At 46.7% G+C, this 121,896-nt stretch overlaps 2 protein-coding genes across 8 annotated transcripts in view; one reads left to right on the top strand and one right to left on the bottom strand.

Annotated features, from left to right (window-relative positions):
• The window catches only part of FEZ1 (fasciculation and elongation protein zeta 1), a 17,128-nt gene extending 1,011 nt beyond the window's left edge, over positions 1-16,117 (top strand). For both annotated transcript variants that reach the window (XM_087763551.1, XM_087763552.1), the window contains exons 2-10: positions 1,962-2,264; positions 6,373-6,469; positions 7,818-7,910; positions 8,713-8,911; positions 11,216-11,487; positions 12,976-13,056; positions 13,449-13,524; positions 14,091-14,156; positions 15,948-16,117. In XM_087763551.1, coding sequence (XP_087619677.1) covers positions 1,990-2,264; positions 6,373-6,469; positions 7,818-7,910; positions 8,713-8,911; positions 11,216-11,487; positions 12,976-13,056; positions 13,449-13,524; positions 14,091-14,156; positions 15,948-15,964 — 1,176 coding nt within the window. In that variant the 5' untranslated portion in view covers positions 1,962-1,989 and the 3' untranslated portion in view covers positions 15,965-16,117. The remainder of the gene's footprint in view (positions 1-1,961; positions 2,265-6,372; positions 6,470-7,817; positions 7,911-8,712; positions 8,912-11,215; positions 11,488-12,975; positions 13,057-13,448; positions 13,525-14,090; positions 14,157-15,947) is intronic.
• A 2,195-nt stretch (positions 16,118-18,312) lies between these two features.
• PKNOX2 (PBX/knotted 1 homeobox 2) lies at positions 18,313-119,658 on the bottom strand. 6 transcript variants are annotated; one of them, XM_087763373.1, is made up of 14 exons: positions 119,564-119,658; positions 54,240-54,391; positions 53,831-53,916; positions 47,435-47,538; positions 45,216-45,324; positions 39,766-39,905; positions 35,027-35,198; positions 31,372-31,560; positions 24,823-24,955; positions 24,636-24,733; positions 22,895-23,014; positions 21,205-21,281; positions 20,606-20,784; positions 18,313-19,878 (listed from the first exon to the last, which is right to left on the bottom strand). In XM_087763373.1, exons 5-14 carry the CDS (start codon positions 45,297-45,299, stop codon positions 19,631-19,633), a joined length of 1,440 nt encoding a protein of 479 aa, XP_087619499.1. In that variant the 5' UTR covers positions 45,300-45,324; positions 47,435-47,538; positions 53,831-53,916; positions 54,240-54,391; positions 119,564-119,658; the 3' UTR covers positions 18,313-19,630. The 6 variants fall into 6 exon arrangements, with proteins under 6 accessions (XP_087619499.1, XP_087619498.1, XP_087619500.1 ...); XM_087763372.1 differs by having other exon boundaries at positions 47,435-47,541; XM_087763374.1 differs by lacking the exon at positions 47,435-47,538 and adding an exon at positions 52,836-52,954.
• Between the last annotated feature and the right edge of the window lie 2,238 nt (positions 119,659-121,896).

Genomic DNA, 121,896 nt, shown 5'->3' on the forward strand with positions numbered 1-121,896 from the left:
CACCCCTTGCACACGTGCGCTCCCTCGTGTGTGCGCCCCTGCGTGCGCGCGCTCTGCGTGCACGCATCGAGCTGCACATCTGCAGGGGTGCAGGCAGGCACAGGGCGCGTACCTGCAGAGCGCCTACGCGTGGGGTGCATCGTGCACGGTGTATGTGTATGCGCACCCCTGTGTGTGCGTGCACCCCTTGCACACGTGCACCGTGACCTGTGTGCGGCACGTGCGTGCACCCTCAAGTGCACGCACAGAGGGATGTACGTGCACCCCGTACACGTGTGAGGGTGCATGCATGCATGCATGCACAGGGTGCGTGCTGCAGACCTGTGGAGGTTCGTGCACACCCGGTGCTGCACGCGTGGGGGGATGCATGTGTGCACGGTGGGCGTGCGGACGCGCCGTGCATGGGTGCGGCTGCACATGCACGCAGGCAGTGCTCAAAGCCCCAATCTGGCCAGGTTTTCCCCCAAAAGCTGCGACGTGTTTCTACTCTCCTCCCCAGGGGCCGCGTGAGCGGGGCTGGGTGAGCGGGTTGGGGTAGTGGCACCTTTACTGGGCTACTACTGGCTTACTACTAGGTTACTACGTGCTTCCTATGAGGCTACTGCTAAGATACTACTGGGATACTCTCAGTAACCGTGTGAGGGAGTAGTGGGATGCTATCAAGACACAGCTGAGATACTCTCAGGATACTACTGGGATGCTCCTAAGGTGCTATGAGGAGTTGACTCAAATGCTGTCAGGATCCTCTGCAGGCAGTACTAAGGCGCTCTCAGGGTGGCACTAAGATACTGTCAGGATACTCTGGGGATACTACGAGAATGCTACCGAGGTACTAGCGGGGCACTACCAGGATGCTATCAGGACGTTACTAAGATACCTCCAGCGTCTTTCCAGATACTCTGCTGAAGGTACCACCGAGGCAGTGCTAACACACCATTGGGGTACTCGCAGGATACTACAACAGATACCCTTAAGATGCTTTCAGCATAGTAACATGGCACTAAGATAATAGCTGGATATTGCACTACCAAGATACTATCAGGATGCTACTAAGATGAGAGCTGCAAGCCATTACACCACTGTTAGGTGGTCCTATCAGGACACTGCTCGTATACTACTGTGATAGTATCAGGGCACTGCTAAGATGTAACTAGGATGCTACTGGGATGCTCCTGACGTAGTATCAGGGCACTACTACCTGTGCTAGTACAAGGTCAGAGCAATGCTGAGCTATGCGATAGCTGCTACTAGGATACTCCCAGTGTAGCACAAAGGTACTATCGGGATGCTACCTGGATACTCCAAACGATACTGCTGAGATACTTCCACAATACTATTGAGGCACTACTAAGATACTACAGGGCCATTACTAGGATACTACTAAGATAGCATCAGGGTACTACTATGATAATACCAGGCTATTATCACAACGCTGCTAAGGTGCTATCAGGACAGTACTCATTTCTTAGTAGGATGCTGTCAGGCTGCTAGTAGGATATCAGTAGGATACTTCTGAGATACTACAAGGGCACTAGAAAAGATAGTGGTAAGATACTTCTGGGATACTATCAGGGCAACACTCAAACTTTTGGGATAGTGTCAGCACATTACTGATACTAGTAGAATACTTTCAGACCACTACTAAGATAGTGATATAGTATAAGGATACTACTAAGATACTACCAGTTCAGTAAAAAAAGGCAGCGTTAAGATACTTTTGGGCCACTATCAACACTTTGTTGCTACTACTAAAGTACTACTAGTATAGTGTCAGGATATCAGCATATTTCTATGAAGACAGTACTAAGATGCTGTTGGGATACTACTAGGATACTACAGAGATACTGGTGGTGGTGTAATAGCCCTGGCAGCAGGGTTTCAGCCAGCACGGCAGCAGCAAAGGGAACTGGTGTTGTAACCTGTGAGTAGCCCAGTGCCTCACGGGCACCCTCTCCCTGCAGCTAAGGTGGCGCGTCGGCGTTGAGGAGGATGGAGGCGCCGCTGGTAAGCCTGGAGGAGGAGTTCGAGGAGGGGCCCGGGGACGATGGGGGGACCCCGCAACGCGCTGCGGACCCGGCGCTGGCCGAGCTGGAGAGCTTCTCGGCGGAGATGATGAGCTTCAAGTCGATGGAGGACCTGGTGCAGGAATTTGACGAGAAGCTCACCGTTTGCTTCCGCAACTACGATGCCGCCACCGACGGTCTGGCCCCCGTGCGGGGTCGTCTCCAGGCGCAGGAGGAGGAGGAGCGCCTCCAGGATGAGGAGTGAGTAAGGCCCCCCCTACTCCTGGGGACACGTGCCTCCTCGCACACCAAAATCCACCCCTCCCCAATGCAAACTGGCTCCCTGCATTGCAGCGTGGTCATGTAACACAGCACAGTAGTGTTGTAGTAACCTGTGAGTAAACCCTCGCGTGGCCTGTGTGCCTCCTTGCACCCTTGCGAGACTTCCCCGACGAGCTCCCTGCATTGCGGCATGATCATACAACATACAATAGCACTGTAGTATCCTACGAGTAAGGACTCCCTCAGGGTCTGCATGCCGCCTTGCATGCTAGCAAGATACACCCCACATGCAACTCGGCCACCTGCATCACGGCGTAGTCATGCAGCAGTGTGGAGTAGCTGTGTAGTATCCTATGAGTAGGCCACCCTCGGGCCTACATGCTTCCTTGCGTGGTCATGAGATAGACCCCATCCCACGGCACGCAACCCAGCCTACCCCATTGCAGTGTGGTTGTGTAGCACACCAGAGTAGCAGTGTAGTATCCTATGAGTAACGCCCCTCTGGAGCCTATTGCACCTCCTTGCATGCTTGCAAGACCTTCGCCACATGCGAATCAGCCCCCTATGCTGTGAGCACGCAGCACCTTGGAGTAGCTGTGTAGGATCCTTGGAAGAGATGTGTAGCATCTTTGGAGTAGCTGTGTAGGATCCTTGGAGTAGCTGTGTAGCATCCTATGAGGAGGCACAGCGGGGTGCCCCATGTCGCATGGCAGGGGGTCACGGCAGGCTCAGTCTATGTGAGGAGAGTCCTGGGGGGGGGGTGTGAGCGTAAACCTGGAGTAAAGTGTGAGTAGAGCTTAGCCTCCTGCTCGCACCGCGCAAGCTCTGCGCCAAGCCAGAGGGCAGCCAATTTGGGGCAAAATCCCTCCAGGCCTGTCACAATATAGTGGCATTTGCCTTAAAATCTGAATTTTCATTAAAACACCCTTTTTTTTGTTGCAAAATGCCATTTTTTGGCCAAATTTGTGGGGTTTCTTCAGCGATTTTTATACATTAACACCTTTCTACTGGATTTTTTTGTGTTTAACTGGGATTTTTCCCCAGGCTGCCGTTCCCAATACTCAGTTTCCACCATGCAAAGGGGTTGTTTTCAACCCAAAAGCCCCCAAATCTGTTTATTTTGGGTTTTTTTTTTTTCCCCACCAAAATCCACTGAGGCCAAATGACTTTTCCTAATGGGCCAAATTGCTGGGTTTTCAGAGAAAAACGCATTTTGGCCCCGTGCCGGGAGCGCCGCGCCGTCGCCGGCAGCCGGCTCGCGGCGCCGCTTTGTGCTGCTTATTGTGTCTTTTTGGGTCAGTTTGGGCAAAACAGGGCTTTTTTTTTTCCTCCCTCTTGAATGAGCCCTGTGTGCACGGGCGGGGGATGGGCTGGGGCCTTAAAGGCGCTGTATTTCCCTAATTATTAACCAATTCTCGCCATAATTAACCCAGAAATCTGCTGCTGCTGCTTGCCTGACCTGCAGGGTGCTGGCCCTTTAAGAGCAGAAAAAAAAGCGCACATTTTGGGGGATAATCGCTTATTTTTTCCGTATTCGCTGCGTTTTTCTTAAAAATAGGAATATACGGGGTTTTGGCGTGCATTTTTGGGCATTAATTTGTGAAATATGAAATTTTCTAATCTCTTTTTGTGCCTTTTCCCCCGTTTTTGACCTTTTTCCCCATTTTTGACCTTTTTCTCCATTTTTGACTTTTTCCCAAGGTCACCACTTTCCAGCTCTTTTCTCCCGTTTTCTCCATTTTTTCCTCTTTCTCCCTCTTTTCTCCACTTTGCCACCTTTTCCCCTCATTCCCCCTTTTTTCCTTACATTTTCTCTTTTTCCCCATTTTTTCCTTTTTCCTCCATTTTTTTCCTTTTTCCTCCATTTTTTCCTTTTCCCCTCTTTTACCCCTTTCCCTCCTTCCCCATCCCCCATTTTCCTGTCTTTCCCTTTCCCCCCTTTCCCCCTTTTTTACTTTTTTCCTCATTTTTTTCTTCCATTTCCCCTCTTTTACCCCCATTTTCCCTTCCCCCACTTCCCTCCATTTTCCCCCTTTTTGCTTTTTTCCCCATCTTCTCCTTCTTCACCCCTTTTTCTCCTCTTTTCTCCTCTTCTGTTTTCCCCCTTTTCCCCACTTTTCCCCCCTTTTCTCCCATTTTTCCCTTTTTTCCCTTTTTTCCCCTTTTTTTCCCTTTTCCCCCTTTTCTCCCATTTTTCCCCTTCCCCCCTTTTCCCCCTTCCTGTTTTTTCCTATTTTTCCCTTTTTTTCCCTTTTTTCCCTTCCCCTCTTTTTATCCCTTTTTCCCCTTCCCCCTTTTTCCCTTCCCCCCTTTCCCCCTTTTTGCCCTTTTCCCCTTTTTTCCACTTTTTCCCCCTTTTTCCCCTCCCCCTTTCCCCTCTTTTTTCCCATTTTTCCTTTTTTTCACCTTCTTCTCACATTTTTTCCCCTTTTCCCCCCTTTTCCCCCCTTCCCCCCCCTTTTTCCCCCCTTTCTTCCCCTTTCTCCCCCATTTTTCCCCCTTTTTCCCATTTTCCTCCCCTTTTCCCCCCATTTCTCCCCCATTTTCCTCCATTCCCCCTCCCCTCTGCACCTTTTTTGGGGTGAAATTGGGCAAAATTGGTCCAACCGTGCGGGGGAGAATCGGGCACCCCAATAGCAGTGCCGAGGAGGGGGGGGGTTAGGGGGGTCCAGGGCAGTTTTGGGGTGGTTTTGGGGGGGTTGGGGCAGTTTTGGGGTGATTTGGGGTGGTTTTGGGGGGTTTGGGGCAGTTTTGGGGTGATTTTGGGAGGTTTTGGGGGGTTTCAGGGCATCACAGCTATTTTTTGGAGGTGTTTGGGGGTGATTTTGGGGGTCTTTCAGAGCAGCGTTTTTGGATGTTCCAGGGCCACGTTTTGGGGTGTTTCAGAGCATTTTTGGGGTGTTTCAGGCCTGTTTCAAGGTGACAATTTGGGGGTGTTTCAGGAAGACAATTTGGGGTGCTGTGACTGCATTTTGGGGCACTTCAGCACGTTCCAGGGCAGCATTTTGGGGAGTTTTGAGACATTTTGGGGTATTGCAGAAACGTTTTGGGGTGTTGGGCAATTGGGGGATGTCCTGAAGCATCACTGTGGCATTTTGGGGGGTTTTGGGGGTATCAGGGCAGCTTTTTGAGGCATTTTAGGGTGGTTTGGGGCAATATCTCAGGACAGCATTTTGGGGTCTTTCCCAGTGGCGTTTTGGGGTGTCAGAGCAGTATTTTGGGGCGTTTGAGAGCTTTTTGGGGTGGTGGTTTGGGGACAGTATTTTGAGGCGTTTCAGGGTGTTCGCCGGCAGCTTTTTGGGGCATTTTGGAGCAATTTGGGGCAATGTTTCAGGAGAGCATTTTAGGGTATTTCTGGGTGTCGAAAGGTGGCGTTTTGGGGTGTTTTGTGGCACTTTAGGGTATTTGGGGTTTTTTTGGGGGGTGGTGGAGCGTTTCAGGGTGGCATTTTGCAGCGTTGTGGCTTTGGGGGGCATTTTTAGGTATTTCAGGATGGCATTTTGGGGCATTCCAGGGCATTTTGGAGCTTTGAGACCTTTGGGGTGTTTCAGAAGAACATTTTGGTGTGCTCCAGGGCAGCTTTTTGAGGTGTTTTGGGGTTTTTCAGAGAGGGCTTTGGGGCAGTGTTTTAGGATGGCATTTTGGGGTGTTTCTGGGGCTTTGGGGGCGTTTCGGGACGTAATGGTGGTGTTTTGGGGTGGCATTTTGGAGCATTTCAGGGGGGGTCTTTTGGGGCATCTGGGGACATTTGGGGACATCGCAGTGGCCTTTTGGGGGGTATTTTGATGGCAATGGTTGGGGGCATCAAGCGCTGGGGCAGTATTTTGGGGTACTTTGGGGTAATTTCAGAATTTCATTATATTTTAAGAAGCTTTGGAGGCTTCTAGGGCAGCATTTGGGGTGTTTGGGGATATTTCAGGCATCTCAGTGGTGTTTTGGGATTTTTCCGGGCGGTATTTGGGGACATTTCAGGGTGTTTCTGGGACTGTATTTTGGGGTGTTTTGAGGCGTTTTGGCCTAGCGTTTTGGGACGGCTTTCTGGGAGGGAATATTTTGGGATCGCCGCTCACCACCCACCTCCCTGCAGGGTCTGGGATGCTCTCACCGATGGCTTCGCCCCCCGGGGCTCCCCCCAGCCCTGGCTGCTCCCCGGGGCTGAGGCCCCCGATGGCACCGACCCCCAGGTACGGCTCTGCCCCCCCCGCCCTTGACTCCCCAACACCCCCCCCCCCCCGCATGACCCCTTGGTGATGTTGACGGCTGTCAATCAACCCCAAGGCTCAGCGACCATCAGGGCACTGCAAACTACCCAAAACCAGTATTTTTGGGGTGCCGCAGCACTGACACAGTGGCTGTCTGAATTTTAGGCGGAAAACACGCTAAAACGGGCAAAATTAAGCGTGTGGTTTGGCAATCTGGTCTTTGCCAATTTGCCCCCAAACCAGGGGTGAGGTGGTGTGGTTTTGGGGTAGAAAATAGTGTTTTCTTCGTTGTAGAGCTGTGAATAGCTGCATTTGGGGTTGTGGGAGGGCGGCAAAGATGCCCCCAAATCCACTGAATTTAACCCGTTTGGACGTTACGCAACCTGGTGCTAAAGGGGGAGGAGAAGGTAAATTTCTTGGGTTATTTTCTGCTAAAAAGATGAAATAACCTGTGAAAGGTGGTAAAAAAGAAGGTGCCTCCCCGTCCAACATCTCCATCCATCAGCTCCCCATCCAGCGTTCCCCTGTGACATCTCCCCATCCAATGTCCCCATCCAATGTCTCCATCTGGCCTCTTCCCCAGTCAGCTTCACCATCCATCGTCTCCCCGTCCAACATCCCCAGCATCTCCAACACCTCCCCATCCAATGTCACCATCCAATATAGTAATTAAAACATCTCTTCATCCAACATCTCCATCCAACGTACCTGTGCTTCTCCCTGTCCAGCTTCCCAGTCCAATGTCTCCATCCAGCAACTCTCCACCTAGTGTCTCTCCATCCAACGTCTCTATCCATCTCCTTGCAACACCTCCCCATCCAGGGGGTGTTCATCGTCTCCCTCTCCAGTGTCCCCATCCAGCATCCCCAGCCAAGGTCCCTGTCCAAAGGCCCAGCCAACGTCCCTATCCAACATTTCCCCATCCAACATCTCCATCCATCTCTATCCACTGTCCCTGTCCGACATCCTCCCATCCAAGTTCCCATCCCACGTCTCCACCCAACATCTCCGTCCAACATCTCCGTCTCTATCCACTGTCCCTGTCCGACATCCTCCCATCCAAGTTCCCATCCCACGTCTCCACCCAACATCCCCATCCAACATCTCCATCCAATGCCCTCATCCAACATCTCCCTGTCCAACATCCCCATCTGATGCCTCCATCCGATGTCTCCCCATGCAAACCTCGCTGTGCGGCGTGTCCCCTGAGCTGTGGTTCCCTGGTGGCTTTCCCTGGGCCAGGACCACGGCTGGGGCCATCCCCAGGCCATCCCCGGGCCGGGCCGGGCCTGCGGTGCCACCAAGGCCACCCACCCTGTGTCTCCTGCAGCTCTGCGAGAAGGAGGAGGAGGAAGAGGAGCTCACCGAGAGGAGTGAGCAAGACTCGGGCATCAACGAGGAGCCGCTGCTGACAGCTGAGCAGGTACCCGGGCCCCCGTGGGCGCCTGAATGCCTGCGCGTCCCCCAAAAACCAGGCTTAAGCCCCCCAGCATGGCCTCAGCCCACCCCAGCCCCGCGGCCATGTGCTGAAAGCACAAAAGAAGGCCCAATCCCATCATCTTGGGATGCGGGATGCAGGGCGCGGGATGCGGATTTGGATGTAGACGAAGGTGCAGGCTGTGGGCGCCGATGTGGGATCTGGGTGCAGATGGGAACGTGGGGTGCAGGCGCTGGACACAAATGGGTGGCAGGGGATGAAGGATGAAAACATGGGGGGCAGAGGCGGGATGCAGATGCAGGGTGCAGGTGTGGGGTTGCGGATGCAGATGCAGGGCGCGGATCCTGGATGGAGGGTGCAGGTGCACATACAGGATCCAAGATGCAGGTGGAGGGTGCAGGGCGAAGGGAGCAGGACGCAGACGTGGGTGTGGGATGCAGATTTGGAGGTAGATGTGGGCCTGGGGCGTGAGCACCCATGGCAGGGGTGTGAGCGTGGGGTGTGGGATTTGGATGCGGATGGGAATGTGGGATGCAGCTGCAGGATGCAAATGGAGGATGCAGGGTGCAGATGGATGCAAATGCAGGTGCGGATGCAGGAGGAAGGGAGGAGGATGCAGATGGAGGATGAAGGATGCAGATGGAGGATGCAGGTGCAGGGTGAAGGGAGCGGGTTGCAGATGTGGGTGCAGGACACGGATGCAGCGCGCAGGTGCAGATGCAGGGTGGAGCTGGGGGCTGCAGGGTGTAGGTGCAAGGTGCAGATGGAGGACGCTGATGCCCTGCAGGTCATTGAGGAGCTGGAGGAGCTGATGCAGAGTTCGCCTGACCCCGAAGCCGACCCTGAGGGCGAGGAGGAGGAAGAGGAGGAGGAGGAGGAGGAAACCGAGGCCGATGCTGAAGGCGGCGGCGGGGCCACGGAGCCCATCCTTCTGCGTGAGCTGCGTGCTTTCTCCCCTGCCTTCAACAACAACTGCTCCCATGAAGGTACGGCCAGCAAAATCCAGGCCAGTCACTTTTTGGGGACAATTCCAACCAAATTGGACAATTGAGTCTCTCGAGGCTTCAGGGCTGGCTTCCCCCGGTGTTCACACGCTCTTTGGCCAGGAGGGGGCTCTTGGCAACAAAATTAAGCCCGCGTGGATCTTGCATTTAATATTGAGCTTTAACGGCACCCAGGGATTCGCCAAGGCCACCATGCATTTTGCAAAACGCCTCGTGCATTGCATTCAATGCCTTTTGCTAAATGCGTTGCGCCTTTCCCTGAAGCACCCGGCGTTCTGCAAAACGCACCGTGCCGTTCGTTAAACGTACCGCGCCTTGCATCGGCGGTGTTGTGCGCTGAGCTTTTTGCTCCACTGGCCGTGCGTTTTGCAAAAATGCCTGGTGTGCTCTGCGTTTTGCTGTTTGCATCCTGCATTTCAGGAAACGCACTTTCTTGACAGCACCGTGCCTGTGACTGTGCCAGGCGCTTCACTGAGCCGTGCGTGGTGCGTGTTCCTAACTGCACTGTGCGTTTTGCAGAGTGTTTCACTCCCCTGAATGCACCGAGTGCCACTAAATGCACTCTGCACCGGGTGTTTTCCTGATTGCACCATGCATTTTCCTAAATACGTGGAAAATATGGTGGTGCTCTTCGCTAATTGTGTTATGCATTTACCCAGGAGCACCGTGCATGCTGCTAAGTGCACCATGCATTTAACTGATTGCACCGTGCAGCACGCGATGCATTTCTCTACATGCACTGCGCGTGCCGCTAAATGCACCGTACGCTACACTTTTCACGAATGGCGTGGTGCACGTCACTAATTGCCCAGGCATTTTGCTAATTGCGCATTCCCCTGATTGCACAGGGCATTTCACTGATTGCATCATGCGTGTCACTAATTGCACCAATTGTCACTAATTCCGTAGTTGCTCTGAGCACGGCATTTATGACACCGGGCATTTCGGTAATTGCACGATGTCTTTATTTATTGGTGGTCCAATAAATGCACTGTGCAGCTGATGTGGTGCATTTTAACAGTTTCAGCGTGCGTTTCACTAATTGCACTGTGCACGTCGTGAATTGCCCTGGGAATTCCACTAAATGCAGCGTGTGTTCACTTGCACCATGCACGTCACTGATTGCACCGGCGTATCACTGATTCCCCTGCAGTAATTGCATTGTGCATATCACTAATTGCACCAGGCATGTTACTCGTTGCACCGGGCATGTCACTAATTGCATCAGGTGTTTCACTCATGCACGATCCATTTCACTGATTGTTCCAAGCATCTCACTAATTATATCAGGCCTTTTACTAATTGCACTATGCATTTCACTAATTACACCGGGCATCCCACTAATTGCACCAGGTATTTCCCCAGTTGCCGTGTGCATTGCACTTGCTGCATAGGTTGCCTCACCGGTTGCACCGGGCAGCCCACTCATCGCCCTGTGCATCTTCATAATTGCTGTCTGCAGTCTTACCAACTGCACGAAGCATTCTGCAAACCGTAGGGTGCCTTTCCCTAACTGCACCATGCACGTCAGTGAATGCACTGGGCAAGTAACTGGTTGCAATGGGCATTGCAGTAATTGCTCCAGGTAGATGACTAGTTGCACTGTGCGTTTCACTAATTGCACTGCGCATTTCAGTTCTTGCACCGTGCATTGCACTTATTGCACCAAGCATTTAACTTACTGCCCTGGGCATTTCATTTATTGCACCGGGCATTTCACATTAGTGAAATCTTTTGCATTTGCATTTGCATTTGCAAATTTATTGCACCGGGCATTTCATTTATTGCACCAAGCATTGCATTTACTGCACTGAGCATTTCACTTATTGCATTGTGCATTGCACTTATTGCACTGTGCATTGCACTTATTGCACTGAGCATTTCACTTATTGCACCAGGCATTGCACTTATTGCACCGAGCATTGCACTTATTGCACTGTGAATTGCATTTACTGCACCAAGCATTTCCTTTATTGCACCAGGCATTGCACTTATTGCACCGAGCATTGCACTTACTGCACTGAGCATTGCAGTTATTGCACTGTGAATTGCACTTATTGCACCAGGCATTGCACTTATTGCACCGGGCATTACATTTATTGCACCAGGCATTGCACTTATTGCACTGTGCATTGCACTTACTGCACCGGGCGTTTCACCAGCTGCACCGGGCAACCCATTAATCGCCCCATGCGTCTTAATAATTGCGCCGGGCACGTCTCTAAGGGCACGGTGCATCTCCCCGTGGGCGCGTGCCCGTCTCTAACCGCGACACCTGGGCGGCAGGGCTGGGGCGGCTGTCGGCGCGGGAGCTGGCGGCGGCGGCGGGGCGCGCGGAGGCGGCGAGCCGGGCGCTGTCGGCGGAGCTGGTGGCGCAGTTGGCGCGGCGGGACGAGCTGGCCTTCGAGAAGGAGGTGAAGACGGCGTTCATCGGGGCGCTGCTGGCGGTGCAGGGGGAGCAGCGGGAGCAGCGGGAGGCCGCCCGTCGTCGCCGTCGCGACAGGGGGCTGAGCCTGCAAGGGGGGCGTCCCGAGCGCGGGAACCACATGCCCCGGAAGGTGGGGGACACCGCGGGGACCGGGAATGGGGGGATTTGGGATGGGGTGGGGAAAGGGGGACACGGGGAGGGATGGGGGGATGGGGATGAAGGGACGGGGACACGGGGCAGGGGGTGAGGGATGGGGGGACGTGGGACGACGGGATGTGGGGATGGGATGGGACAGAGGGACATGGGACAGGGGGATGAGGGATGGGGGGATGTGGGAAGAGATGGGGGGACACGGGACAATGGGATCAGGGGATGGGGGATAGGGGATGGGGCAAAGGGACATGGGACAGGGGGATGAGGGATGGAGGGATGTGGGACAGGGGGATGTGGGGACAGGGGATGGGGCAGAGGGACATGGGGCAGGAGGATGAGGGATGGGGGGACATGGGAAGGGATGGGGGGACACAGGACGATGGGATGTGGGGACAGGGGATGGGGCAGAGGGACATGGGACGGGGACATGAGGGATGGGGGGACATGGGACAGGGGGATGAGGGGACAGGGACACAGGACGACGGGATGCGGGGATGGGATGGGGGACAGGGGATGGGGCAGAGGGACATGGGGCAGGGGACACGGGGCAGGGGACTGAGGGATGGGGGGACATGGGAAGAGATGGGGGGACATGGGATGATGGGACGGGACGATGGGATGTGGGGACAGGGGATGGGGCAGAGGGACATGGGACGGGGACACGGGGCAGGGGACTGAGGGATGGGGGGACATGGGAAGAGATGGGGGGACATGGGATGATGGGATGGGGGGACGGGACGATGGGATGTGGGGACAGGGGATGGGGCAGAGGGACATGGGACGGGGGCACGGGGCAGGAGGATGAGGGGTGGGGGGACATGGAAGGGATGGGGGGACAGGGGACGATGGGATGTGGGGACGGGATGGGTGACAGGATGGGACAGGGGGATGCAGAGGGACATGGGACAGGGGGATGAGGGACGGGGGGACATGGGACAGGGATGCAGGGACGGGGACGCAGGACGATGGGATGCGGGAACAGGAGATGGGTGACAGGATGGGGCAGAGGGACATGGGACAGGGGGCTGAGGGATGGGGGGACATGGGACAGGGGGATGCAGGATGAGGGTCAGGGACGGGGATGAGGGGACATGGGATGGGGGATGGGGCAGAGGGACATGAGATGGGGACACGGGGATGGGGGATGAGGGATGGGGGGACAGAGGATGACGGGATGCGGGGACAGGGGATGGGGCAGAGGGACATGGGACAGGGTACACAGGGCAGGGGGATGAGGGGACAGGATGGTGGGACATGGGGACGGGGGCCTGCAGGGACAGGAGAGGGGATGGGGCAGGGGGACATGGGGACAGGAGGATGGGGGGACATGGGTTTGGGCAGATGGGGGACAGGGGGACATGGGGACGGGGGGACGTGGATGGGAGTCGAGGAGCCGGGGGGACGTTGGTGCCGCGGGCGATGTCCGTGTCCCCGGGAGGTGACAGGGTGACACGTGCGTCCCCAGCGCTTCAGCATGGAGGGCATCTCCAGCATCCTGCACTCGGGCCTGCGCCAGACCTTCGGCCCCACTGCCAGCGAGAAGCAGGTGCCCTTTTCCCCCCAAAATTGCCCAAATCTCTCCCCTCTCACCCCCTCCCCGCACGCCCCGTCCCCCTGCAGCCCCCAAACCCCTTTTAATTTCACAGCCCCCCTCCGTCCTGCACCCCCCGCTAATCCACGTTGCAAAAAATCACCATTTTTCACCCCAAAAAATCCTCCCTAAGCAGGGGTTTGCATTAGGGCGGGTTTTGCAACCTGCGATTCATTCAGTAACCCCCCAAATTTCTGCAAATTCGATGCAAGCGCAGGAAAAGGGTGGACACATTCTGCTTTTGCACCAATTTGGGGTGATTTGCCTCAAGGCGATGCAAAAAACAGGCAGTTTTGTGCCATCTGGGTGGTTTTGGGGGTGGTATTTTGTATTTTTTTTGCTTGCAGTACCTGAACACGGTGATTCCCTACGAGAAGAAGGGGTCACCCCCCTCCGTCGAGGACCTGCAAATGCTCACTAACAGTGAGTATTCGTTCCAAGGCGCCGTTTTGGGGCAGAATCGGACGTTTTGCATCGCTGCGGCGTGGGCGACGGGGGCTGCAAAGGCGCATTTCGCCTTGCTGCGGTGTCCGCAGTTCGGGTGCATCCACGCCACGCAGCCCATTTGGGGTGCAATCCCCTTTTTTGCATTGTTGCAGCGCGGGCGATTTGAGGTGCAATCGCCCGTGGTGCATCATTGCAACCCATTTTGGGGGGGGGGGGGGGAAGACACATTTTGCAGCACGGCAGCATGGTTTGGGGTGCGATCGCCCGTTTTGCATCACCACAGCATGGCTGATTTGCAGCACCCCCTCCCGCTGTTTTTTGCACTCTACGCCAGCGCCAATTTGGGGGTCGAACACCCATTCTGCATTGCTGTGGACTGGCCGGTTGGGGGTGGAAGTGCTTGGTTTGGATGCTCCCAGGCCTGGTGCATTGTGGGAAGCTCCGGCGGTGTCTCTGTGGTGACCGTGGGGCTGGTTTGGGGGGGGAAAAGGGATGTTTGGGGGGCAGGGGGGCCGGCCTCACGGCTCCGTTCCCCCTCGCAGTCCTGTTTGCCATGAAGGAGGGGAACGAGAAGGTGCCCACACTGCTCACGGACTACATCCTCAAAGGTATCCGCTCCCCTCATGCATCCCCCGTGCAGTCTTCGTGCAGCTCCTGCACAGCCCTTGTGCCTCTCTGCGTCCACCGTGGAGCCCTTCTGCATCCTTGTGCATCTCCCTTGCATCCTTCGTGCATCTCCTGTGCATCCTCGTGCATCTCCCTTGCATCCTTCGTGCATCTCCCGTGCATCCTCGTGCATCTCCCTTGCATCCTCATGCATCTCCCTTGCATCCTCCATGCATCTCCCGTGCATCCTTGTGCATCTCCTTTGCATCCTTCATGCATCTCCCATGCATCCTTGTGCAAATCCCTTGCATCCTTCGTGCATCTCCCGTGCATCCTTGTGCATCTCCCTTGCATCCTTCGTGCATCTCCCGTGCATCCTTGTGCATCTCCTTTGCATCCTTCATGCATCTCCCATGCATCCTTCATGCATCTCCTTTGCATCTTGTGTGCATCCCTCATGCATCCTTCGTGCATCTCCACGCATCCCTTACACATCTCCGGTGCATCCTTTGTGCATCCTTTCTGAATCCCAGGTACATCTTGTGTGCATCCCTCATGCATCCTTCATGCATCTCCCGTGCATCCTTTCTGCATCCTTGTGCATCCCTCATGCATCCTTCATACATCTCCTGTGCATCCCCCTTGCATCTTGTGTGCATTGCTCATGCAGCCTTCATACACCTCTTGCGCATCTCTGATGCATCCTTCATGCATCCTCTGTGAATCCCGGGTACATCTCCTGTGCATCCTTTGTGCAGGCCTCGTGCATCCTCACACACCTTCGTAGATCACTGCGCAGCCTCCTTGCACCGTTACGTGGCCCGTCTGCTTCCTTCATGCAGCCTCACGAACCCCTGTGCACCCCTCTTCACCCCTCATGCACCACCGTGCAGCCCTCCTCTGCATCCCTCATGCATCCCCATTCATCCTCCGTGCATCTCCTGGGCATCCCTGTGCATCTCCCACACAGCTCTTGTGCATCCCCCTGCATCCTTGTGCATCCCTCGTGCACCCGTCATGCACCAATCTTGTGCATTCCTCGTGCATCCCTCCCATGTTCCTCCTGCATCCTCTGTGCATCCCATTTGCAGCCACTGGGCAGCCTCATGCAGTACTCGTGTGCTTGTGCATCCTTGTGCGCTCATGCATGCTCATGCATCCTTTCTGCATGCGCATGTGTGCACGCTCATGCACCTTTGCACACCCCCTGTGCACACTCGTGGATCCTCATGCAACCCCCATGCAGGCTTGTGCATCATTGTGCACCCTTGCACACCCTTGTGTATCCTAGTGCATGCCTGTGCACTCTTGTGCAGCCCAGTCCAAGCCTGTGCATCATTGTGCACCCTCGTGCATCATGGTGTGTGCTCGTGCATCATTGTGCATCCTCATACATCCCTGTGCACGCTCGTGCATCATCATGGATCCTCATGCATCCCTGTGCACACTCCTACATCATCGTGCATCCTTGTGCATGCTCATGCATCCCCGTGCTGCATCATCGTGCATCCTCATGCATCCCTGTGCACACTCATGCATCATCGTGCATCCCCATGCACATTCGTGCATCTCTGTGCACACTCGTGCATCATCGTGCATCCCTGTGCACGCTCATGCATCGTCATGCATACTTGTGCATCCCCGTGCACGCTTGTGCATCCTCATGCGTCCTCATGCATCATCGTGCATCCCCGTGCACGCTCGGGCACCATCGCACGCCCCCGTGCAACCCCGTCCCACCCTGGTGCACTCTCGCGCGCGCGGGTGCCCACCCACGACCTCTCTCTTTGCAGTGCTCTGCCCAACCTGATGCAGCGCTGCCCTCGCGCCCCCCAACCCCGGCGCCCCCTGAAAATGGGGCCAAACCCGAGGAAAATGGGTCGCCCGCGGCCCCCACCCCCCCCCCCCACGCTCCCCCCACCTTTGCACAGCTGGGAAATAAATAATTCGTTTCATTAATTAAGCAACCGGCCTCCGGCCTCTTCATCCCCCTGTTCGCGACGTCATTTTGCAACTTTTCGATAGAAAAAAATGCACTTTTGGGGGCAGAAAATGCCGCTAAGGCCACGTTGCTGCCATGCTCATGAATATGCAGTATTGTATAAAGGCAAAATTTGTCGGTAAATCCCATTTTGAGGGGATTTTTCCCCGTTTTAGCTTTTCCGCAGCCCCATTTTCTGTGAAAAAACGTGCCAAAATCACCTTTTTCCCCCTCAGAAAAATCAACCCGTGAATTAGCAATGGCTCATTGCGGGGGGGGGGGGGGGGGGGGGCCACCATTTTGGGGAGAATTGCTCAGTTTTGGGGTTTCTCACTCGTTTTGGGAGGACAGTCCCTGATTTGGGGGGTTACCGCTCATTTTTGGAGAGTGTCATCCATTTTGGGGGCAAATTTGATCATTTGGGGGAGATTTAGTCATTTTTGGGAGCAAATTCAGTCATTTTGGGGGGAAGTCACTTATTTTGGGGAAATTTACTCATTTTTGGGGAGCAAATTCAGTCATTTTTGGGGGGAAGTCACTTATTTTGGGGGGCAAATTCAGTCATTTGGGGGAAGTCACTTATTTTGGGGAAATTTACTCATTTTTGGGGAGCCAATTCAGTCATTTTGGGGGAAGTCACTTATTTGGGGAGATTTCCTCATTTTGGGGAGCAAATTCAGTCATTTGGGGGGAAGTCACTTATTTTGGGGAAATGTACTCATTTTGGGGAGCAAATTCAGTCATTTTGGGGGGGGGAAGTCACTTATTTGGGGAGATTTCTCATTTTGGGGAGCAAATTCAGTCATTTTGGGGGGAAGTCACTTATTTTGGGGAGATTTCCTCATTTTGGGGAGCAAATTCAGTCATTTTTGGGGGGAAGTCACTTATTTTGGGGAGATTTCCTCATTTTGGGGAGCAAATTCAGTCATTTGGGGGGGAAGTCACTTATTTTGGGGAAATTTCCTCATTTTGGGGAGCAAATTCAGTCATTTTGGGGGGAAGTCAGTTATTTGGGGGCGATTTCCTCATTTTGGGGAGCAAATTCAGTCATTTAGGGGGAAGTCACTTATTTTGGGGAGATTTCCTCATTTTGGGGAGCAAATTCAGTCATTTTTGGGGGGAATTCACTTTATTTTGGGGAGCAAATTCAGTCATTTTGGGGGGGAAGTCACTTATTTTGGGGAGATTTCCTCATTTTGGGGAGCAAATTCAGTCATTTGGAGGGGGGAAGTCACTTATTTGGGGAGATTTAGTCATTTTGGGGAGCAAATTCAGTCATTTTGGGGGAAGTCACTTATTTTGGGGAGATTTCCTCATTTTGGGGAGCAAATTCAGTCATTTTTGGGGGGAAGTCACTTATTTTGGGGAAATTTACTCATTTTTGGGGAGCAAATTCAGTCATTTGGGGGGGGAGAAGTCACTTATTTTGGGGAGATTTACTCGTTTTGGGGAGCAAATTCAGTCATTTTGGGGGGGAAGTCACTTATTTTGGGGGAGTATTGTTCAATTGGGGGAAATACCAAAATACCAGTTTCTTGGGAAACACTTCATTTTTGGGGAGCGTCCCTCAGTTTGGGAGAGCATCACTCATTTTGGCGTGAGCATCACGGATTTTGGTGGAGAGTCACTCATTTTTGGAGAACATAACTCATTTTGGGGTGAGCATCACACATTTTGGGGGAGAATCACTCATTTTTGGAGAACATAACTCATTTTGGGGTGAGCATCACACATTTTGGGGGAGAATCACTCATTTTTGGAGAATATAACTCATTTTTGGAGAACATAACTCATTTTGGGCTGAGCATCACATGTTTTGGGGGTGAATCATACATTTGGGGGAGAATCACTCATTTTGGGGGAGGATCACTCGTTTTGGGTTAAAATCACCTTGGAGCTCGTTTTTGGGGGGCCATCGCTTTTGGAAGTATAAATCCTATTTGCGCCGCATCGCTCGCTTGCCGATTTGGGTCACTTCGTCCATTTTGGAGCTGATTTCGCCTCTTTGAGGGGAGTTTTGCCCATTTTGGGGGGTTATTCACCCATTTTGGGGCTTCTCCGCTCGCAGGAAGAAGCTGCCAATAAAATACAGCTGCGAAACCTCATCTCGTAGCACTTTATAATAAATGGCCATGAATTAATACTAAATTACAATGAATCCTTTATGAAATTACAGATTACATTCACGCCAGATCAGTATCGAAAAATAGGCTTTTCTGCCCATTGCATCACTCGGTTTTTTTTCCCCCCAGCTGCTGTTTGTTTTTTTTCTCAACTCCTCAAGAGCCAAAAAAAAAAAAAAAGGACAAAACCGGCAAAAAGCTGCCAAAAAAAAAAAAAAATATCCTTCTTACAGAAACCTGCATTTACTGGAGGAACCTGCAGAAGAAAATTCCTTTATTATTTTTGCCCCGTATCACCCGGGTTTGCTTTTGCCTTTCCCCCACGCCACATTTTAAGGCGAAATTCACCCTTTTGCTAGCATTTATAAAAAAAAACCCCAAAATACGTTGGTTTTTTTCCAGAACCGCCCTCCCCCATGGCTCGTCTGGCGTAAAACACCATTTTCCCACGCGGGTGGATAACATCAGGGAGAAACCATCTTTCCAGCAACAATATTGAATTTCCTTCCACCCAGGTGAATCTTGGGGGTCGCCATTCAATTTTGGGTGCAAATCTGCATTTTTTAAACCCATTTTTCCCCCCACTTTTTCCTGACTTGGTGCCAAAACACCCTGGGAAAGTCTCGCTCCTGGCAGGCTTCGCCCCAACTCTGCGTCCAGTCTCAGCCCTTAAGGACGAGGATGGGGTGGGTTTTTTTTTCCAGATTCGACGGGTTTTTAGCACATAAATTAAAAGATTTGGGGGAATTTCCTCCCTTTTCCAGAAAGTTGCATCCAGAGTCACCAAACGGCCACAGCATCGGGGCCAAAACGGGGAGGTTAGGGCAATCCAGTGGGTGAAGAGCACGAAACCCTCCTCAGATCCAACCTGAAGCAGAATTTGCACTCGCCGACTTCTTTTTCCCGCACGTGCCGATATTTATGCCTGTGAATCATCTTTTTGGGGGGAAAAACCCAAAAAGCATCAGTCTTGGGGTTATTTGCTTTTTGTACCAAGAAATCCAAGGGATGGACGCAGTGGCCCACGGTGAAAACCTGGTGTCGCCCAACAGCATCCAAGCATCACGTGGGGAAAACAGCTTCCCCTAAAAACGCTTTTTCTTACCAAAAACGAAGGGGAAAAGGGGAAAATAAGAATAAAACCTGAAAAAAAAAAATTAATCTGGCCACAATATGTGCCTTGTAAACATGTGTCCTTCACTTCCACGCGCTGACATGGTGGTCCCCGCGCGCCCGTCGGCAGCCGGGGCGTCCGCCAGCGCCTCCAATTTGCTTTTTTCTCACCAATTTTATTTTTGTTTTTGCCGGGTGGTTTTTTTTTGGCATTTTTGGGGGAATTTTGTTTCTGGTGCCGTCAAGGGGGCAGGAGGAGCTATTCCAGTGAGTCACTGTGGTCCAAGCCGAGGTCGGCGCCGGGCGCCGCCGGGAGACCACCAGGCTCTTCCTCCAGCTCTTCCTCCTCTTCTTCCTCCTCCTCCATCTCGTCCTCATCCTCCTCGTCCTCCTCCTCTTCCTCGGTGCCGTCGAGGGAGTCATCGTGGGCCGCCAGCATGGCCTGCTGCATGGCCATGGTGGCCGTGGCTGACGAGAGGGGTTGCAGGTTGTCCATGCTGAGCGAGCCTGAAATTTAAAAAAATATAGAAATAAAGACTGCTGAGCTAATATAAAAAGGACAAAAAAAGTGCATAAACCGAGAATAACCCAAGCGAAAAGCTGTACCGAGCCACAGCACCCTATAGGGTGTCCCACCTGCCCCAGCCACTCCCCAGGGTCCAACCCTTAATTTTGTTAGCTAATGTATCTTCATTAAATAACAAGAAACCTTCATTTTTGAGCAAGTAGATGCCCAAATTGGTTGGGCAGATCTCTTCATCCTCTCTTAATTTCCACCTTCCCTCTTCATCTTCTCTGGTCCATGCTTGTCTCTGCTCTCTTCATCTTCTCTGTTCCTCTTCATTTTCATCATCTGTTCCCTCTTCATCTTCTCACTTCCCATCTTGTCTCATTCGTCTTCTCATCTCATCGTCATCTTTTCATCTTTTTTTTTTCCTCTCCCCATCTCCCCCTTCATCCCCTCGCCAGCACCTCAGCAGATATCCCAAGTGATGTCCCGTAGTGGCTGATCCTTGAGGACTGTTCCTCTCCCGAGGAGATGGCAGTGCCCCGTTGCCAGCGCCCTTGTGATGGCCAACTGGAAGGACCTTCTTGCCTGAGCCACTTCTTCAACATGTTTTTCCCCACAGGGTGATAAAGGGCTCTAGAAATCCTTAATTACCAATTAAGGCCATAATTTAATGCGTGGCCACCCCATCCAGGAAGGGCGGGAGCCATCAGGGTTTGTCCTTACCGTCAGGATTTGTCCCCGAATTGCCACCCTGCTGCTGCAGGACCCCAGCGGCGATGGAGTTGGGCCAGAACCGCTGGGTGGGCCGGTGCTGAGATTTGATTTTCTTGGCTTTGGGGGCTGGGTCCGGGTTGCTGGCGTCGAGCATCGGCTGCAGGATGCGCCGTCGGGCATTTATGAACCTTTCCAGGGAGGACAGAGACCATTCATGTAAACAAAGTCATTACAACAATTTTAAGTTAAAACCAGATTATAACAATTTAATGAGCTGCAATATAAAACCCTTTCAAAAGTGGCTGCGTGGTCCAAAAAGCTGCTTTTTTTTTTTTTTACCCTATTTTATTTGTCTGTGGCATGTTACACCAATCGCATTAATTTTTCCAGCCGAGTTGGGAGGCTGCTACATATTGGGTTTGCCAGGAGAGGGCACTGAGACATCGCAAACGAACGCCACCGATTTAACACCCCCGAGCCCATCTCCCAGAAACCATCCTTAACTGCCAAAATTACCCTCAAAAAAGCATCATACAGCACCAAAGTAGCATGAAAAAAAAAATCTCTAACGGCAGTAAGATGACTGCACGGGCCACCGATGCGCTCACCAGTTGTTGACTTGCAAGAGGGTCAGGTTGGTTTGGGCAGCGATTTGCCTCTTCTCGTCCTCTGTGGGATAGGGGTGCTGGAAAAAAAAAAAAAAAGATGGGGCAGCAAAATGCCATCGCTTGTGCAAAACGGCGGCCCCGACTGAAATAAAAACGACAGACCCTCCCTTTTTTTTCATTTTCCCACCCCAAATTTGGTGGCTTCTTGCATTTGCAAGATGCAAGGCTTAAGGGTGGCATCCAAGAGCATCACGGTTTCCCTGGTGTCCTTAGGGCTTTTCCTCGAAGGAGAATATTATTTTTTTTTTTTTAGTATTAGTGATTTTCTAATGATGTTTGTTGGTAAAGGTGGGATTTGGGCTTCAAAACCCACCGTCACCCACAACGCTCTTTCTCTGGTGCATCAACAGAACACCCTGAAACACCTGCGCTAGGAGGCTACCAGCACTCAAAGCTTCAACAACTCCCTCCCAGCCGTGCTAAAACCCTCCGTTCCAACCCCAAAAATGAAATTATTATCAAACCAGCCCCACATGTCCTTTGTCGGAGCCCCAAGCCAGCGCCAGTGTTGATTCACATGACTTGTTTTCCAGCTGTTTGACCCCAAAATAGTGTGATTTCCTTGAGAAAACCACCCGAAGTCATGGCATGCAGGAGACCCCCGTCCCACCAGAGCCTCAGGGATGCCAAAGTGGTTAAAAATGGCTCTTTTTTTGGCAAAAGTATCTCCATTTTCCGCATATTATTTCCAGGATTCCTTCCTCCTATTGGTGCTACAAAACTCCCAAACCCAATAAAACAATGAGCATCAATGCTCTGAGGTTAAAAACCACATCATTTATGACACCAGATGGCAGAATCTCACGGGGAATCTCAAGCATCTTCTGATCGTGAGGACCAGGCTGAGAGCAAAGGTCCAACTGTCCAGTAGAAGAATTTCTTTTAGTTTTTTTGATCCAGCGTTGGAAATTTCAAACCACGGGGTTCTCCTAGCACCTGGCAGAAAATTGTACTTCAGTTTCTGGTCTTCTAAATCCTTTTTCTGCTTGCAAATCTGGATTCCAGCCCTCCAAAAGCATGGGAGATGCACGACACAGCTTGGGATGGCGGCCCAACACAGCAATGCTCTCGTCCTCAATGCCATAAATCCAAAATTTCCCATTAAAAAAAAGACTGGAAAGTTCCCAACCAGCTGCTGCTCCATGTCCTGGGTCTTGTTTTACCCCAAGTTGCTCCTTGGAGCTGTTATTTTCCATCTTGCTGCTACCTTGGGGGTCTCCTACCTTCCTGGAGACCCTCGTGCAACTCTTTGCAACCAGCTTCTGAGTGATTTCTTGGCCAAATTATGCAGGAAAAAAGGGGCTTTTTTTAGATTTCTGCCCTTCTTCCAGCTCTGTGGATGGGAAAGGAATCTCCTTGCATGAAAAAAACCTGGTTGCATCCTCTGAGCTCCCTCCATCTACCTACATCTCCATTCCCAAAAATTCTCCATTCTTCATGCATTGAGTATTTTTGCCACCTGCAGTGAAAACAGTCACGCCCAAAATACTCCCAAAATAAAACCAAAGCCGCTTTGTGCCTCTGCAAATAAAATTCAGACAAACCACCACCTCGATTTGTTCATTTTGGGGTTTTTTTTGCCTTTTTTTTTTTCCAGCTCGCAGGGCGTTTTGGCGGCTGCGGTGCTCACCATGAGATGCTGGAAGAGCCATGAGCGCATGATGTTGGTGGCATGTTTGGGCAAGACGCCTCGCTTGTTCTTGGACTTCTTGTCCTCACCGTCGAGGAGGGAGGTGAGATCCAGGTTCACCTGCCGGGAGTGAGGAACGGGGAGAGAATTAGCCGAAAACAGCAACGAACAACCCCAAAAAAGAGCAAAACCAACCCAAAAAAATGAGCAAAACCAACCCAAAATGGGACGGGGGCGAGTGCAAAAAACAGGCACTTGCAGGGAGCATCTAAACCCCATGTTTTTCCCCAAAGAATCTGCATTAAATCCCCATTTTTCCCCCAGGATCTCTATTTAATAATCACCATTTTTTTGCCAATGCTTTGCAAAGGGCAAATGGGCTTTTTCTCCCTGTGGTGGCACCGGCAGAGCTGGGGACCGTGGTGCCGATGCCACGACCGTTTTCAATGTGCAATTAAGGGAGAAAACACTTTTACCTTAAAAAAACAAAGAAAAAAAACCCAAAAAAGATGACTTTCTAAACGTGAGGTTAAAACCTTGCCGTTCATTAACCCCTTGCAAACCCGTGTTCCTCACCCAGCTGCTTCCCACCATGAGGAGAACCGTGCCCACTGAGCGAAAACTTGCTTTTTCCCCCCCCAAAAAAATAAAAAATAAACATCTCGCTGCAAGAGAAGTTTTAATGAGGTTGCAGGAACCGAACAGAAATCTCAGCGCTTGAGTTAAAAAGGGATTTTTTTTTTTTTTTTTTCCCCTAGCTCTTCATCAAACACTTCTCCTGGATGAATTAAACATCAGGCCAGCAGGTCCCTGCGATTCCCCTGGGCTCTGGCTGAATAAATCGTGCCGGCAGCATGAGAAGAGCATCCAGAGGTGCTTGTCCAGGGCTCATTCCCTGCCCCGATATTCCCTGCGCGCGTGTTTTTCCCACCACAGAGGGGTTTTGCTGCAAGATTCAAGCCCGCGACGGAGAGATATTAAAGAAAGGGGGAAAAAAAGCATTGCACAGGCAATAAAACCTGCCAGGGAGGTGCCACCCATTTCTAAAATGCCATTTATTTTTTAAGAGGCTCCTGCAATTAAATTGGGGTGTTTCAGAATAAAAATTTGCACGGGAGGATTTTTGCTGATCTGCCCCTGGGAAGCGGCGTAGCAGAAATCAATGGGTTTTTTTCCCAAAATTCCTGGGGAATGGAAGTTTGGAAGAGATCACGGGCAACGCAGCCAGCGGGGATAGCAAGTTGTCTTTCTAAATCCATTTCTACCCCAAATTGTCATCTTACCGCAAGAATGCAGCCACGGGGGGGAAACCCCATGTAGTTAATTGCAATTAGAAAAAACAAGGAGTAAAACAAGAGTAAATGGCTAAAAAATAGCCCAAAATCCAGAAAGCGAGGAAAAAAATGAGTCTTTCCCATGAGCGCTGGGATTGCCGGACCGGACTGGTGATGCCAGTGATCCCAGATCCATAATATAATTGAAATAGTACATCTAATCTCATATACTATACTCTACTATGTATTCTATGTTATAATATCATATAATATAGCAATAATATAAGAATTGCTATCATCTTTAGGTACCCCAAAGGCAGCCGGCAGATGGATTTAATCACTGTTTCCTGCTAATTAAAAATTTAGGAGAGTCCAAGGGTTGAATTTATGAAGAAACTGGGGTTTTTGCTTGCTGCAGCGGTGCAAAATATCGGGTAAAATGGAAATTTGAGGCGGGAAGGTCTTACCTGGGCGTTGGGGATCTGCAGGGCACCGGGGGCGATGGCTTGGGCGAGGACCTGGCCCTGCGACGTCACCATCGTCACGGGCTGGTACAAGGCTCCGCCTATGGAAAAAAAGGCTCGTGGGGGTACCGAACCCCCAAATTTCTCCCCCACCTCACCCCACCCCACCAACCTGCCCTGCGGTCCCTACCCGGCACGGCGGGTGAGCCGCTGCTGGCGCTCATGGCCAAGTTGCCCGGCGGTAGAGCGGCCGCCGGCACCACGATGCCCGGCGGTGGGTTGGAGGCGGGAGGCAGCGCCGCGGGTGAGCTCTGCAGCATCTCCTGCGAAAAACAAAATATTAAACCCATGAATTTGAACCCACAGCGGGAGCGTGCGAGGATTTAATTTTCCCCCTCCAATAAATCCGACTCCTCGCCTTTTTTTTTTTTCCTAGGCGGTTCAACAGGCAAAATTGCAGAAAAAAGGGATGTCTCAGTTTGTTATAATTGAACAAAAAGGTGGAAAAATAAGGATTTATGCTTTGCAAAGCTTAGCGCCTTCCCCAAACTCATCCTCTTTGTGCAGCCACTATTTCCCTTTAAAAAAGAGAGGAAAAAAGGAGCGTGACAGACGAGAAGGAATTTCTTCAACCCTCTTCTTCCTATAAATTCCTTTTTTTTTTTTGGTCCCTTGACTGGAACTGGATGAAGCAGCAACTGCTAAAAGCTGGGGCAAGCGCCACAGTTTCCCCTAGCCAGAATAATAGTAAAATCATTAAAATAATAATAATACAACCCGATTTTATATCATTCCTTGCAGCTTTAAGCTAAATTCTTGCAAAAATGGGCATTTTTTTAGCTGGGAGTTGTAATTTTAATATCAGCCCCAGCTCTGGAACGGCTTCTGCATGTGAGAAGCAATTGGAAAAAGCCTAAATTCAATGATTATTTAAGCATTTAATGCAATATTTTGGGAAGGGAAGAGGGTACAGGGGAATACAGGGTGACGTACCACAACCTGCCAGATGGGCAGGAGTTTTGTGCGTTACACCAATAATATTTAGAAAATTATCATTTCCAAATCAGCCCAAGATAACTACTCGGCTCTAATTCCTCCAGCTGTAATGGAAAGAAAACTGCCCTCATTTCTTGCAATAAAAATATTTTTCCCCCTTTCCTACCCATTTTCCCATTCTGCCGCACTTCACTGGTGTACGGCTCATTCTCAACTGTTGAACAAAATGCCAACGAAGGGGTTTTTTTCCCCCCCTTTTTATTTAATTCCCCTTAATTTTGACGCATTTCTTCAAGCAACCTATTTCTTGACTGAAGAGGACTTCTCTGGACTGGTGACATGCAACGACACTGGAAAATGTGACCACGGCGAATGCAATCGGGTCCGAAAAAGCCGTACCTCTTCTTTTCCTTGCACTAAAACTACAGAGGTGGTAATTTGAACGCAGAAATTGATTAATTTTACATCACGAGATGACGTGGGTGCATCGTTCAGCAGGGAATCAGGGTACCCTTGTGTCCACGTCGATGCATTTCCCATCGCGGGAGGAAAAATGTCATTTTTTGGTCCCTTTCTTTTGCTTTTCCCCATTACATTCATGCTTTCATCAGCTTTTTCCCCACCACCGATTTGCCCGTGCAATGGTTCTAAATAAACTCTGGTTTCCCTGCATGCTTTTGCTATTAAAATCCCTCGCTGTTTTTTCCCCTCCCGTGACGCTGAGCCCAAACCGTTGCAACCAACGCCTCTGCTGCGTGTTATTTTTGTCCTCTCCATTGATGATCTGAATATTATTTATCTGGAAATTTTGCTGCCATTGCTGCGAATTTTTGCTTCGCCTCCCAGACATTCCTTTTCATAGCTAAATTAATTTTAAAAATGCAAATACGAACATGAAATACCTGTACTTTTTTTCAATGTCCCTTCCCCATCTCCGGCCTTCTGGGGGGAATGGGTTTTGATTTGAACGATTCAGATTTCTCAGCATACAGAAAGCAAAAATTGGTTGGTTTTGCATGCACTTGGACTTGGCTCTTGCATCCACTTGGACTTGGCTTTTGCTAAGTGTCCGGCTAACAAACACAGTGGAAATACTCCTATAAAACCAAACATGGGCCTTGGAGAACCTCAAAAAAGCAGGCAGATACGGCCAGGGGCGACCAGAGATTTGGACCAGCCTGAAGACCTCCAGCTTTCCTCTCCTGCCTTGTTTTTGCAGGATTCCTCCAAAAGAAGGGCATCCAGAAGACCATTTTTGGAAGCGCACTGGGAAGAAATAACTTGGGATATCGGAAAATGGGAAGAAGAAACCGCCGTTTCCAGATCGAGCGGTCAAAGCCATATTCAACAGTGTTTTATGATGACCAAAATTGCATTTTTTTGGTGGCGTAGAGGAGAACTGTCCCAAAACACCAGCTCAGTGGTGGCCAGAAAGGCAGACTATTGGCAGTTATTCGAAAAAGATATGAAAGAAATTCATGGTGTTTCTGCAACATCACTGTGAAACCAAGGGCACCCGATGAAAGTGGAGGCTCTGCCTTAAAATAAATATAGATATCTCCAAGAAGATTTAAAAAATATATTTTTGCATACGAATTGCCTTGGATCGCAAATGCCAGCCAAATTATATTACACTTGTGATTTTGCTGCAGTGGAAAATGTTTTAGATTTTAGGACTCAAAAGAAGTTGGAATGTTTCCGGTAATTTTGAAACTTGAGTGTAAAAAATAGATCACTAGGTGTCTCTGCAGATCCACATCTGGGCACTGACCTTCCGCGGCTCTATGGCAAAACGCGATTTCTCCAAATTAAAAGTCGCTTTAATGAAGAAAAAGACCTGGTACATTTTCCATCGCACAAAAAAAAAAAACCTTTCTCACAATAAAGCAAGTGTCAAAGACCAAGTGCCCAAGTGTGGATAAGTGCTGGAATTCAACTACCTGGGCTGATGTCCTTCCCCTCGTGCTTTATAATACAGGAATTTATTTTTGGGTGGCATACACGCATAAAAATTTCCGTCTCAGCCTAACTTTGTGAAATTTATTTGTGCTTGAGTAAAGCTGGGGAAAATTGGGGTTAGTTGGAGAAAAAAGAAACCTGTGAGTTTGCCGAGAAGGAGTTGGCCAAACTCAAACTCATGTAAGAAGATTTGTACAGCTCCTTTGTGGATGGACGGAGCTGGAAAAAAAGCTGGCTTTAAATAACAGAAATCCAGGTTTGTCCACAGGGCAAACTTGGATAAATTAAGATCTATACAGAGAAGTACTGCATCGAGTTAGGCCAACCCAACCGTCGGCCTCCAAGCACCAGCAAGACAGGGAGGAAGACAAGAAATGTCCATATAAACACTGCCAATCTGCCGCAATTCTCCCTCAAAATGAGTGCTGAAAAACGCAAGATTTAATCCAATTTAAACGTCGCTGGCAATGCGGTGGTTCCCGATATGATTGGCTTTGCGGTGGTTTTTTTCTTGCAAGTGAAGTCAACTGGAGAGCGGTGTGGACCACTTTGATGTCGAATGAAAGCTGGACTTAAGTGTTGGGTTAAATTGGCTTTCCCCACCGCCTCCATGCAGCAAGCACCTCCTTTCTCCTCTCCTTGTCCGAAGAACTCGAAAAATATTCATTAAATGAAGGGAGGGAGTTAAAAAGGGTCCGATGAGAACTCAAGGGAGAGGAATGAAGCCAAGTGAAAACCAGCCAATAAAAATGGAAGAAGGGGAATCGCTTGGTGGATTTGCAGGCCAAAGATACTAAAACTCCTCCGCAAAACAAAGCGGAGCGCAAAATGAGAAAGCGATGGAGAAAACAGAGTAGAAAAATGTCTATAAGGTAATGAAGGGTCAAGGAAGGCTCACCGCATTGGAGAAAAACCCTAACTTTTCACCCAAACTTGGCCAACAGCAGGAGTCATCTCCAGATTTAGCGACACAAGAAGATTTCAGCAACAGTGGAAAGGCCTCCATTTGCCCAATTTTCCCATCAGGCACCTGTCTGGTGCTCGCTCATCTTTCCATCACCTCCAGGCATTTTTGCATTCCCAGGAATTCTTGCATTTTTCATCTCAGAAAGCACAAATAACAGCAAGCCAAGGGCCAGCCTTTTTGGATACACCAGGAAAATCCCACTACCATTCTCCCGCGATGACATTTTGACAGCTCCGGCCATTGTTTTCTCAATTTTGGTTGCCATCCTTCCTATTGCGTATCCATAATTTTTTAAGCAGGCTATCCCGTGGTAAAATACTTTGCAAAAAATGGAAATATTTCGCTTTCATGACTAACCTGGTCTACCTGCTCATAAAATGATCAATCCCCCTCCCATACCCTGAGAAAACCTATTTTCTGAGAAACCTCCTTCATTGCTATTAATCACATTTCCATTATTTAGATTTTTTTTTTTAAATTCCTAAATTAGTGGCCCCTTAGCTGTTTTACCTACCCTCAGCATAAGATTAATAGGACGATAATTAGCGAAATCATCCCACTTGTCATTTTTTTAAACACTGAGCCCGTGATTCTTCAGCTCTCTGGAACACCCCCAGCCCTTCAAACCAAACTGATGGATATAGAGTATTTCCACCCATTTTTTTAAGCCTTATCCATGCAAACTCAAGTATACTCAATGAGTCGAAGCACTCAGGCACTTGACATTGCTTAGCTGGATAATTAGAAAAAAAATTGGCCGTTATATCATCACTGGTACATCATCGTCATCCCATGACCAGATGAGATGGTGGCTCCTTCCGGTCTATCACCGTGGATATTTCAGCGCCTGTCGCCTGCTGAAAATCCCTTCGTCGCTGAGCGAGCGTTTCCCTTCCAGTTGGGTCTTTCCTGAGCGCATTCCCATTTATTTAGCAACTGCCTGCAAATTCTCACTTGAATTTCTCAACTTTAGAGTTTTGCCCTGAAGGGAAACCGGCAGCTCCGGGTCTGCAGGAATCGGAGGCACTTGGTACCGCTCCACGGGCCTGATTATTTTCCAAAGACTTGTGCTAATTTTCTGATACGATCCCCACCTCTTTGTGAAGCACTAAATCCTCATTACTTTTCCTGACCGATGCATTCTAATTAGATCAACACTTTAAAAAAAAAAAAAAAAGGAAAAGAGGGGGAAAAAAAAAAAAATCACAATAGCCACAGGACGGCTTTCCATCTCATTAACTCCCTCACTTATTATTTTCATGAAAATTACTGATAAAAAACGTGCATCTCCATTTGCTGGGACCGGGAGCTTCGTCGGCTCATATCTAACATCTCTCTCATCACCCGGGATGCGAGCTGTTGCCATGGCGACGCACAATAATAGAAACTAATAAATTACAAACGAGATGCTCGTTGAGCAATTATTGTTCTCTTTTATGCAAGCGTCTTGCTAATTTTGATCATAAGGAATGCTACCATAAAGCAGTGAAGGGATAATAAGTCCATTTCTACAGATTATTAGAAAATAGAGAGAGGCTGGGGTTTTTTAGATCAATGATTAAGTGGTTTGGTGCTTTCAGGAAACCCAAATAAGACATAAAACTTTTTGGGGGGCTTTTCCCTCCCCGCGCCGGGGGAAGAAGGTGGCCGCAAGCGTCATGTTGGGAGCTTCAAACTCTGCAGCGCTTGGAGCTGAGCTGCTAAAATCACTTTTTTTTTTCCTTTCCACCACCCTAAAAATGCCCTGAAAAGCCCTAAAAAAGCCCCTGCTGCCTGCCTCCTTTTGGGGCATAGCTCCACGAGCTGCCTGGGGACGCCCTGGCTTATTTTGAGTTGGCTGCAGTTATTTCTGGTGGGATTGTGCAACCCCAAATTTCATTTTCCCCCAAAAACATCCAGTATCTGAGAGACAGAAATCCCTACGGGACACCCAATGCTGCATCAAGGAAGTTTTTTGGGATGCAACCAGCCAACATTTATTCCCTGCACTGCAAATGCACATCAAAACCCCAAGCCATGGGCCACTTTTTTTCCAAATATTAAGTTAAAATCCCTTATTTTGCCCCAAAAGCCACCAAGCTGCAGCTTGGTTTGGCCATTTCAGTTGATATTTCTGCAGTTTTTGGGCATCTCTTTGTACTTTCCCACTGTGCTCAAGATACCAAATATTTTTTTTTCTCCCAGCTAAAACCCAAATTATGCAAAAAAAATGTCAAGCTGGGAATGTTGGTCATGCTGGGGGAGAACTGCAAGATGTGCTGGGGCAAAAAAGGAGCAGCGAAGGCAAAAAGGGTTATCTGAGACCCAAAAATATGTTCTGCTGCCTTGAAACGAAGATGAGAACGGGGGGAGAGGAAGTGGTGGAGAAAATTTCTGTCCCTCCCACCAACAAATAGTACTTTTTCATGAAAAAAATGCAAATTTCTTGTCCATTTTCCCATGCGCTTGCACAGCTTTTGCAATTCCTTCCCCCCCCCCCCCCCCCGTTTCATTGCTGCAACGTAAGAGTTGAGGAGAAGTCCTCATCTCTCTCCATTTTGCAGAGACACAAAGGTTGGGGTTGCAGCTCTGCCAAACTCATGAAAACAAGGCCATGAAAAAAACATTTTAAAAAAGCTAAAAAATCACTGCGGCATCATTTATTGCGCCATATGAGCAAGATATGGGTTATTTTTAATTGTTTTCCGCAATTGGGGATGGACTTTGCTGAATTTCCAGGCCACAAGAGTTGTAGAGCAACCCCCCAACACCATTGGCCCAACTCACTCGTTGGCCAATGTGCAACGCTGGCAATTACAGGCGATTTGAAGGCGTTACCTGGGGGTGGAGGCTGATGGAGGAGGGGTTGGGGGAGTAGGGCCCCCCCAGGTCGTTCCTGAGTAGGTTGTCGCTGTGCATCTTGGTTTTGAGGCAGGTGATGTAGCGGTTGCAAAAGTCCTTGCACAACTCGTTGACCTTCTCCAGCTCCAGTAGGTGGATGCGCAGCACCTGGATCGCCTTCACCATCTACACAAGGACACACCGGCCCAGTTAAAATAATTTTTTTCCTCAGCAAATTGGAAAAAAAAAAAAACCAAAAAATCAATATTCTCACGCAAAATCTAACCTGGAACCGATCCCTAGGGTAGCATTAAACCCATTTCCTATCTCAACGCACCAAAAAAAACCCCAAAAAATCAATGTTCTCACACAAAATCTAACCTGGAACTGATCCCTAGGGTAGCATTAAACCCATTTCCTATCTCAACGCACCAAAAAAAAACCCAAAAAATCAATGTTCTCACACAAAATCTAACCTGGAACTGATCCCTAGGGTAGCATTAAACCCATTTCCTATCTCAACGCACCAAAAAAATCAATATTCTCACCCAAAACCCATCCCAGAGCCCATCCCTCTGCACCTCCACACTTCTTTTCCCTCCCCATTAACCAGACCTCTGAAGCCGCAGGAGGTGAAAATTCACAAAATTTACCATTCCCTTCCTGGGAATTATTCCTTGTGCCCCAAAAAAATCCAAGCCAAAGCCCTGGATGTCAAAAAGTGGTTGGTTATTCTCCGGAGGCCACTTCTTCTAACAAGATTATGGGGCTGCAACTCCACCGTAAGCCGTTGCCGGTGCAAAGCCTGGGCCTCATTAAAACGTACCCCATAAACGTTAAAAAATTTACACATAAAACATTCCTCTCGCCGAGCTGAAACCTTAAGTTTTACAGCCGCTGTTTGAAATCTTGCATAATATATAAAATTTCAGCTATTCACTCCGGGGCAATAAATCCGGTTTTATGTAACAAAGCGTCTTTGCATTTCAAAGGGTGTTTTTAACTTGCAAATTTTAGTGGTCATCTTTACAAACTGCGAGTCGCCACGATTGGGAAACATCCCGAAAAATCCAGGGCCAAACTCAGGCGGCAGCTCCACGATGGAGAAAGCAAATTTTTGATTGGCGGACAACAAGGCTGACAGGTTGTGGCTGGAAAAATTCTTTTCTTTTTGGCTTTTTTTGGCTTTTTTTTGGCTTTTTTTTTTGGCTTTTTTTCCCTCCTCCACAGTTGGCGTAGGCAAAGCGCAAGGTGGAGGTGTTGCGCCCCGGCTCTCCGCATCCTCCCAGGGCTCAACGGCCATGAAAGTCAATATTCAAGGGCAAAGGCAAGAAGACCTGACACATATATGTATAAAAAATAAATCTCTCAATTATCTCAGCTCATTTGCTTAGGGTCTCATTTTATGTCCCTGCTCTGCTGCGCCGTATATCTGTCCGGATAAAGAGTTACAGTCCGATGGCGTACGTGCGCGGGGTTGTAAAAAATACAGATGCTGAATTAATTGACTGTGTGGCACTCGGCAGCTGATTGAGTTGATAATGGTGAGATCTGACCTTTTTCTAATTTCTAATTATGTGCATCTCGGCGGTGAGGAATACATGACTCTTATTCTAATGATAGCTAATGCTGCTGGCCTTTTCATCCCTGCTTTGCCATCACCGATTTCCGGAGAATCGGTGGTGTTAAAAAAAAAAAAAACAACAAACCAACCAAAAAACAACCAAAAAAAAAGGATAATGCAAATAGGGAAAAAGTGCCAGCTCAGGACCAGGTGGAAATGTTGAGTTTTGAGCATCGCAAGACTCGCTCATCCAAAATTCCCTCCAGTTGGTGCTTCCCACCAACAGGAACGCTCCTTCTTCAGCATCACATTAACCAGCTCCTCTGTCTTGACGGAGGCCAACCACACTGAGCGATTTGGACGGCTTCTGGAGAAGTTCTGGGCATTGGATAGAATATATACATACAGATATGTCCTAGAAATAGGGCAAAAATACATATATATATTTTTATATATATATATGAATATGAATATATCCAGTGCTGCAAGATTATACATGGGATCAATACAACTGCCCACGGCCAAATTTCACCTCGGCAGCAAGAGTTGCTCCAAAACATGCCCAAAATCCATGACTGGTGTCGGTTTTTTTTACAAAACCACCAAAAAACCAGTGAAAACAGCCTCTGTGGACACATCTCCTGCACTGACCGTTTGCTGGAGATGTTTCGCCTCGATAGGTGTAGAAATAGGGTTTTTTAGATTTTTTTAGATTTTAGATTTTAGATTTTTCGGTATCTTCAGCTGGTTTCACCTCTCTCCTCTTGCTAGATCATTGCACCTGTTTTTATGTAATTTAATGCAATGGTGGTTTTTTTGGTGCACCTCAACATCTGATCATGTTCAGTCCCAAAACTGAAATACTCCAAAACATTGCTTTTTTTGGTTACTTGTCCCAGAAAGATTTCTGTTCTTGGCCGTAAGACATCGTGAAATGGGTTTAGTAATCTGCAAATGGGGCTTTGCATGGCCTATAATTTTTCTGGAGGGCTTTCCACAGCCACAGCTAAGCCGCTCTTGATTTAAGGATGTTGCAAAACCACGAGCTGAAATCGGGTATAAAGATGCGGGATTTTAAAACATCTTGAAGTCTTCTTGCATTTTTAGGAAAGTGGTGGTTTTTGCACTTGGATGAGCATTACTTGTTCTTCTTCCCTTCGTGACAGGTCGTTGGACAAACTCACCTCCTTGCTATCTCCAATATTTGGAAAAAGCTGCCTGTGAATTGCTTGATTTTGCTTTTTCTCTGGGATGGAAATCCCTCTGCAACACAATCCCAGGGGGCACACCATCCTTCAGGGAAGGATGCATCATCAGAAGTGGATGAAATTGCCTCTTAGGACCTTAAAAATCTGCTTGCGGAGCGCTGGGAGGGTTCACCAGGATGATGCCATGGACCTGTCCACCCACACACTTGCCATGGAGACCACATGTGGAGATGTGGAGGCTTCCTGGAGAAAATAATGGGATTTGGGGATGTTTCCTGAGGTCCCCATGAGAGAAAAGCTCCATCCCAAGCAGAGTCTTCTGAGGCAACTTCCAGCAGCAATGGATGCAGTAGGAAATTTGCGTTGCTATGACAGGGAGGCCACCAAAAACGGTCCAAAGTGTCCCAAACCATTGATATGCATCACCCTTTTTGGAAAAAGCTCTTCTTTTGCCTTGTTTCTAGGACAAGAGCTGGCCATCGCACTTGAAACAAGATGGTGCCAGACAAGAACGCAGACGCTATTGCATGTTGCATTGAAGAGCAGTAATTCCTGTAGAGACTGCAAGTTTTGGGGCACAAACCAGCCATTGATCGTGGCTGTTCCAAGGAAATGCGTTGACCCCACGATGTTCGTGTGGGAAAACTAGCCAAAAATTGGGCAGGGGTTTGTTCTCACAGGCAACCTTATGGAAAAGGTCTCAGAGAAGGTCCTGGAAAAGGTCTCACAAGGTCTATGGAGAACATTGTCAAGATGGCCAACACTACAAACGGAGCCCCAAGACATTGCCCAGGGTGGTAGATCTCCATAATTTGTTCCTCATCCCCTACCTTCTTCCCACCCCCCCAAAAACCATCTGCCAAGCCCCGGCCGCCTCTACCAGGTTGTCCAGCTCGGGGTCATCACTGAAGAAGGGCTTGTGCTCCTGCTCCTGCTGGTGGACGAAGTTCTCGATGTCGACGTCGAAGCTGGCTGAGGTGATGCACTCGGAACCCTGAGTCGCCTGCTCGCACTTCTCGAAGAGCAGAGTCAGCAGCGGGAACAGCGGGTGCCTGCAGAGGACAAAGGAGACCCCCCCCATAACTCCCACTCTTTCAGGTCCCATGTCCGTTTTCACCCCACACCATCCATCCATTCCCTCCCAGCTTGCAAGATCCTGGTGGTGCAAATCTCACTCCCAAGCCAATGTTGGAATTGCTCCCTCTAGACCTGTTGCAACAACAAAAAAGCTTCAAAATGGCAAAATTCACCATCTTCTCCACGAGGCAATGACTTCTCTCAACATCTTGATGCTTTCCATCATCGCACCAAAGCCAGCATTTCCAAAATGTTTTGCCATAGGCAAAAAGGTTTGGCTTCGGGGTGGTTGACTTGGAGCCATCTGCTGTCCTGGGGGCTTTGCGTTTTGGGGATCGACCTCAGCACCTGCTCATCGATGGTAGTATTTTACCCCCCAATGTCTCCCTCGGTTGGAGACGCCGGATGGGGATGAGCTAGTATGTCTACATGCCTGCAGCATCCTTTGAACCAGCCTCGCTACAGGTTGCTCTTCCACCAAGAGGTCTCTTTGCACCTCCGTCAAGCACATCTATGTCCATGCATGAAGTAAATGATGGGTCCCATCCCACTTCTTTCTTACCTTTCTTAAAAACCAACGATTTGCAATTCTTCTTGCAAATCCACAATTTGCTCTCATGATGATGCTAAACCGATGCAATATAAAATGCAAATATACGTACAACGCCAAAGCACGTGGAGAAGAAGGGGACGAAGACCATGAGTTAGCGTGACCCTCAATGAACCTCTCCAGTCGTGCAATTTAAATAAAAAAAATTAAAGTATTCACGGGGAATATATTCAGGAGAGAAATACAAAATGCTGCTACAGGGACGGTCTCCGCCAGTTATCCCAGCGCAACAGGATTTGCTCCCCCATTTTATCTCCAAAAGATGGTCCAAAAAATGCTTACGAATCACTTTCCACCGGTTTTTTCCGAGCCGGAGTCAGGCGAAGGGGTTAAACCCCTCGGCTAAGTCTTCATTTGCAGCCACTAATACCCCAGCATATTATAGTTTAATCTGTCCTGATCCCGGTTTAATGCAAGATTCGCCGAGGCTGGAGCAGAGAACGGGGAGGGGGGGGAGCAATAATTTCATAATTTCGGCAGCCCCGCCGGGGCTTAGCCGAGGGATATGAAAGGCAAATTCCAGGCGGCGGGCTGAATTATTGGGACTTACGAACCGGCGGCTCAGCGGCGGGTGCCCGCTGTCATTTCCAGAGCCGCTCCGTCAATTAGGAATTGCACGGAATTATCCCAAGGTTGGGGGGCTTTTTGGGGAGCGGGGGATTGCAGCGCCTGGGCAATTTGTAGCCCCTTTGCTTTGAGGGGTTGCAAGGGGGGATTAAAACCGTTGCCGGCATCACGTCGCACGGCTCGGTATTAATAATTGGGGCACCACGGCCGCTGACCCCCGGGAATGGCTTGGAGCGCCGGCAGGGAGGAGGAGGAGGGGGTGGCACGTGGCTGAGGGGAGATGGGTTGGGTTTTGGTTGGAAATGAAATTTTAAAAAAAAGAAAAAAGGAAAGGGAAAGGGAAAGGGAAAGGGAAAGGGAAAGGGAAAGGGAAAGGGAAAGGGAAAGGGAAAGGGAAAGGGAAAGGAGGGAAGGGAAGGGAAGGGAAGGGAAGGGAAGGGAAGGGAAGGGAAGGAAGGGAAGGGAAGGAAGGGAAGGGAAGGGAAGGGAAGGAAGGGAAGGAAGGGAAGGGAAGGAAGGAAGGGAAGAGAAGAGAAGAGAAGAGAAGAGAAGAGAAGAGAAGCGAAGCGAAGCGAAGAGAAAAGAGAAGAGAAGAGAAGAGAAGAGAAGAGAAGAGAAGAGAAGAGAAGAGAAGAGAAGAGAAGAGAAGAGAAGAGAAGAGAAGAGAAGAGAAGAGAAGAGAAGGAAAAGAAAAGGAAAAGAAAAGAAAAGGAAAAGAAAAGAAAAGAAAAGAAAAGAAAAGAAAAGAAAAGAAAAGAAAAGAAAAGAAAAGAAAAGAAAAGAAAAGAAAAGAAAAGAAAAGAAAAGAAAAGAAAAGAAAAGAAAAGAAAAGAAAAGAAAAGAAAAGAAAAGAAAAGAAAAGAAAAGAAAAGAAAAGAAAAGAGAAAAGAAAAGAAAAGAAAAGAGAAAAGAAAAGAAAAGAAAAGAAAAGAAAAGAAAAGAAAAGAAAAGAAAAGAAAAGAAAAGAAAAGAAAAGAAAAGAAAAGAAAAGAAAAGAAAAGAAAAGAAAAGAAAAGAAAAGAAAAGAAAAGAAAAAAAGAAAAGAGAAAAAAGAAAATGAAATAAAATAAAATAAAAAATAAAATAACTAAAATAAAAATATAATAAAATAAAATAAATATACAATGTAATCAATAAATAAAATAAAATGCAAATAAAATAAAATAAAATAGAACAGAACAAATAAATAAACAAAATAAAAACATTAAAAATTAAAAAAACAAAATAAAATAACAAAAGTAGAATACTAAAAAAAATGAAACCGAACCAGGGGGAGATGCAGAACCCCCTGGGATGGGCTAAGGGAGAGCACCAAGGCTCCTACGCAAGCGCGGCCTTGAGGAGTAGGAAAATTTGGGGTTCTGCCCCAAGCTGTATGCTGAGTTGTTGTTCATTTTTTTCTTTTTGCATGAAAAAATAAGCAATTTTCTCTATTTCCAGCCTTTTTGTGGCCATAAGAGATGTCGTGGCATGAAAATTGAGAGCCGGAGCCCATCCTTGCTCGGAAATTTGGGGGGGAAAACAGCCGGATATCCAGGATGCACAGGGAAACGGGAGGATTTTCCCCACCGCGGCCGTTACGGAGGTAAAGGAAGAATTTCGGGGTAGAAAAATCTGATTTTGCTGAAAAAAATCAGGCTTTTTTGCCAAAACTCCCTTGTTTTTTTCCAGGGAATCCTCCAAATAAAAGGGCTGAACCGGCCCTGACATTTTCCTGCAGGAGAGAGGTCGTTCGCAGCCGCTAATAAAAAGGATTCGACACGGGCTAATAAAGAGAAATGAATTCCTCTAATGGCCTCATTTCGCACCTTCAGCAGGGCCGGCGGCACCGTGGGCACATCACGACACACGTTTTTTTGTTTTCAACCCAGCTCCAACCTTTCCTCCCTCCAAAAAGGAAAAAAAAAATAGAAAATCAACTTAATGTAAAGAAATCTAGCCGTTTCCCACTTGGAAAAATCCAGTTTGGGGTGGTTTAGGCATCGGTTCCAGCGGGAAAATTATCTTTACTGGTCCAAAATCCTTTGGGAAGTTGCCACCTTGCTGTTGCAGAAAGTGAACAAAATACTTTAGCTGGAAAAAAAATGGAAATACTGCTGGATAGGTGAATATTCAGCTTTTGCATGCAGCAAAAAAAGGCTCGTTGGGTGGGTTTTTAGAGATAAAAATGTATTTGGGGGGTGGTTTTGGCCAATACCCAAAAATAAGCATCCAGGTTTGGGCAACCGAGTTGGCATGGGACCAGACAATGATTTTTTCCCCATTTTTCTGGGTGGGAAATACCCCCAAAAAGGGATTTTTGGCATTTTTTTTTGACCTTCAAACGAATGCTGTAAAAACTCCAAAGGGTTTTTTAGTTTTTGTTATCCCACAAATGCTGCAAAAATCCTCGCAGAAGTGCAAAGGTGGTTTTTTTCTTCTTGAATGACCTCGTGTCTCGAAAAAATTATTTTCATCATTGGAAAAAAAAATCTGAAGACCCCTTTCAAAAAATCCTTTTCCTGGGAAACCAGTGGGTTTACTCCACACCTTCATCCGCCTTTCCGGACCTTTCAGCCTCGTAATATTTGAATATTTGGAGTCAAAATATTTTAATTCCTTCACTTCCGAGCTGCGATTTTTTCATTTACGAGCCCCCCGCAGCCCTGGCCATTAACGGGGGGCTAATCCTCAACCTTAAACCTTAATCCTAATTATATCATAATATTATACGTTACTGTATACATCGTAATATTGTAAATAATTACATATCGCTTATATAATTATATCTTACTTATATAATTATACTATTTACATAATTATAATGTGACTTATTACAATTATACGATAACGTTACTGCATATATTACAATATTACATATTATTCTCTCCGAAGTGGTTAAAAAAAAGGAGACCGGAGGGGCTCATCCATCCCACGCCCATTGCTGCCCGCACCCCACGCGGATCCACGACCCACCCATTTCAGGTTAATACATGATTTTACTCCTTCTGGGGTTTTTTTTGGCCCAAAACTGCATGGTTTTGCCAAAAAAAAAGGCTAATTTGAGTTTTCGGGGTGGGGGGTGTCCACAAAGGAGCTCCACCATGATGCGCTATTATCGATAGTTACTATCACTAAGAAGGAGCTAATTGCTACTCCCCCCATTCCTGTGCACTAATTATTTCATTTTAGCAATAATTTAATAATTTAGCGGATTAATAATGCATTTTAATAACGAACGCATCGAGCCGATGCATTAACCAATGCATTAATTAATGCATCGCCGAATAGGTGCATTAATAATGCAGTAGAATAACCGATGCATTAATGAAATGATGCGTTAATTAACGCATTAATTAATGCGCATGGGTATTAGGTCGCATCACCTGTAGACGGCTCGCTTGTCGGCCTCCAGCTGCGCCTGGGGGTCGCCGGCCACGGCGGGTACCGGCGCGTTGGCGGCCGCCGCCGGCGTGGCGAGATGCACGGGCTGCGCCTTGGTGGGTTGCTGGGCTGTGGCCGTCATCTGGGGGGGGGGGGGGGGAAAGGAGAGGAAAAAAGGAAGAAAAGATAACAAAAATGGGGTTTATTGCACTTTTCCACCGAGTTTTGCAGCTTTCTGCACCAAATTTTTCAAATTTTGGTGGCAGCCCCGTGGTGGGGCTGTGAGCAGGACGGCTTGGGAGGGCAGGTGAAAACATATTTGCATTTCACCTCATCCCGGCAACAGTAGCATTAGGTTTTTCCCACTTTTTTCCCTTTTTACCTGGAGAAAATACAGGAAAAAAAAATCCCGACGTCCTCATTGCACCGCCGGCAAAGCAAATTTATTAATTTATTAAGGGATGCTTTGCAGAAGTCCTAGATTAAATCAGCTGCACCGCTTGTCTCCCGCTCGCCGCAATTTGTGTTTCAAAGCAGGTATTATCGTCTAGACACACAGGCATTTAAACCTTCTTCCAAAATTACGGGAGCTTCTTCCAACTCGCCAAGCCCAGGGATGAATCATTTTTGCACCGCCAGAAGCCAGCCAAAAAAAATAAAATCCTTTTTTTTATGCCCAAGTTGCCCATCTTCACCCCGACGCTGCCCCAGGTCGCCACTGCAATGAGAATCGCAACGCACCGGGGCTGGAAATCTACAGGCGAAAAATGACGTCGGCTACAGGATCGATCGTTCTACCAACTGATATTTTGCTTTTTTAAAAATTGCCATTATTTTCGTTAAATATAGGTATTTTAGACAGGAGCGGCGTGCGCGCCAGGGCGAGTGCAAATTGCCGCGCGTCCTTCCGGCGTCGCCCCTAAAATTGCCGTTTCCACTTAAAATCGACACGATTTAAAATTAAAATTAACACCATTGGGGCGATTTCCACTTAAAATTAACAATTTCATTAAAGAAATCTGAATTATTTGCTGTCGGCCTGCAGACAGGCCCGACGTACACCACGCGCCGCATGGCTTTATCTTCCCAAGAGTCGGTTAAAAAAAAATAATCAGGGAGAATTTTAAGCCATTTGGGTCCAAATACATCAGCAACCCCCCAAATCCAGTGGTTTTCCCTCAAAATCTCCGCGGAAAATTAACGCAAAGTGGGTGTTTCGCCCGCTTTGGTGTCAAAATGTTGTAAAAAAATGCGCGTTTGCCCGTTTTCACCGGTAAATCTTCAGTCCTCCCTTGAGCTTGGTAGCAAAAGGAAGCCTCTGCCTCTTGTTAAATATTATATAAAATTTATTTATTGGTCTAATACGTGTTTATTTAGATAGAAATAAAATATTTTAATATGTTGTTTATTTATTGGGCTAATATAAAGCGACAGTCATTCTAATTTATTCTAATAAATCTATATTTTAATAAATATAGATTATTTAAATATATATTTATTAAATATGCATTTATATATTTATATATTTATATAATAATATAAATAATAATATAAAATATAATAATATAAAACACAATATAAATAATATAAATGACTATATTTAATAATAAATATATATTTATTAAATATATTTATTATTTAATAATATATATGTATTTTTAATGAATCTATATATTTTTCTATTTATTTATTTATTATTTATATATAAATAAAATGGTTTTATAGCTATGTATACACACATATATATAAAAATATATACGTGCAGCCGTGCGTATGCCCAGTCTTCTCCAGCCAAACTCACCCTTAGGTGCTCGGCATGAAAAAAGCAGATTTCTCGCCTCCCTTAAAAGCTACGTAAACCTGAGCCGGGTCAAAACCGCGGCCCCTTTTGCTTTTAAAATGTTTGACTTTAATATCTCCTGCCTGACCTTTTGCTGCCGATACGGCGCTTTTTTTTATTTTTAATCTCCTTTATTGTTCATAACTCCAAAGTTTGACTCTGGCACCTGTAAATTTACCCGGCGCGGTTTAATTTCTACCTCTCCCAACCCAGAATTTGATTTCCATTCCCTCTTCCCTTCCCCGCTGCTAAATAAATCAGGGAAAAATTGGGGTTCCTATCCCAGCCATTCCAATTTCTCTTCCCCCCCCCCCCCCCATTTTCTACCTAAAACCAAAACACAAGTGGATTTGGGGATGCTCCGGCCACGCCGCTGAATATCCCCCCATCCTCTTTCTCTTTTTCCCTTGTTTCTCCCCATTATCTCCATTGAAAATTCATTTTCGGGGGGAAAAATGGCTTTTTTCCCCCCCATTTTTTTATTTTTTTCCCCCTCGTCACACTCATTTACCAGGCCGCCAAAGCCCTTTTCGCATCCTACCCCGAAATCCTGCCAAGTCGGCTCTTTCCAGCCAAGTCTGCGACTAATTGGGCTATTACCCAAAAAAAAAAAGCCTCCTCGGCGGCGGTTTCGAAGCCATTACCTCACCTTGGCGGCAAGAAAATAATAAAAAATAAATAAAAATCATCCCAAGTCGGCGGAAAAAGAGGCGAGAAGATGCTTGGATGGGGATGCTGGGCAGGGAGGAAGGCAAAAACGCAGCCAAAAAATGGCTTTATGGGGAGCAGGTGGGGGTGGGAAAGGAGGAAAAAGGGGTTTGGTTGGGGGTTTTTGGGGAAAATGGCCAAAAATAGTTGCAGGAGGGGGAAAAAATGTAAAAAAAAAAAAAAAATGTAGATAAAAAGGTTAAAAAAGGTATAAAAACTTATGTTTAAAAAATTATTTAAGATGATGTCACGTGTGAAAAATTAAAAATGTAAAAAGTTATGCGAAAAGGTGTAAAAAACTAAGTCAAAAATGTAAAAAAAAGTTAAAAATGTAAAGAACGATGTTAAAAATGTAAAGATGCATTAACACGCATAAAAATGTCAAAAATGATGTTAATGAAAAATGTCAAAAATGATGTTAACAAAAATGTCAAAAATGATGTTAAAATGCAATTAGGTTAAAAACCTAAACAATTATGTTAAAAATGTAAAATGTACAAAATGTTAAAAATATTTGTAAAAATTATGTCAAAATTATGTAAAGTAATATGTAAAAAAGTTTAAAAGTTATGTAAAAAATATGTAAAAAAATCATGTAAAGATAGGTAAAAAAGTTTAAAAATCATGAAAAATATGTAAAAAATCATGTAAAATATGTAAAAAATTATGTAAAAATGTAAAAGAGTTTAAAAATTAGGAAAAAAAGGGGAAAAAAGAGTAAAAAAAAATTTAAAAAAAAAAAAGGTAAAAAATGCGCGAATCCCTCTCACTTTAGCGGATTTTTTTGAAGACTAGGGCCAAATACGTCAACTCGAGAGCGCAACCACAGCGAAGGTCTTCAGGGCAAGAAAAATCTCCTAAATCAGCAAGATTGACCCTATTCCTTCGCATTTCGCAGCGAAATTTCTCTACCGCCGTCACGCGTGCTGAAAACAGCGGTTCTGAGCCCAAAAACGCGCCGAGGACACCTGAAAAATCAACATCTCCGCCCAATTTTTAATCTGTGATTTTTTTAAAAAATATTTTTAGCATTAAAAAAATACATACTTTTATAATTTGCCCATTTTGTCCACCTAAAAAGCACTTTTTTTTGGGGGGGGCAAAGCTGCTTTTATCACTTTCCATGCTGAAAACGCTCAAAAATCAACATCTCCACCCAATTTTTAATAACGCTTTAAAATATATTTACATAATAAGTCAATGAATAAATAAAATTGTGTATTTTTTTTTCAATTTTCCATTTTTGTCCCAGATGTAACCACCTAAAAAGCAATTTTTTTTGGGGGGGCAAAGCTGCTTTTATCGCTTTCCGTGCTGAAAACGCTCAAAAATCAACATCTCCACCCAATTTTTAATAACGCTTTAAAATATATTTATATAATAAGTCAATAAATAGATTGACGGTTTTCCCTGGGCTTTTTCTTTTAATTTGTTCGGAAAAAATACGGATTTTTATGCCGACTCTTTAATTTTCAACAGGCAGAGTTGCAAATTTGTGCAATTCGCTTTTCCAAACTCTTAGAAATCCCGAATTTTCAGGCGAAAAGCTCACAGCGGCCTCAGCGTCGAGTCAAAAAAAAAAGCAACTCTTGGCGGCCCCTTCTCCTCCAAACCCACTAAACTGAAGGAAAAACGCTTGAGCGACCCCTTCGATGGGGAAAAACGGGAGGGTTTTGGTCAACGATGCTTCTGAGGGTCCCCAAAATTCAACGTATTAAACCGGGGGGCAGATAAGGGGCGGGGATGGGGAAGGGAGCGGGGGACGTCGCTGTAGGATGCCGCAGAAAATCTCGGCTATTTTCAAAGTCTCTTCAATTGCCCATTAGGACTAAAACGGTGTCGCAGCTCCCCGCTGCGTAAGCGAGAAAGGCGGTGTGTTTCGAGGCGGGGGGGGGGGGGGGGGGGGAAGCAAAAAAATGGGAAAAAAAACCCCTCGCGGAGCAGCGAAGCGAGCAAATGATGCCACAGAAGTTGGAGGAGCCATAAAAACCCCACCGAGGTGTCGTTTGCAAGAAGTGACCTTTTCCCACCGAAGGAGACGAGCGGAAAGGAGACCCCGGTGGCTTCAGGGGGGGCGTAAAACTCGATTTATTTATTTTAGCTTGCAGAGAACAGGCTTGATTCTTTTTTTTTTTTTTTTCCTGGGAGGGGAGATTTTTCTGCTTTTGCAGCCGAGATATGCAGCACGCTGAGGAAAAACTCATAATTTCCCATAAGAACCCCCCCAAAAAAAGCTGCTTTGAACGCGGAGCCGGTTCAGCGCTCAATCCGGATCATTGTAGCTGGGAAAGTAGAAACGTAACATGGATTCGCCCCCCCCCAAAAAATCTCAGGATGGGCTGTGAGGCGCAGGACCATCTCCGAAATCCAACCTCAACCCCCCACATCCAGCCCATTGGGGTGCTCCAGTAGAGTTTCTCTTGGACAAACTCCTCTTCTTATAATAACTTCTCTCCCTAACGATGCTCGGAAAAGTTATTCGACCCCTTAGAGCAACACTGTAGATGAAGTCTTATTTTCCCCCTGCCACGCGTTGCCCAAAAATGCCATAAAAATAAATCAAAAGGCCATTCCTACGGCTAAACCCGGCCCGGTTTAGCCAGACGTTTCGTCTTTCCAGCTTATTAACCTGCTGGCTGCAAACACGCCACCGCGTCGGCTTTCCAAGAAGACCCCGCAACCCCAAAATAAGCCAGAAAGGGGAAAAAAACCCATAGTTTGACCCCAAACCCTTCAATCTTGGAGACTGTGTCAAGAGGGGTTTTAATTTTGGCCAGTTTGAAATGAACGTTTTGGGGTGAAATACTTTGTAACGGTCATTATTTAGGAAGGCACGGTAATTAATGCAGGAGTTGGGAGTCACGAGGGGTCTGGGGGAGCCCACGGGTGCTGGGGGACACTCACCTGTGGGGTGTCTTGGTAGGGAGGAGGGGGCACCGTCTGGGTGGCCATCATCGTCAGAGCCGGTGCCGGGGAGACATGGTGCATCCTGGGTGGGAGTCACATCGAGAACCTGCGGGCAGGAGAAATGCCGCTGGATTCAGGGGGATCTCCCCCCCAAAAATCCCGCAGGAAAGAAAAAAAAAAGGGACAGAAAGGAGAGGTGACATTCCTCGGACGAGCACCCCAGCACAGCGCTCCACCACCCAGTCCCTGGAAGCAACCCAAGATGATTTGATGGCCCTTATCAAACTGGATGATTATTTGAGATTTGTGATTTTGGACAAGGAACGCATCGGGGGCGAAGCAAAGAGGGTCGCTGGCAAGGAGATCCTCCCTGGAGAGCAGCCAGGCAAGGGCAGAGCTCTTGGAGATGATGGTTGCCATCAGTGAACCTCATTATATTTTCCCCTTGCAAAACCTTCCATTTTCTGAAACTATACACCAAAAAAAAAAACCCAAACGATGTATCTCTTTGCCTTTGGCCACCAGGGAGTCACATCCACAGGCACTGCACGCTCAATCCAGAAGGAACGTTGAGTATCCAGTGTTGAGCTGATGGACACAATTGACTCCTACATTGAGTTGACCAACCCAATTGACTCCTCTGTTGCATTGACTAATCCAGTTGACTCTTCTGTTGAGTTGACTAACCCCATGGCAGTTGAACGCACCGAAGTGAGGAAAGAGGGTTCAAACCCTTGCTTGATTTGAACCGGGCGGCAAACCCTCATTTTGCACATCCCATACGGACATCCTCGAAGCTGGGAGGCAGGCTGAGACACGCCGCCCTCGATCTCTCTTGAAGCTGCTCCGCTTTCTGCAAATGCATAGTTAGTCGAAGAGCAAACAGACTCTTTTTTGGTATCTTCAGGTCCCAAGGTGATGGAGAAAGAAGAGGGGCCCCAGGATGGGACAAATTTGTAGAGGAGTTCTTGGCTGGATGCCTTGGGGAAGGGTAGATCTGGTGGCAGAGTGTAACCAAAAATCATCTCTTTGCCCCAAAATGCCTCCTGTCCTATTGTTTCACTGCAGCTGCCTGGTTGCTTCAGAAGGAAAGCCAATAATCTTGCTTAACTCCTCAAAAAACCCTGTCCTGGGTCCTCTCGGAGGCTCTGGATTTAGCAAACTCACAAAGCCACCTGGTAAAATCTTCCCGGAGCCTCCAAAAGTGCATCTGTCCCTGCAATGACTCGTTTTTGTAAGAAGGCGACATCTCTCGAAGGGTTCACCCAGTTGCGATGGCCATCGTTGCGTTGGGTTCCCTGTTGGCTTCTCATCTGGAGAGGAGCTGCCACGCCGTCCCGTGGAAAGCAGAAATGCAAGAAGTTACGCCCAGTCCTCCGCTATAGCAAAGGGATCGACCGAAAAATAGCATCAGCGTTGCTTTTGCCACGAAATGGTGACATGCAAGAAGAAACACTCTCGCGCAAGGCAGAGGAACGGGGATACCGATGAGCTCAGTAAAAACCGAGGCACATTTGGGGTCTTTGGATCAGCCTCCGCAGTTTTTTGGGGGAAGATTCACGATATTCTGGTCTTCTCCATGAGGTCCACAGTTGTTTGGGGGAAGATTCGCAATATTCTGGTCTTCTCCACGAGGCTTCGGGCTTTGCAGGGGCCATGAGAATGAATGCACTGAGCCCACGTGGAAAGCCAAGTGCTGTCTGCGCGGGATGAGCATCACCCACTCTTTATTATTTTGCAGGAATAAATTAATTTCTTTTTTTTTACTTTGTACTAGTATGGATGACCCATGAATTGAGTATTAAGGGAGCACACCCAAAATCCTGCAGACTGGGCAGGACTGGGGTCCCCGCATGACACAGCCCTCTTACAGCCAGAAGGATATTGCATTTATGGGATTAAAACAACGCTTTTCATCTTTTTTTCCCCAACAGCAAAATAGCAGGAGGCAAAATTATCTGCTCCTGAGTGAACTCGTAGCTTAAAATCTTCGGGGTCCGATGTTAAAACTTGGCTTGCGGCTGTGGGCACATCCTCGCGGGGTAACCCCAAGGGGAAATCTCCCCACCAGAAATAGCTGCAGCTGGAGAAAAGCAGAATTCAGCACCGTGACGGTCTAGACATCTCGGTGGGAAGCTAAAAAAAATAAGAGATTGCTATTTGGGGAAAAAAAACCCTGCTTGGCATCTTATTGTTCATGCCAGGAGCGTACCTACCTCTAGAACACGGCGATTTATTGCGGGGTGCAAGCTTTTCGGCCAAATATATTCCCAGAAGGTGGCAGTCCGGAGCCCAATTTAATTGCCGAATACCATCTAACCTGCTAAAATCAAGCCGTTCGTTAAGGCTTTATGGGCTCTGATTTGTTTGGAGAATGGGACTTGTAGCCAAACGTAAAAAAAAAAAAAGGGATAAAAATGAGAGACAGCTGTTGCCGATAGCGGTGTATTTATCTTGGGGGAAACAAATGCACTTGGGTGCCGTAAATATCCAGGGAAGCGCCTGGCGCCCGCGGGAAAAGCCGGATGGGTGTTTCACGCGGGAGCCCCCGGCCATGAATCTTGGCATAACGGTGCAAAGCTGTCAGCCCCGTAGATTTATCGGCAGCCAAACGCAGGGAAGGATCGAAAGCTTCTACTTCATGCATTAATCCTTTCTTATTCTTTATATTTTTTATTTTATTCATTAATCCCCTCTTTTTATTCCCCCCCCCCCCCTTAAATCAATTTAGCCGCGTGAGCTCTTGACCATAGGCATCCAGATAACGAAAGGAGCAGAGCATGGCCAAACCCCTGCCAAATCCTTGCGGATCAGCTCAAGGCAATGATCAAATCTTGGGCAAAAGGTAAATTTTGGGGGGCTGGGGGTCAAGGAGGGCAGGAATTGCAGCCAGCGCCGGGGGCGTTGACACAGAGAAAAGAAACGGTGAGCAATAAAACCCATAAAGGCTCTTTCGTTTCCGGAAGCGGCAGTATTTTAGGTTTTGGCAGCGACCTGAGATCAAAGTATCCTAAATTTCCTTACAAAATGAAATTCTTTCAGCTATCGCTGAAATATCGCCATTAAGTTGAAAATGTATTTCCCGAAGAGCTCGCGTCTACCTAAAAGAGTCTCAGATTTATAGGTGGCTTTTTTTGCCAGCAATATATTACCTCCTCTTTCAAATAAAAATAATTAAAGACTAAGTTGAGATGTTGGGTTTTTTTTTTTTCATCATGGTCACCGGTGCCTTAAAACATTTAAAAAACCGAAGTATTGCAGACAGTCATCCACCCCCCCAGGTGAATATGACCTCCTTGATTAATAAAACAGCTGTAAAACCATATTAGAAGTAGAGCTGAATGCAAAAAAAAAATCGCGTTGTTGGACTCCACGTTAGCGTTTTCGGTGGATAACGTTGACATTAGCTTTGCAAGGTGCAACTCTTGTTTCCAAATCAACGGGAAAATGGGGATCGTTTTTTTCTAGCTCATTCAGCAGCTTCTCCCCCGCGGCAAAAGACGCAATTGATAACGGAGGCTTCAACGTGAGAAATCAGAAAATCAGCTTTTCAGGCATTTCCCCTTCTCTACCCAAAGTTGCAAAATCATTAGAGATACATGAGGAGGTTTTTCCAGCCACGGGAAGGTATTTTTCTGTATTAAGGGAAGATTGCCTTTTCTAAAGGGTATTTTTTTAAATATTTTTATTTAAGATTTGCAATGTGTTAGTCATTGCAGCGGGCTGCAAGCTTTTTATGCCACCGTCTTCACAGAGGGCTTGTGCATGCTGAAGTTTATGATATATGCATACATTATATGCATATATCTAAGTTAAAATGAAGAAATATAGCTGAGGGGGAAGGGAGAGGCACCTCCAGAGGATGATACATCTCGCTCTGAACGGCCAGCGAGGACAGGTTCAACCCTCGGCGGGTGATGCTGATTCTTCATTGGCCCTAAAGTGAATCGAGAGCAACCCTCTCACTCTCGAACATCTCATTTCTATCCACCAACCTTCACCCTTTTTGCTTGGTTTTTACCAAAATTCTCCCATTACCCTGAAAGATGAACCCCAGGTTTTCACAAGCTATTAAAGGAACCCCCTTATGCCACCCTGAGCTCATTAAAAATAAAGCGAATGCTATTAAATGGTCAAAAACGGGAAAGAATCCCATTTTTCAAGACATCACGCATTCTTGGTCATTCCTCACATTCAAGGCTGCTTCCAAGCGGGCTCACGTGATGCCTCATCTGAGGATATCAGGAGCACTTGTGCAAGAAATACCCCTACACCACCCAATATTTTCAATTTTTTTAGGAATATTTGGTAGCCAAATTTCCTCTCTCCAAAGCCAGGAGGGTTTTTGCACTGGGAGCATCCTTTGCTCTCGGCCAAGATGCTGGTTCCCTAAATGTTGACCTTTGTACCCTTCCCAGCATCCAGTTATTGAGTTATTTCCCAATAAAAAAGGACGAATCGAGTCTGCGCTTCTGCTACAACCACGCAGATGGAGATTCGACATTTCTGCAGGATAAACCCCGGAGCAGAGCAAACCCCTTTTCTAATTTTCTCCTAAAAAAGCTCTTGGTCGATGCATAAGCCCTGGGGTAAAAGGGAGAGGGAAACGCCACGTTGGACAACGCCAAAAAACTCTTGCCAAGCCCCAGTTTGCTCTGTCACCAGATGGGACATCTCCCCTGGGTGCGGGGGCAAAATCAGCATTTATTTATTTAATATTTGCCTTTATTTAGTTAAGATTTGCCTTTATTTAGTTAAGATTTGCAAATCCTCTTCCCAACTCCAGCTCCATCGAAAGGGGGGAGCCGCTACAGTGAATTTCCGACGAGAACAACAATTACTGCTAAATATTTCTCTCCTCTCCGAAGATACCCATCCCTAAAAGGCTCCAGGGATATCTCTCAACATAAACACGAGAATAAAACCTGCAAGAGCCAGTCAGAGCTTTAGTAGACAAGGTTAATGTACCTTGAACGGCAGCATTAAACAACTTTGTTCTTTTTTTTAAGTGGAGAGCTGAGATACCTACATACATTTTAAAGTGTTATTTTTATAGAGGGAGACCATTAAAGCACCTTCCAAAACAAACCGGTGCAGGGAAACATCAAATAGGCTTCTTCAAAGTAACCTGAAAATACTTGCATTTTTGTGCAATCCAGCCCCCAGCCCAGCAGAAGTTCCCAAAAGAGCAAATTGTGAATTTTTTCAGAGGGCGAATCGAAAAGCTTTGAAGTGAAACGTAGCTGAGGAACCCAAAAAACGCACAAACTTCCTCTTGCCGGACACGAATTGTCCAGGAAAAGTTTCCGATTGCCTTGAGAGTGCTTGGAAAAAAGAGGGAGCGGATTAATTTTCCAACAGTTCTGCGCTGTGAGCAATTAACTGTGAATAATTTATGATCAAAATCTTGCGCGACGCTTTTAAACCTTGCCTTGCACGCTTTGTTTTCCATCGCAACCTGCTCATCCCATGAGAGAGGAATTGCTAAGCACCCACATTTTCATCACAAAACATCAAATCTCAATTCCACGCCGGTCCTGCAACGGGAAGGTCCCACGCCCAGGGTCTCAACCAGGTTCAGAGGAGCTTCTTGGAGGACAAAGAACATGATGGTGAATAAATGCGATGAATTTTGGAGAGATGGGTTGGAAGGAGAGGCTTAAGTATGGATCTGAGCTGAACGAAGCGCTGGGAAAATGGGAGATTTGGGGGGTTTGCGCTTCCTCTGTGCCACCAGCAAAGGCGACGTCGGAGCCGTTGCTTCGAGGACGGGCAGTCGAGAAGGAACACGCTCAAAACCAGTCTTGCTCAGCAAAAATGTAACCATCAGCCCCGTTTTTCCATCCCAAACTGACAACTGCGGTTCTTCACCAATTTCTCAGCCAGCGCATGTATTGCAAAGTGCAAATCAGACCAACGCCGGTGCAAAACCCACCCGCAACCTCAATGTAGACGGGCGAACGATTCCAGCAAAGATCCCACCACAAACGACGCAATGACTTTTTGCAACCATTGCTGCAGCCCACGAACACCCCAGGAGCAACAACGCCATTTTTAATAATGCCTTTTTGGGGTGTTGCTTTTGCAAATCAAAGCCTTTACGCCAATCTCCCAACACCTGCGTGAGTAATTGCACCGGGTAAACGCAAATGGAGATCTGCTTTTTGGTGGGCTTGCAGAAATTGGGCTAAAACCAGCAGACCTAACCCAACTGCAGAAACACGGGTGAGATGTGCACGGGAGTGTGCAAAGATCTCCCCATCCATGGGAAAGCCCCAAAACCGGAGCAATGCCGCAGCACACCTAATAAAACTCTCTCCTCCCTTAAATCTGCCTCGTTTCTTGCTATATCCTGCTAACGCGCTTGCAAATTTTCCCTTCGGGAGAGGGAAAGAAATCCCTCTGGAGCCGGCTGTTTTCCTCTTTCCCATATGGCAGATAAATCAGAGCTCCCGATTCGCCGAGTTTCCGCTTCGCATCCCTCTCTTGCAGCTCTCCGGCTTCTCCCGGTCTTACCTCCCGCCTGAATTTCCTTTTAAAATGCAAAATTCCCAATGAGCAATGACTCTACAAACCAAAACACAAAAATAAGGTTTTCCTTGAGGCCTGCGAGGCTTCCCGGTATCGACCGAGAGTTGTCCCCATCCAAGCCCTGAGTCAAGACACCAAAGCTTGCGATGGGAGCCGCTAGATTAATTGCCTCAATTTAATCATCCTTCATTTGCCCATTTGAAAGCAATTTTTTTGCCATATTTCCAGCCTCGATGACAAAAGAGCGGTTTGAGACATGATGTGGTGATTTATATAAGCTCCAGCTAGCTAGGGAGTTACAAATAGTTTTGAACTCCTTTAATTACGCTTAATTACACCGTCTTCTTCATTTACGCTGAACGGTAGACCCTACGATACGTTCCACCTGGTCTGAACTCAACACAATGAGGAAACTGGGGACAAAAAACAACTGGGAAGGGTTTACAGTGGGAGACAGATGTGCCACATTTTTTTGCAACCCTTTTTGCACCGTGACAAAAGCTACGACCTGGCCTCGGAGGAGCATCTCTGAGAACGTCCAGGCTTCAGGAGGAAAGACGGAATGGTTTTGTGCGTGGCGAACGGGGAGGACCCACGGACAAAGTGGAAACGGCCAAAGGGAACCAAGTTATTTCTCAGAAGATGTCTTCAGGCTAGATCATTAACCACTTAGAGCAATGCCAGCCTTCTGTTCCAGAAGGTAATTAGGTGGGTACCCATCATCACGTCCCTCTGTGCCTTTAGTGGGAGGTGTCTGGACCTTGTTGGCACAATTTGCTGAATAGGTTGGGTTTGGTCTTCTTGCCGGAGATGCTTCCCAAGCCAGGTTGTGCTTGTGTCCTCCACAAACACATGCTCATGTCCTCCACGGCCTCAGTTGCCTCCAAGGGGAACAACCCAACGAGCCCAAATTACATCGCAGGGCACCGAACCCTTCCACGCAAGCGCCGGGCAGCTCACATCAAAATACTGATTGGAAAGAGGGCATCAAGGCAGGGAGGATCTCCCCAAAAAGAGGTCCTTGTGGTGACCCAAGCCCCCACAAACCCACCAGAGAAGTCATTTCAAAGTGAATCCAACCCGTACCTTTAGAAAGGGGGCAAAACCAGACTAATGAGAAATTCAGCTGCTTCATCACATCCTTAATCCTGGGTTTTTTTGGCCGAGGGAAGGTCACCGGCAAGAATCAGGGCTGAAAGGGCAGCCTGGGAGAAATAATCCTGCCGTTATTGGCTGCTGTTTATTAAAAAAGGGACTTTCAGAGGAGGCAAGACTCAAAGAAAAGCTGCTCTGCTGCGCCGTGGGCCGAATGAAGCTTTGCTTCAGGACAGAAGAACAAAAAAAGAGCTTTTGGGTTTCCCCCTGAGATGCCCCCACCCTAAACACCACTGGTTGAGGAAGAAATCAGGTACTTTTTCAGGATATTTGCACAAATTGAAGGCGGCACCTCCGTTTTCAGTGACCGAGGATTTCTCTTTGCTCCTTTAGGAGCCAATGGGGGGCTTATTTTTTTTGTCACCTGCCGGGTGCCTACGGTTTTGGCACAGATCAAGCACATTTGTCACTCTGTCAAGCCCTAATTTTAGCGATCAGGGTTGACTAAAGGACTGCGAGACCCTTGGTTTCATGTACATCTTATTTTAAGCTCCGCATTTCAATTATTTTTAGCTGGTGACCCTTTCTCCACATCCTACTGCTGTGCCAAAATTTTGCAGTGATAGCAGCCCATATTTCAGGGTATTTTTACAAAAATATATCTGTGTTTTCCTCCAGACTGGCCATGGCCTGTAGGGCTCATAACAACATGTTTTCAATACTTTAGCTTTCAAGCAAGCTTCCCTGCACAGCCTGATTTCTAAAAAACAAAGAAAAACACAGCAAAAAAAGTATAGTTCCCCCCTAAATGCGTACTGCATTTAGGGAAGGGGTGATATAATTTGGGCATACTGGAAAAGAACAGAAATTCCCCCAAATAAAGCCCCGCCGAGGTCACGACTCGCCACATCCCACTCGATTAATAAATATAATTGCCCAATTCATAGATATAATTGCCCAATTAATATAAAGCGAAGCAGCCTTACCGTTTGGGGGGTGCTCAGGGAGCCGCTGCCCTGCAAGCGTCTTCCCGCCGCCCCGAAAACAGGATTTTCTGGATAGGGGTCACAACCTGGGAAAGAAAGGATGAAATATTTCAATATTGAGAGAAAATGATGAAACGAGAAGGCAAAATATTAAGCAGAGGGTGAAGGAACGGTCTTTCGGTGGTGTCAGCGAGGCCACAGCGGGCAAGTCCGCTCTTAATGCACTTTTTTTGCAGGATAGTGGGGAAAATAGGAGGAATCAAGGAAAACTTAGGTGGGAATATCCCCTTGTAGGTGAAAGCAGGGCTGATGGCTGAGCTAGATCAGACCCCCCCCAAGGTTTTGCCCAGAGAGGTTTGAACATCTCCAAGGAAGGACAAAAATTAAATCAGATTTTTAGAGGTCGAACCGAGATGTGTCCAGCAAACGAAGGCGCACTCGTTGCCGGTCTATCCGCAAAGGATGAAGGGCAATGAGGTCCCGTCCCGTCCTTTTTGGCTCCTGGAAGGCAGCAAATCCCCAGCACGGGATCTCACTGAGGGTTAGCGGTACGATCCGGGTCTGAAAAGGAGAAAAAAGGGGAAAAGCAATGAAACAGCATTGCCGTTGGTCGTGCCCCCATTTCACGCTGGCTGTCGCCATCCCCCTGCTTAATTATAATCTTCGCTTGAGTGTAAATGTGGTTTTACACTCGGGCTCAGACGGCGCAAACTAGGGAAGAGCCGTTAACTCAAAACCAGGGAGCTCCCAGCTGGTATTTAATAAGCAAAAGTCCACACAGATGTTAGCGATGATGCTGCATCTACCAAGGACCCGGCCTTTACGGAGGCTGAGGTTGGGATTTCTAGACCCATCTAAGCGGATCCAGTGGAAAAATGAAGATGGGCTGAGCAAGGATCAGCACGGCCGCGGGGGGGTTTTGTGTTTGACTGCAAAGAAAGGAACAAAAGAGGTAAAATTGCCCAGATCTCTGAATATACATCACCTCTAGCGAGCCCCTCGGATCTCCAACGTACGCCTGATAAATGTCCCTCGATATACATCACCTGCACATATTGCCTCTATGTTAGGGAATAAACATCACCTGAGATCTCCGATATATCTACCTTGATATATATCACCTGGTCAAGAGCTCCTCAGATCTCCAATATATGTCTGATATATATCCCTTGATACGCATAATCTCCGTCGAGCTCCTCAGATCTTCAGTATACATCCGATACATCTACCTTGACATAAATCACCTCGAGACAGCTCCTCCCCAATATACATCTGACATGCACATCTCTGATATATGTCACCTGGCTGGAGCTCCTCAAATCTCCATTACATATCCGATACATCTAGCATGATATACGTCACCTCTAGAGAGCTGCTCGGATCTCCAATATATATCTGATATATGTCCCTTGATACACATCACCTCTGGAGAGCTCCGCAGACCTTCAATATACATCCAATATATCTACCTTGATATACATCACCTGGGACAGAGCTCCTCAGATTGCTGATATATGTCTAGTGTATATATATACCTTGATCTGCTGAGCTGCTCAGATGCAAAAGTACATCTGATATATGCACCTCTAGATACACATCACCTCTACAGAGCTCCTCAGATCCCCAATATACATCTGACAGATCTACCACGATGCACAGCACTTCCAGAGAGCTCCTCAGATCCCCAATATACATCTGACAGATCTACCACGATGCACAGCACTTCCAGAGAGCTCCTCAGATCCCCAATATACATCTGACAGATCGACCACGATGCACACCACCTCCAGAGAGCTCCTCAGATCCCCAATATACATCTGATAGATCTACCACGATGCACAGCACCTCCAGAGAGCTCCTCAGATCCCCAATATATATCTGACAGATCTACCACGATGCACAGCACCTCCAGAGAGCTCCTCAGATCCCCAATATACATCTGATAGATCTACCACGATGCACAGCACCTCCAGAGAGCTCCTCAGATCCCCAATATATATCTGACAGATCTACCACGATGCACAGCACCTCCAGAGAGCTCCTCAGATCCCCAATATACATCTGATAGATCTACCACGATGCACAGCACCTCCAGAGAGCTCCTCAGATCTCCAAGGCACACCTGAGGGATGCATCTCTGCTATCCGTCGCCTGCAGAGCGCTATGCCTCGCGTGGCGAGGCCATATGGGACATCCATGAAAATCGTTTCCCCTGGTCTTAATTCCATCCCAAACCCCTTGCAATAACAACGGTCGCATTTTTGTGCCCTCACAGCCCGTATCCATCATTGCAGTCAGGATTACGGGTCCAAAAGACAGAGGTATATGGGGAAGCTTGCATAGGAAGTGCTGTTTCTGGAAACCTGGACATCACCGAAGCCACTGGCCAAGGAGAGATATGGAAGCAACTGGGTGATTTCAGAGCAAAACAGGGCAGAAACCCTCAAACATGGAAAACTTGGTGAAAGGGGTGAAAGGTGAAGATGCCCCTTGACTTCTCAGGCAAGTGCAGACCCTGCCGAGAGGTTTAGAGACCTCACCTGGGTTATGCTAAATGCTCAGAAGGGGCTTGAGTCCAAAACTCTTCCACCGCAACAGCAGCTGAAACATCATTAAGGATATTTATGATCAAGAATAAAAAAACCCTACGGGCTCATGCCTTGGAGGAGCATGCATGGGCTGATGTCAAATACACATCGAGGACCCAGGACTCGATTTGCATTGGATTTCTCCTGACAACGCTATGAAAAGCTCATGTTTTGCAGCGCTCCGTCGTCCCTGTAAACTTTTTTCCCTCCCATGGGAGAGACTTTTGTCACCTGGGCTCGCTGTGTGAACAAAACATGAGGACTGGAGGAAAAGGAGCAGATAAATAAGGCTTTGGCAGTGCTATAAGAGCTCTGGAAGACTGCTTTTCATCCTTGGAGGTGATCAGGGCTGACGTCTTGGGTGCTGTGTGCATGTAGGCCAACATGGGCTTGTGCAGCTTCTCAACAAAAGATGTCATTTTTGTCCCAATCATGAAGAGCACCAAGAGCTAACCCCACCAGGGACATTTCCCTGAACACCCTTGCAGAGGGAGATAAGTCTTTTTGAGCTGGCGCACACTTTTCGTGACTTCAAAAGGCATCCTTTGAAGTTTAGCGGAGGCCTTTGAAGTCCTCCCGACGCGAAAGGGACTGGAGGAGACGCCTCCTTCAAGATTCTCCACCGCAGGCGACGCGAGCCAGCAAGATACATGGTGTCCCAGGCACTCAAGGTTGCATGGAGCAGCTGCCAGAGGGTCATAAATGAAACAGCATTAATGACAAGCCATCAATCCCCCAAAATGCCCTCATCGATCCCCAAAAATGCCCTAAATCCTGATGTACTCGACCTGAATAACATCCAATGGTGGAGATGGGAAGCCAGCATCCCGGGACCTCAGCCTGTACCCAGGTTGCAAAAAGCCAAGGGCAACCCTGTTAATAAAGATTTAATTAAGTGTAAGGGAATGCTAACAAAGCTGACATTTAGCAAAGCAAAATCCAGGATTTTTGCAAGAAGTCTAGGATTTTAAAGCAAGAAGGCTTTTCCCAGCGTGTTGCCTTGTTTCCAGCGTGAGCAGATCACGACGCTTGCAACCTCATCGTATCAATGCTGCTTAATGGTGACCGAAGAAACCCTGTACGCGTGAAAAATAGTATAAAGGCAGAAATCCAAGCTCAAATTTCAGTTTAACTCTTTAAGGAGCTCCAAGGGGCGATCACGACTCTCCAAGCACTTCGGCAACACCCGCTGCCATCTGCAATGAGGACCATTCCGATAAAAACCTTGGATTAGTTGGGGTTTTTTCCCCCCACGGTGCAATTTCTGTAGCATCTCCAGCCCCCGAGTAAGGACTGGGGCTGGATGTTGGGGATGCTCGAAGGTGCAAAGAGCTATATGGTCTTTTCATCCTTCTACCTCCCCAGTCCCCCAAGTTAAACTTGGTGGCGCACTAACCCCATCCTTGCTCAGAGAGAGTGAAAAGATTTAAGACGTGCCCGTACACACACAATATTCCTGTCTTTCTGCAGAAGCAAAGCCGTTTCGCCGCAAAACGCCGTCCGGGAGAGATGAGTCCATCGGTGGAGCCCCGCTATAGGCGATTTGCATTATCCAAAGGGGGAAGGTATGGAAATATCAGACACCCCCGGCCGTACACATGTGCGCACATCTGGGCCCGGGGAACAAAAGCGGCCTCGCTACGCCACGCCGATAAATAATGGAAAGTCAAAGTGCCCCGCAGAAGCGGCACCATACCGTTCGGCCTCGGGCGAGACGGAGGCAAATTCGGTACCCATGAGGTCTGGAACAGTGGGATTAATAACACATCAATTTTAATGCAGGGTGGGTTGGGCAGGGGTTTTTTTTTTCTCCCTTTTCCTTTTTTTTTTTTTCTTTTCTGCTTCACAAACAGCAAAGTGAATGTTTGAGCATCTCGGCGGGGGGTTAATGAGGACTCTGATTAGTTATTCAGATTTGCCAGTGCTGCTGCCTCCATCCATCCTCGGATGGGGGAATAACGGGAAAGGGTTTGCAGAAAAAGCTCTTAAAGACGACCTGCTTGGCTTTCGCAGCGCAGGCAGACGCAGGTTTTGGGGGACTCATGCCGCAGGGGTCCCCAAAACCAAAATCTTAGTGCCAGCTTTGGGGCGGAAAAGCACTTCCGTCACTTGGGGGGAACGCGAAAAGCTGCTGCGTATCGGGCCACACCGATTCCTACAAAGGCTCAAGGGAAAATATTTGGATTTGGTTTTTTTTTCACGTGAAAAACAAATTCCTGGGTGCTTTTAGTAAAATTTGTGTGCAATTATGGTCAGGGGTACATGAGCAAAAATGATGGATGCAAGGATGAACAGACAGATCGATGCACAGATGCAAGGATGCACGGATGAACAGATGCAAGGATGAACGGATGCACGGATGCATGGATGGAAGGAAGGATGGACCATCCCATAAGCCACCACTGGGCTGCAAAAATGCAACATCTTCCACCGTTGCAGTGTTTTACACAGCATCCCATAAAAGTCTAAGAGTGCTTTATGTCCTTGCGCAAAAGCAACGAGCTCACCTCTTCGCTCCTTGGCCCAGGAATATTTTAAGCACCCACTGCTGGTGTATTTGGGGGTTTATTTCCAGCTTTAGGCTTTTGTTCGTCACCTGCGACAAAAAAAAAAAAAAAAAAAAGGCAACCTGAGAAAATAGATGGCAGGTATCTGAGATGCTGCTGCAAAAAGGCTTAAAGGATGGAGCCAGAGTGGCGTTTCGTGGCACGGCAAAGGGGGGTCATCAAAAAACCTAGGCATTATTTTAGGATTCATTATTTCTTCATGAAGAAGTAGTATTGTAAGGATGGCTGGGGTGGTGACAGCACTCTTTCAAGGGTGAATTCATCCCAGCGATGAACGTCAGCACTTTATTTCTAGTTGGGTCTAGAGACGCAGCTGGCTCTTGCTTCGAGCATCGCTCACCGTTCAACAGGGGTTTTTTGGGGATAAACTCCCCGCTATTCATGTCATTCCCCACAACGCCTGCCAGGATCTCAAAAGAAAGACAAACTGGAGTTATCCATCTGATTTTGCAAACGCCAGGGCTCTCCATCCCAAACAGGCTCTTTGCCCCGGGCCCGCCTTCATATGCTTCCTCTCCGTTTTAAACGGCACGTTAATTGTTCTGAATTAACAGCTCCAGCTGGAAGAGCAAACAAGCAATTTGCAACCTTAAGATAACGCCCAACTTATCTCAAGTGATTTAAGTTGGTTTTTTTTTTTTTTTGAGGGGGACATCTTGCCTTTCTGGTTGCGAATGCCTGCTCAGAGCTTGGCTAAAATCACATCACCAAGAGGATTAATGCACCCATTTAGCAGAAGTGGCTATTAGTCCATAGCCACAGGAGGAGGTGGGATGGGAGGAAAAAAAGAAGAAATAAGAAATCTCCGCATTTGGCTTTACTTTAGAAGACAGGAGAAACACAATCCGTCCTCTTCACTGCTGGGCAACCCAATGATTGCAGTAGGGCTCATGAATATTTTCTCCCCGACACACTTTTTTTTTTGTATTACATTTACATTTTGTTTCAAAATACTCACGCTCTCAAAAATAAAAAAAAGAAATCTTTCAAGCTTCAGCCTTTTGCCCTCTTTCATCTCTTTTTCCCTTTTCTTTTTTCATTTGTTGCTAGATAGAGGAGGTGAGAAAGAAGATCATGACGATTATTTGTTTACAAATCTGGATCTTCAACATGGATAATTTTTTTTTTTTTTTTAAATTGGCATTTTCACCACTTTAAATCCTTCCTAAATATCATCCAGGGTGTGGGATTCAAGAAGCAAAGTCCATCCCCATCTCCCCACCCTGTCATGCCTGGTTTCAAGAGGAACAAATGATGGTGGCAGTGAAAAGGACTCCACAGAAATGTTATTTCTCCTCTGGGAATGCCTAACTGCTTTGGAAATGCAAGAAAAGCTGTCTACGATTATGACCAAGTGTCTGCTGCCAGATCGAGTGGAAACTCCTCTTGCTACCCCAGCCAAGGCTGAGTTGGGAGTCAACGTCCGTTGACCCCCAACGGCTTTCCAAGAGCATCAAGGTTGGGTCCCATCAGATGACCAGGGTTGTGGATGGAGTCTCGGTCCTCCAACAAGGTCTTCTGCTGAGGTCGCGACACTTCATTTGCGTTTTACAGGGAAACAAGGGGTTTAATTGTGTCCTGAAGGCACCAAGAAGGGACACAAAGGCAATCCTCAGTACGGACCCTGCATCGAAACGCGACGATGCATCCTTCTCCGACGATCGGAGGTACCTCCAAAATACAGACCCAACGGCCAAGGCCATGGGCAACGCTGCTGGGACTTGAGCAGCCTTGGATGCCTGGATCCCCGGGGCCGAGCCGCGCTACCTGACGACCTCCTGGCTCACGTATAAAGTAACAGGAGAAGCGATAAATCACTTTGGCACCTTCCCTGGGCACAGCCGCCCTCGATAAAAGACCAAAATTCAAGGAAGGCAGCCTGACACCACGCTATTCCCAGCGCACCCTGTTACACAGATTAATCCTTCTTGATGGAGAATTACAATTAGGGTTCCGTCTTAAGGAGATATCAGCAATCAGATATCTTATCAAATGCCACCTCAATTATTCAAATAATCCCTGGCTCTTAGATTTGGGTGCTGTTTAGGGAAAGCAGTCCGATTAATGTGCTGACACTTCCCCATCACGTCCGACATCCTCAACTTCATGTCTGATTACAGAATTTGCATTCAATTTAATTTTTTCCATCTGGAGTAAATGAATAATCCGAGTACCTACCCCAGCCTTAATTACATTTGTTAAATTAAAAACCCGGGATGTGAGAAATTTAAATGCACGTAGCTCCGCGGCCAGACAAACCTGCACGTTCAACCTGCCGCAGCCCTGCCATCTCCTGCTCCAATTTCTTTTCCTTCCTCACAGCCACGCATCAAAGAAATTACAACTAGAAAACAAAAATTCTTTCTAAACGATGAAACAATAGATGATCTTTTGACATTTCCAGTGCTGTTTGCAGGGGAATGAGATAAAATGTAATAAATTCATATACTTCTGTGTGTTTCTTGGCTCCAGCAGCTAAAATTTCCATCTCTTTATGCAGGAGTCCTGGGGAGCAGAAATCCTTGATAATGCCAAACAATTCGACACTTTATTTTCTCTTTACTCCGCACCATGCAAAACACAGGCTTCAAGCTGCCAGCTGCTGGGAGTGAAACCAGATGCCACATCCCTTTTCCATATGGAAACAGAAATCGCCCCGTCTGGGGGCGCGCGCGTTCCCTTCCATCGCAGCCCTCTGTGACCCCGGGCTTGCTACCGGCGCACGGCAAAGCCGCTCCCCAACAGCAAAAAAAAAAAAAAAAAATTACAAAAATATCATTGCAATGGTGGAATTGTGATTTTTTTTTATGCTCGACCTGGTTCAGGCCAGATCCCGGTACCATCAGCCCCGGAGAACGGCAGGGAAGATTTGCCCCGATCCACCAAATTTCCTAATTTCGAAATAAAAAAGGTAAACAGAGGGGTGGAAATAAAACCACTGAACCCGACATTTTTTTTTAAATAGCTTTGCAGAAGCTTGCTAAATTCCTCTGCTTTTGGAAAAGCTGAAACTTAAAAGGCTGGAATTAATAGGTGGACTCAAGGCTGGAGCAAGAAAAGTATCCAAATAATTAAAGAATAATTAAACATAAATGGAAAATAAAGCATTTCCAGCTCTGGCCATTTTAGGCTCGATACTCCATATATCGCGTGACACGAAACGTCGAATAAATATATTTGGGTGTTGATCTAGATGTCAGCGACAATGAAAACGTTCAGGAAAGTCGGGTCTTAGCGCTCCCAAAGCCTGAATTAAATAACTTACGTATGAGTGAGTGCAATGGTAATAATCGCCCTCAGTTTGGGGCTTGCGAGACCGGTAATAAAACACGGCTAAAAATATTCAGGAAAGCCACGCTCGGGTAAAGTGAGACAGGTGAGAGCAGAGCCGAAAATAGCTTTTCCCTTTGCTCCCAGCGTGCCCGCAGCTCAGGCGACATTTCTGCGTGCCGGGGAAGCTGGATTTGACTCCCCACCCCCAAAAAAATCCCCTTAGAGGGGTGTAAGAGAGCGCAGAGCATCCCCCCCCCCAGGCACCGCGGCAGGATTTGGCCATCAGAGAAATCCCCTCCAAGCAGGCGGCTCGAATGCCGTCTGACGGACGTTGCGGTTCCTCATCCTTTCTGGCTTTCTTCTGCTTTGTTTTGAGTTAACAGTTATGGTGCCGGAGGAGAAAACATCATGTTTTAGCAATGAGGTCCCCAGTGAGGCTGTTTAAAAATTAATTAGTGCCATGCAACATATTAGCGATGAATAGTAATTTTAGCTTTTGTACCTACTTCATCGCCTTCTCCACCGCCGTTATTCCAGCTTTTCTATGGTCCTCCCAGCCAACCAGGACCTCATATGGAGGGGACCCAAGAAATTGTTGCCTGTGTCTCCTGGAAATACCCCATTTGACACCAAACACGCTCCCCCACCATGTGTTTTCTGTGGAGCTTTTAAATAAATTAAGGTCATGGCTGCTGAGCTGGCTGGAAGGTAGGAACCTGAAGGTTGTGGGTCCTGGCTCCATCCAGGATGGAGGACGGAGGTCCTCCCTCCATGGATGGAGATTCTCCACTGGTGGAGATCCCCCAACCCTGAGGATGGAGAACCTTCAAGATGGAGATCCACCAACCCTAAGGATGGAGAACCGTCAAGGATGGAGAGCCCCCATCCCCAAGGATGGAGATCCACCAACCCTAAGGATGGAGAACCGTCAAGGATGGAGAGCCCCCATCCCCAAGGATGGAGATCCACCAACCCTAAGGATGGAGAATCGTCAAGGATGGAGAGCCTCCATCCCCAAGGATGGAGATCCACCAACCCTAAGGATGGAGAATCGTCAAGGATGGAGAGCCTCCATCCCCAAGGATGGAGACCTGCCAACCCCAAGGATGAAGATTCCCCCCCGACTCCAAGGAGTCCTCATAACCCAAAGATGGAGAACCCCCCAATTCTGAAGGGGAAGATTCCCAAGCCTCAATGATGAGAGATGGAGAAACACAAGGATGTTCACAAGGATGGAGATCCTCCTAACCCCAAGGATGGAGATTCTCCAAACTCCACCGACAGGAATCCCCCCAACCTCAAGGATGGGGATCCCCCAACCCCAAAGATGGAGAACTCCAAAACCTGAGGATGGAGATCCCCCCCAAACCTTGAGGATGGAGATCCTCCTAGCCCCAGGTATGGGGATTCCCCCAACCCTGAGGATGTAGATCCCCAGACTCCAAGGATGGAGACCCCCAGACCTCAAGGACGGAGATCCTCCTAACCCCAAGTACAGGGATCCCCCCAGCCCTGAGGATGTGGATCCCCAAAACCCAAGGACCCTCACAACCCCGAGGATGGAGATTCCCCCAACTCCAAGGATGGAGATGCCCCAACCTAAGAATGGAGACCTTCCAAGGAGAGAGATCCCATCCAACCACAAGGATGAAGAGTCCCCCAAAACCCAAGGATGGAGACCCTTCCCCAATCCCAAGGAGGGCGATCACCCCCTGGAACCTCACCGGCTGCACCCCTCACCCTGGGAGGGACCTGGGGGCATCACCCTGGTCCAGTGATGGCCACCCCCCTAAACTGCAACCCCATCCCGCTCCTTCGGGCAGCGAGCGAGGTGGCGGGGACCGAGGAGCCTCGCCGCTTCGGCCACCTTCAGGTGAATGGCGGAGCTGAGGGGAATTTGCAGGGACATCTGGAATATATTCATTTTACGGCATGTTTCATATCACAGACAGGTACTTTGAAGCAGTTAAGTAGTAGCAGAGCGGCACGTCCCCATGGGTGGGCTGCGGTTTGCGCTTTCAGCCCGAGCTGCCCCAGCATGACAAAGGGGCTGGGGAGATGGAGCTGACGTTTTCCAAACACAGCTTTGTGCCTCTGGGGGCAAATCCAGCAAGAAATTAAAACCCAAAAGGCCAAAAAAGAAGGAAAAAAAAAAAAAAAAGGAAACCAACCCCCACGTCTGAGTGATGTTGATCCCCGTATCAGGCTATTAACAGTCCCATCACAAATTGTAAATGACTCAGATAAATTAAATGGCTTAGCAGCTGCGAGGAAAGGCCCTTCTGAAGATTCATTTGTTTCGCGGAAAAGAAATTAGTCGGGAATTTAAAATCTTTTCCAGAAGCTTGACGCGGACGCCCTGCCAAAGCCCACATGTTGCTGCTTTGCGCAGCCCCGGGATGCAGCCGGCCCCTGAAAGGAAAAGCTCTCCACGAGCATCCAAAAGCAAGGGAATGCGGGTGCGCTCCCGTTAGCGTGCCACTAACGAGGCCGCGCCGCCTCCCAGCAAACCTATTAAAAACCTCAAGCGATGAAGAGGCCTGAAAACGGGAAGATTTGACCCAATACACCCCCACGGTGAGAGAAACCCAGCGACGGAGCTGCGATTAAAAAAGAAAAGGGGACGGTAACGCAGGGAGGGCTCGGAGCAGGGCAAGAAGTTGGGGTTGCACCCCTGGGGGCGGCCAGATGCAGTGATTCACCCCCCAAATACAGTGAGCTGCAGTGATTTACCCCCAGATGCGGCGAGATGCAATGCTTTACCCCCCCAAAAGCCGTGAGATGCGATGGTTTACCCCCAAAAGCAGTGAGCCGCTGTGATTTACCCCCAGCTGCAGCGAACCGCAATGATTTCCCCCAGCTGCAGCACACCCCAGTGATTTCCCTGATGGCTCCCCACAAACCCCAAATCTCCCCACTTTCCTACTGCTTCCAGGGGTCGCAAACACCCTTTCTCCAATGTTAACACATGAAATTAATGCGTGAAACCTCCCCACATTCCGAGGTTTCCCTGGCAAAGCCCTGCTCCCCATCCACGTCCCTTTTAGCTCATGCAAAATTGAGGGCTTTTTCACCTTCAGATGCTATTTTGCAGGCAGCAGCGTCTCAAAACCCCTTTTAGTGGAAGTTCAGAGGTATAAAAGATGCAAATCGCCCCTAAATTATTCACACGGTATTTCAACCGAAGCCCCGCGATGGGGTAAAGGGAAAGATCTGGTGACAAAGCCACGATCCTGGTCTCCGTTTGGATGGGAAAACCCTTCTTGGATTTACTGGGGAGAAGGGAATGGGGGAGAGGATAAAATAAAAGGGGTTTCCCCATTCAGAAAAGGGCTGGAGATGGAGGAAACGCAAGGAGCACCCGTTTTTCAGGGGCTTCCAACCAGAGCAACCCAGTTGCCTTTGCCCTTTGGCAACACTGAAGCTTTGCGAAACTTCTATAGGACCGGAGGAGCAAAATTAAAGCGGGGTACGGGAAGCGAAATCGCAAACCAAGAAACCCCTCCACGGCAAGAAGGGAGAGAAGCCACCAACAAAAACCGGTGAAAAATGAATAAGAAACTCAGAAGTGAGTTTGCATTTCAAATACGGGAGGTTCTCAAAAGGAAAAACCCTGAAAGATCTTTTTTTTCTTCCACTTTTTCCTCTCTGTTTTGCTTCTTTCTGTTTCACTGAGCATCCAGGTGCTCCCGAGCTGGGATTTCCATTTTTCCGCCTCCTACTCAGGGCAAAACCCCAACAACCCAGTGAAAAAAAAAAAACCCCAAAACCCAAAAGTAGGACACCAAGCCCTGCTCAATCCAAACTCAGCTTGATGCTCACTAATTACCCGCTAATAGTATTTATATGCTGCTGGCACGCTCGGAAATGCAGCTCCTAACAACCGAGATCCGCATCAATATTAATGTCCCGGCTTGACTCTCGATACCCGGGGACCGACGGGAGATAAAGCAACATCACAGCAAAGTGAAGAAGGGAAGAAAATGAAATAAAAAATGATTTTTTCTGTGTTTGGCAGGAAGGGAGCGCTTGAGATCAAATGATGGGATCCCCCCTTGGCGTGTATCAGCAATAAAAATAAATATAAATTGTTTAAGTCCCCATTGCTGGGGCATAAATCTTCCAGCAGCAGGGAATTTTTCACCAGCCGTAAGCCCTTCCCCAAACTTTGAGTTGCCCCGTAGGTAGGAGAAGGCTGGAAAAACTCTTCTTCTCTTGTTATGGCAATGGATTTCTACAACTCGGGGCTTTTCCCTTACCTGAGTTACTCTGAGACGATCGGCTTCAAATATTCATCCCTGCAAACTTCAGTCCGTTCATGCAAAACCTCAGGCTTTGGGTTGGCTCAGCAAGAAATGCCGCTTGAAATGAGCTCCTGAAAAGCAATTTTTTTTTCCAGCAATGCTTCGATCCATATGGAAAGAGGGAGCACATCCCCCAGAATTCACCAATATTATCTTGCAGATCAATGCGCGCATGAATATTTGCAGGAACGTGGCTACGCAGGGCACGGCGCGGGTTGTAAACGTGCCCCGGCGTCGCTCTGTAATTCGATTAAAAACCTCTTTTCTTAATAATTTCTACGCAGAGACACTTGGCACACCGGGAGCTTTTAGGCAGAGCTTAAATGGAGTTAATAAACTATTAACAGCCTGCAGTAAGGCTGTGATAGATTTGAGCTGCGAGTGCTCCGCGCGCCTCGGTACAAGGTGTTATTACCAATGTCTGCGCTTGGCGTGCATCGAAAAAAAATCACGGAGGTCTCCCATTAAAAATGCAGTTCCAGGAAATGCGACATTTCTTGGGGAAAGATGTGTATTCTCAGGAACTTTTCCAGCAAAATGAAGTCGAGAGTAAGCGTGGACCCCGTGGAGCATTGGTGTGGCATTAACCCGCACCGTTGACCTGTTAATTAGTGTTGATCCATGCTTGTTAGTTATTAATATTCAAAGAAAATGAATGAAGCCATGAAGTTCATGTCCAGAAATTCAATATTCGGATGTTCCCAGATCATCGTCTTCCAGTTCTTTCATTTCCATGGAAGTTGAGAACTTCCCTATTTTTAGTCAAATTCCAAGCGAGAAAAAGGAAAATTCTGGAAAGATCTTGAAAATGCATGTTCTCCTTCCCCAACAAACCATGGTGATGAACCATTTACTGACACGGATTTATTTGAGCAGTTATTAAACAACGGCAACGAGCAACGCGCTGACCCTTCAGAGAAGAGCCAACCTCGTCCCGACGACTACAACGGCAACGAGCAACGCGCTGACCCTTCAGAGAAGAGCCAACCCTGTCCCGACAACTACAACGGCAACGAGCAACGCGCTGACCCTTCAGAGAAGAGCCAACCTCGTCCCGACGACTACAACGGCAACAAGCAACGCGTTGGCCCTTCAGAGAAGAGCCAACCTCGTCCCGATGACTACAACAGCAACGAGCAACGCGTTGGCCCTTCAGAGAAGAGCCAACCCTGTCCCGACGACTACAACGGCAACGAGCAACGCGTTGACCCTTCAGAGAAGAGCCAACCCTGCGTTGATGACTTCACTACGTAGAAGCAGGACTCAAGCCAACTGCTTGAAGACTGCCATAAAAATCAAACACCGCTATAAAGTGACTTCAGACATTGCAAGAAATCCCCAGAAAGAGACTATTTATAACCTCATTTGGCAATCTGGGCTAGAAACAGCACTCTGCTGTTGTAGGCTTGGCCATCAATTCTGGTCAAACTCACAAAGATCTTTCTGAAGAGCACTTGAGTGACCCAGTGGAAATGGCAATTTTTCATACGGAAATTTTCCCAAAGCTTAAATCGCCTCTTTGTTAAATATTTCTAACTTGTGGAAAGAGGCTGCGAGGTCTATTCCAAGAGGAGCCATCTATGAGAAGCCAAAGGGCAAACATGAGCCCTTCTCAGGGAAAAAAGTGAGGATTTCCACTCAAGAGATGCTGGAGGACCCAAAACCAAACCCTAAAAAAGGAGTTTTCTGTCTGTCTTTGTTGGGGTGATGGAAGAAAAACCACGAGAACAAGCAAAACCTTCTTCCAGCTTCTCCAGCTGCAGGTGCTCATCACCTTTTGGGCATTCAGAAATGCCGTGTCTCCAACCAAAACCACATCAACCCATGAGAAGACCCTTCCCCACCACTTCCAACCATGACGAGTGAAAAGGGAGCGCCTTGCCTCAAGGCCGCCATCAGCACCAGAGAAAAGAGCCAAATCACCGCAACTTGCAAATCCCTCCCTGCCTTTCCCCCTCCCGATGGCTGCTTTCCCCCAAGGAACCCCTAAGATGCCCCAAACCCACCCAAAATCATAACCTACCAAAAAAAAATAACCAAAACCAAAGGAGAAAGAGAGCCAATTAATTAATTGGGAACCGATGCACGTCAACACGCCACACGACCAACTTACTGGACATGGCTGGTTTATCAGTGCCTGATGTTGGTCCCCATTTTATTTCCCATGAAACGGGAGCTGCAAGGACTGGGATAAATAAGAGTAAAAGCGATTTTGAGGGTCGCTGTAGCTTTCCGCCTCTCCGTTGCGATATTATTGGCTGATCTCCTACACAGCTGCTCCCCGCTGAATAGGCGCATCCCACCTCCAACGCCGTTGGCCATCAACCAACATGGGAATAAAGACAAGTTTGGGTTTTTTTTTTTTCCGTTGATGTGACTTATTTAGGGATTTTTATGTTTTTGTGGAGGAATATGCAGTGATTTATCCAATATTGCAGTTAGACGGAAAAAAAAAAACCTTCTTCACTGTCTCATCTCCACCAAAGTTGGCAGCCAGAGGGGGTCCAGCATGGTGACCACCATCCCGCCGTCAAGTGGGTCAGGACTATTTAATACCAAAACCGGGCGGAGGGAAATATTTGATTTCTTCAGCAATAAATGCTCCTTTTTCCAAAGCATTAGCTCAGAACAGAGGAAAACATTAAGTTTTGAAACGCCTCAATGAAATTTAATTTTTGGTTTGAATCAACAGCTTCACGCGGTGCCATTTTAATGCTATTTTAAGTCGAAATGTCAATTGGAAACTAACATTTTAAAATGTCAAAACATTTCATGTCTGCAGACGGAGCCGATAGTTTTTTGCTTCCATGTGTCCAAACAGCAAACGCTTTTGGAATTTTACCGTGAAAAAAAAAAAAAGAAAATATATAAAAAAAAAAAAATCAATATTTTGACTTCTTGGAATGAAAACAAAGTGAAAATATAATATTTCCTCCAGGATGCAAACAATATTTTCTGACAAGCTGTAATCACCAAAAAGTAATCTGAACCAAATGTTTGCTACCACAGGCTGTTCTAGCTCCACGGGAAGAGAAGAGAAACAGGGATTTTTGTTATTGCGGGCTCTCCGAACCCTTTTTTTGCCAGTGATTCCCATATTTCCACAGCTTTTCCCTGTTATATCCCAACAGGATAAAATCAGGGTGCGGGAAGCCCCTTCCACCATTTCCAATGCGTCGATTTTCCTTAATAGCGGGGGAAAAGCCGGGAAAAAAAGATGTTTTTTCTCCTCTGGAAGAGGCGAGATTTGATTTTGGGGGGATTTTCACTTTATTTTGAATAACGACACCGCCTCACCCCCATCAGTGTGGAGTTTTTTCCCGCGCTCGCGCCGGCTGCAAGGACCACGTGCATGGGGTGGGTTTTTTAATCCAATATAAATATAATTTTCCAATGATCTCACCTTTTAAATCCCTGCCTCGGCCGTGCGTTGCCAAAATTAAAAAAATAAAATAAAAAAAAAAATAAAAGCAAAGGAATCCAAGCCGGTCGCAGTACAAAAAAATAAAAGTTTCACTGATTTTTCTGGTTCAGGGGGTAAAAACGCAGCGTTGCAAAACGGGATGAAAACCGGCATTTTTGGAGCTGGCGCCAGGCTGTAAAGCAAATTTTTCATCCCGAAGCTCCAGCATCCTCAACCGGGCTCAGCCGCCCTCCATCACCTTTGCTTCTCCCCCAAATTTCTCTTTTTTCTGGGTTTTTTTTTGAGCCCGGGCTACAGCCCCGCGCGGGGAATAAGCGCAATTATCTCGTCTCGCCACATTTTTTCCCAGCCCTGCCTGAGGTTTAATTAAAGCCAAGCGAAAAAAACACGGAGGAGAAGCGCGGCGTTCCGATATCGCCCCGTTGCACGCGGCGGGGAGGAGGGAAAAAAACACAGGGGGGGGAGGGGAAAAAAAATACAACCTTTATCATAGACTTTTTAATTTAGCAAACCTTCCTGGTTATTGCTCCTTTATCATATTTCCTTTAAAAAAATATATATATAAATACATATATATGGGTATGCATGCGCACGTGAGCGTATATACATATATATATGTACGCTAGGATGCAACGCGCTATATAAAAAGCTATATCCGCACGCTCTATATAAAAAATATATATATAAGCGTACCTTAATCCCCCGTAATCTCCTTGAATTACACCTAAACCACCCTCCTTGCAGGTGACCTTTCCGCAAAAGGCTGTTTCTATGCCAACAGCGTTATTTGAGGCAGACGAGAGACAAAAATACGGCACAATAATCTTTAATTTTTCCTTAATTCGGGGTTTTCACCCACGGCCAGAAGCCGGTTGAGGCTAAAACCCGCCCACCATGGAAAAAAATCATATAAAAAATTAATTTATATATATAAGGTTTGAATATTAGAGGGAGAGCGTGGTAACCTCAAGCCAATTTAGCTTTTGCCTAAATTCCCGGCATCACTTTTGAGTGAAAATCCCCTCGTTTTGGGGGTTTAGGAGCAAAACGCCATCGTTTTAAGGTCTTTTTCACCTTAAAATCTCTTATTTTGGTCTCCTTCCCCATCTCGCCCCGCAAACGCGACCGGCGGGCATCGGTTCCTACCGTAAAATTCTGAAAATCCTCTATTTTTTTCGATTTTCACTGATTTTTAGGGAATTCCAAGCAAGGAGCTTGTCTCTAACGGAAACCAACAGAATTACAAGAAAATTTCAGACCTGAACTCTGAAAAAATCAGAGAAATCGTTAAAAAAATAATATATATCATGACGGTGAGAAACCCCGGGTCATACAAGATTTGGCGGCGTAAAAGCAGCTCGATATAAATAATTTTCTGCAGATAAAGGCCGGTTTGGGTCCGGATAATTTTATTCCATTGAAAATTCGGGATATTTTTCCTTACTTTCTCGAGTTTCTTGAGTTCCAACTCAGCCCATCGCAAACGGGAGCGTTTAAAACCGCTACGGAAAAGGAAAAAAATGAGATTTTTCCAGCACGAATGAGCCGGTTTTTATTTGGTTTGGGGGTTTTTTGGTGTCTTTTAGAAAGCGGCCCAAGGACCCGCGGCCCAGCGGGTCGCAGCATCCCCAAAATCCCCCTTTTTTCACTCGTTGCGAGAGGGAAATCATCCAAATTCCCGCATTTTAATTTTTTTTATCGGCGGGGATGTATTTTTATTTTCCTTCTGACCCGACCCCAACACCTTCGCGGGTCTCGGGAGGGAAGATATTTTCCCGACGGCTCCATCTCGCCAGGCGCCAAACCAAGAGGATAAAAATACTGGTTGCCATGGGAACAGAAATTCCGAAGTTTGCAAATCCCGGATTTAAACCTCGCCCTAATTTCGGTCCTTAAACCCCCGTTTTTGCATCCGCGTTTCGCTGGGTTCGGGGCTTTTGGGAGCAAAAATGTGAATTTGAAGCAACCCAAGGGGGATTTAACATCTGTACAGATGTTTTCCCGCAGCTGGATGCAACCCAAAAGATATTTAGAAAGAAGTTTGTAATATGAAAAATAAGGATGAATCCCGGCTTGCGGAATCGCCATCCGGCCTCGGAGCCATCGCTCGGCCTCGGCCCCACGGATGCGTCCCGGCGCAGCCAGGTCTAACAGCTAGAATCCGAATTTTTGCGTCTCGTCCAGAAAAACTGTTCACCGGGCTTCATTTTATTTGCTCAAAATACACCGCCATCACTTAATAAATATTAAATTATAACGATAAGGCCTCAGCGCTAAGGATGCTCGGCCAGAGCGTCCCCTTTTCCGGCGGCATCGATAGCTTCGAACGGGCTTCAAGCAACTTTTGGAGTCGGGGTCTGCAAAAGGGCTGAGCCCAAGGAGGGAAAAACCCCCGCTCAAAGGAAAAGAAATCATTTTTGACTTCGTAATAAGCACCAAATTGGGGACGGTAAGCGAGGGGACAGGCAGCAGGGCACGTAAGAAACGCTAAATGGTAATAAAAGGATTATGAATTAAAAGGGGGGCAGGGGTAATCCTCTGCAAAGCAAGATTCCCATCATTAAACTCGAGTTTCCAAAGGCGAAACAGAAGAGGGAATTCATTCCCCGCCTCAGAAAAACACGGAGTTACTGGAACTAATTTGTTGGCGACGGCAATAAATCGACTCTACGCTGGCACCTGAGGAACTCTGCAAGTTTGAAGGTTTTGCGGGGCAGCGTGCCTGCAGGGTTTGCAATGCAAGGCGTTTGTTTGCAGGTTTTGCAATGCACTGTAACGCAACCCACTGCGTTTGCAGATTTTGCGATGCGATGCGATGCAATGCAACGCAATGTGCCTGCAGGTTTTGCAATGCAATGCGTTTGAGGTTTCTGCAATGCAATGCAATGCAACGCAACATGTTTGTTGGCTTTGCAATGCAACATGCTTGCAGGTTTTGCAATGCAACACATTTGCAGGTTTTGCAAGGCAACGTGCTTGCAGGTTTTGCAATGCAACGTGCTTGCAGGTTTTGCAATGCAACACGTTTGCAGGTTTTGCAATGCAACGTGCTTGCAGGTTTTGCAATGCGTTTACAGGTTTTGCAATGCAATGCAATGCCGTGCATTTGCAGGTTTTGCAATTCAATGTGTTTGCGGGTTTTGCAATGCTGTCTGCAGTTTTTGTGATGCTACGCAATGCGTTTGCAGTTTTCCCAATGCAATGCGCTTGCAGGTTTTGCAAAGCACTGGGCTTGCATGTTTTGGCAACTCTGCCATGCACTGCACGCTTGCACTTTTGCAGCTTTCCAGTGCAATGTGCAGTTGCATTCTTTTGCCACTTTGCAACGCAATGCCCATTTGCTTGCTTTTTCAACTTTGCAATGCAACGCCCGTTTGCCTTTTTTGTGTTTGCAACTTTGCCTGGACCTTTGCAACTTTGCATCGCTCCTGACGCTTGCGCTGGAAGCGCTGAATCACATCCACCATCTGCACAACACGGGTTAAGTTTCCTGCAAAATTCAGGCCGATGCTTTTGAAACACCCCCCCCCAATCCTGGCTGCAAAACTCCAGGTGACAGAGACAACGCGGCGCCCCGTTGTTCCCACAAATTACTATTTTCACTTGCTTTTTGCTCAAAATAGGGGAGTTCTGCGTAATTTCATTTCTCGAGAGCAACCAGCTGCATTTTGAGGAGAAAAAGCTCTGGTTTGGGGCATTTGGGCGGTGGGGCGCTCCGCCGGGCGCAGAAGCAAGCGCGGGAATTCACTTACCCAGGTGATGCTTTGCTTTTGCAGCAATATAAAAAAAAAAAACAACCCTGATTTGGGGGAGAAACGAGCCTCTGTGCCCCAAAAAGGGCGTTTTTCACCCCAAATTCCTAGCTGGGAAGAGGGGGTTTGGCCGCTTGCACGCCTCTGCGAAAAGAAAAAGCAAGGAAAAGCAAAAGAAAAGCAAGCAAAAAAAGGGAAGGGAAAGCAAAAAAAGGGAAGGGAAAGCAAAAAAAGGGAAGGAAAAGCAAAAAAAGGGAAGGAAAAGCAAAAAAGGGGAAGGAAAAGCAAAAAAAGGGAAGGGAAAGCAAAAAAAAGGGAAGGAAAAGCAAAAAAAGGGAAGGAAAAGCAAAAAAAGGGAAGGAAAACCAAAAAAAGGGAAGGAAAACCAAAAAAAGGGAAGGAAAACCAAAAAAAGGGAAGGAAAACCAAAAAAAGGGCAAGCAAAAAGGCAAGGAAAAGCAAAAAAAAGGCAAGGAAAAGCAAAAGAAGCAAGAAAAGGTAAAAATAGGCAAGGAAAAGCAAAAAAAAAAGGCAAGCAAAAAGGCAAGGAAAAGGAAAAAAGGGCAAGGAAAAGCAAAAAAGGCAAGAAAAGGCAAAAACAAGGCAAGGAAAAGCAAAAACAGGGAAGGAAAAGCAAAAAAAGGGCAAGCAAAAAGGCAAGGAAAAGCAAAAGAAGCAAGAAAAGGCAAAAATAGGCAAGGAAAAGCAAAAAAAAGGCAAGCAAAAAGGCAAGGAAAAGGAAAAAAGGGCAAGGAAAAGCAAAAAAGGCAAAAAAAGGGCAAGGAAAAGCAAAAAAAGGGAAGCAAAAAGGCAAGGAAAAGCAAAAAAAGGGCAAGGAAAAGCAAAAAAAACCCTATATTCTCTATATATCTATACATATCTTCATATATTTTCTATTAATCCCATATATTATATAGGCTATGCGATGTATTATGACATCTATGGGAACACTAAGTTATTTATTCCCTATTATTCCCATATACGGATATCTCTTATATGACGGGAAGAATATATAACATAATATGCATTATTCCAATATATAGTATCCATTATTCCCATATATGATGAGCTATATGTGATAGGTATGGGGATATGATATCATCTCGTATGATAGATATGGAGCAATAAATAATCTATGTTATTCCCATATATGGGAATATATAGACTACAATGGGAATAATACAGAATATATTATAGGGGAATATATATAATATAGTGGGAATAATACAGAATATGCTATATGGGAATATATATGATATAGTGGGAATAATACAAATATATTATATGGGAACATATATAATATAGTGGGAATAATATAGAATATATTATATGGGAATATATATGATATAGTGGGAATAATACAGAATATAACATATGGGAATATACATAATATAGTGGCAATAATACAGAATATATTATATAGGAATATATATGATATAGTGGGAATAATACAGAATATATCATATGGGAATATACATAATATAGTGGGAATAATATAGAATATATTATATGGGAATATATATAATATCGTGGGAATAATACAAATATATGGGAACATATAGTGGGAATATATGGGAACATATATGGGAACATATAGTGGGAATAATACAGAATATATGGGAACATATATAGTGGGAATAATAGAGAATATATTATACAGGAATATATATAAAATATAGCGGGAATAATAGAGAATATATTATATGGGAATATATATAATATCGTGGGAATAATGCAGAATATATCATCCGTTTTAGGTCTTAATATATATTTTTAGATATCATCTATACGTATTTACATCTCCCTTACGTATGCATTTTTTATATACGTGAGCGTCGTCGTTTTTCTTGGGTATTTGGGGAGGGAAAAGCTCTTTTCCCAGCGACGGGGGCAAAAAAAAGGAGATTTTCCCTTCTCGACCCCCGTCCTGGCGAAAAGGAGCCCCAAACCCAAGCCAATCAAGAGGAAAATCTTAGGATTTGGGGCTATTTTAGGATATTTGGCTCTTTTAGGAGATTGGAATTTGGATATTTGAGGATATAAAAATTAGGATGGAGAACGTAGGAAAAGCACGACTCCACCTGGGCAAAAAAAGGGGGAAAAATGCAAAGTCTTCTGCGTTAAAAAAAAAAAAAAAAAGGCGATTTCCCTCATCGCCCCAATCAAACGCCGCCGCAATTATCTGCGGCCAACCCAACGGGTTCAAATTATCCTCTTCATCTCCGGACACAGTAAGGAGCCGAAAAATGTTTCATTTTCATAAAAATGAAATCTGGACTCTGCAGAAACCGGCTTCGCTAATGAGGTGTTTACCCAGAAAAAGACAATTTCTATTTAATGGTGATTACTAGCGAGAAGAAATTAAACTTCCTGCAGTAGATGGGTTAGAGATAATGGGAAGACAAGAAAGTTATCGCCGGCGTGTAAATCAGGAGAGATTTTGCTACAAGGACTTCTGGGCATATGCACGCGTTTGCACGCGTGCAAATACGTAGGTGTGTGCATGTGCAAGCATGCAAATGCACATGCAAACTTGCAAGCGTACATGCAAACTTGCAAACGAACATGCAAACTTCAAAATGTACATGCAAACATACATGCAAACTTGCAAATCTATATGCAAACGCACATGCAAACTTGCAAATCTACATGCAAACGTACATGCAAACTTGCAAATGTACATGCAAACTTGCAAATCTACATGCAAACGCACATGCAAACTTGCAAACATACATGCAAACTTGCAAATCTACATGGAAACTTGCAAACATACATGCAAACTTGCAAATCTACATGCAAACGCACATGCAAACTTGCAAATCTACATGCAAACTTGCAAACGTACATGCAAACTTCCAAATCTACATGCAAACGCACATGCAAACTTGCAAATGTACATGCAAACTTGCAAATCTACATGCAAACGCACATGCAAACTTGCAAACGCACATGCAAACTTGCAAACGCACATGCAAACTTGCAAGTCTACATGCAAACGCACATGCAAATTTGCAAATCTACATGCAAACTTGCAAACATACATGCAAACTTGCAAATCTACATGCACAAGCAAACATGCAGATTCAAATGCATGTGCAAACATGCAAATGCCCACGTGAACATGAACCTGCACATGCAAATGCAAGCATGCATAGACACGTGCAAACATGCAAACGCGCATGCAAGCACGGACATGTGAATGTGCACATGCAAACGCGCATGCAAACAGGCAGATGCACACACAAGCATGCGCATGCACCTATACAAATGCACATGCCAACGTGCAAATGCAGGTGCAGCCACGCACGTGCAATCACGCACATGCAAACGTGCAAATGCATGCATATGCACAGGAGTCCTCGTAGCAAAATAGAGATGGGTTTTGCATGCTGAACTCCTGCGAGTGATGCTCCTAGATGTCTGGGATGGTTTTTTCGCTCCAATGCCGGGAGAAAAAAGTGCAAAATAGGGTTTGATCGCGGAAATCCAGGTTTTTGGCTTGCCAGGTTACCTGTGCTGATCCCTCCTGTGCTTTTTTTTTTTTTTAATTATTCTTTTTTCGAAGGTGAAAATTACTTTTTTCCCCAAAAAAAAGCCAAGCCGAGACGAGGTCTTTTCGCAACCGCCTCCTGCATCGGATGAAATAAGTCGCCGGGTTCCTCTTTGCGCCGAAGCCGTTCCCATCCCGCCGCCGCCGCCCTGCGCAAACCCATCCCGGGGCAAAATCATTTCGCCGGCGGGCTTTCATGTCTGCACCTTTCGGAGCAAACATCTGCAGAACAAGCCCAGATGTGAGTCGTTCCCCCCCGCCCCCACCTCCAAGTTCAGGAATTTCAGCTCCGAGGCAACGTCTGGGATGGTTTAATCGGAGTAAAATGAAAATTATTACGGAAGCGTAATGAAGAATGCGCTTGCAAGGTTTGCACGATCTTTAAAACCGGAGGACGCGAGCGGCTGCCGCAGCTTCCGAGGGCGGCGGGAGCGGAGAGGGGCGCGCATCCCCGCGCCGAAGCCCCGAGCATCCCCAAACCAGCGAGAAAAAGGCTATTTTAGCCACGATTAGCTGGAATTTTCAGGGAATTAATAAACGGCGCAGCTCTGGCACGATCCGGGACGATCCGCCGTGAAAAACAGCTGCAAAAAAACAGGAGCGGGCAATAAAAATGCCTAAATTCCGCTCTTTACCCGACGCTGGAGAAACTCCAGCTACAGATTGAGTTTCTTCTGAAGCGCAAGCCCCTCCGCTTCATTTTTCCATCAGCGAAAGCTAAAAGATCCAACCCGAAACGAGCCAAAATGCCCGGCCGCGGCGGATTTGGGAAGGGTTTTTGCAAGGACTCGGTTTGCGCGAGAGCTGCGCGGAGGAGGCGGCGGGCTGGGGCGCCCCGGCCCCACCGCAGCCGTCGGGAAGGTGTTTGTAGGGCTGTATTTTGACAGGTAGAAGCTGGAAATTGTGTTAATTAAAAGCGAGGATGCTGGCGGGATGCTGGTGCGGAGCAAAGCAAGGTTTAAAATCCAAGGATGGGGCTGGGCTTGGATTAAATCAAGGATGCTGGGCAGGATCGAACCAAGGGTGCTGGGAGGACCAATGCAAGGATGCTGAGCAAGACCAAACCAAGGATGCTGGAGAGGACCAAGGCAGGGCTGCTGGGCAGGATCAAACCAAGGGTGCTGGCCAGGATCAAACCAAGGATGCTGAGCAAGACCAAACCAAAGATGCTGGAGAGAACCAAGGCAGGGCTGGTGGGCAGGATCAAACCAAGGGTGCTGGGCAGGATCAAACCAAGGATGCTGGGAGGACCAATGCAAGGATGCTGAGCAAGACCAAACCAAAGATGCTGGAGAGGACCAAGGCAGGGCTGCTGGGCAGGATCAAACCAAGGGTGCTGGGCAGGATCAAACCAAGGATGCTGAGCAAGACCAAACCAAGGATGCTGGGCAGGATCAAACCAAGGATGCTGGGCAGGATCAAACCAAGGATGCTGGGCAGGATCGAACCAAGGGTGCTGGAAGGACCAATGCAAGGATGCTGAGCAAGACCAAACCAAAGATGCTGGAGAGGACCAAGGCAGGGCTGGTGGGCAGGATCAAACCAAGGGTGCTGGGCAGGATCAACCCAAGGATGCTGGGCAGGATCAAACCAAGGATGCTGGGCAGGATCAACCCAAGGATGCTGGGAGGACCAATGCAAGGATGCTGAGCAATACCAAACCAAGGATGCTGGAGAGGAGCAAGGCAGGGCTGCAGGGCAGGATCAAACCAAGGATGCTGAGCAGGACTGAACCAAGGATGCTGAGCAGGATCAAACCAAGGATGCTGGGCAGGATCAAACCAAGGGTGCTGGGAGGACCAATGCAAGGATGCTGAGCAAGACCAAACCAAGGATGCTGGAGAGGACCAAGGCAGGGCTGCTGGGCAGGATCAAACCAAGAGTGCTGAGCAGGATCAAACCAAGGGTGCTGAGCAGGATCAAACCAAGGATGCTAGGCAGGATCAAACCAAGGATGCTGGGCAGGATCAAACCAAGGGTGCTGGGCAGGATCAAACCAAGGATGCTGGGCAGGATCAAACCAAGGATGCTGGGCAGGATCAAATCAAGGGTGCTGGGCAGGACCAAGGCAGGGCTGCTGGGCAGGATTGACCCAAGGACGGGAGATAACCTCAAACCAAAGATGCTCCGCAGAAGCGATCCAAGGACACCAGCGCTCACCAGCTCACACCAGAGCACACCAGCGCACGCCAGCGCACGCCAGCGCACACCACCTCACACCAGCGCACGCCAGCTCACACCACCTCACACCAGAGCACACCAGCGCACGCCAGCGCACACCAGCGCACACCACCTCACACCACCTCACACCAGCGCACGCCAGCTCACACCAGCTCACACCAGCGCATGCCAGCGCACACCAGTGCACACCACCTCACACCAGCGCACACCAGCTCACACCACCTCACACCAGCGCACACCAGCGCACACCACCTCACACCACCTCACACCAGCGCACACCAGCGCACACCAGCGCACACCAGTGCACAGCAGCTCACACCAGCGCACACCAGCGCACACCAGCGCACACCAGCGCACATCACCTCACACCAGCTCACACCAGCTCACACCAGCGCACACCAGCTCACACCACCTCACACCAGCGCATACCAGTGCACACCAGCGCACACCACCTCACACCACCTCACACCACCTCACACCAGCGCACACCACCTCACACCAGCTCACACCAGCGCACACCAGCTCACACCAGCTCACACCAGCGCATACCAGTGCACACCAGCGCACACCACCTCACACCAGCGCACACCAGCGCACACCACCTCACACCACCTCACACCAGCGCACGCCAGCTCACACCAGCTCACACCAGCGCACACCAGCGCACACCAGCTCACACCAGCGCACACCAGCTCACACCAGCTCACACCACCTCACACCAGCGCACACCACCTCACACCACCTCACACCAGCGCACACCAGCTCACACCACCTCACACCAGCGCATACCAGTGCACACCAGCGCACACCACCTCACACCACCTCACACCACCTCACACCAGCGCACGCCAGCTCACACCAGCTCACACCAGCGCATGCCAGCGCACACCAGTGCACACCACCTCACACCAGCGCACACCAGCTCACACCAGCTCACACCAGCGCACACCAGCACACACCAGCTCACACCACCTCACATCACCTCACACCAGCTCACACCAGCTCACACCAGTGCACACCAGCTCACACCACCTCACACCAGCGCATACCAGTGCACACCAGCTCACACCACCTCACATCACCTCACACCAGCTCACACCAGCTCACACCAGCGCACACCAGCTCACACCACCTCACACCAGCGCATACCAGTGCACACCAGCGCACACCACCTCACACCACCTCACACCACCTCACACCAGCGCACACCACCTCACACCAGCTCACACCAGCCCACACCAGCTCACACCAGCGCACACCAGCTCACACCACCTCACACCAGCGCATACCAGTGCACACCAGCGCACACCACCTCACACCACCTCACACCACCTCACACCAGCGCACACCACCTCACACCACCTCACACCAGCGCACACCAGCGCACACCAGCTCACACCAGCTCACACCAGCGCACACCAGCGCACACCAGCGCACACCAGCGCACACCAGCGCACAGCAGCTCACACCAGCGCACACCAGCGCACACCAGCGCACACCAGCCCAGCGATGCTGTCCCCGACCAAAACATTCACATCAAACCGAGGGTGCCGGTTCGAATCCAGTCAAGGCCGCTGGCTAGGAGCGAACCGCGGCTGCCAACTGAAATCAGGGACGGTGGCTAGGCCGGAGCCAAGGCCGCTAGCCAAACCCAAACCGAAGATGTTGGCTAGGCCCAAAGCAAAGACTTTTGCTAAAAGCAAAGCTCGGCGACTCTCCGTTTTGATCCGACTTCTTCAAAAAAACGCTAATTTTTACAGTTCCCCCGGCGGCCGGCGGCCCGGCGAGGCTCCGCGGCCCCTCCGGCGCGGTGGCGATGGGGTTTTTTTATTAACCCGACTGAATTAGTTGGGAAAAACAGGTTTTCTGGCACGGTTTGGATCCCAAAAGATCCATCCCGCTCCGGAGCTCCGGGAAGCCTCGGGCTGCCTGCATCCCGCTGCCTGCATCCCGCTGCCTGCCTGGTACAGGCATGCCTGTACATCGGGTTCAATTCCCTCAAATCCCACGGGCTATTCCTTCCCGCGGCGCGTTTTTTTCCGGAAAAAAAATATTATTTGCTGCTACCGGTTAACTCATCGCACAGCCCCGGCGCCCGAATTTGGCGATCTTTCGGTCAAAAGGTGCTTTTTATCCCCATTTTCTTGCTGTTAATAATTTCTGTGCAAGGGCTTGGCTGGTAAACGGTGATGTTGTTTTTTGAGGGATATTCGGCTTTTATCAAAGGCTTCCAGCACCCCCAAAGCAACCAAATCCCTCCCCAAAATCTGGATTTAGATCCCAAATTCCTAAGAAAAACTCAAGATTTGGGGTTTTTTAGGGGTTGGGGTAATTTTGGACACCTGTTTGCACGGGTACATCAGGCATCCCAAGTGCAGAATAATTCAGTCCGGCCATGTCCTTTATCCAAAAAAAATTAATCCTCATCCTTCGAAATGCCATGAACTGCTTTTTACCCTCGGTATTTTGTAAAAAAAAGTGATTTTTCCCAGAAACATCTGATTTTTCCTCACTCCCTCAGGACACCTGAGCTAGATTTAACCCCCCAAAGTCATTCCAGGACAGAGAAAGCTGCAAAAAATGATATTTTCCCTGCAAATCTAATAGCGATGGAGGGAAAAAAGGTCCCCGACCACACACCCAGTATCCAAACGGGACAGCAAAGAATTCCTCTGCTGAGCTTTGAAGCCAACGAAGCCGCTTTACAACGTTTTTCTGCCCTGGGATGAAAATAAATTAAGCCCCGGGTATCGCTAAAGCCTCGTTCAACATTGCATCCTAAAAAAAATATTAATTGCAAAACGCTTTTATAATTCTTTTCAGAAGGACGATGAGATGCGACGCTCCGCAACCACACCGGGGTTGTTTTTTTCAGGAGTTTGGAGGGCCGGAACGTCGCGATCCGGGGCCGGAGAGGTTTGGACGCCGGGGTTAGACCTGCTCCGTGCTTAACGACGCCCGCCTAAGTAAGCCTGGCTTTGTTAGGAGACCTTGCCTCAAGTCCGGCCTGGGATTTTTTTTTTGGAGGTGAGCATCCCTGGCCGTCCGGTCGCTCATCCCAGCAAGGTCACGTCCGCAATAATTCAGTATTTCGGCTCGTCGGGTTGCACCATCAGGGCTGTTTTTCCCTTGGCGGCGAAAGAATCCCAGCTCATATCCCGAATTATTCTGCCCATCGAGCCGGCGTTTGTCTTCCCGGGGTAGGAAAAAGACGTGGAAAAACAGGGATGCTCTTAAATTCCTTGGAATTAAGGAGGGCTGAAAGCTTGGAGGGATGCAACCTCCAAACCCGGATGCTAAATAGGATGAGGATGTTTGTAAAATGAGGATGAAGGCAACGGCGTGCATCCAGCCCGGCCGGCGGCCGGATGGCGAGGAGCCCCGAAAGGACAGGGCGCAAATTAGCAAAAGCCATCAACTTAACGAAGCGAAGGCCTGGCCTCAGCCCCGCGCCGGGTTAATGGAGCTCTGCAGCAGCAGCTGGCAGCCGCCTTGGCGAAAAACACAGGATTTTGCCCCAAATCGGACGCTAAAACCCCTTTTCGGCGCTCGGCGAGGACGCAAACGGTGGCACGGCAGCGCGGCCGGTTGCCGGTTGCGGCTTTTCCCCCTCCCGCCTGCACAAATTCCTGCAAAATCGACTGAAGGGATGGCTTTTTGCAGAGGAGGGGGGCTGGATTTGCACCGCGTCAGCATCGTCGGGCGCCAGTTGCCCCCCGCTGCCATTGCCCGCAATTTTGCCATCTCCATTTTAGAGGTTTTTCTGCTTTCTAAACCCAAAATGGGAGCTCCGGCCGGTCAAAGCGAAGCGAAGGTCGTGTGTGTCCCCCCCCCCGCCCCGCAGCGGGAGCCACCCCGATTTTGCAAAGCTGTTCGGTACCTACGCGCGTCGGCGTGCCTAAAAAATGGCATTTTTTATAGGGCAAATCCCGCTGCGCGCGCCTTGCTGGAAAACCAGGCTTGAAGGTCGGTTGGTTTTGTAAAAAGATAAAATTTTGCAGGTTTTTTTTAATGCTTTTTATCTCTTTTTCTCTCGTAGAGGGAATAAGGGTGAGCGGCTCCGGGTGGAAGTAGCACGTGGGAATTTCTCCCGGCTCCCCGAAGGCTGCAAGGTTCAATATTCCCATTATTCTGCGGGAAGGTAAATGTATTTACCACGAGAACCTATGGCAAAAATTATTATTTTAATTTCTTTTTTTAATGGGGTACGGGTTTTTTTTTTTTGGGGGGGGGGACGCTCGGCGTGCGCAAGACGGAGCTAAAGGAAACCACGGGATGCGGGGTGCGATGGCCGGCGAATCCATCCTCTCTCTATATATCTATATATATATTATTGGATTATTTTATATATCGCATGGATAGAATTGGATAATGTGGATGAAGACATGCATAAAATGTCTATATATATAGCCATCCTATATATATATAGAGAGAGAGGACATATGGGGGGAGAGAGGATATAGAGAGAGAGGATATATTAAAAAAAATATATGTATAATACATATTGGATTGATATATCGGATATATTATACTCCACAAATATTCAACGGATGTATTATATGGATATAATAGCATGGATATAATATTATATGGATATAATACATCCGGTGGATATACATAATATACCCAATGGATGGCTATAATGTAATATATCCCATATATCCAATGTATATCCTCTCTCTATATATAAAATATATATATATAAAAAAAAATATCCAATATATCCATCCAATATAATAGATCCAATGGATGGCTATAATGTAATAAATCTATCCAATGTATATCCTCTCTCTCTCTATAAAATATATATATATATATATTAAAAAATCCAATATATCCATCCAATATAATAGATCCAATGCATGGCTATAATGTAATATATTCAATATATCCAATGTATATCCTCTCTCTATATATAAAATATATACATACATATAATTATATATAAAAAATGTCCAATATACACATCCAGTACAGTAGATCCAATGCATGGCTATAATGCAATATATCCAATATATCCAATGTATACCCTCTATGTATTTTTATATATATATATATAAAAATCCAATATATCCATCCAATATAATAGATCCAATGGATGGCTATAATGTAATATATCCCATATATCCAATGTATATCCTCTCTCTATATATATAAAATATATATATAAAAAAAAATCCAATATATCCATCCAATATAATAGATCCAATGGATGGCTATAATGTAATATATCCCATATATCCAATGTATATCCTCTCTCTATATATATAAAATATATATATATATAAAAATATCCAATATATCCATCCAATATAATAGATCCAATGGATGGCTATAATGTAATATATCCCGTATATCCAATCTATCTCCAATATATATCCCACCTTCTGCAAGCATGAACCCTTTCTGCTGCCGGTTTTCATCTCCTTTATCAAACTTCCGCACTTTTCTCCAAACAAAAAACCCCCTTTTCTCCACTTTTTGGCTTTTTCCCCTCCACCGCCACGGCGACAATTCCATTTTTGCCACGATCGCTACGATTAAAGCATTTTCCCCTCCGTTTTGGGCTGCCCCCGGCTTCCAAAAATCGCTATTTTTTTGCAGCCGTAGCGGGCACGCTGCTTCGGAAAGCGATATTCCAACCCGGTTTTTACCCATTTTTAGATGCCTACCCAAATACCCGAGCATTCTGGTGGTGGGTTTGCCTCCGAGTATTTCACCTCCCTGGGAATTTCCCTTTTTCCAAGGGTTTTCCATGAGTTTCCAGCTGGATTTTACTTGGCTGGGAAGCTCCATGCCCGGGCTAACGGTGCCCGTGGCGGGGCGCTTGGGCCCTGAGCCGCACACTATTTGCCTTTTTTAGCCCCAAAAATATAAAGCCTTGCTGGGAATCGATTCATTTTTTGCCGAAATATAGCAATAAATCGATTCGAGAGCAATGTATCTCTAGCAATACGCTTATCGCGATTAGAAATAATCTATGCTGTATAACAGACAGCAATATAACCATTATTAGCAATATATTATATCCCTATATATCAAGCATTATGTATCGCTATAATATATTGCTTATATTTATATATCTATATATCTATATACTATATATTTATATATCTATATATCTATATACTATATATTTATATATCTATATACTATGTATCTATATATATCTATACATATTTATATATCTATATACTATGTATCTATATATATCTATAGATATCTAGATATACTATATCTAGATACCGATATACTATATCTATATATCTATATACTATATATTGCTTATATCAAGCAATATATATTTCTATAATATATAATTATATGTCATCATTTATGAATATATTGATGTCTTATAGTAATATGCCATATATTATATAGCAACGCTGTTATATTGCTAGATCTATTTCTATAATATAGAAATATATATTTATAGCAATATATACATATATATTTATAGCAATACAGTATATCGCTATATATAGCAATATATTATATATTTCTATAGTATATAATTATATAACGTCATCATTTATGAATATATTAATGTATTATATTAAGATATTATTCTATATTATATGGCAATGTTATATTGCTATAGCAATACAGTACATATATATATTGCTATATTTATAGCAATATAGTATATATTGCTATAATATACAATTATATAACGTCGTCATTTATGAATATATTAATGTATTATATTAAGATATTATTCTATATTATATGGCAATGTTATATTGCTATAGCAATACCGTACATATATTTATATATATTGCCATATTTATAGCAATATAGTATATATTTCTATAATATACAATTACATAACGTCGTCATTTCTGAATATATTAATGTATTATATTAAGATATTATTCTATATTATATGGCAGTGTTGTTATATTGCTATATATATTTCTATAATATAGAAATATTTATAGCAATACGGTATATATATATTTATATATATTGCTATATTTATAGCAATATAGTATATATTGCTATAATATATAATTATATTTCTGTATTTATGTCTATATCTATATCTCTCTCTATATATAATTCTATAATTATATATTGCCGACGCCGCGAATATAACGGTCATCAACAACCCCCCCCCCCCCCCCCCAAAAAAACACCCCCAAACCCCTTTATACCGCGGAAACTTATCCCGATAAAATAAAAGACGCTGTTTAAATATATATATATTTATTTTTCCCCCCTTTTTTTTTTGCCCACAGAGCTGGAGCTGGGAATCCATTAGCCTTTAATGAAGTGAAACCCTCATCTTGCCGGAGCCACCTCATTTAGCGCAATTGTTTCGCAGCCATTACGGAAAGACAATTACAAGGAAGCGGCGAGAGTAATTGGAAATGCTGGCGGGAGTTGGGCGAAATGATAATAAATAAAAATATTCCCCTTAATAAGCTTGCCAGGAGGGGGGTGGGCTGGAAAAAATCAACATAATTAGAACTGAACCTCGGCAAGGAAAAACAGCCAGCGGGGTGGCGAGCGTTCGGCACGGCGAAGACGACGAAAAGTGGTGAAAACTTCATTTTTTGCCCCGAAACCAAGCGGGAAAAAACGGTTTTCCCACCTGTACGAAGCTATCGGGAGCAAAAAAAAAAATGGAAAAGGGGATGCTGCCCACGGGGATGCTCGCCGCTACCCATCCCAGGGTGGGTTTGCTCCTCCATCACTGGCTCCAGGCTGAAATTAAAGGCAAAAAAACCTTAAAAAGGAGATTTTTTTTCCCCGCGGGACGGCGGCGAGGAGCATCGTCGGGGGCCATCAATTCCTCCGCAACCAAAGTTTCTATTTTTTGGCGCGCAAAATGCAATTATTTTCGCAAAGCTTGGCTTATTTCCATTATCCTTAAGAATAAAAAAAGCATTACCGACGGGGATTTTGGGGGTAATTTGGCTTGGCGAAGGGAGGAAAAAGGGTTAAATCATGTCCAAAACACCGCGCAGGCGGCCGTCGGCGGGTTCACTAAAATCCCGGCTTTTTCCCCCAAAATAAATTCTTGTCCTCCGCAAGCATCCAGGCTCTGCCCCCATCCTCATCCCATCCCAACCCTGCTTTAGCAGCTCCTCCAAAGCGGTTTCCAGCACAAAAAGTCCTATAAATTGGGATTTTCCACCAAAAAAAAGCCATTCAGGCAGGGGTTTGCAGCAAAAAAGGCCTTCAAAAAGGGCTCTGCCCCCAAAAAAGCCCTTAAAACAGCGGGTTTGCACCCAATAAAGCCCTTAAAACAGCGGGTTTGCACCCAAAAAAGCCCTTAAAACAAGGGGATTGCACCCAAAAAAGTCCTTAAAACAAGGGGTTTGCACCCAAAAATGTCCTTTAAAGAGGGGTTTGCACCCAAAAAGCCGCCCCAGCCCCTTCCCTCCCTGCTCCCCTTCTCCGAATGTGAAATATTTGCCCCAAAAACTCCTGTTTTAAGGCGTTTGCACTCAAAAAAGCCCTTCAAGCCAGGGCTGACAGCAAAAAAAAGTCCTTAAAACACGGATTTGCAGCAAAAAAAGTCCTTAAAACACGGATTTGCAGCAAAAAAAAGTCTTTAAAACACGGATTTGCAGCAAAAAAAGTCTTTAAAACACGGATTTGCAGCAAAAAAAGTCCTTAAAACAAGGGTTTGCAGCAAAAAAAGTCTTTAAAACACGGATTTGCAGCAAAAAAAGTCCTTAAAACACGGATTTGCAGCAAAAAAAGTCTTTAAAACACGGATTTGCAGCAAAAAAAGTCCTTAAAACACGGATTTGCAGCAAAAAAAGTCCTTAAAACAAGGATTTGCAGGAAAAAAAGTCCTTCAAGTGTGAGTTTGCTAAAAAAAAACACTTGAAATGGGGCTTGCACACAAAAAAAGGCCTTCAAGCAGGGGCTTGCACTCAAAAAAGTCCTTCAAAAAGGGGTTTGTCGCCCAAAAAGTCCTTCAAAAAAGGGTTTCCACTGAAAAAAAGCACTTTAAATAGAGGTTTGCACCAAAAAAAGCACTTTAAAGAGGGGTTTTGCACCAAAAAAAGCACTTTGAGGAGGGGTTTGCACCAAAAAAAGCACTTTTAAGAGGGGTTTTGCACCAAAAAAAGCACTTTAAGCAGAGGTTTGCACCCAAAAAATCCTGCAAACAGGGGTTCTGCACCAAAAATAGCACTTTTAAAGAGGGCTTTGCACCTAAAAAGCACTTTAAACAGGGGTTTGCGGCAAATAAAGTCCTTCAAAGAGGGGGTTTCACCGAAAAAAGGCCTTCAAAAAGGGGGTTTGCACCCAAAAAAGTCCTTTAAAGAGGGGTTTGCACCCAAAAAGCCACCCCAGCCCCTTCCCTCCCTGCTCCCCTTCTCCGAACGGGCAATATTTGCCCCAAAATCCATCCCTCAAATTGTGGAAGGCCGGATTAAATCCCTATCCCGTCGTATTTTCCCGAATATCGGTAAAATACCCCCTCGGGAATTCAATTTTTGATCATTTCTTTCCTGCTTGGAGTCTCTGCCATCCTGCTCGGGCAGGTGGGATGAGCCGAGGATGCTGCGAGCATCCCGAGCCCTGCCCGGGAGATAAATATATAGATTTCCAGATATAAAATATAGATATTTATAGGTATAAATACAAAATTCCCAATATAAACCACCCCCCAAAATAATAAAATACCCCCCAAATTCATAGAATACCCCCAAATTCATAAAATACCCCCCAAATTAATAAAATACCCTCCAAAACTGATAAAATACCCCCAAAAAATAAAATACCCCCAATAAATAATAAAATACCTTGCTCAAACTAATAACATGCCCCCCAAAATAACAAAATACCCCCCATAAATAATAAAATACCCCCCAAAATAACAAAATGCTGCCAATAAATAATAAAATATCTCCCCCAAACTAATAAAATAGCCCCCAAAATAGCAAAATACCCCCCCAAAATAAAATACCCCCAAAAAATACCTCCCCCAAACTAATAAAATACCTCCCAAAACTAATAAAATACCCCCAATAAATAATAAAATATCTCCCCCAAACTAATAAAATACCCCCCAAACTAATAAAATACTCCCAATAAATATTATCTTGCCCAAACTAATAAAATACCCCCAAAACTAATGAAATACTCCCCCCAAAAATAAAATACCCCCAATAAATAATAAAATACCTCCCCCAAACTAATAAAATACCCCCCAAAACGAATAAAATACCCCCCAAAATAACAGAATACCCCCAATAAATAATAAAATATCTCACCCGGACTAATAAAATACCCCCAAAACTAATGAAATACTCCCCCCAAAAATAAAATACCCCCAATAAATAATAAAATACCTCCCCCAAACTAATAAAATACCCCCCAAAACGAATAAAATACCCCCCAAAATAACAGAATACCCGCAATAAATAATAAAATATCTCACCCGGACTAATAAAATACCCCCAAAACTAATGAAATACTCCCCCCAAAAATAAAATACCCCCAATAAATAATAAAATACCTCCCCCAAACTAATAAAATGCCCCCCAAAAATAAAATACCCCCAATAAATAATAAAATACCTCCCCCAAAGTAATAAAATGCCCCCCAAACTAATAAAATACTCCTAATAAATACTAAAATCCGCCCCAAACTAATAAAATCCGGCCAATCTGGGCGCCGGCCCTCGGGAGCGAAGGCGACTTTCAGTTAAAAACCACGGGCGGGTTTTTGCCGCGCCGCTTCCCGACTCCGTTCCGGTCGTTGGCACAGAGCGGCATCGGCGAGAAACCGCTTTGCTTTGCCTTTCTGGCCCCCCGACGCTGGGATTTTGCGGCGGCGCAGCCCCCCCTCCCGAGAGTTAATGTCTCGTTAATAAATATATATATTTTTGATTAATATATAGGCATTGTTTTAATTTTAATTTCCCGTCTCCCTCCTCGGCCAGCCATTATTTTGCTCTCCGAGGGGTTCTGGCAATTCTCCCTCGGATTTTTTCAGCCTCACTGCCTTCCCGAAGCCGTAGGTGATGCTCATGCCGCAATACCGCATTATTAAAGAGCATTAAATAATATTAAATAATATTAATTACTAATTATTATTAAATATTATTATATATTACTAATTATTGCATGTCATTAATCATTATTAAATATTCTTATATAGTATTATTGTATGTTATTCACTTTTATTAAATATTATTATATTATTAATTATTGCATATTATTAATCATTATTAAATATTCTTATAGAGTATTAATTCTTACATATTATTACTAAATATTCTTATAGTGTATTAATTATTGCATATTATTAATCATTATTAAATATTCTTATAGAGTATTAATTCTTACATGTTATTATTACATATTCTTGTAGAGTATTAATTCTTACATGTTATTATTATAAAATATTCTTATATAGTATTAATTATTGTATGTTATTCATTCTTATTAAATATTCTTATAGAGTATTAATTATTGCATGTTATTCATTATCATTAAATATTCTTATATAGTATTAATTATTGTATGTTATTATGTATTCTTAAATATTCTTATGTAGTAGTATTGTGTATTATTAATTATTGTTAAATATTATTGTACAGCATTAATTATTGTATATTATTGTTAAATATTATTGTATAGCATTAATTATTGTATAGTGTTAATTATTTATATTCTTTATTATTATTAAATATTCTTACATAGTATTAACTATTATATATTATTAAATATCATTAAATATTATTGAATATTCTAAATTATTAAATATTCTTACATATTCTTAAAATTATTAAATATTATTAAATATTATTAAATATCCGGCAAAGCTGCAGGCACAAATATTTGGGAGCTGCCAAATGCCTCCGCTACCAGGCCGGGCTGCTGCTGAGCTGAGCAAAGCTCTTGCAAACTGGGGGGAAACTGGGCTGGTTTGGAGGTTTTGGGAGGGAGGGGGGAGGCGTGGGAGCGCGCAGGGAGCGAGCAGGGAGCGTGCTTGGGAACGCGCGTGGGAGGGTGAACGGGAGCTGGAGGTGTGCAAGGGAGCGTGCAGGGAGCGAGCAGGGAGCGCGCATGGGAACGTGCTTGGGAATGTGAACGGGAGGGTGAATGGGAGCTGGAGGCGTGCAAGGAAGCGAGCAGGGAGCGAGCAAGGGAATGTGCGTGGGAGGGTGAACGGGAGCTGGAGGTGTGCAAGGGAGCGAGCAGGGAGCGAGCAAGGGAATGTGCATGGGAGGATGAACGGGAGCTGGAGGTGTGCAAGGAAGCGAGCAGGGAGCGTGCATGGGAGGCTGAATGGGAGCTGGAGGCGTGCAAGGAAGCGAGCAGGGAGCGAGCAAGGGAATGTGCTTGGGAGGGTGAACGGGAGCTGGAGGTGTGCAAGGGAGCGTGCAGGGAGCGAGCAGGGAGCGTGCATGGGAATGTGCGTGGGAGGGTGAACGGGAGCTGGAGGTGTGCAAGGGAGCGTGCAGGGAGCGAGCAGGGAACGTGCATGGGAGGGTGAACGGGAGCTGGAGGTGTGCAAGGGAGCGTGCAGGGAGCGAGCAGGGAGGGAGCATGGAAACGTGCTTGGGAATGTGCATGGGAGGGTGAACGGGAGCTGGAGGCGTGCAAGGAAGTGAGCAGGGAGCGAGCAAGGGAATGTGCGTGGGAGGGTGAACGGGAGCTGGAGGTGTGCAAGGAAGCGTGCAGGGAGCGCGCAGGGAGCGAGCATGGGAACGTGCTTGGGAATGTGCTTGGGAGGGTGAACGGGAGCTGGAGGTGTGCAAGGAAGCGAGCAGGGAGCGTGCATGGGAGGGTGAACGGGAGCTGGAGGCATGCAAGGAAGCAAGCAGGGAGCGAGCAAGGGAATGTGCTTGGGAGGGTGAACGGGAGCTGGAGGTGTGCAAGGGAGCGTGCAGGGAGCGAGCAGGGAGCATGCATGGCAACACGCATGGGAGGGTGAACGGGAGCTGGAGGTGTGCAAGGAAGCGTGCAAAGGAGCGTGCAGGAGTGTACAGGGAGTAAGCAGGGGAACATATGTGGGAGGATGAATGGGAGTTGGAAGTGTGCAAGGAAGCGTGCAGGGAGCGAGCAGGGAGTGCACAAGGGAACACACATGGGAGGATGAACAGGAGCTGAAGGCGTACAAGGGAGCGTGCAGGGAGCGAGCAGGGAGCGTGCATGGGAGGGTGAATGGGAGCTGGAGGCGTGCAAGGAAGCGAGCAGGGAGCGAGCAAGGGAATGTGCGTGGGAGGGTGAACGGGAGCTGGAGGTGTGCAAGGGAGCGAGCAGGGAGCGAGCAAGGGAATGTGCATGGGAGGATGAACGGGAGCTGGAGGTGTGCAAGGGAGCGTGCAGGGAGCGAGCAGGGAGCATGCATGGGAATGTGCGTGGGAGGGTGAACGGGAGCTGGAGGTGTGCAAGGGAGCGTGCAGGGAGTGAGCAGGGAGCGTGCAGGGGAACGTGCATGGGAGGGTGAACGGGAGCTGGAGGTGTGCAAGGGAGCGTGCAGCGAGCGTTCAGGAAGCGTGCAGGGGAACGTACATTGGCGGATGAATGGGAGCTGGAGGCGCGCAAGGGAGCGCGCGTGGGAGCGTGCCGGAAGCGCGCACGGGAGAGTGCCAAGGAACGTGCCTGGGAGCGCACAAGAAGCCTTCCTGGAGCGTGCATGGGAGCTGGGAGCGTGCACGGAGTTTGCGGAGGAGCTGGGAGCGCGCGTGGGAGCGCGTACGGCGGCGCGCGCGCAGGGAGCACGCCCGGAGCGCGCCCGGGAGACGCTCCGAGCGCGTAACGGCAGCCAGAAACGACCCAAACAGAAAAAGGACCTTGTGGGAAATGCGCAAAAAGTTGCTTTTCCGGGAAACTGTCTCTTTTTTTTCCCTCTTTTCCAAACCCCGAACTCAAAATCCCATCGGATTTGCCGGAATTGGGAAAATTCCCGGCGTTACTGCACCCACCAGCGACGCTTTGCGGAGGCCTCGGCATCGCTTCTGCCTTTGTGGCGATGCCGTGGCAGCAAGCAGCCCCCCCTGAATGATAGATATATATGTTTATGTATTTATATATATATATAAGATATTATTTTTGTTTGAAATTCCGCGATTTTGGGGTAATTTGGGTGTGAAAATGTGGAGCGGATCGGCGCCGCGCTGGGTTATCGGCTCCAAGCAAGGTGCATGTGAACTGGTATAAGGTGAAAAAGGCCGCGCAAATATATATATACACACACACACACTTATATATAAAATAAAATGAATATATATAATTAATATTAATATATGTTATTTTTATATATATTAAATATATATATACAGTTAAACATACGTTATCTATATTATATATAGTTTACATATTATATATAACTGTATATTTATTATATATTATATAATTTTATATATTATCTATACTGCCTGTATTATTTATAGTATGTATGTTACCTATATAGAATATATATTACGAATATAGAGAGTATATAGTTTGTTTTTATATATACACGCTATATAATTATCTATTATCTATATTATATGTGCTACCTATATTATCTATTATATATATAATAAATATACAGAGTTAATGTAGTTTATTCTATATAATACATATGCTATATTACATGTAATATATATAGATAGATAATGTAGATAATATATTAGCCATATACCTGTATTATCTAAATATTAAATGTTATATATAATAAATATACAGAGTTAATATAGTTTATTCTATATAATACATATGCTATATTACACGTAATATAGATATATAGATAATGTGGATAATAGATTAGCCATATACCTAAATTATCTATATACTAAATGTTATATATAATAAATATACAGAGTTAATATAGTTTATTCTGTATAATACATATGCTATATTACACGTAATATAGATATATAGATAATGTGGATAATATATTGCCATAAATCTAAATTATCTAAATATTATACATTATGAATATACAGAGTTAATATAGTTTCTTCTATATATATACACTAGGTGATATAGATGATATAGATAATGTGGATAATATACTAGCCGTATATCTAAATTATCTAAATATTACATATTACAGATATGATATGTTAATGTTATATGTTATATGTTATGTGTTATGTGTTATGTGTTATATGTTATGTGTTATATGTTATATGTTATATGTTATATGTTATATGTTATGGTATATAATATATATTATATATATTATATATATTATATATTATCTAATATATATTATCTAATATATATTATATATTATAGTATACATTATACTTTATACATTATATACTATATAGTATATAATATATACTATATACTACAGTATACAGTACATAGTATATAGTACATAGTATATAGTATATTATACATTATATACTATATATCATATATCATATATCATATATCATATATCATATATCATATATCATATATCATATATCATATCATATCATATATTATTATATATGATCTATTATATATTATATATTATATATTATATATTATATATTATATATTATATATTATGAACATAGAGTTGATATAGTTTCTTCTATATAATACATATACTATATTACATGTAATATAGATATATAGATAACGCAGATAATATATTCGCCATATATCTATATTGTCTAAATATTATATATTATGAATACACAGAGTTAATACAGTTTATTCTATATATATACACTATATGATATAGATGATATAGATGATATAGACGATAAAGACGATATAGATGATATAGACGATATAGATGATGTAGACGATGTAGATGATGTAGATGATATAGACGATAGAGATGATGTAGCTGATGTAGATGACGCAGATGACAGATGCTGTAGATGATATCACTAGATTACCTAGGTGATATGGCTCATATAGATGCTGCAGGTACTATAGATTATATCGATTTATAGAAACCCCAGCCGATGGGCAACCCCCCAGCAACGCGCCCCAGCCCCAAACCGCCCGCCCAGGCGGAAACCGTCTCCCCCGCGGCAACCTCCGGAAACAGACCTGGCTACATTTTGATACGTTTCTATAGATTTTTATATCTATACACACGCATATAATGCAAATAGATATTCGTATATATATAAAATCTATGGGCTGAACTGGGTATATATTATATATATATTCTATAGCATATAGCATATGGCATATGGCAAATAGCATGTATTATGTATTATGTATTATTATGTATTATGTATTATATATTTTATTATTTATTATTACTTATTATTATATTATCTAACACGTGGTATAGTATGAGTTATCTCTATTATCTATTATCATCTATTATATATCCTATATCCTGTATCTCAGATATATATTATTATCTATTATCTATTATATATTATATATTATATATTATATATTATATATTATATATTATATATTATATATTATATATTAATTATATATTATATATTATCTATTATTATGTGTTGTCTATTATCTATTATCTATTATCTATTATCTATTATCTATTATCTAATATATTCTATATTATATATTTATATTATATATTATATATTATATATTATATATTATATATTATATATTTATATTTATATTTATATTTATATTTATATTTATGTTTATATTTATATATTTATATTTATATTTATATTTATATTTATATTTATATTTATATTATATTTAATGTTATATTTTATTATATACTGCGTATTATGTATTATGTATTTCATGTTTGTGTTACATATTATGATTACGTATATTACCTATTATCTATTATTATATCTATTATCTATATTATATATTATATATTATGTATTATCTATTATCTGTTATCTATTATCTGATACCTATTATCTGTTATCTATTATTTATTATCTATTAACTTTTATATTATTATTATATTACGTATTATTACATGCATTTTACGCAAACCCCATGCCTCAGCCCGTATTTTCTCAACAATACCCGTATTTTCAGTCCAAACCCCGCCGCTCAGCCCCTAAAACCACCCAAAAAGCCGCCGAAAGACCCGAACGCTCCGCCCGCCGCGGCAGGATCCCCAAATTTCCGTGATTTCGCCCCGGTTTACGACAGAGCTGCGATTTATTTGCAGGGTCGGGATCCGGCACGTGAGGGAATAATAATAATAATAATAATAATAATAATAATAATAATAATAATAATAATAATTATTATTATTATTATTATTATTATTATTATTATTATTATTATTATTATTATTATTGTTGTTGTTGTTGTTGTTGTTGTTGTTGTTTTGTTGTTGTTGTTGTTGTTGTTGTTGTTGTTATTATACTTATAATTATTATAATAATATTGATAATATAATTATTATTAATATAATATAATTATTATTATTTCCCAAATTTCTTCAATTTACCAAATTCCCTCAGTTTCCCAAATTTCCTCAATTTCCCAAATTTCCTCAATTTCCCAAATTTCCTGCATTTCTCAAATTTCCTCAATTTCCCAAATTTCCTGCATTTCCCAAATTCCCTCAATTCCCCAAACTTCCTCAATTTCCCAAACTTCCTCAATTTCCCAGATTTCCTGCATTTCCCAAATTTCCTGCATTTCCCAATTTTCCTCAATTTCCCAAACTTCCTCAATTTCCCAAATTCCCTGCATTTCCCACATTTCCTCAATTTCCCAAACTTCCTCAATTTCCCAAATTTCCTGCATTTCCCACATTTCCTCAATTTCCCAAATTCGTTTTCCCGAATTTCCTGACTCTGTAGGATTTTGCTATCCTGGCGCTGCGGCCCTTTGGAGAAAATCCCATTTTTTCCGAAACAAACCCGCCGTTTGCTGCAACACCTCAAAACCCCGGCGACAAATTTTGGGGCTATTTTAGAGCCTCTGATTTTTCCCAATTAATCCAACCCCTGAGAAACCAAAACCCTCCTGAATTTGGCACTTTGCAACCAGAAATAATCACATTTTTTTTTTTTTAACGCACGGGCATCCTGATGCGCAGCCGCGCCGGAGCGTCGACGGGATGCGGGCAGCGACTCCCTTAGATTTTTACGGGATGGAAAAGCTTTTTTAAGGTTGCAAAAATTAATTAATTTGCAAAGGGGCTATTTGCATCCCGTAATCCCCACGGGGGTTTTTTCGGTAGCCGAGTGGAAAGGTTTATTTAGCCGGCAGCGGCAACGGCTTCACAAACATTTCCCCCTATCCTGCAGGGAGAACGGCACCGCCCGAAAGGAGATTTAATTAGCGAAAATCTCGTTAGGCGAACGAAATTATCCGTAAGACAATACTCTGGACAGGGGGTATGATTAAACAAAGGCGTTAATTGAGAAAGGCGCTCCGACAGCCATCTTGGGGGGGTATATTTTGATTTTTTTGGGGGGGGGGTTAATGGTAGGACCCCTCCGTGCTCGCCCAAAACCCCTCGAGCATCTCATCAGCGCGCCTTGATTGCATCACGCTAATTGCAAGCCAGCGCGCCTTCGTTTTTTAGCTTCATCCCTGCAAAAAATAGGGAAAAAAATCCCATTTTGGAGGGGCGCGTGTAAGAATTTTCAATTTTGGGGGGGGGGGCAGAGCGGTACCCACAAGGACCGCGTCCCCGCTGCGCGCTAAGTGATGCAAATGCTCTTTTTTGAAGTTATTTTCCGATATTTTGGCGTTATTTCTTACTCACGGGGTTTTTTTTTTACCCTAAGGCTACGGGCGCGTTCACACTGGTCCCTAATGATGCCCGGGAGCGCGGCGGCATCCACGTTGTCGGCACGCTAACGGCGTTCGTTTAGCCGGCACGGCGCTATAGGGAAAGCTAAAATAGCTGATAGCCCAAGCTGCCGTACTTAATAATTCCCTGTGATTTAAAATCGGAGGTTAGAACAACCGGCTGGAGACGAGAAGAGGAACGCCGCCGTTCTTTTAACCTTTCGCTTTATTAGCGTATTATGGAGGGACCTATAAAAAGCATCAATTCAGGGTGAGAGAAGCCTTCCCTTTTCCAGGAAGCGCTCCAGGATCCCTTAAAAAATAAGGGGAAAAAGCAAAAAGCTCAGAAAATAAGTATCCAGCGAACGCTCCGGGGTTTTTTTATAATATATATATATTTTTATATATATATATATATATATATATCTTGGTCAAGAGGGATCACCGGGGTCCTCACGCCCGCTACCGCCCCGGCAGCATCCTCCGACTCCGATTTTTAGCATCCCTAAAATGACGCTTCCTTCCCCGCTCCGTGGCTTCCCAAGCGATGCCTGGAGGAAAGACGCGATATTGCCGCCACCACCCAAAAAATGGGGAAAATTGGGGGTTTTTAGGCCAAAACCAACCCGGGGATGCGTCGGGGTGGGAGGGGGGGGTCCTCCATAAACCGCTGCCGACGGCTTTTCCCCATCCAGATTTCGGAAGCAGGAAAAATCCCGGTTTTCCATGGGCAAGGCGGGGTGGGATTATTTTGCCCTTCCTACATTATATTTTGGGGGGGAACCCCCCGCAATTCACCCCGCCGTCCCCCCTCAGGACCTTTACCTCCCGCTGCCGCCGGTGATAGCATCCCTGGTGGGATGCCCAGCCCAGCATCCCGGCTCCTGCGGCATTCCCGAAAATCCCAGCCGGATCCCTCTTTGCTCCCAGCGGCGGAATAAAAAACCCTACCGAGGTACTGCAGATTAGAGAAATTATAGGGAATGGGTGAGCCCCGGAACGTGGAATAAATTCCCCATTATATATAGGGAATATATATAATATTCCCATATATATATATATATAAAATATATATATATTCCCATCTATATATATTACATATATTCCCATCTATATATATATATATCAGGGAATATACATTCCCCAATATCTGTATCCCTCCCTCCACCAATATTCCCAAATATATTACATATATATTGTATATAATATATAAATGTATACACATATATATTATATATATTTTATATATGTGTATATAGATGTATATACATATAATATATGTGTGTATATATATTCCCAAATATATTACATATATATTATGTATATATATGTATGTGTATATATATATTATATATATTATATACAATATATACACATATATAATATATATGTATATACATATATATTATATATTATATACAATATATATGTATATATGTGTATATATATTATATTCCCCAATATATAATTATAATAAATAATTATAATATATATATAATATATATTGTATAATATTCCCCAATATATTATATTCCTCCATACATTCCCCCAATATATTCCCCGATAATATATATATATGTATGTAGAATGCATTATATTCCCCAATATATGTATACGGGTAATATACTATTATATAATATTCCATATATATATAGAATATATATAGAATATGTATTATATATATTCCACATATATATATTCCACATATATATATTTTATATATATAATATTCCCCAATCTATTCCCCAATCTATTCCCCAAAATTATATATTAATTTATAGATATATTAAAAATACATTTAATATTCCTCAATATATATGGGGAATATATGTCCCCTGCTTCCACGTAGGCGACAGGACAACCCCACAATGAAGGTTTCCATTTTTTATTTCATTTTTTTCATTTTTTATTTCCTTTTTTCCATTTTTTATTTCATTTTTTATTTTTTTATTTAATTTTTAAATTTTTTATTTCTTTTTCCATTTTTTCATTTTTAAATTTTTTATTTCATTTTTCCATTTTTATTTCATTTTTTCCATTTTTTATTTCATTTTTTAATTTTTTATTTCATTTTTTCCATTTCTTATTTCATTTTTTCCATTTTTTATTTCATTTTTCCATTTTCACTTCATTTTTTCCATCTTTTCTTTCATTTTTTTCCATCTTTTATTTCCTTTTTTCCATTTTTTATTTCCTTTTTTCCATTTTTTATTTCCTTTTTCCATTTTTTATTTCACTTTTCCATTTTTTATTTCATTTTTTCCATTTTTTATTTCATTTTTTATTTTATTTTTTATTTTATTTAATTTTTAAATTTTTTATTTCTTTTTCCATTTTTTCATTTTTAAATTTTTTATTTCATTTTTCCATTTTTATTTCATTTTTTCCATTTTTTATTTCATTTTTTAATTTTTTATTTCATTTTTTCCATTTCTTATTTCGTTTTTTCCATTTTTTATTTCATTTTTCCATTTTCACTTCATTTTTTCCATCTTTTCTTTCATTTTTTTCCATCTTTTATTTCCTTTTTTCCATTTTTTATTTCCTTTTTTCCATTTTTTATTTCCTTTTTCCATTTTTTATTTCACTTTTCCATTTTTTATTTCATTTTTTCCATTTTTTATTTCATTTTTTCCATTTTTTATTTCATTTTTTTCCATTTTTATTTGACTTTTCATTAGGGACGATGGAGAGGAAGCAAAAATCTAGGTGGTACCCAACCCCAGGAGGTGACGCTCCGGGCTCCGCATCCCATCCCGGAGCAAGATGCTGGCGGGACGCGCTCGGAGCATCCTCTCCCTTCTTCCTCGCCTTGCTTTCGCCTTGCTTTTGGGTGCCCCGCAAGGGTCTCTGCTAATTTGGGTGCCCTGCTGAGGTCCTTCAGTTGGGTGCTCTGCTGAGGTCTTTCATGTGGGTGCTCTGCGAGCCTCTTTGCTGCTTTGGGTGCCATCCCATTTGCGAATTTGGGTGCTACACCGAGGGCTTTGCTGATTAGGGTGCCCTGCAAGGATCTCTGCTCATTTGGGTGCCATCCCACGGTCTTTGCCGATTTAGGTGCCACACCAGGGTCGTTGCTAATGAGGGTGCCCTGCAAGGGTCTTTGCTAATTAGGGTGCTCTACAAGGATCATTGGGTGCCTTGTTAGGGTCTTTCATTTAGGTGCCCTGCGTGGACCTTGGCTGATCTGGGTATCCTCCCAGAGAATCATGGAATCGTTAAGGTTGGGAAAGCCCTTGAAGATCACCAGGTCCAACCGATAACCCAGCGCTGCCAAGGCCACCACTGAACCATGTCCCTCAGCACCACATCTCCCCGGCTCTGAAATCCCTCCAGGGATGGGGACTCAACCACTGCCCTGGGCAGCCTGGGCCAGGGCCTGACCACCGTTTCGGTGAAGCTTTTCCTCATATCCAACCTAAACCTCCCTTGGTGGGACTTGAGGCCGTTCCCTCTCGTCCCATCGCTTGTTCCTTGGGAGAAGAGACCGACCCCCCCCGGCTCCAGCCTCCTTTCAGGCAGTTGCAGAGAGCGATGAGGGCTCCCCTCTGCCTCCTCTTCTCCAGGCTGAGCCCCCCCAGCTCCCCCAGCCGCTCCTCCCCAGCCTTGGGCTCCAGCCCCTGCCCCAGCCTCGCTGCCCTGCTCTGGCCACGCTCCAGCCCCTCCATGGCCGCCTTGGGGTGAGGGGCCCAGCGCTGAGCACAGCATTCGAGGGGCGGCCTCCCCAGTGCCCAGCACAGGGGGACGATCCCTGCCCTGCTCCTGCTGGCCACACCATTCCTGACACAAGCCAGGATGCCACTGGCCCTCTTGGCCACCTGGGCACACTGCTGGCTCATGTTCAGGTGGCTGTTGACCACCACCCCCAGGCCCTTTGCCACCGGGCAGCTCCCGGCCGCTCCTCCCCACGCCTGCAGCGGTGCCTGGGGAACCACGGTCCTTGCTGATTTGGATGCACCGCTGGGGTCTTTGCTAATTTGGGTGCCTTCCTGGGGCCTTTCATGTGGGTGCCCGTTCATTTGGAGCATCTTTGCTGGTCTGGGTACCTTCCTATGGTCTTTGTGTGTGCCACACCAGGGTCTTTTCTGATTTGGGTGCCCTACAAGGACCTTTGCTAATTTGGGTGCCCTGCTCGCGTCTTTCATTTGGGTGCTCTGCAAGCGTCTTTGCTCATTTGGGTACCATCCCATGGTCTTTGCGAATTAGGGTGTCCTACAAGGACCATTGCTAATTTGGGTGCTCTCTAGGGGTCTTCGATTTGGGTGCCCTGCGAGCATCTTTGCTAATTTGGGTGCCCTACAAGGATCTTTTGTGAATTTGGGTGCCCGGCTGGGGTCTTTAATTTGGGTGCTCTGCGAGCGCCTTTGCTCATCTGGGTACCATCCCACGGTCTTCGCTAATTTAGGTGCCACACTAGGGTCTTTGCTAATTAGGGCGCCCTGTTGGGGTCTTTGCTAATTAGGGTGCCCTGTTGGGGTCTTTCACTTGGGTGCCTTGCAAGCATCTTTGCTAATTAGGGTGCCCTGCAAGGGGTTTTGATTAGGGTGCCCCGCAAAGATCTTTGCTAATTTGGGTGCCCTGCAAGGGGTTTTGATTAGGGTGCCCCGCAAAGATCTTTGCTAATTTGGGTGCCCTGCTTAGGTCATTCGTTTGGGTGCCCTGCAAGGATCTTTGCTGATCTGCGTGCCCTGCACCTTTGCTAATTTGGGTACCATCCCATGATCTTTGCCGATTTAGGTGCCACACGAGGGTCGTTGCTAATTTGGGTGCCCTGCAAGGATCTTTGCTGATTCGGGTGCCTTGCTGGGGTCCTTAGTTTGGGTGCCCTCTGAGCATCTTTGCTAATTAGGGTGCCCTGCAAGGGTCTTTGCTGATTCAGGTACCATCCCACGGCCTTTGCGAATTTGGGTGCCCTGCTGAGGTCTTTCATTTGGGTGCCCTGCGTGGATCTTTGCTAATTAGGGTGCCCCGCGAGCATCTTTGCTGATCTGGGACGCAAAAAGACGCTACGGAGGCGACGTCCACTCCTGCCTCGGACCTAAACCCTCCGCAGGCGAGCACGGCGCGGGTCAGGATGCCGGCTGCCGGCTGCATCCATCCCTCAACCGCGGGCATTTTGGGGTGCTTTGCAAAATCCCGAGAGGAGCACGCGATGCACGTCCTTGCGGGTGGTACCCAGCCAGCTCCCGGGACGCCTCGCTGGCATCGGAGCATCCCGAAATCTCATCCGCGGCCCCCGCGCTGCGTTAACGGCTCGTATTTTGCTAATTGTAGAAACCTAATGGGGGAAGGCGCTGGCGGGGAAAAAAAAAAAAAGGGTAATGGCCATCAGGCCAGCAATAAACCAAAATTAATGGTCCGTGGGAAGAAATCATGTCCACTTAATACCAGCTTTGAAACTCTAATAGAATAATGTAATACCGAGGGGGTTTTGCTCTATACGGGGGTCGCTTACGGCGATGCCCGAGCCCCCGCCGCCCTCCGGAGCGGGAATATTTTGGGAGGGGAGCGGAGAGAGTGAGAGCATCCTTCCACCGTCTGGGAAGGCGGCGGGCAAGGAGGAGGAGGGAGGGATAAACTCCCGCGGGAGGCGAGGGGGGAAGAGGCGGCAGCGTCCCGCGGGAGCCCGGCGCCTTTCTGCTGCTCCGGCCTCTGGAAGCGCAGCTCGGAGGCGGCCGGAGGGGAGCACCGCTGGGAAATACCTTGCTGGGGGTACGTCCGAAGCTGGGGGGAAGTCTCTTTTTATTGTCTTGTTTTTATTATTATTAATTATCCGTTGCCTTTTTTCTTGTTATTTTTTTTTCTTTCTTCCCAATTTCCTTTGTACTTTTTTCATTTTTCAATTGCCATTTTTCATTTTTCCATTTTTTCTTCTTCTTTTCTTTCTTCCAATTTTCTTGTTTCTATTTTTCCCCAATTTTCTTTTCCTTGTTTTTTTCCCCCTTGAGAAAGGAAAACTCAACAATTCCCCTGCCACATGGCGGGGAAAAAACCCCCTAAGCCTCTAAACACCAGCATCCCCAGCAAGCCGGCAGCACCGCGGCCACACCGCCCAGGGATTCCCAATCCCTATTTTCAGGATCTCCCAACCAACCTTTTCCCCAGCCCTGCTTCATCCCAGTAAAAATTTAATTATTTCAGGATTTTTGCTCACCTTGGGATGAAAAACCAAGCGTACAAATATCCCCAGGATGGGGAGGAGGACGAATTTTCCCTTTGGATTAAAACACAAAAAAAAAAGGCATGAAAAACTTTTGCCCGGAAAAGTTTGGGTGCGAGCAAAGCCCTTAATTCCAGGAAAACCGGGATTAAAAGCGGACGGGGAGTATTTATATGAAGCTGTGTAAATACAGCCGCGACAACCCGGCGGACATCACCAGCGCTTTTAAAAATCTAAAATATGCGACGGGAAAACGCATATTTTTTGGATTTGGGGGATTTTTACCCCCGATTCAGGGGATTTTTACCCCCGATTTGGGGACTTTTCCCCACGGAAATTCAAAATAAATTAATAAATAAAAGGCTTCGCTCTCCGGGATCGCGGGCAGAAGGTGTTTTCATCAGGCTACACCCCCCCAGAGCCAAAAAACCCACTAAAAACCAGTGGGTTTTTATTAATGCCCCAAATCATACTGGTAATGCAAGGATGCTCGCTCTGACAGCATCCCAAAACCAGGCTGTGATCCCCAGCTCCGGCTACGGGACGGCTCCCCTCTGATGATGCCAACCCCCCCCCCCCCCCAGAGGCTCCAGAGCTTTTTCCTATGGGAAAATCCTAATTTTCCCTCCTAAAAATGCCAAAAATTGTTTAAAAATGCTCCCGCTGTTGAGGAGCCACGCGGAGCCGGAGGCGGATGGGGATGATGGAGCTGGACCGGGCTGGACCGAGGATGCTCAGGGATGCTCCAGCTCCCTGCGCACAGAGGGAAAAACAAGCACTGAGCACGGATACACCCAATTCCCAGATTTTTCCTGCAAGGATTCAAGCTATCCAGACGGAAAACTCAACCGGGATCGCGGGCAGAAGGCGTTTTCATCCCTCCCGAAAGCCAAACGAGGAGCGAGCGGCCGTTCAACTAAATAAAACCCGGGATATAACCAAGGGCCGCGCCGGAGCGGCCGCGCTACGCCACCGCCGTCGCAGGATCCGGCCTCGCCGCGCGATCGCGGGGCCGCGCCGTAGAGCCGCTATTTTAAGAGGAGATATCGTTTCCCCAACAATTTCCCTCGGTTTCATGTGACAACGAGCCAGCAGCCCTAAAATAAACGGGCAACCGCTCCCCCGTCTTAAAGGGAATAGAAATATAAACATTAAATATAATAACGCGGACGCCCAAATAATTTATATTATGGATTTTTCTTATTTTAGGTTATTTATAAGAAGGAGAATGAAGGCACGCCAAGGGTCAAAAGCGCTTTGGATTTCAGCAAATACTTGGAAATCGCGTTAATTGAAAGTACGCCGGACTCAAAGGTGCTGCGGAGATCGGGAGGTTGGGCTCACAGAGGGATTTGGGGGATTTTTACCCCCGATTCAGGGGATTTTTACCCCCGATTTGGGGACTTTTCCCCACGGAAATTCAAAATAAATTAATAAATAAAAGGCTTCGCTCTCCGGACACGATCGGTCCCTGCCGGCCACGCGTTCAGGGTTTTCTTACCCAAGAGGTGATGCGCCATGTGCCAAAATGGCAAAAATTGGTGGGAAAATTATTGTTCGCTGCTTATTTTTTTCTTATTTGCCGCCCGCAATGAACCCGACGGGGATTTTTGCTGTTTAGGGCCAAAAATCTCGAATTTAGGATTATCCCCATCCTCCCATTCCCTGAAGCTGCTTATTCTACATGAAAATAATTTCATCTTCTATGTATTATATTAGACATTAAAAGAATGTCACTAAAATTTCAATCTCGTGATTGAAAATTAGCTTTTCTCAGCCGGAAAAATTGCTTGCATCGCTCACGGGAGAGAAACGTCACTTTTTGCAACTAAAACTCGCTCGGCGGCAAGTCCTGAAGTTATTTTCGCCTCTGTTTCTGCAGCTCCGGGGACTTCACCCCCGCGTTCTTTATTTTCCTCGCTTCCAAACGGGATGCAAAGTTTGCAACTCGCGGTAGGACCAAACCAACCAGCCCCAGGGCAAGGATTTTGCCAGGAATCCGAGCATCCGTGACCCTCGCGCGCTCGAACGCTCGCTGGAAGCGCGCCGGGAGCGCGCCCGCGTATCCGAGCGGCGGTTTTTTTCCCTGGAAATCGCCAGCGTACGGCGCGCTGGGAGGTTTAACTCACGTCGGAAAAGTTATTTTTATAGTATCTGACCGGCTGGCAGCTTGCTGACGGGAGGACGCGACGATGATTTTCCTCCCCCCGACGCCGCGATGGGGAAGGCGACGCGCGCCCAGCGCTCGCTCCGCGTGACGATTTCCTATTATAAATCAATCCATCGATAATTTTCAATTATAAACCAATCAACCCAGGATTTTCTATGCGAAATCCATCGATCAATAGGGGGTTTTATCACGAGTCAATTAGGACGAAAGCAAATTTAATTCGATTTAGGTTCAATCGCCACCAGGCTGAACGCCACCGCGCATCCCCTCCCAAAAAAAAGCGGGTATTTATAGCCGGCGCGTCTCATCCCCGCTGCCCTCGGCCCCGGCGATTAATTAAATTAGCACAAAGAGGGGCTTGTTGAGCGGCTCCGGCCTCGCAAAGTCGAGCCGGCGAAGAGGAAACAAAGGGTTGAATTCTGTCTGCTTGGCTGAAGGGTGCTGCGTGCCCCGGCCGGGCGCTGGAGAGGGGCCAGGGGTCCCCCCCTCCCCGGCTCCGAAGCGATGCCAGCGGGTGGGAAAAGAGCCCCCGCCCCGGTGGGACCTGGGGTGGATGGGGGGCGAAGGGGGTCTTGCTAAGGGGGGCTTGCTAAGGGGCTTTGCTAAGGGGGTCTGTGCTAAAGGGGTTCTTGCTAAGGGGGTCTTGGTAAGCGGGTTCTTGCTAAGGGGGGGGTGCTAAGGGGGTTTGCTAAGGGGGGCTTGCTACGGGGGGGTTGCTAAGGGGGGCTTGCTACGGGGGTTGCTAAAGGGGTTCTTGCTAAGGGGGTCTTGCTAAGGGGTTCTTGCTAAGGGGGTTTGCTAAGGGGGGTTGCTAAGGGGGTTTGCTAAGGGGGGTTTGCTAAGGGGGTTTGCTCAGGGGGTTCTTGCTGAGGGGGCGTTTGGTGAGGGGGTCTTGCTAAGGAGTCTTTGCTAAGGGGGCTTCACAAAGTGGATCTTGCTAAGTGGGTCTTGCTCAGGGGGTTCTTGCTAAGGGGGTCTTTGCTAAGGGGGTCTTTGCTAAGGGGGTTCTTGCTAAGGGGGCTTTGCTAAGGGGTCTCTGCTACGGGGGGTCTTGCTAAGGGGGCTTTGCTAAGGGGGCTTTGCTAAGGGGGCTTGCTAAGGGGGGTTTGCTAAGGGGGTTTGCTAAGGGGGTTCTTGCTAAGGGGGCTTTGCTAAGGGGGTCTTGCTAAGGGGGGCTTTGCTGAGGGGGTCTCTGCTAAGGGGGCTTCACAAAGTGGATCTTGCTAAGTGGGTCTTGCTCAGGGGGTTCTTGCTAAGGGGGTCTTTGCTAAGGGGGTCTTTGCTAAGGGGGCCTTGCTAAGGGGGGGGTTGACAAGGGGGTCTTGCTAAGGGAGTTTTGCAAAGGGGCCTTCGCAAGGCAGGTTTGGTAAAGGGGTCTTTGCTAAGGGGATCTTTGCTAAGGGGGTCTTGCTAAGGGGGTCTTGCTAAGGGGGTTCTTGCTAAGGGGGTTTGCTAAGGGGTTTTTGCAAAGGGGGCTTCGCAAAGCAAGGATTCCTAAAGGGGCTTTGCAAAGTTGGTTTTGCCAAGAGGGTTTTCCTAAGAGGGATTTGCAAAGGGGTCTTTGTAAAAGGGGTTTTGCTAAGGGGGTCTTTGCTCAGGGGGCTTTGCAAACAGGTCTTCACAGTGCAGTTCTGCAAAGCGGGTTTTGCCCAGGGGGTTTTGCAAAGCGGGTTTTGCCCAGGGGGTTTTGCAAAGGGGGTTTTGCCAAGGGGGTCTTGCTAAGAGGGGCTTTGCAAAGCGGGTTTTGCAAAGGGAGCTTTGCTAAGGGGGTTTTGCAAAGCAGGTTCTGCAAAGGGGGCTTCGCACAGCGGGTTTTGCTAAGGGGGCTTTGCAAAAGGGGTCTTGCAAAGGGGTTTTTGCAAATCCTGCCTTGGGGGGGTCCCAGCCCCATCGCTCCCCAGATTTACGCTCAGCGTGCCCGAACTGGAGGACAGGATGCCGATTCGGGTGCATTTTAGCCGCTTTCGGTGCCGGCTTCCATCACAACCTGGCGATTAACCATTAAAGAACGGGGAGGGGGGGAAAAAAGAACAAAAACCCCTGAGCCCTTCTCAGCTCATCACAGGAGTGCGATAGCGCTTACGCACCGAGCCCCTCTCCGAGCGCAATTAATTTGGGGTGAAAAAGCTCCCGGTAATTCCCGCTGGGATAACAACGCCGGGAATTTCTCTGGCTTTCCCCCCGTCGAGCCAAATCCCAACATAAACGGTTGCAGGGAAAATAAAACCCCCCGACGTCTCTACCTTGAGATAACCTTGGCCACTTTCCAGGTGCTCTGCTGTTAAAGATGCTACTAAATTGCTTTATTTGGTGTTTTTAGCATAAATATTCTCACCGGGTCCTTCAGCTATGTTCTTTGGGATGGTAATTTTAAATGGGGAGGAAGAGGAAAAAAAAACAACTATGTTTTTGGAGGTTGTTTAAAGAAGGAGGAATAGATTTAGCGCGGCGTAGGGCGATATTAAAATGGAAAAGGTTACGTTAAATAGAAGGAGAAGCTCCCCAATGGCAAGAGGTGGCTCCCAGGATGAAGAGAAAACGCTGAAATGCTCCAAAAGAGTGAAAAGGGACTTAATAAAAAGCATCGGGTGCGAAGGCGGGATTGGGGGGGGATCAGGTTTGCATGGGGGGAAAAGTGGGAATGGGGATTATGCCTGTGATTGGGAGCGGTTCGGGAGGAGTCGCATCCAAAAGCTGGAAGAGCATCCCGAAAATTGCACCAGCAGCCCTAAAATCGGACCAGCACCCCCAAAAATTGCACCAGCACCCCTAGAATTGCACCAGCATCCCCAAAATCGCCTGAGCATCCCTAAAACTGCACCAGCAGCCCTAAAATGGCACCAGCATCCCTAAAATTGCACCAGCATCCCTAAAATCACACCATCAGCCCAAAAATTGGACGAGCATCACTAAAAGTAGACAAACATCCCTAAAATTGCACCAGCATTGTTAAAAGTGGACGAGCATCCCTAAAGTCGCACCGGCATCCCCAAAATTGCAAGCGCATCCCTAAAATTGCACCAGCATCCCCAAAAATTGTACCGGCATCACTAAAACTGCACCGGCATCCCTAAAAGCACACCAGCATCCCTAAAATTGCACCAGCATCCCTAAAAACTGCACCAGCATCCCTAAAATTGCACCAGCATCCCCAAAAATTGCACCAGCAGCCCTAAAAACTGCACCAGCATCCCTGAAATTGCACCAGCATCCCTAAAAAATGCACCAGCATCCCTAAAATTGCACCAGCATCCCCAAAAATTGCACCAGCATCCCCAAAAATTGCACTAGCACCCCTAAAATTGCACCAGCATCACTAAAATTGTACCAGTATCCCGAAAAATTGCACCAGCATCGCTAAAAACTGCACCAGCATCGCTAAAAACTGCACCAGCATCCCCAAAAATTGCACCAGCATCCCTAAAATTGCACCAGCATCCAAAAATTACACCAGCATCCCTAAAAATTGCACCAGCATCCCTAAAATTGCACCAGCATCCCGAAAAATTGCACCAGCAGCCCTAAAATTGCACCAGCATCCCCAAAAATTGCACCAGCATCCCTAAAAATTCCACCAGCATCCCTAAAATTCACCAGCATCCCTAAAAATTGCACCAGCATCCATCAAATTGCACCAGCATCCCGAAAAATTGTACCAGCATCCCTAAAATTGCACCAGAATCCAAAAATTGCACCAGCAACCCTAAAATTGCACCAGCAGCCCTAAAACTGCAGCAGCATCACCAAAATCACTTCAGCATCCATCAAATTGCACCAGCATCCCTAAAATTGCACCAGCATCCCTAAAAATTGCACCAGCATCCCTAAAATTGCACCAGCATCCCTAAAAGTGTACCAGCATCCCTAAAAATTGCACCAGCATTCCCAAAAATTGCACCAGCATCCCTAAAATTGCACCAGCATCCCCAAAAATTGCACCAGCAGCCCTAAAACTGCAGCAGCATCACCAAAATCACTTCAGCATCCATCAAATTGCACCAGCAGCCCTAAAACTGCAGCAGCATCACCAAAATCACTTCAGCATCCATCAAATTGCACCAGCAGCCCTAAAAATTGCACCAGCATTCCCAAAAATTGCACCAGCATCCCTAAAATTGCACCAGCATCCCTAAAAATTGCACCAGCATCCCTAAATCTGCACCAGCATCCCCGGAGCGAGGCGGAAAGACGGGGAGAGCCGCGGCGGGGCCGGCTTGCCAGCGCTGATAGGGATTTTAATTATCGGCTCATTAGGAGCATGGGAGTTATCAGATGAAGCTTCATCCTTCCCGCGCCCCGGGGAGCGAGCAGAACCCCGAATCCAGCGGGACCGGGCTGCAAACGATCCCGCTAACGAAGGGGAGAAGGGAAGGCGGCCGCCATCCAAGGATTTCCCAGCTCCCATCCCAGGAAAAGCGACGGATGGGGAAGGAAGCTGCGCAGCACCTGGAATATAAAATAAATCAGTCTTTTCCTTAAATTCATTTATTTAAGAGCGTAAATAAAGCAGGGTCCTCGTCCCGCCGTTCACCATCAGCTTGAAAACCCACCCGCGCCATTTAAATCCAGGCAGCGGGAAATAAAGTCAGGACTAAATTTGAGCCGGACTAAATTTGAGCCAGACTAAATTCAGTTAAGCCTCTGCCTAGAAGGCTGCCTCTTAATCCTGCTTCATTTTACCCATCTTATTACACGCCGCATCCTTCTAGGAAAAATAACCCTCCAAGCCCGTTTATTATTTGGTATTTTTCTTATTATTCTTTTTATCAGTCATATTTATTAATTATTTATTATTATTTATTACTTATTTATTAAGCTTATTCGTTGTCGTCACGCTGACAAAGCGCCCCGATTTACATTTGCTTAAAACCAAGTAGCCTTTGCGGGCTAAATATTTGCCAAAAAGGCCCATTTCCACCTAGCAAACGACTTCCAAAATGCATTTAAAACGCTATTTTTAAAGGTTAAAACGCACTCCAGAAACAAAGGGGTGGCCGCACCGGACAAAAATGCCCCACTTAATGGTTTTTTTTTATGGCAATTAATTAATTGCCGGAGTTAAGAGGTGTTGGATGCGGCACCGAGATATAAAGAAACCAATTTCTGCACGTAAATGCATTAAAAGACCTTTCCGGGCACTTCCTATAAATGGGATTTTCTTGGGATTGAGATAATAAATAATAATAAAACATGATTTTTTTTATTTTTTTAAACTCCTCCAGCGAAGTTAACGCACTCAACATCCAGATTTGAGGTGGTTTTTTTAATAATTTTATCTAAATTGGGTGAGGCATAAGGATGCAGGATGCGAAGGGAGGGATGGAGAGCGCGGGATGCGGGATGCTCCGGAGGGGAAACCCTCGCCCACCATCTCCGAGCCGAGATTTTATAATTATTTATTACAAGCTGATCGAGGGGCTAATAAAATATAAGACCCGGAGAGGGTTCGGCTCATCGACCTCGCTCGCCGGGGGGGCTTCCCTTTGGAAAAAGGCAGTGGAAAGATGCTGGAAAATGGGGGGGGAAGAGAAAATGGGGGGAAAAAGAGAAAATGGGGGGAAAAAGAGAAAAGGGGGGGGGGGAACCAGAAAAATCAAGTAGATAAAGGTCTTTTTTTTTCTGGGATAGGCACCAAAATCACCAAACCGCATCCCGGCCGTCCCCGGCATCGCCACCGGCAACAGGCGGCGGCGTACGGACGGCGAAATTAGCAGCTCGGAACAATAAATTCCCTTTTAAATTTATTGCTCGGGAGCATTAAAAATGTCGAAAGCGGTTTACGTCCACCGTCGCAGTGGGAATTTGCTCGGGGATAAGGGAGCTTGTAATTGCTCTTCTAAAACTTGCTTTAGAAGCTTCAAGTAGTGTTTAAAAAAACCTTTTTAAGGGCTTTATAAAGCTATAAAGCGCCTTCCGACGCACCTAGAAGTGATCTATCTGCGGAGGACCAGTCCTGCCTCCGCCAAAGAATCCGAGGAAGACCGCGCCACGGATCAGATAATGGGAAATGAAACGGCTAAAATGAAATATTCCCCCCTTTTTTTTTTTTTTTTTTAATGATTTGGAAAAGTTTTGACTCGTTGCTTGGTTTAGGAGAGTTCTTTTTGGGAGGGTGGGAGGGGGGAGTGGAGGAGCCGTGTTTGGCCCAGCCGAAAAGGCGGTAAAAAAGGAAGAAGACAGGAAAAAAGACAAAAATCGTGGAAAAAAGCAACCCCCAAAGGATTTGAAAGGGGGGGGGGGGGAAGGAAAAAGAAAGAAAAAAGAAAAAGAAAGCAAAAGCCAAAAAGGAAGAGGTCAAAAAGAAAGGAAGAAGGAAAAAAAAGGAGGAAGAAGGCAAAAAAGGGGGCAAGGGAAAAAAGGGGGAAAGGCAAAAAAGGGGAAAGAGGGGAAGGAGGGGAAGGAGGGAAAAAGGGGAAAAGGGAAAAGGGGAAAAGGGAAAAGGGGAAAAAGGGAAAAGGGGAAAGGGAAAAAGGGGAAAGGGGAAAGGGGAAAAGGGGAAAGGGGAAAGGGGAAAGAGGAAAAGGGGAAAAGGGGAAAGGGGAAAGGGGAAAAGAAGGGAAAAAGGGAAAAAAGGGAAAAAAGGGAAAAGGGAAAAGGGGGAAAAGGCGGAAAGGGAAAAAGAACGGGAAAAGGGGAAAAGAGGAAAAGGGGAAAAGAAGGGAAAAAGGGAAAAAGGGGAAAAGGGAAAAAGGGGAAAAGGGAAAAAGGAAAAGGGAAAAGAGGAAAAGGGAAACAGGGAAAAAGAGGAAAAGGGGAAAAGAAGGGAAAAAGGGGAAAAGGGAAAAAGAAAAAGGGAAAAGGGGGAAAAGGGAAAAAGGAAAAAAAGGAAAAAAAGAGGAAACAGGAAAACAGAAAAAAGGGAAAAGAAAGGAAAAGAAGAAAAAAGGAAAAAGGAAAAAAGGGAGAAAAAGGGGAAAAAGGGAGAAAAAGGGGAAAAAAGTGAGAAAAGGGGAAAAAGTGAGAAAAAGGGGGGAAAAGGGAGAAAAAGGGGGAAAAAAGTGGAGAAAAAGGGGGAAAAAAGTGGAGAAAAGGGGGAAAAAAGTGGAGAAAAGGGGGGAAAGGGGGGGAAATGGGGGAGGGGGGGGAGGCAGCTTTTCCCACCAAGGAAGAATTCCAGGGGGGGTTCAAGCTCCAAACCGAATCCGAAAGGCGGGGGAAAGGAAAACCGAGCAGAAAAAAAAAATGTGGTTTTAATTATACCTTTTTTCATCGGTTTTGCAACACCTTATTAAAGTCGAAAGCTCCATACAGAACATTATTGGGGGAAATAATCTGGTTTTTGGGGGAGCATCGCAGCCTTAAATTGAATTTTTCTGGTTTTTCGGTGGGGCTACCTGGATATTTGGGGTTTTCCTGCTTGGATTATAGCTGGCGGATGCGGGATGGGACGGGTCGGACGGCACGGGATGCTGAAAGTCGAAGCACAGAAGGGGAAATGCAATTAAATATGGAGAAAGAAATAAAGGCTAGAATAAAAAGGATCGAAGAGAAAATAAGAAGTGAAGGGGAAAATGAAATACGAAGAAAATAAAAATGGAGTAGAAATAAAAGACAAGTAAAAATGGAATGAAAATGAAAAATAAAATAAAATATGAAAAGAAAAAAGAAAAGAAAAATAAAAGGAAAGTAAAAAAAGAAAAAGAAAAGAAAAAGAAAAGAAAAAATAAAAGAAAAAATAAAAGAAAAATAAAAGAAAAAATAAAAGAAAAATAAAAGAAAAAGAAAAATAAAATGAAAAATAAAATAAAAAGAAAAAAGAAAAGAAAAAGAAAAGAAAAAGAAAAATAAAAAATAAAATTGACAAATTAAAAATAAAAGAAAAAATGAAAGAAAAATAAATAAAAAAATAAAATGAAAAATAAAAGAAAAATAAAACAAAAACTAAAATAAAAATAAAATGAAAAATAAAAGAAAAACTAAAAGAAAAATAAGGTGAAAAATAAAACAAAATCTAAAAGAAAAATACAATGAAAAATAAAAGAAAAATAAAAAGAAAAATAAAAGAAAAATAAAATGAAAAATAAAAGAAAAAGAAAAATGAAATGAAAAATAAAATGAAAATTAATTCAGAGTAAACGTGCAGACGGGGTGCTTAGGGACACGGTTTAGTAGGGGACTTGGCAGTTGGACTGGCTGATCTTAAAGGTCTTTTCCAAGCGAAATGATTCTGCGATTCTATGAAAATAAAGTAAAAATCTCAAAAAAAAAAGTAAAAATAAATGAATAAATAATAAATAAATCAATAATAATAAATAAATAAATAAATAAATAAATAAATAAATAAATAAATAAATGAAAAGTGAAAATTTAAATAAAAAATTAAATTTAAAAAATAAATAAAAGATTAAATACCACTTTGAGGGGGACGGAAAACGATTTCTAGTTGAAACGGCGCCTAAAGCGGGGTTGCAGCTAAGCCGGCTCCTCTTCCCAAGCCCCCCTTCCCGATCCCACCCCTGGCTCCTCCGCCATCTGCAGCGCGTTAGCCGCACCGGGCATCCCGCTGGAGCCCTGACCCCCAAAAAAGCCCTTTTTGGCCTCTTCAAAAAGATAAAAAAACCCAAAATCATACACCAGAAGCTCGCAAATATTTAATAAACGGTGATTTAAACTGAGGTGGGGACTTACGAGGGTTTATTTTCCCTTTCGGAAGAGGGGCGGCCAAAAAAATAAAGATATAATCGGGGGGGATGAGGCGAAGCCAAATTCTCATCGTTATTTATACAGCTGCATATCACAGCTGGGCAAAAGCGACCTCATCCCGATGGGATCGCAGCTCCATCCCGCTCCGGAGGGGTTGGTTTTCCCATCGGGATTACCTGGAGCATCACCTCGCTCCTTGCAAGGCTGGAGGCAGGGGGAGGGGGACAAAACCGGGTCTAAATTTAATCGAGGATTAATTCCCATCCCTCCAGATTATTATTTTGAGCCGGCATCTTAACGATCCGACTAATGACGCCGGGAAATAATTCATTTTTTTGCTAATTAGCGGGCATTTGATAACACCCTCTGCTGCGGCGGTGAAAACTATTTGGGCATCGAGTTATTTGACGGCGCGTGGGATATTAAATTCAACCAAGAATTGCCTGGATCCAGCAAATTATCCTCCTAACATCCCAAAAAAAACCCATTTTTCCACATTCCGGAGTGAAAGGATGGGGAATAATCGGGGATGGGATGCCGAGACGCGCCGGGGGTACCCGCGACCTGAAAAAAAGAAGATATTGATTCTCGGTCCTGCTTTTTCCGGGGTCGGGGATGTGAAATTTTCCCTAATTTATCCCTAATCGTGGCAAAAGTTTCCTTTCGACTTGAGGAAAACGCGGCTCCTGGTTCAAATTCTGCATTTCTGCGAGGCGACAAGAATCTGAAGTCATTCAAAGGTTCACCGGAAAAGCAAAAATCACCCGAAATCCGAAGCTGCTGCGTCGCAGGGATTTGTTTGATCCATGAGTCGGGAAAAAAGGTGGTTCCCTGGTGCTCCCGTGGGATAAAACCTTCCCCTCCCGACGCAACTTTCTGCGCTGGCTTAAAAAAAAAGGAGATTTCCTTAAAAAAAGGGAGATTTCCTTTAAGAAAGATTTCCTGAAAAAAAAAATCCTTAAAAAAAAGGGATTTCCTTAAGAAAAAAAAATGAATTTCCTTAAGAAAAAAGGAATTTCCTTAAAAAAAAAGGAATTTCCTTTAAAAAAAAGGTGATTTCCTTAAAAAAAGCATAGAGTTCCTTAAAAAAGGGACATTTCCCTAAAAAAGGTGATTTCCCTTTAAAAAAAAGGTGATTTCCTTAAAAAAAGAGATCTTTCCGTTTTAAAAGGGACATTTCCCTAAAAAAAAGGCGATTTCCTTACGAAAAAAAGGCGATTTCCTTAAAAAAAAGGTGATTTCCTTACGAAAAAAAGGCGATTTCCTTAAAAATGAAGGTGATTTCCTTAAAAAAACGTGATTTCCCTAAAAAAAAGCAATTTCCTTAAAAAAAAAGGTGATTTCCTTAAAAAACAAGGAAATTTCCTTAAAAAACAAGGAAATTTCCTTAAAAAAAGGTGATTTCCTTTAAAAAAAAAGGCCATTGCCTTGAAAAAAAAAGGTGATTTCTCTTAAAAAAAAGGCGATTTCCCTAAAAAGAAGGCGATTTCCCTAAAAAAAAAAGCAATTTCCTTAAAAAAAAGGCAATTTCCTTAAAAAACCCCAGCGATTTCCTCAGAAAAGGAGATTTTCTTTCCCTCTTCGTCCCCAAATTTTTGGAGGGAGAAGGGAAAAACCCCCTGTGAGCCCGGCGCGGACGCTGAGCATCACTTTTATCCCCTATTTTTCCCCCCGCTGTGATATCAGAGGGGTATTTAACATTATAAATATAAAAAATGTGATATATATGAAAAAATATATATCAAAAATATCAAAATAAAGGGGTTATAGGACCCCCCAGTGCTGGTTTTTGGGGGGTCAGGGCTGCAAATTGCCCTAAACCCCCCGATTTTGGGACGCTGAGGAGCGCAGCAGCCCCTTGGCCGCCCGCCGCCGCCAGCCCCCCATTAACCTCTGCCGTAATTAGCCGCGAGCAATTAACTCTTGCCCCTAATGAGGACTCTCGGCGCGGGGAGTTCAATAAAATAAGAGGGAGGGGGGGAAAAATTAAAATAAAATACGGGGGAATCCCGCTGCCGTCGTCCGCCTGCTCCCTACGGCTTCACCCCCCCCTCAAAAAAAGGCGTTATTTTTCAACCCGAATCACCCAAAATCCCCTTAATTCCCCCAAATCCCTCTCCCCATCCACCCAGGGCTGAAAACAACCCCCCAAAACCATCAGATCCCAAAGGTTTTGGGGGGATTTTTGCAGGGGACACCCCCCCTTTTTCCAGGGCGGGAAGACGCCAAAGCCGCCGAGTCAGCACTTTCGAAGGCGCGCCGCCCCGAAGTTTCGCCGAAGCCGGGTCTACCGAGCCACGCGCCGCTTCCCCCCGCCCCGCTCGCACATTTTTTAGGATTTCAAGGTAAAATAAAGCTAAAAAACCCAAATTAAGCCGTTTCCCCTCTTATTTTCTCCTCAGAGGACAGCTGCCCCCACATCCCGGCCAAAAATAATCCACCCCCCCCCCCCTTTCCCTTAATCTAATCTCTCCGGCTGGGAGTTTGAAAATATCCCGCCGGGTTTAGGGTTTCCCGTTATCCGGCGGGAGGCGAGATAGTGGGAAAAAGATCCTTGGGAGCGAGAAAAACCGGGAAGAGCCCAAACAAAGAGCCGGAGCCAGAGCCTTAAGTTGAGCTTCGACGCCCGGCGAGGAGCGGGATGAAGGGGAGAGGGGGGGGGGGGACGACACACAGATCCCTCGGCAAAACTTCCCGAGCTGCGCGATGCCGCCGGCGGAGCCGCCCTCCTACGGACGTAAATACGCTATAAAATTAAAAATAAATAATAATAATTTAAAATACTGATCGTTATTGTAAAAAGCCCCCCCCCCCCCCCCCAAAAATGGGGGGTTTTAGTGTTTATCCAACCTTGCGGGCGTCGAGGGATGCGCTGGGGGGACGGAGCGCCCAAATGGGGTGTACTGGGGGGAATGGGGGGTACTGGGAGAACTGGGTGCACTGGGGGGAGAGGGGTGCGCGGGGGGGGTTACCCCGGGAGAAGCGGCGGGCTGCGGCACGCCGGCGAGGGCCGCGTTTCGGCGCTGGCGTCGAGCCCGCGTGGGGCCCTGCGAGGCGGCGGGTGTCGTCCCCCCCCCCACGGTGGGTGCTCTGTGGGTGCTGGGGTGGGGGGGGGCACCCCGAGGTTCAGGGGTGCCTGGGAAAGCTGGGAGGGTGCGGGCAAAGCGACCCCCCCCCCCCCCCACCCGCCCCCTGCGTCCTCTCCCCCCCAGCCCCGTTTGCACGGCGGGTAACTTTGCAGCTGCAAAATGCAATGAGCTTGCAGGGGGCTGCAACCGGTTTGGGGGGGGGGGAGGGTTGCAACCCCTGGGGGGGCACTGCAAACGGGTAAGGGGGCTGCAAACCCCCCGGAGGGCATTGCAACCATTGCAGGGGGTTGCAACCGGTCGGGGGTCTGCAGAGGGTATTGCAAGGGGCTCGGGGGGGGGGGGGGGGGGGGGGGTTGCAACCCCCCCGGGGGGCATTGCAACTGGTCGGGGGTCTGCAGAGGGCATTGCAAGCGGCTTGGAGGGTTGCAAGTCCCCCCGGGGGGCATTGCAACTGGTCGGGGGTCTGCAAAGGGCATTGCAACCGGCTGGGGGGGTTGCAACCCGCCCGGGGAGCATTGCAATCGGTTGAGGGGTTTGCAACCTCCTAGGGGGTACTGCAACCGGCTGGGGGGTCTGCAGCAAGTCCGAGGGTATTGCAACCGGCCGAGGGTCTGCAGAAGGCATTGCAATCGGCTGGGGGTGTTGCAACCCCCCCTCCCCGGGGGGGGGGCATTGCAACCGGTCGGGGCATCTGCAGCAAGTCCGAGGGTATTGCAACTAGCTTGGGGGGCTGCAACACCCTCTCCCGGCGGGGGGGGCATTGCAACCGACTGAGGGGTCTGCAAGCAGTCCCAGGGCATTGCAACCGGCTGCGGGGGGTCTGCAGCCCTCTGGGAGCAATGCAACCCCCCGGGATCATTGCAAGCGGCCGGAGGGGGCGGGGGGGGGGGGGGGGGTGTCTGCAAAGCCCCGGGATCATTGCGATCCCCGCCCCCCCGGGATCATTGCAAGCGGCCGGGGGGGGTCTGCAAACCCCCCCCCCGGGATCACGGCAACCGGCTGGGGGGGGGGCGGGGGGCTGTTGCAACCCCCCCCCCCCGGATCACTGCAGCCCCCCGAAACCATCGCATCCGGCCGGAGGGGGGGGGGGGTCACCGCAGAGAACCGCAACGGCGGGAGCAAACGGCGGCCGGTGGAGGTCAGCCCGGGGGGGGGGGGGGGGGGGGGGGGGGGAACCGGACACCGGGGACACGCTGCAACCGAGGCCCCGCGCTCCCCCCGGCCCCGCAGCGGGAGGGGAGGCGGTGCGGAACGGCAAGTTACTTCCCGCACCGGAGGGGATGAGGGGGTGGGGGGGGTCCCCGCCGCCGCCGCCGCCACACGTGCCCCGCCGGCCGGGCCGCTTTGTCCGCGGCGCTCGGCGCGGCTCCGCCCGCCCCCGCGCGGCGGCCCGCCGGTGAGTGACAGCCTACCTGCCCGCCAATCTTCATCACACCGACACCGGCCCTGACAGCGCGGCCGCCGCTCTCGCCGCCCGCCCGGCCCCGCCGCGCCGCCGCCGCCACGCCCCGCCCCGCCCCGCCCCGCCGCCGGGCCACGCCCCGCCCCGCCGCCGCCGCGGGCCACGCCCCCCCGCCGGCCCCAGGCCACGCCCCCAGGCCACGCCCCTCGGGCCCCGCCTCCCGGCCGCGCCGCACATCGCCCCCTGCTGGCCGGCGCCACTCGCGCACGCCCCCCCCCCCGGTCCTGCCCCCCCCCCCCTCCTCCGGCACCCCAAAACGGACCCCCCTCAGCACCGGGGACCCCCCAGCACCGGGGACCCCCCAGGGCATCACTGGGACCCCTCCCAACTGCATTTACCCCCCAGCAGCATTTGCCCCCAACCACATTTGCACCCCCAAACACATTTGCCCGCAACCATATTTGTCCCCCCAGCCACATTTGCCTCCCCAAACACATTTGCCCCCCAAATATATTTGCCCCCGACCACATCTGCCCCCCCAAATCCATTTGCCCCCAACCACATTTGCCCCCCAACCACATTTGCCCCCCAAATCCATTTGCCCCCAACCATATTTGCCCCCAAATCCATTTGCCCCCCCAACCACATTTACCCCCAACCACATTTGCCCCGCAAATACATTTGCCCCAACCATATTTGTCCCCCCAGCCACATTTGCCCCCCCAAATCCATTTGTCCCCAAATCCATTTGCTCCCCCAACCATATTTGCCCCCCCAAACACATTTTTCCCCCAAATCCATTTGCCCCAACCACATTTGCCCTGCAACCACATTTGCCCCCCCAAATCCATTTGCCTCCCCAACCACGTTTACCCCAACCATATTTGCCCCCCCAAACACATTTACCCCAAATCCATTTGTTCCCCCAACCAGATTTGACCCCCAAATACATCTGCCCCCCCAAATCCATTTGCCCCCAACCACATTTGCCCTGCAAATACATTTGCCCCAACCATATTTGTCCCCCCCAGCCACATTTGCCCCCCCAAATCCATTTGCCCCCAAATACATTTGCTCCCCCAACCATATTTGCCCCCCAAATCCATTTGCCCCCCCATCCGCGTGCCACCCCCTCCCCATCAAGGTCACCACCCCCCCCGGGGGGGGGTCACCAACCCCCCACCCCACCCCCCCCCAGCACCACCTTTAAATTTAGGGCACCCCAAAAAAAATTCCCTCCCCGGGACGCTTCCCACCCCATCCACTGTGGGATCATCCCTCAGGGCGAAATGCTCCGATTTGGGGAGCATCTACTAATTATTATTAATTTGGGGGGGTTCTGACCAAATTTTGGCCACGCGAGACATTAACACCCCCCGCCTTCACCCAAGGACCTGGAGATGAGGTTTCCCTGGAGTCGCTTCCACTGGGAGCACTGGGAGCACTGGGTGCTGCAGCCAAATTTTCCCACATTCTGTTGCAAAAGCCACAGGGATGGATTTTTCCGGATCGGCCCGGCCACAATTTGGTTTCTCCTGATTTTCCAGCCCCTTCCCCGATAAAAAATGCCGTTAAAACCAGATTTGGTAAGAAACGCTGAATTTCTGCTCGTTTCCTAAGGAATATTGGACAGGAGAGGGAATCACTCGAAATAGCCCCGGAATTCTGTCGGGATGGGTTAAAAGTGGCTCCGAAGCGGGACGTACGAGCCAGCGGCAATAAATGACGCGTAAGGGATGGCCAGAGGATCAGGGATGTGATGGGAAAGGTAGAAAAACGTGGTTAAATGTAAAGCTAGGAAGCCAAAAAAATCCTAAATCCTAAAAAAAAAAAAATCCGGAAAAGATTTGCTCCGACGTTTGCGCCTCATACTTGAGAGCAGCCTCCAAAATCCGGTGCCCTCCTTTGGGTTGGCCATTGGAGAGCAACCCAAAAGAGATGGCTCGCCTTCGGGTTCCGTCGATAAAATAACGGAGAGATGCAGCGGACGGTTGGGATGCATCCCCCCCCCCCCCTTCCAAAAAAAGCATCGCTCCCTCGTGTCGCTGGGACAACCAGCAGGAACTCGGAACATCCCGCCCCCCCCCCCCCCCCCCGAAACTTCGGAGATGTTGGGGCAATGATTTATAAGAATTTCTTGCCTTGTAAATCAAGCGATGGGATGGTTTTTCCCCTCCCTCATTACTATTCCACGGGAGCGAGCGAAGATGAGGAGCCATAAAGCTGTCGCCGGTTGTTTGAGCCAGCTGGGGATGCCGGGCAAAAAATATTCCGGGTTTTTCAGAAGCTGGAGGATTTGAATGGGAGAGATAAGGGGAGGCGGATGGAAACCCCATCATCTTG

The sequence above is a fragment of the Nipponia nippon genome, unplaced genomic scaffold (assembly GCF_047370975.1).
Source record: "Nipponia nippon isolate SJK-2023a ecotype South Korea unplaced genomic scaffold, ASM4737097v1 scaffold_28, whole genome shotgun sequence".
NCBI classification, from domain to species: Eukaryota; Metazoa; Chordata; class Aves; order Pelecaniformes; family Threskiornithidae; genus Nipponia; species Nipponia nippon.

What these genes read in the sequence shown, in the direction of transcription:
- PKNOX2 (XM_087763369.1), bottom strand. Translation starts at nt 45,299, where the DNA reads ATGCACCATGTCTCCCCGGCACCGGCTCTGACGATGATGGCCACCCAG. An exon ending in CCTACCAAGACACCCCACAG is followed by an intron (nt 39,906 to 45,215) that starts GTGAGTGTCCCC and finishes CCCCCCCCCCAG; the next exon opens with ATGACGGCCACAGCCCAGCA. An exon ending in CGGCTCACCCGCCGTGCCGG is followed by an intron (nt 24,734 to 24,822) that starts GTAGGGACCGCA and finishes TTTTTTCCATAG; the next exon opens with GCGGAGCCTTGTACCAGCCC.